The sequence below is a fragment of the Rhea pennata genome, chromosome 1 (assembly GCF_028389875.1).
Source record: "Rhea pennata isolate bPtePen1 chromosome 1, bPtePen1.pri, whole genome shotgun sequence".
NCBI lineage: Eukaryota > Metazoa > Chordata > Aves > Rheiformes > Rheidae > Rhea > Rhea pennata.
Genome location: NC_084663.1, coordinates 98,721,854 through 98,866,032, shown reverse-complemented (window position 1 = coordinate 98,866,032; position 144,179 = coordinate 98,721,854). Strand labels below are relative to the sequence as shown.

The 144,179-nt window shown below is 39.5% G+C and overlaps 1 protein-coding gene across 2 annotated transcripts; it reads right to left on the bottom strand.

Annotated features, from left to right (window-relative positions):
- Positions 1–75,655: 75,655 nt before the first annotated feature.
- Positions 75,656–140,865, bottom strand: NECTIN3 (nectin cell adhesion molecule 3). 2 transcript variants are annotated; one of them, XM_062596816.1, is made up of 9 exons: positions 140,546–140,865; positions 116,952–117,290; positions 107,903–108,199; positions 105,754–105,871; positions 103,405–103,556; positions 88,405–88,543; positions 87,782–87,866; positions 79,235–79,297; positions 75,656–78,690 (listed from the first exon to the last, which is right to left on the bottom strand). In XM_062596816.1, exons 1-9 carry the CDS (start codon positions 140,760–140,762, stop codon positions 78,514–78,516), a joined length of 1,587 nt encoding a protein of 528 aa, XP_062452800.1. In that variant the 5' UTR covers positions 140,763–140,865; the 3' UTR covers positions 75,656–78,513. The 2 variants fall into 2 exon arrangements, with proteins under 2 accessions (XP_062452800.1, XP_062452809.1); XM_062596825.1 differs by having other exon boundaries at positions 78,599–78,686.
- Positions 140,866–144,179: the final 3,314 nt, after the last annotated feature.

Genomic DNA, 144,179 nt, shown 5'->3' with positions numbered 1-144,179 from the left:
ACTGCCAAGGTAGCATGAAGGAAGTCACGTAGGTTGCTGCTTGTTCACATTTCTTGGGGGAGGCGGGGAGGTGGAGAGGAGACTTTCCTCTCCATAGCAACAAATCTCACTTCTCAAAAGCATCGACTCCAGCATTAAAAACACAAGCACACATCTTTAAAGCAGATGGCTTGCCATGCTGGATGCAGGATCTTTCTCTCTCACTGCTTGCTTCTGGGGATCACAAAAAAAAAAAAAAAAAAAAAAAAGACTTCTTTAAGATTCCCTCGTCATCAAGGGACAAACCTCAATAAGTACTCCACTTTCCTGATATTTGTCTCCGGAAAGGCTCCACCTGTGAGCACGAGGCAGGTGCTCACGCGAGTTACTGCAGCCTGGGCTCTCTTTGTGTCTTTTAACCACACCTCCTCTGCTTCCAGTAGGGCAGCTTGAACTGATTTACGATGTTCAAAAGTCATTCCTGACACATATAAAGTCATTGGTATCGGCACACAGTGTTCTTTCAAACAGACCTTACTATTTCTTTTCTTTTAAATATAGCAGGCTATCAGATTTATGGCCCCCTATGAGGTGGCCTCAGCTGCTACGCTTACAAGTATACCAGGATGATGTTACTTGCTTATTTACCTTTGATTTATTGCCTTTGAGCAAAAGATTTAGGAGGTTCATGAGAGATTGATTTATGCAGCAGGGCAGCGCTCTGCTATTTTCAGGTACCAGGTCTATCTGCGAGCTTGCTTCCTCTGATGTGCAGCTTCCCGTTCATTTTTTACATTTTATTTCACTTGGGGAAGCTGGCCATGGGGTCTCACCTTGGCGCTGGCCGTGGGCTGCCCCAGCACATGGACCAGCATGAGATACCCAAGCTCCAGGAGCCGGATGCCACAAGCAGAAATTTCTGAGGATGGAAAACCACAGGGACAGGGAAAGCCACTGGAGCAGTCAAAAAAAACCCCAGGTCTGACCTCCCCAGCACCAGCGAGGAGCTCCAGGTTTTGCTCCACGGTGACTGGAGCTATGACCGCGTTGAACGTGGCCTCTGAAGAATCACGGCTGAGGCTGGGCAAACCTGTTTTTTGGCTAGCTAGCAAAGTGCAGGAAACAAAACTTCTCATTCTGCAGCCCAGAAGTTCCCTTATTTGCCCATTTCACCCAAAAATAGGGGAAGGAAAAAAAAAGATTTTCCTTCACAAAGAAAACTACATTTAGAGTAGGAAAAAAAATGGAAGAAGCTAGAGCTTTCCAGGGGTGCATGATAATTTCCTTTTTCACATTTTGAAACATAACATTTCAGTAGAACCAATATTTTCCCTTCTTCAGATTAAACTAAGAGCTGAATTTCCCAATTGCTTTGGCCATCTATAAATTACCTGGACTCTTCAAATATTCATTTGAAATTCCTCGTGTATCTCTAGCTGACATCTAACAACATAGGGGGAAAAAAAAATCTGTTTCTCCTCTTATGCTTCCCAAGTACTGAAATTTCTTCCCCCCTTTCTGTCATTTATTTTTTTCTTTTGAATTTTTACATCTTGTACCTGTCAGCATCACTGATAGGTGTGTGCACAAGCAGCTATCTAATATACTGTGAGTTTTGGCTCAAGGAAAATAACATGATACAACATACTTAGTGAACTGTGATACTGAGTACAGAAATTATAGGGGAGGCAGGAATACACAGCCTGGAGGGAATATGTTTTAACATTTAGGGTTTAAGAACAGATACTTGAGCCTGGGGATTTTTTTTCTAGCACATGTTCTTTTTTACCCCTAGAGAAAATAAATCATTTTATATTGCAATTGGAATTTACTTCACGTAGATTTATTAGTGCTTACATTTCCCGCCCCTTCTCGACCACCAGATTTTGTGTCTTATGATACAAACAATCCTCCAAAGATTTGCTAAATCTTAGAAAAGTGGAAGAAATGGAGGTCTCTCTCTCTCTGCATACCCTGACATCAAAAGTTTGAAAAAATGCATTCATTGACACTGTATGAGAAGAACACAAAAACTCTTCTGGGAATTCAAGTACATTGCAGATGAATGTAATTTAGCATTCCACTCTCAAAATATGCGAGCATGAACTAAGAAATAGCCTCTATCCAATAACGTCCCAAAGTAAATAATCATTTTTCATTTAAAAATAAATGCTGTGGAGAGAGACCTGTATGTTTAACAGTAGGAGTTTTCACACGCTCATTTTTATGATTTTTATAATTTTCTAGAAAAGAAGAGTCATGCACAAATATTATTAAAAGCCAGCAGGTAGGCTCCTCTCTCTTTCTCTCAAGTCAGAATCAGTTCAGAAGACTTGCTTATGATTTACAACACCTTAGCCAAACTAACAATCTGGCCTTGTGTATCTCATTTATCTGCAAATGAAAATATAAGAGCTAAATATATTCTAGCTCTCAGCTGGAATCATGACCAAAAGTATGAGACTTTTTCTTTTTTTTTTTTTTTTTCCTTTTTTTCCAACAATGCTGACTCATCGAATATTCTATCGTACATAAAATGGTCAGAGCCTAGTTTATGTCAAAGATGCTGGAAATTATGAGAAACCAGGTTTATAGATGATTTATCGCTTTAGAGACAAACTGAAATAGTTGACTAGGATAGCCATTAAACGCGATTAACACTCAGCAGAACTGTCAATGCTTTTACAGAAAGTTTCTACACTGTATTTTGCAGCTACCTTGCATTCCAATGCTAACAACTAGGTCAACATTGTTTATTGCCTATTTAAACGGAATTCCCGTCACTGTATCGAATGGACAGGGCAATGATCGGTCACTTGAAACTGAATTTCAAATACATTTGCTAGACATATTTATCTTCTTTTGGATTATTAAAGAAAGCTTTAAATTAGTTAAGAGCAGAGCTGGGGAAAACGCTTTGACTGTGAACCTTCACAGCTTGTGTTCAGGACTCTTCACAGACTCACATCACTAAATGTGTGGGGAGATGCATGAACATCAGGTTTAGCACAACACTGGAACTGAATTATTCTCATTAACTATTCAGCAGTTTCTCTCCATTTAAATGCACCTGACATTTAGTCATTTAGTGAGCGAGCAGAAGTCCTGTGACCTGCACGTCCCACTGTGCTGTGAGACTAATGAGCAACAAGTTGACGCGGCAAACTGAAGTACCCATAGGAAGGGGGAAAAAAAAGAGAAAAGAAAAATCTACATACATGATAAACTACTGACTGAATACAATTAGGGAAAAAACAAAATTTTAACAACCTCTTTTGTGACTCTGCAAAGGGGCATTCTGATTGCCTCATCTTGCCCGCTGCCTGGCTGGCCGCTGAGGATGACCCAGTGAGTGTCATATCACAGCCTCTTTAACTGAAACACAGCGTCCCTGGACTTCCTCACGCAAAAAGGAGATGCATTCCCAATGAGAACTGTTTGCAATGAATAATTCAGCAAGCTCTAGTCAAGAAACCCACAACATACCCCGCAAGGAAGATAAAGCATTTTCACTGCCCATCATTATGTATGTTCATGCCACGGGGATTTTTCAATTATTGAACGGTGTAGAGCTGCTTATGTTTGTAGAAAACATCAATTTGAATTGTGTGGCTTCTAACATATTCATTTATGCTTGCTAAAGGCTGCTTAACCTTAGTTTGGCTTTTCACTCCTCTGTTGCATAAAGTTGCAGATCAAAAGTATTGAACAATCACTAACATTTTATGAGGCATCTTAGGTTTGGATGCTCAAACGGTAGAGTCCCAGTTTCCAATATTTTCTTATCAGAAAAAAGCTCTATTAATTTATTTTTATTGATCTACTTAATCACTGTAAGCAACTGCTAGCTAAGTGTTACAAATAACAATAATGAAAGATAAAGTAGCTGGTGGGAAGTTTAATAAGTTAGTATTTTGAAAAATGTTGCTGATTTTATTTAATTCCATTTGAAATTCAACCCATAATTTAAGAAGTTGCTACCTTTTCAATTTACAGAGAGTATAGGAGCAGTGCTTTGAGTGGGCAACAATATTCCACATGCCGATGCACTGAGCTTCAGCTTGGTGGTGCGAATGGCTTATTTTAGCTAGTGATAACAGAAATGAAGGCGTTCCTGATGTGTGAGCTTGAAGACGTCTGTCTACCATTTCCTGGGATACCAGCAAGAATGGAAACACACCTTGTAAATTACTGTTACACATGTGCTATGTGGCAAGAGCTACGGAATTTAATTTTTAAGTGAGATACGTGGAAAAAACTCAAGGTTTTCCTATAGATATCATTGTGGTGTGGCTGGGCTTCAGGGTTGTGCTTGCTTGCACATTCAACACACTTAACCTTACTGATTTCCTGGGTGGTCCAGGAGCTGCCCAGCCAGCCACTGCATAGAGGAGACGATGGGAAGACTCAGGGCAAAGTGTTGACCAACTCCCAGCCCCCATCACACCCAACACATAGCTATCTCTCGAAAGAGCTCTCTGGGGAGGACTTCAGGTAGCTCTAGAGATTCCCTCAGGCAGATCTTACTGGGTGTAGAGCAATTTATTGGCTTCAGTGTCCCGACTAACAACCTGGGTGGGGAGCCTCATTGTCCAGGATACTCCCAAGGTGGCTCCTGCTGCGTAATTGACCAAACTGTATGTAGATGGGACACTTGGAAATGGTAGAAACTTTTCCTGAAGATGCAGAAATGGTTGCGCAGGATCATCTCTTGAACATAGTTAGATGTTTTGTATGTAGTTTAAGATGATCAATAACAGTGGGTCATGCATGTGCTGAAGCAGTCATGCAGGGAGAATGCAGCAGAACTGCAGTCTGGGGAGTCTCACATGATCCAGCTGAAGATGCTGAAACTGAGACCCTTGCAACAGAGAGTCCCATTGCCATCCAGATAGCAACCAATTATCTTGTTCAAGATATTTGATTCCCCACATGAGCATCACTCTTATGCAAAGATCCTAATAAATCAGGTGGATTTTTTTTTAAGTAAACACTCTGCTCATGTCTGTGCAACAACCGAACATGATAGGACTACATGTCCTGTCTACATGTCCTAACTACACGTCTGTACAACTGTCATCTAGATAGAGTCTCCACTGGCCCTGATAAAGACTGTGCACATACTACAGCTTCCATACTACAGTATTTTATCAGTCAGACAAGCCTGACTATTTAGAAAGCATCATCATATTTTTATAACAAAATAAAACTGAGAAATGTTAAGTGACGGGTTTGCTGAACCAGAACTTCACAGAAGAATACTCTATTTCATATCATTCATTGACATCTATGTATGATAAATAATGCTCAACAGCAAGCTACCATCAACAAGATAATGATAAAATCACAAATAGAAACTTTCCTGGAATGTCACTTCTTCATATTATTTTAAATTTATAAATACCATTTCCATAGTTTAAAACCCATAGCTTTAAAATGAAACTAGCTGCTAAATTCTAGGTGCCAGACCTTCATAATTAACTTGTTGACTGCAGAATATCACCTTTCAAAGACAGCCCCCACTTTCCTAATTGTTTAATAACAAAATGACCATTGTATAGCTGAATATCGTTATCTTTTTTGACCCTAATCTGAACTTCAAGATTCCTTAAATGATTTTGCTTCAATGGAGACAAAGTTGAATATTAGCAGTGTTGCACCCCTCAGTAAGAACTGGTTAGTTCAAAAATTATTTGGTCTGAAAAATAATTCTCCCCAAACAAAATTATTTGTAGGCATGCCCATCCACATCTGAGGCATAAGCATTAGAAATGCATTCTTACCCTTAGATTCTTGTCTCACAGCCCTACAGCATTGAATATCTGTAGTACTTTAGAGGCATTCAATGCTTAAATGTTGGACGCCTCCCAAGATACTAATGTTGGTGCCTGATTCCTTTCTTCTAAACTGTAGCCAAAAATCTCTGCCCTTTATCTCTCATCTGAACTATGCTTTCCTTCTTGCAAGGATGTCTTATGAGAGAGCAGCTCCTCCAAAACAAATGCGCCCTTGTGGCAATCAACTTTACCAATTTTATTAGAGCAGAATATATAGATTGTAAGTCGAGGAAACACAATTGTCATCACAGACAAATCATCAGCCCAAGAAAGCTAACTCAAAAATCAAGTAAAGAGAGCCACAGTACTAAGACAATTTGGAATTACATGAGGCCACTCACGCTCATGCTCACGCACACGCACACACTCTCACTAATCATCGGCTGTATTTATATTCTATTTTGGGGTGATAGCTTAACTTCACAGTGATGGTTTCTCTGGTGCACATGAACTGATGCTCTCAGTGTGCTAGTGCCTCCTGGCAATTCTTGCCATCAATAGTAATCTACAGGAGGCTGAAAAACAATTATTTGATTATATGACATGATGATCACTCATTGGCCTTATTTCTCCTCAGAGAAATACATCTGAGGATACATCATATCTGAAACTGTAACATTAATGTGCAGGGAAGAATTACCACTGGAGTTACCCACCTTTGGTAGACTTAATTTATCTCACAGTATGATCCTCTCCAAACTCCATTTCCACCTATCTGTTTAGTCAGTAGTATTCTTCAAAGATACGAAAAGACCAGCACAAAAGGTTTCGAGAACAGACTCAGGATGAATATGAGGTCACCAGAAATCCTTGTGCCCCACTCCTGACCTTTCTGATAATGCACCACTTAAGGACTTTGAGGTATTTATGACATCTCAGTTACCTAAGCCCGTTCTCCCACTTCTAATTTGCATAAAGCAGACTGATTGATACACATCCATCCTCTCTGCAGACGTTATGGCAGTACAGCCAAGAAATGTTAAAGAGGACTAACCAACAACAAGCTCAGACATTAACAAGCTCAGCTGCAAACTATGATCACATCCTCTGTGCTTCAGCAGATAGTCTGTTTTCTGCCTGCCACACACAAAATAGGGCAGCTTGTATTCTGAAAAAATTCTGATTTTCTATACAGCTGAAAAACACAGTGATACACTTTAGATTTGTGAAAAGGAGTAATTCACGTCACAAACTCCTTTATTTTAATGTGCACATTTTAAAACTCCCATCTAAACACACAGAGACTGCCTAGGAAGCCAACAAGGCAAAGCCCAAGAAGCACCAGTACCAAGCAAGCTACATCCCCGCTAGGGGAGGCTTGACTATAGCTCCAGTAGTTCCAAATACAGCTCCAATGAATATACAGCTCCATTTCTGTTCTCTGCTCCTGCCAGCTCAGCAAACCTGGAAAACCTCCTTCATCCCTCCATGCTTCATCTCCTCCTGTACAGATACAGGTTCTTCTTTTCCCATTACTTTTCTTCTATATACTAAGCCTAGCAGAGCTAGTTATTCCAACCAAACAGCAATATCCCATAAAATCAGTGTGTTTAAGCTCTGCCAAGCAAGAATGCCATTTTCAAAGCTTCAAGGCTATATCCAGCCTGCAGCATCTGACATAGAGCTGCAAGATAATTTATGGTTGGAGGGGGCCCCAGGAGGTGGCCAGGCCAATCTCCGTTCCAGACCATGGCATGCTGCGAGGTTGGACATGGTGTCTCAGGGCTTGAACTAGAGCTTGGGAAGGGTTGCAGGGCTGTATCCCCACAGAAGGAAACTGCGGTGCCTGGCCAGGTCAGGCAGAGGAGCCAAGACCTTAGGCTGTCCTGAAAACTAGTGATGTGGCTTTAGCAGAATGGGGAATTAACAACAACAGCAGCAGCAGCATCTTTGAGTGGTACAAAAAAACTGTGAGATTAACAGGTGAGGAGAGAGAATACATGGACCTACTGCTCATGCATTAAAAAGAGTAAGCAAAGGAGGATGATTTGGGCTGCCCTGCCATTCACCTAGTCCCATTTTCATCTTCAAAACAGGCATTCATTTACAAGGAGGTGCAGATGGGAATAAAGAGGTGTGTTACTAATGGAAATCAGTGGGGGAGTTGGCTGCTAACTTGCAGAGATCTTTAGGAAGTGCTGTGACATGATTTTGGCTTGTTCTTCACCACAGTTATTCATTTGGGAATATATGCAACAGCTTTAACACTGTGTTTCCATTTTTGGTCACCTTCTGTGAACTTTGTTTCGTAAAAATACTTGAAATACTTCACTTTCCATAAAAATCCTAGCATACTGACCCTTCTCTGCCTGCTATCTGAACCCTAGCTGGTGGAGAGCCTTATGGAAAGTACGGTTCTCCTCAGACCGTGTCTTTCCTAGACCCATTAGAAAGCTCGTCCATTTTACTGGGTGCTTCTCATGTCCTCTTGATAACCTGGAATTTCACTTCCAAGCCAATGACTCTCAGCTCTCTCTTAGTGATGAAGAGCCCATGAGTTAATATAAGTTCCCCAGCTGCCTGTAAGGCAAATAAAGGATAAATCAGTCCAAGCTTTCATTACAAAATTTGTTCTGGAGAGGATGCTATCTGACATTAGCCTCAGTCCATGACTGCTGTCTATTTATTTTGATGCTTCAAAAGCACCATCTCAAACCTGAGCAGCAATTATGTATGTATGGGCAAGAGTGCATTCTGCATTAGCTTTTTAATTAGGCAGATCGTAACAAAGATGAAATTACTTTACAGTATTTTTTTCCCCCAGGTCTGTTAGCATCTTCCAAGAAATGGAACCAGACTGATTTCCTTTAGATGCAACTGCAGTAACACTCCTCTGGCCCGTCAGCTCCATAAAAACTGCTTTTCCTTCTTTTGTCAGCATCTTCACAATATGGCTGCCAAAGAGCATTGCCATGAAAGATGTTTCAACCAGTATCACAGCAACTTTCCTTGCAATTGATAGGAGAATGCTAAAGGGAGAAAGACGAATTTCAAGGTTACGGAGCTGATGCACAAAACCTTTTTAAGGACAGTGCTCTGATTCTATTTGCAGTTTTATATCTGGGTGTAATCTGCCCATATTATTGATGATCAAGAAGTCGCTCCTTCTGAGCCTTGACAGCTATGTGTCTTAGGGACTGCAACTTGCTAGATTTATGTTCCATATGTCAAAAGCTCCCCTGGGGCCTTGTGTCTCCATGAGTAAACTCTGTTTTCGATTCCTGAATTTTCTCTAACTTTCCATTTATCATGCTTTTCTCTTTTGGAAAGGTTGTGTTTAAAATGACCCATTAGGGTATGAAGGGACAATCTGTGCTCATAGCTAGCCAATATCATGCACGGAGACAAGCAGTCAGTTTGGAAAATTGCATGATGAGATACCTCAAAAATTAAATAGCACTGAAGGGTGAGAAAAGATTAAAAAATACACAGGGCAATTAAATGTAAGTTTTAGGTCTTGAACTTACTTTTACTTTCACATTGATTCAGAGAAGTGCAAGGGCAGATGTTTGCACCTTGATTAGATACAGCTGTGGAGACCCAGGGACTTTAAGTTAGGCAGTCTGCATCACAAGAGCAGTAAGGACAGGCTAGCACAGGCTTCTCAACAGGGCAGAAGACATGCTGACCTCCAACGAAGTGCTGCTTACTGCTGCCAGGTTTAGGTCCAGCATTGATGTGGCTGCACACTATGTAATGACTCTGCTGGAAAAATAGATTTAGTCCTAAAAAAGTAAGGAACTAGATGAAATGGTGGTGGTGGTAAGCTCTCCACTTACTTCTAAGGCCAGAAGCCAAGTGGTATGATACAGGATTTACATCAGAGAGAACTCAAATAGTGACAGTGCTGAACACTAGGACCAATAAAGTTTGGAGCCATGGGAAAAATAAAATTTGAGTTTTTAAGCCTCTGTTTTAACTGAACTTACTGAGTATTATAATGGTGAGCTTTTCCTTCTTCACTAAGCCATTAAATGCAGAAGGGAGAGCACTTCCCTTTGTGCTTGATTTGCATCACATACCCCTTTTAAGTCACAGGTCAGGAGTTCAAAAGCAGATTGCTTCTGATGACACCACAAACATTTTACAATGAAGCAACAAAATTCCTGATTAGCAGCAACTCTGGCTTTAAGCCATGGAGTATAAAATGGAGTAACATGTTTTACAAAGATGAGGACAGTTACGGCAGAAAAATAAGCAAGCAGACAAGGAGCTTCTCATTTGTACATGCAAAAGCTACCGACTCTCTCAGGTCTATGTGGGTTAGATTTCAGAGTTCATTTCATTCTAGTATTGTTTCATCCATGTCTACAAGCCTTGCTGCCTTCCCTTGCAGGGCAGGTTCACGTGGAAGCCTTCCTTCTTTCGAGCTGAGAAACAACAACGCGCAAAGGGGATTTTTCCTTCATCAGAGGTTGACTGCAAAAGCGTCCATCTTTGCTTTCTCTGCCATCAGCATTCATCACACACCTCTGAGCTGCTGTCCTATTTAAAATCCTGAAATTATAAATAGCCAGTAGACCTTAACAAGTTTGTCCTGTTTTCCAACAGTATTACTTTTTAGCGAGTTACCACGCTTAAGCAAGTTGTTTTGACACGCTTTTAAAAGAGTTCACATCAACCACAAGGACAGGTTTATAACAAGTGTGATATTAATTTTGCTCGGTCTCAGCATGTTTGAAGAAAAAAAAAACACAGAAAGTAGCTATGTGAATTATCAGCCTCACTGCTCTTCATAGGGGTTCCTGTAAAAAGAAGGGAAAGAAAATAGTTTTAGATTCCCATTACCCATATAATGCACCTCGACCTTGGGATGGAGAGGGGAAAGGAGAGCAGCCTGATCCAAAGACAGAGATCCTCAGCCATTTTTGAAAGTAGGATGTGAGCCTTGCAAAAACAAACAAACAAATAAACAAAAAGAAACACCCCCCCCCAAAAAAAAAAAAAAAAAAAAAAAGAAAGAAAGAAAGAAAGAAAGACAAAGTGCATTCAAATCTAGTTACTGGGATTTTGGTGGCAGCTCAGGAACCTGTGGCATCTCCAATAAAAGCACAGAACAAATGTACCCAGTGACTAGAAAATAACCATTAGTTATTCTTAATTAGTACATTTTGGGCAGGCTGGCCTTTATACCTCTGTCTCAAACTGTGCCAGAGACTTTATGCCCTGGCTCCTGCAGAGAAGCTCTATAAAGCTCATTATACCTGTAATGTCATGTCTCTTTCAGGACCAGGCAGAATCATCCAGCCCTGAACAGATCTTAACAGACCAATCCATAAATAAGTCTTTTTTTCTACTCAGCACAGGAACTGAGGGAAGAAACACAGTAAGAAGTTGGGGGAGGGAGGGAGAAAAAAGAAAGACATTCAAAAACTGTCAAGACCTAGAAGTAGGTTTGCCAGGTCAAGCCAGAATTCATAACTTGTGTGTAGATTTCCCAGATACACACAATGTCATTAACCCACTAGGGTCATTTTATCACCCTGGCTTTCTGGCTGAGACGGCTCAGCTATACCACTTACTGTCATTCATAGCTGTGATATATCCTTAGAACATTCCTGTCATTTTGTCTTTATACACACATCCCTGTGATACCATTTACAAAAATATTTTTAAGGAAAAATTTATATTTTCCTATTTATCATATACAGTTACTTAGGTCACCAGGCAGTAGTCGCTGCAGGTAGGTAAAAAGTAGTATTGTGGCTTAAGTGCCAGTATCAGAGCTAAGTTACTGCACTGCTGTGATCCTCAGAGGGCAAAGAGTATTTGAGAAGAGACATATAGCTGTCTGTGGGACTCTAGTAACGATTAGTTCAAGCTAAGTCAAAAGCCAGAACATGTACTGTATTGATGATACTCGGACACCTAAGCAGCTTGCTAGCTTTAGCAAACATAGACTATGTATGCACCTTGGTTAACAAAAAAGAAACAAAGCCATACTTCTTTTTGCACAAGAATTAAGCAATACTAGAAATAAGGGTTTGTTTGTTTCCTAAAAGAAGGTTATTACATCCCTTCTTCAATTATTTTTTTTTCTCTGCAGAACCATTTGCCGTTGAAGCTTACATACGCCATGGACCCTTACAACTTAACCCACATCCCAGCTGCTTAACTAGAATTAAAAAAAAAAAAAAGAGAGCACCACCTGATACATCTGGAAGCCTTTTTCACAGCATCTGTTGTGAGTCAAGGTCAGTTTGAGGGTAGCCAGAAAGAGACAGAAAGACAGAAGGCCTCATTGAGAATACGCTTGACCCATGCTAATCCTCCACCTTTCTGGAGGGTTCAGATCCAACAGGAAGCACCAGTTCCTGGCACTGCCAAACACTCCAGGCTCTGCTGTAACTCAGCAGCTTCTGGAAGAGCCACCCTTCCTGCCACCATCCTTGGAGCAAAATAATGATGCAGAAGTAGTTACCCAAGACACTGGGACAGATGTAACATCTTTTTCAAACAGCCATGTTATGCCCAACAGGCTACAGTGGCCTCAAAGTGTCTGCACAGCGTTCAAAGCCAGGAAAGCTTCATTTACTTCTTCTCTACCATGAGAATAAAAAGCTTTCCTCCCCACGTCAAGATGTCAAAACATCTTAGACATGAACAAGATAAGAGAAATTATTTAAGACTGTGCAAGGTGGCTATGGGAGCATGAATTTGATGAGAAAACTATGGCGTTATAAGCAAGTTTGTTGCCAGCAACAGCTGCATAATGTGAAAAGAAGATGATACTATAAGTCCACAAGTTAGCTGGTAGGCTGTCAAAATACAACTTTAGCTCATCGGTAGTGCACTACCAGCAGTCGGTGAGCAGAACTGCTTGTGCAGAGGCTAAGAGACAGAAGGACATACCAATAGCTTGTCTACTATTACTACCATCTGGGGAGAAAGTTACTGTCCGAACCTGTTTCTGACAAAAGATACTATTTCTGTCAAAGCACACACCATATATCATTTGAACAAGGTTTTGTTTTGTTTTGTTTCATGAAGATTCATTTTAGTGCTCTTGGACTTGATATCTTTCTACTTTTCTTCTAAAAGTAGAATTAATTGTACAGAAATAAAGCTTTGTGTTTGAAAGAATAAGCTGTAGTCTTGGGAAGCCTCTGATGAGTTCCCTCAGCTTCCGATTTTCTATAGCTCACATACAACTATATGGTACATACAGATATATGGCATGAATACTCAAAGTGAATCTTATCCACTACACACAACGAGTAACACTGCACACAGCCAGCACAGCATGGTGCGCTGGGCTGCTCTGTTGCTGGATATTCATAGCATGAAGAGGGAAAAGAGAGACACTGCATAAAGGTATCAGCTGGGCTATTTCCACAGTATGGTCTTAAGTGAAGCAATAGACCTCCCAGGATGTCATCATTTCTATCTCTAGAATAGAAACAAGATCAGACCACAAAAGCAAGAAGTTCAGTCCATTCATATTCCTGAAACTTTTGGCAGCTTTCAGATGAAAGGTCCTATATGAAAGTAAGCTTGTTTTTTTCTAAACAAACAAACAAACAAACAAATAAATAAATAAATAAATAAGGCACATTGCTAGCAAGAAGAGAGATTCACTGGAGCCACAGACTTCTGCTGCCTTCAGCCCATCCCTATCAGCACCCTCCTGGTCCTCACCCCTCATGTACCCCCATGGGAAAGGCAAGGCCTACATCCCAAATCCCATCATTACCTCCTCTCCATCATGCCGTGTCACACGTCCAGGCCCACCACCTGCCACTCGGTTATGCTTATATGTCAGAGCAAGCATCACAGCAGGGACTACCCACAGGTAGAAGGAGACAGTGCTGATATAGAAATCAAAGCAGAGAACAGATCTGAAGAAATAGTCCTGGAGAGGTTGGGGAACTTCCCTGCTCAGCAGAAAAGCTACTCATGTGGCAACGACCACAACTATTAGAAAAATCACTCCTGCCTAAATGCTGCCATCTAATCAATGAGTACAAATACTTCTCACTAGACAGGAGTGGGAATATCTCCATTCACACAAAAGCAGCATGGGTTGCAGGGGCCCACAAGAAAGGACAGGACATAAACTAAGAACAAAGTAACTCCTTGCACATGCAGGTTTTCTTTCTTTTCTTTTCTTGGTTCACTTGCATGTTTAACCCAAGATGCGAGTCAGCCCCTGCAGAATACAGACTGGTGGCTTGGTAGGATACAAATGCTTCAAGGTGAAGCAAATCAAGACTATAACTCTGGTCAAGAGTCACCACAGATGGTGGGATGTCCATGTGAAACATGATGTACGAATTTGGTTTATTTCCTAATCATGGATTAGTATTTCTTATCCTTGGACTATCAATCACTAGGAAGTAGTAGACTGCATATGCCTTGCTCTGCAAGTGATATTTAAGGATCCACTTTTCTGCTGTGTGAAAGCATATCTGTCTTTCTGGTTCTAGTGCCATGTCCTCCACCTCCCCAACTCCAAAAGCTTTCCTAGTTACACACTGTATAATTCAGAGTTTGTTCACTGCTTTGTGTCGTGGCTGATATTTAAAAGAGCAAATCATACTCTTCTTTTGTCAGCTTACAGTGTATTTCATCTCCCACTAGCTCATAAAGTGACAGCTTGATTATAATGTAATTACTTTTTTTTAGTGAACCTAGTGCATAGTTTTATTTCCAGATGGGTTTATGTTCCTTATATTTAAGCTCATTATGAACAAGAAGACTGCACTGGGAAAATATAAAGCAAGCCTTTTCTTCTCTCTCTCTCTTTTTTCTTTTTTTAAATCAAAGTGATCATTATGAAGGGCCTATATAGTTAGGGAAGAACTACCAATATCAAAGATAATCTCAAACATGAGAGCGCAAATGAGCTTGAGAGCCCTTTAAGACATTTATATGGAAATTGAGAAAATAAATGTTTAATTTTCATTGCTTGAAATTTGGTAAAAGCTAACATGTTGAATAGCTTCAATATCCAAGAATCAAATATCTGAGGAGCGAGGGCTGGAGCATGGCTGCAGATGACTACAGCAGGGCTAGTGCCAATTCACAAATTGGTGAAATGAAAGCCTTTTTTATTCAGTCAGACCCAAAGCCTCCTGCGGCTAGGTACTTGCCAAGAAGCTCACTTGCAAGTCAAGTATTATTTGTTGATGCTAAGAAGCACAAGCTGATACATTTTGCCAAAACATGTGACAAGAAAATCCATGTAACTCAACAGTGCTTTGCAGCAGAAACTGTGATTCCTCTCTGAAAACCATCTTAGTAAAATAGCACCCTGGGGTTTCCCATTTGTTGCATCCCAGTGACTTCCAAATCAAATACGATCAGCTCGGACGCAAGTGATAATGATTTTTTTTTTAACTGCTCTTTGTATAAAAGTAATAACAGGTTCATACAGCGGAGCTGTGTTGAGGCATGTGTCACAGTGTAGATTCTACAACTGGCCTTTAGTCAATAAACTCATTAATAACTCACAATCCAGTTTCTTTTCTATTATCCAGTTCGCTGTTTCCCAGTGTTAAAGGAAGGAAAAAAAAATCCAGAAGCAAATACCAAAAGAAAGATGCTAAATTACCCCCAAAGTGAAACCAGATCCATTCTGGGATCTATTTCTTTAGCAGTGCTTTTACTACAGCCAGTCACACACTTCCTCATGCAGCCCCTCTCCTGCCCAACTAGGAGATGCGCAGCAGCATTTTGTGCTGACGTAACTCGCTTGCATTTTCTAATTATTTAAATATCAATGAATAGAAACAAACATTTTACAGTGCAGCCCTTGCCTAAAACAATAGCAAGAGCTGCCAGGAGCATATCAGCCTCTCTTTGCCATTTTGCTGCCCAAAATACTGTGGAAGTGACCAGATGATGGTGTTGCTTGAAATCAGTGCCTTATCCTAGAGAGTGTGTGCAGCACCACTAGCCAGCCTGTGACCCGCGTCCAAGCTTCCTCCTGCTGAAAACGCTCACACTTTGTTCCTTATGGCACATCAACACTACTCCTCCTTGACCAGTGTTTGCTTCAAAACCCATATCCTGCAAGAGAATTTTGTTTTAGAAAATATGCATGTTTTCAACCATTTCGGGGCTTATTTTCCCCATATTCCTAAGTTTTAAGTCACTAATGGGTGATCTAATCTGCTGTAACAAGACTAGTACTTACTTTCTACATGGTATCTGTCCACCAACTCTCCTGGGACACTTTAGCATTTAAAATTTTAATATTCCAGACACGTATTCTACCTTATTCTATTGCCATGCCACAGACCTCCTTACACCAACCTAATTGTTCATTTGTCTGAGCCTGTCAGCTTTTCTATTTCCACACTCCCACCTCAGTACAAGGATTCTGTTACGTGGTGGGAAAATGCAAAGATTATCATATACCACAGCATCATTTATTTACTCTACCACACAGGAACTATTGCTTGATTAAGCTTCTTCAGTAACAAACCTGTAACATAGTTTTTATCATAAAATTGCTTAGTTCCATGTAAGAATTGCACCCTAGAAATTCAGATCAAAGATTTGAAACACTCTTGCTTTACTGCTACCTTTTCAAGTGGAAAAATCAATGCTATAGCAACAAAAACTAGATATCCAGACCAAAGAGAAGGGAAAATAATATGAGGGAAAAATCAGAAATGGAAGAGAAAAACAGCTTATATTACAGGCTTAGTAGTCCCCGGGGGTACTGTGAAGGTTTCTGAATAGATGAAGCATTTCCAGTACTTATGATGAATCAAATACTGTCAACTTCAAGTTCACCACAAAAATGTCCTGAAAACAGGACAACTGATTTTTTTTTTTTACTGAAATCGACTTACTGTCACACTTAAATGACTGGGATCTGGCTACTAAAAAAGCTTTTTAGTGGGATTTTTCAAGACTTTTAAAAATAATCCCAAACTGGGCAGGGGGTGATTTTGGGGGCTTTTTTTGTTCTTTTCCTCCACACTGTGCAACATATTCCCTTCCCCTTAAGTCAAATCAGATGAACATTTTTCATAGACGAGCCACAGATCATCAGAAAACTAGTATCACTATTGAAACTACCTTCTTCAAAGGCAAGTCGGCTGGAGGAGGTCAGACGGAGTTCAGAGACTCGCCATTCTTCGGCTGTTTCACATTTCCCTTTAAGCCCCGCAATAAGGCTGAAAATCGTCCCCGCTGAGGCCTCGGGAGCCTACTTCCCCTTCGAGCCTCTCTTCACCTGTGTTTGGGTGATTAATCAGTGCTGAGGCAGCCGGCTTCGTCCTGACGCTTCCAGCAGAGGCAACGCTGCTGTGCGGGGAGGCAAAGGCCTAAGGAGAGGCTGTGGCCGAAGACATCCCCAACCCACGACACGAAGAGGAGATGCAGAATAAAGCTCTCAAGGGGAGCAGGGAACACAAGGGTTAAACTGGGGCTCGCCTCCTCAGCCAGCATCAGCGCTGGGGAGCTGTCCTTGTCTTTAACTTATCCAGCTCCTCAACCACCTTCTGGAGAAGGCTGGGCATGGCTGAAGATGTTTCCCTAAAGTCCAGGGCTGCATCTTTGTTCAGTTTTGTTCTTCTCTGAAAAGGAGTCAAGCTAAGAATTAAAAATCATGGCAAAAAGGAAATTTGAATTTTGGCAGTACTTGCCAAAATCCCCCCTTTTTTTTCCAACAAGCAAAGGATGTAATTTAAAATTAAGACCACAGCACCAGTCCTTTGAGATACAATCCCAATCAGCCTTCAGCTTCTTCATACAGATGTAACAGAACAAACTTATTTCTAGATGGCATGTGACTGGTTAATTTTGCAAGTTTTTTTTCCTATCAAATGAGGAAGGGGCCCAAAGGTCAAAGTTTTATATGAATGAGAAGCTATCAAGCTAGTGACTGTATTACAAAACAAAATGCTGAAGTATCTGCTTAAAGTCCATCAAAAAAGAGCTAAAAAAAGTCATGTCAAGTGTCTGATTATATGACTCCATTAAGAAGTTTCTTTTAATCAATACATGGTATGCAGTCTACATAATTCAATCTGAGAAAATTTTTACTAGATTATATCTTGACAAGACTGCCTTATAGGTCACTTTAAACTCAATTTTTATCTGTCCAAATAATGAACCCGAGAAGGTTAAGAGATTAGCACTTCCGAGTATTTTTACTGCAATCAAACCTTTTCCAAGAGGAGGCTGTTGTAGTGCAATTATCAAAATCTTGCCTGGAATATCATAGAGACAAGACAAAAAGCCCACAAGAATTAATATCTTCTAGTGTCCTGTGGCAAGATAAAACAAAGCACAGGCAAGGTACTAGAAGAAATCCAGACTGTCGCTGCCATTAATGGAAAAGCTTGCCCCAAAATAGCTGAAGGAACACTAAAAAACTAACAACCACTTCCCTAACAGAACAACTGTGAAGTAAGGATGGTATAAATCTGTAAGATTTAAAATACAATTAAATACCTTATTTTCCACATGCAGTTCTTGACTCTTCCCTATTTTCAGTCATAAATTATTGCTGCCTTCATTCCTCAGAAGGATTTCATTCTTTTTTTATGCATGTGGAAACCATGACCCCACTTCTGCTCTGCATTTTTGTTTTCAGCTTCCAGGGAGACTAGGACATGCAAATCAGAGCATTTCTGCTCTCTCTGACTTGCGCTTCCCCATATAGAAAAAAAAGACTAGAAAGAAAATTAAGAGGTAGTATGACCTGTTTTTCTTCCCAGAAGGGAGGATCCAATTATATCTATGTCACTTTCGACAGACTTCTGTCTCACTTAGTCCTCAATAACTGCCAGCAGCAGAAATGGCAGCATTTCCCCAGGCAGTCTAGTCCAAGATCTCCCCATCTTTTAGCACAGGGAAGTTTTTTCTTCCCTCTAAGCCACAGAAATGCATTACATTTCGTCTTCTGTCTCACGGACAGGGAGAACTGATCACCTTTTCACTGTAGCAACGTTTTACTTACTGACAGGCCGCCATGTCCCTCAGTTTCGGTAATCCTCGCTCAACTATTCACTTCTTTCAACCCCTCCTAATGTTTTCCAGACTCCGATCATCTCCCAGATGTAAAAAAATCCCAACCCCAAATGCCTACAGGAGCCCAGGGAGAGGGATGACTGTACTTGTGCAGGCGCACTGAATGGAGAATCCCAAAACGGTGCATTCACGCTTGCACTGGAAGAAAAGAAATAAGGGTATAATCCCCCTGTTCAGTGGAAACCACTATAGCCTGCGCTTACTGCCGAACACCAGGCCAGGCTGCGACTGGGCCCTTTGCTCCTGCCAACTGGCAAAGCCTGGCTTTTTGTGCCGTGTTTTGCCATTAGGCTCATTACTGTGTCCAGAGAGTCTCTTTTCCTGCTGCCTGATACAGTTACATGTGATCTACTTACATTTTCTATATGAAGAATGGGTAACTGTGATTATCCTGAAAGAGGGTAATTAAAGGTAATATAAAGCCAATCAGAGAGAGATAAGTGAATATTAAAGCTTTTGACCTGGCCAGGTGCTGGAAGATACCGCCGAAAAGGTCTTCAAGTAAAAATCAAATTACCACTTTGACAGATTCTTAGATGTTTAAACCTTCTGGCAGTAAGAGCTGCTAATAAAGAAACAGCGCAAACCAGAAGACAACAACAGCAGTAGTTATGCAGTAATATGATTAAACAGCCTGCAGCCGTAATGCTGCTTCTAAGCTATTTTATGAGAGGAAGTCAAAACTTCTGCATTCCAAAAAAATCAGTTAGGGAGCAAGGGAGATGGAAAAATAAATCTATTTAAACTGAATTCTTACAATCAAGTGCTAAATCAGTCATGAGTAATTGCAGAAATCATTGCAGTTCACCATATTTTGATAACAATGAATACTCCGCCAGAGATAAAAGAAAAACTGTTCAGTTTCTCAGTACATGAGAAGGCTCTACCTTAGAGGAATTGTTGCTGCCTGACAAATTGTTACTGTCTGACTGGAAGAATATCCAGCATCACCAAAATTAAGAACCCCATATTGAAGCCTTTTCTAATTTTCATAGTAACAGAACTGATTTCAGTTCAGAAATATCAAAAAATCTTGTTAGTTTTTAACCACTTACAAGCATTTTGTTTCCTCTTCCTGCTTGTCTATATTTTTTCTCTCTCTCACCTCAAAAAAAAGAATTGTAGATATCAGTTTCCCACAGTGACACTAGCCGAAAAAAAGGTCATTCCTGGACTTCTGCCACTTCTCCCCTTGACTGTAGACGCTAGAAACTTCAAGGAAAAAATATCAGGAAACTGCGTAGGAAGCTTTGAGGTGACTCCAAGACCTCATAGAGTCTCGTGCATTACTATAGGATTTATGTGCTCGAATATAGTGTTTCATGCACCGAGTCCTGTTCGCTGGTGGACAGGATCACGTCCCCTCCTACTCCATCTCACGACCTCCTTTCTCCCTTGCTGGTGGACTTGGACAACCTCTTCTGCCTGATGCGGGTCCTCCAGAAAGGCAGCCACCTCTGGTTCTGAAAAGCCCCGGGGATGAGAAACCTGCTCTCCCCCAGCCACTTGGTCAACTCTAGAAAAGTATATTCACTCTTTGACAAGGGAGCAGGTTCAGACCACATGAGCTCCAATCCCCCTTTGGGCTGTCTCCAGGTGGTGGGCAGTCCAGGTGGGTCTCCCCACCGTTGGCTTTGCAGCGGGTTCCCGTCCAGCTTGGTTGCAGCCTGCCAACGAAGCACCTGGGTAAACGCACAGACGCTCGTGGCCATCTGCCATGCTGAAGACCAGCCCTGAAAAAGCAGGCGGTTTTCACTGGATTCTCACTCAGTTCTACATCTACTAGATGAAAGCTGGGGGAAAGAAAGGTTGGTTCTGGCAACAGCTTGGATTCAGATCGGATGAAGCATGTGGGGGCAAGAAAATAGAAAAAACAGGAACGTTCTGCGTCAGACTGAACAGCCCTGTGGTATTCAAGGCAAGGAAGGATACATTAGCCATCTCCTCCTTCTATTCCCTTCTTGATCCTTCCAATGAGATTATTTTAGGTCTCAAAACAAAGGCCTTCCTAAAGCTTTTGCATTTTTTCTGGTAGCTCTTTTCTTCACCCTCCTGTTCACAAAAATTCTTTTGAAATGCGGAAAATAATTGATGCTATCAGATATCTACCTTACATATACCAGAGAGAGAAAAAAGAGGAAAACTCCACCCCATAGATGCAATGTCTCAGTATAAAGGGTCACATGTGCTCTCTTTTTGAACATGCGGTGTTGGAAACTTCTTCTGATGTGCTTCATTCCTTGTGGGTCCTTCCAAATGTTTGTGTGCCAGGACTCAGTGCCTTTCCTTCTTCCTCATTCAGGAATGCTTCTGACCATGAGAGATTGGACTGGACTAAGCAAGTCAGGTGCAAGGACTAGTATGAAAGATAAATAGCAAGAATCTGAATCGGGTCGCAGGAAGAACTTATCTCTATGTTGAAACAAAATACAATTTATCATTCTCTGCTTTTCTATACAGTTATTCGTTTTCTAATTTAAAATAAATATTTTAAAAGATTTTTTTTATTATGTGATTTTGTATCTCTACTTTCTGTAAAGTAAGTTTTATATCCTTAACTATTAAAAAAATTCTATTTTCAGGAAAAGGTGCGAGATAAAGAAATTCCAGTCAGGGCTTAGCTGTGCCAAAGTTGCTCTGCTTCGCAGTGTTCCCCTGCAAAAAATAAGCATTGATCATTATCACAGTGCCATCTCTTCTAATTTCCTTGTTGTTCAAATTTCCAAGTGGGATGCAATTAATTAACTTGGGCTTATAGTCACTATGTTTTTAGACCTAGAAGTTATCGACAGCCACTTGACACTAATTATTTGTGCTATTGACATCTTTGAACTGTTGAAAGCTCTCTGGAGAAGAGAGTTTTGGGGAATATGCCAAAGATATATGAGGGGAAGAGTTGTGATAGCAGGAGGGAGACATGGTTGTTGCACATGTGTAGACTGGGAAAGCAAGCACTGCAAGATGCTGAGCTCAGGGCGCTTTTGTTATTGCTACTGCTTTCACCAGTAAGGAACAGAGAGCACTCCAGTTGTTTGAAATCCTTGACCCAAAATATTTAGGTGTAGTTTAGGCACCCCATCTCACTTCAGGGTGGGACTGTGGCACATAAGGCAGTTGGAGGGTGCACATACACACATGTGAAAGTGCAATTTGACCCACCTAAACTGGATGTGTATGAATAGATAGGGTGAAAATTGAGCAAGTCTTAGGGTTTCCAGTAATAGGAGAAGCATATACCCCAAATCAGTTAATAAGACAGTCAAGTAATAAATAGAATATTAACCTTCAGAAACAGCATCGGATGGACAAGGCATGTGACGGACAGATCCAAAGCTCTGAGAGGGCATAACACTAGGAGGAAATACGTAGTGATGACATTGGCTTAAAAACAACTAACAGCACAATTAAATAGTAACCAGGGGACTACCAAGAAACTTTTGAGAGAAAAATGAATCATTTTGGGAAAAAAAAAATTTTAAGGAGGAAAATTTGTGACTATGGAGAGAGACTTTGGAGTGGGAGAACTGTAACAGAGCAATAGTCAAAACCTAGTTAGAAATTTATAAATTCATATGTGCTTATTAGCGTTTCGTTGATGCCTGGTATTGCAATCTATCTGCTGTATTGATGATATTGATTCTGAACACGTATTTCAGTGATTGCTCATTAATTTTCATTAACAAATCAACAAATTACTTTGATCCCGAGTCAATTTAACTATGTGAATTGACAAGCTTTTTCACTTGTGAGTGTTAAAGCACCCACTGAGAGCTGATAGGCTGAAGGGAGGTAGGATGACTTTTTTTTTTTTTTTTTTTTTTTTGGTTGCCTGGATCAGGCAATAATCCAAAGAGAGGATTCAAATGAGTGAGGATTAAAGCATTTCCACTCGGAGAAAAGTGCTTCTCTTAATTACATGAGCAATAAGACACTCTCCCAAAATTTAGCTTCTTCCTCTCCACCCATGGTATTTTGTGCAGTAATTTTTAGGGAGGTGCAAATAGAAGGGAAAAAAATGCAATGGCGGGATGCTTCTGCTTCACAGCCACTGGTGCATCTCCAGAAGTCACAAGTCATCACTGAAAGTACTACTGCTTGTCAGTTCAAAAGAAGACACCTTTGTTTTGGGTACTGACAACTTCTGAGATTCTATGACAAAAAACAGCAAGCAAACGCAGCACAAAGAGATATTTAATGCTAAATTAGGCTACTAATGATAACCAGAACAAATTTAAGAGCTTCAAGTTTTAACAACTGCCCTGTGTCATTTATCATGTACACCCTGGGAAACATAGCAAGCATACTTTGCCTCCTTCCTACCAAACAGCTTTTAATGTTTTGGAGTTTTTTTTCCCCTCTATCATGGTTGGATCTCAGTTTCTTCTTCATTTTTTTTCCCTCTGAAAATGTCAGAATCTTGTTTTAAACACATGATAATGCTCCCAAAGATCCTGTATACCCCAAACCTGACCTCAATAGCTCCCTCTAAGACTGAAAGCCAAATTTTTCTCTAGTGGCATTGCTCTATTTTGTGATGTGTTTCGATTGCAAAAGCAGCCAAAAGTTGGGAAAAAGTTAGAAAAAGATGTTGTTCCCATAGTAACCCATTTCCCCTACCCACTCATTAGATTAACACATTTCAGATCAAAGGTAGACATGAAAACACCTAAGAACTGATATTCCAAGACATTCCAACGCACTATCTCAAAAGGCATTACTTAATATCAGAGCTTGCACATCTATAACTGCAATGCTCGTTACACTGTCCTGGCTGAAAGTTATCAAAAACAACATCGCAGATAGTTTGCTTTGTTGCTAGCACACAGACAATTGCTTAAGTACTGAACCAAATGGGAACTCTCCAATGTCAGATTAGAGTTGCAATAAAGTGGAGAAGTCCAGCATCTCTGTGATCAATGTTTTCAGTATACTTAACGCTGGGCTAACATTTGCAACTTTGCTGCAAAGGTCTTAATCTCACTCCTAGCAGAGGCAAATCTCTTATCAGCTTTATCTTCCTCAAATTCAATTTCATTACATTTTTAGTACCTCAGCGTGAGTTGACTTAATGGAAGCTCAAGCCCAAGGAATGAATCCAAGCACTGACTCATGTGTCCAGATTACATGAAAACCCTTCAAGCTGCATGCGTGCCATTATCGCACTGAACTTTTGATATGCACACGAAAGTGTGAAAGATACCCTGAAAACTGTGTGAACCCTTGGCCACTGAATGTTTCCAGTAACATCTTCTGGTAAAACACATAGGACAAGGAAGCAAGAGACAAGATACTTCTCTCAATTTCTCTCACACTTTCTCTGGGAGATAAGATTTGCTTCATTTTTGTCAGCCTCAACTCTCCAGATTAAAGTGAGCCATTTCTTCTGATTTCCTTTCTCATTATTCATCTCTCTAGGTTGATTTTAAGGTGCTCACAGAGAATCTTAATTATAATTATACTGTGTGTGTGTGTGCGTGCACGTGCGTGTGTGTGGGTATGCATGTATACATATACATCCCTTCGATATGCATGGTTTGTGAAACCTGCAGTTGGCCCTGATGAACAGGTCTTTAAATATTACTGTAATGCAAATGGTAGCAGTGAGTTTGCTAAAGGTCTTATTCTCAATAGTTTGCTAAGGCACAAGTAAAGCCTATTTACACCTTACAACATCATTCTGAGACTGACTCTTGTTGTCATTTTCATGTCAGTGTGCTCTGTCCCCTGCACATTTGTATCTGAGAAATAGGATTTTCCTGATGACACGCTGCAATTTCACTAGTCTGTTACAATTACCAGGAATTGAACTTTGTTCTTTTTATTTTCACTCTACAACTCCTTGTCAAAATTCTCATTTATCAGTCATGCAGCCTGGGTATGCCAGCTCATTTCGCCACGATCTTGCCCATCTTCTCCTCAGTGCACTTTCCCACAAAGTACTGCTCACTCTTGGGGAAAATTAATTCTCAGCTCACAGAGCTGCCCTAAAGTTCTGCCAGAAAGTCATGCAAAAGATGTGGTGTTTGTTCAGGACTTAGAAGAACTGACGTTGTTCATAGTTTCCAACTGAGAAGTCAGTGCAACCATTTGTCAAGTGAGGTGGGGAAAATATCCTTATTAGGTTCCCTGATGTCAGATATTGTAACATCTTCTCCCAACAGCTTAGCAGCATTGGCTCATTTCAATCTTTTTCTTCATTTTCCTCTGCCTCATAGGCTATCTGCCTATCTCACCCCTATTTGTTTTCCTCTTACAAATATCTTTGAACAGTATCACTGGATTATTGGAAAACAACTCACATCATTGTCTTTTCTGTGCAGGATGGTGCATGGCTGGTCTTTGCTTTTGTACTGAAGGCTGTTGGCTGTTCTCTGTCACCTGGGGAAAAGAGGTAATTTGGTCCTAGTTTCCAAGTAAACTGCAGATGAAAGAGACTTTGTCTGGTTTGTTGTGCCATAACCTTAGGCTAGAGCTTTAAAATATATATGATTTTGGTCATTTAAAAAGGTAACCTTTTCCTGCCACTTACATTCTCCACACTTTATGCCTCTTTAGAAACATGAGAGGAATACAGACACTTTAACACACTGGAAATGCCAGCCAGCAAGCAGTACATCTTGAGTGCTAAAATAAAAACAATAAAATGGTAAATGAACTTTAGAAAATTAATAGTTTTTCTCTTAGTTTCTGTTATTTTCTGCATTTAAAATATAGCAGTCAGAACAAAATTACTACTTTTTAGTAGTCTTTTGTAGTAATCTGACTTTCAAACCAGGGAAAGGAGCTCTGAATAGTAAAGCTGGCCACGAATTTCATAAATTACTGCTACTTAGTACCTGTAATACCCTGTAGTTTTTCACAAGAAGATACGTTCCAGTCACAGCACCACGCAATGGCTCATCCTTCTCAGGGACTCATCTTCTTGCTTGTTTTTATTGGCAGAGGAGAACTTTTAAAGCTGCCTTGTTTCTCCTGGGAAAAGCCGGAGCTCCAGAGGCAGGAATTCCTTAGCCTATGTTGCAACATAGGGAGCGAAGGGGCATTTCCAGCTCCGACCTAAGGGTTGGTTCACTCGGGAAATCCTCTGTCTCCTGCTCAGAAATGAGGTAGGAAGGAAGGGGGGGGGTGCACCTGTAATCATCAGGTACCATGGTAACACTGAATCGAATGGCTTTATTTTTTCTCTCTCGACTCTTGATACATTACTTTTCTCATTTTAAGTATCCGAAAGTAAGAGATGCAAGATCGTTTTCCCCAGAAGACAAATCTGCAAGCACAATTGGTTCTCTTACCTCTTTTCACAAAAGGAGTCAGACAGCAATTAGGAAGCAGTCGAATCTTAGAGAGTAATTTTGTAATTCTCTCTGGTTTAGCACTTTAGAAGCTACTGCTCAGTTAACCTCCCACAAATAGCAGACAAATGTCCTTTCCTGTCCGCCTCTTGACCAGCCTGGGCACCATTCACACCTGCGAATGCATGCTGGTGGGTAACCTTGCAGATAGAAACTAACCCAAGACACTGACTTTCAAGTTTATCAGAGTATTCTGGGACACCACGACTCACTACAAGGAGTGTTGAGGAGAGCCTTCCTCCGTGTTTCTAGGGTACCAGTTTCTCAACCCTTGCTCTTCCTCTGCCCCATCTTCCTCATGGCTCTGTGTTGCTGCAAACTCAGGGGAAACTCCAGTCACGTTCTCCTTCTAAATCCCTCTTGCTTCTTGCCAGCCCCACCACCTACAGCACCAGCACTTTTCGATCCTGTGAGTCAAGCTCATTTTGCAGCTGGCAGGAGCAATGCTCCAGGTGGGAACCGTGCTGCGCCGGGCGGTTTCTACTGCTCAGCAATGGCATGGGCAAAAGACTTACATCGCATCTAATTTTTATCAGTGGTTCACACTTATTAGAGCTTTACTTCAAAGTGCTCTCCGACCTATCTCAGGCTCCTCTTTTTCATCCTTTATTTAATTACATGTAGTTCCTAAGCAATAATCAGCATACGGGCTCTTTTTTTTTTGCCTGTATGATTTTTTCTTTTTTAGTAGACGTTACCCCAGCTGCTGCCGGTAGTTAAACCTCTCGCTGATTAAAATGTCATGCTCTGGTACGTGACGTTCAAGCTCACCTCCTGGGATTCATCTGCAAAGCCAATCAATAAATCGTGCAGAGCACAGATTACTAGAGGTGCCACCCAGCCACCTTTGTCCAAGCAGTTGCTCTCTCTTTTTTTCTCTCTGGCAACCTTCCCAGCAGCATGGCAGATGGCAGACCCTGCACAACCCGGCGCAGCAGTAGTTTATTGGCAAAGATGTGCAGTGTCACACACGTAGCAGACAGCTGTCCTAACGCATCCTGACAAGGAAGCTCTGATTGGGCTCGACATCTACACGATATGCAACTCTCCAACTTGCATGCAAGTCCTCGAGGAATCCATCAGAGACCTGTTCTCTGCTAGAGATGCAGGTTAACGTGCCAAGAGTTTGCCAGCACTGCTGCTGCCTTGTTAATATTAACAGCAGCAACTTGCTTTAAAGAGAACGGCACAAAGTGACCTTCGCTGCCTGGCAATGAGAGGTCCTAAATCCTGCGACAAGCACAACACAATAGCTTACCAGTCATAGGCTGGCTTTTAAAAAGAGCTGGGCGGTAATAGTTACCTCCCCCACAATATCTCAATTCAGACTGCCACTTCAGCTATTACGTCTTTCCTCCCTAGACCTTCTGCGGCAATTGCTCCGACGGCTTAATGCCTGAGGGCTGTGTCAACTGCACAGCAAGGGTGCAGGCAGCACACGCGAGGTCTGGAACAAGCCTGCACAATAGGGCACTCAGCAGCGCCACGCGAACGCACGTGCATCCACTACCCAGCTGCATGCATTAGCTTCCCTAATGCTGCCAAGCTCCACTCAGCCAAAGGGCTCAGCAAACTGCTGTCCTTCTAAGGGAACAGCCAAGCTTAATGCAAGCCGTCCTGCAGAAAGGTGTTGGGACTTCAGCGAGGCAAAGATGGTAACAGAGTAGGTAACGCTTTCAGGAGTTCACTCCCAGCTTATCCTGCCTACCCACACATAGGATTGCTCCCCAAGCATCTTTGCAAAGGGATGAAGCAACCTTAGGAGAATTTACTCCCAGGAAACTTTCAGACAATGAAATCGGAGGTTTTTATTAAGAAAGTGCCTAATCCTAGTTAACTGCTTATTAAAAGGAGCTTGAGCTGGGGCAGGACATTTCAGGCATTATAGGGCTTTAAACCCCAAAGTCTCCCGGACCTTTTCTTTTTGCATCCAAACCCTTTCTGACAACCAGCCCTGTAAATCTTGCCTCTGGTCAGCTAATTTTCATCTTTATCTCCTAGCACTCTCAATGTAAGAGAACGTATCCTCAGGTTTTGACATCTGATCATTTCTTCTCCAAACATCCCTGCTCTTCAACAAACTTTTCATATAGGACTGATCTTTTCAGAACAGCACTATCTCAGATCAGCTCTACCCACTGATATCAGCCTTCTATTCAAGCAATAGATTAAGATCTTTAATCTGTAAATCAACAGTACACAATGTGCAACTGTGCCAGACATTACAGCTTCTCCATATCTAATATAGTATATTGTAATACTTCTCCCCATGGGTTTCTCCAAACTGTTCTCTCACCTTGGAAACTATTTATGAGTTGGCTTATAAAATGTCTCATTTTAGAGACTCTGCTCTGGCCTCATCACTGTGGAAGGGTTTAGTCTCTGCCTACCACAGAAGAATGAAGTGTTCTTCTCCTGTGACCCACCTGACAGGACAGCTACCTATCATGAACTGCATATTTTTCATTTATCTTTCACTTAGCATCATGAAAAACTAAATCTGATACAGGCTACAGTTACTACTAGCAAAAAGACTCAACTAGTCAGTACTTTTATTCGAAGTTACTCCAGTTAATTCCAGCACACAGCACTCTATAAAAAGTCTCTGATTTACTTCTAAATACCTACACAGGAACTAATTTTGGTTGCATACCTGAGTGGACTTTTTATTTAATTTAGCTTTGATTTGGATGAATAAGAAGTGGGGAAGCAGACAGGCACATGTAAAAGGCACTTAGAAAACCACTAACTTCAGAGAAATAGCTATCAACTTCTTCTCATTACCATTCATATGGTTTTGAGACACAAGGTAAAACTCTTATGCTGAAGAGTAATATAGCAAGCTGAGATCTGCTGTACAACTTCATCTATTTTTATTCTTCTACTGCTTCTCAAGTGACAGTCACTTAATAAAGAAAATCTCTGAGAGCTCTGTGAACAAGTGCACTAAATATACAATTATGTATCATTGCTTTTCCAGTCCCATCACACCTGTGCCATTGTTCTCAAGCTTTCTCATTATAATGAGATCAAGCATTTTCAGGTATGCACAAACATGTTGTCTTTAGCTTCTGGCTAAATAAATCATACATGAGAAGGTAGCCTTTGAGTCATACTCTATGTTAACAGAAATTCAGCTTCAGAACAGGAAATTCCATTATCTAAAACTTATTCCAAGGTAAAGCTCAGACTGAAAAAAACAAATTATTTAGATGGTCACTTGGGCAAGACTGCAGTATGTTTCAAAATAAAAGGCAGGAGACCTTCAGTTCTTCACAATCTTGTTTTTTTCGGTCACCAGAAGACTACATCAGTGATCCCAAAAGGGCTTATTCAGCCTTAACCCTGCAGTTTGCCATAATTAGGCTTCTGTAAAGCATTCTTTAAAAATCAACCCAGGGAATCAGGGATATATATTTTGAAATAAGAAACTCTTTTTAGCCTTCTAAGTGTTTGAAAATTTTGCTTTCTGTTGAGTAAATTTGAATGTGTGTTTAAACTGGCTAGTGAAGACTTATTTCCTTAAGACTGGTTCCATGACTTCTCCATGGCTTGTATAGTAAACACTTGCAAACCGTAGCGATGAGGGTTTCAGAAGCACATCCACAATTCTATGTCAGATAGAATTTGGTGCCAGGTAGGCTAGCGTTTAAGAGTCCTCTACTGTGCTATGAACCATCCAGATTAACATCTGCGGAGAGCCAGATCATTCTCCTTTTTTGACCCTCTAACTCCCCACCAAACATCCAATAACAAAAAAAGAAAAAGCAATGAAAATCCCTATTTCTCTGGTACCTTTGGAAAATGAGGAGAGCTGTAGTAGGCTTCACACTCGGAGCTGCCCCTTGCCTGTGTGATGGGGAGGCCAAATGTCTCCATTTCACCGCTGGCTCTGCCACCAGCCCTCTGGGTGACCCGGGACACATCTCTCTCGCTCAGGTTGTCAAAAGGATGTAGAAGTTGGTGTCCCTTTCCAGAAAACTGACTTTTGTTCAGTTGTCAAAAAAATCCTTGCTTCAGCTTGTGTGAAACAGTTTGCATCACTTCCCTGGCTGAAAAGTGCTGCCAGGCTAAACTCAAAGGAGCACGAGGTACTCGCCATAATTATGGCTGCTGTATAACTTAAGACAGAAAATGCCCACTCTCTCACAAACCATCTTTCTAGGGCCAATACAACACGCTTGAGAAGCCCAGCTGCCAGTTACTATTGCTTAAACACAGTATTTAAGCCTTGTACTTCCGTGTGTGCCCGGACTTGCCTTCTGCTAGGGAATACTCAGGAAAGTTGCTATCTGAGGCTCACACGGAAAGGTTACGGAGTTGTCATTGCTCCAAATCAACTCTTGCCCCATCTGCTTCCCTGGCATCTGCTCCCCAAGCATTTCCTGACTCCCTCCAGTGAAGGAAATTGGTCTGCTGCACACTGCTGTTGCTGAAGGAATGGGGAAGGAGGAAGCAGACCTGGAGCCATGCCAAGCCCATGAGTATTGCACAGGCCCTCTTGAACAAATCTGTTCTGCACGGGGAACAGATCACTGGCAATGATGACATTTTTGCATGCCTCCAAGGTCCCTGTGGAAGTGCCAAGAGTGATTCTAACTTCTCTGGATCCTGGACAGGGTAGCACTGGTACATGACTAAGCTGGAAGGAATAGTCATTTGCTGTCATTTGAGAACAGAGTTATATGTGACTTACAAAAGAGCGCGAGACATTTTGATAAGGTCTAATACCCTAACTACCTTAACAGATGCTCTAAGTGTGCCTATAGGGAGAAAGAGCAGAAATTCAGAGATATATGTGATCAGTGGTAAAGAGGGAAAATGTAGGTAGACACAATCAATTTTTTAGAAAAGGAAATGAAGAAAATAGAGAAGAATTTGATTTTACAAAATTAAACAATTTGACTGCAGTCAGGAGCTAGAACATGCTTTTCAAATATAGGTGAACTTCTGCATGCAGAAATGGTTTTGTGATGAGAACAAAAAGAAAGCTCAGAATAGAACCAAGGTCCTGGACTTCACTTGCTGCTCCGCAGATTAAATAAAGCATGGTAAAGCCAGCAGATCGACTGAGATATCAGACAACTAGGCAGCATCAGCAGAAAGAGTTCAAACACCTGAAACAAACTTCTTTCTTACAAGTCTGCTGAAAATCTGGACCTGTAATTCCCCAAATTGTCATTAAATGATGTAGTCCTCCCCTGTAATCCTGAACCAGGAGTCCAGGCACAGCATTTAATTAGTGTCTCAATTATCATTTAAATGTTCGCTCATCAAATTGAATAAAGATCAAGCAGCTGAATTTTGAGACAAGTGGCTGTGTCATCGATGATTTCTCAAGGGGTGATTTATTTGAAGGTTAGCAATTCAAGCAGAGGGTTCTAAAAAAGCAATTAATCAGTATAAATACTTTTGGCCACAGACATTATCCCTGCAAGCAATTGCCCAATTCATTTGATCTTAATGAACTAAGATGTATTTCATGCATCATGGCGACAGACTGGTCCTAAGCTGCAGTTACCAAGTTCAGAGAGGTCATATCCCTCTAAACAATATTTTCTATCAACCAAATCACAATTGAACTGCAGAAAATTAGCAGGTGAAGGAAAGAAAGAGAAGGAGCAAGGGGTGGAGTTCCATCTTACAAGAAATTTTCCTCTGAATAAAAATTTGTTTTTCAGATGAAAGCCTTAGATTTGCCTGATCTCTTGTCAACCATAAGTTGACAGCCTGTCTTATGAATGAAACCTCTCTTGCCTTTGGTCACCAGAAGGGCATATGTAGAAGAGTAGAGTGGAAAATCTCAAAATTTATCACAACTTTTTATACAAAGTTACATTATCTTTAATTCTAGCCAACTCCAGAACACCAACAAAATCTGCTACTTATAGAAAATGTAAGAATTTTCCTACAGCATAGTGAAGTGATTCAATAGGTAAAAGCATATCAAGAGCAATACATACAGGTGGGCTTCTCTTGGATTCAGAGGGGACTGGTAAATTCTGGAGGCAGACCAGGCCAGCAGGGTAGTCCACAGCCAACCTGGAGTGAAGCACAACATACAGACATATTGATAAGATTACATACTCTCATTTCAAAATCTCTGACTAATAACAGGGATGTGACCTCCTGTAAGCTCTTCCTGCATTTATCTAATAGTTAATTTTGCATGACTAAGTAGGTTTCACAAGACCTTCAGCCATTGGGTTTTGCTTCATTCTGATGCCAGATCTCTCACCTTCCTCAAGGAACTGCACACGATGCCTTGTCAAGTCTCGTTGGAAAGCTTGTTGTGCAGCCCTAACTTATTTGGAGCACTGCTGGGCTGTCCAATAAGACTGAGACGCTGAACTGCAGACTGGATAACCTGCATGCATTTTGAAAGATGCAGTCATCTGCTTTGTGTTTTTCTTTTTAATCCTGTTAGCTTCTAGCAGCCACAGACTTGCCCTGAGCGTTCCAGTTCAGATAGGACTCCCCAGGATCTGCCCCTCTTGTGTTTTCTTCCAAGCTGTTGCTCTTTGAGGCAGAGTATCAGCTGCTAAGCACATCCTTGCTCTTAGTTCCTACTTGCATATATCAGCTTGATTTTGGCAAAATCAAGGACACATCACCAGAACCCAGATGTACAAGTAGACAATCCTCACTGGTGCTTCAGTAACCTCTTCTCTTTCATGCTTGTTACCAAGTGTACCATTTACAAGTTGTACACAGCCTCAGATTTCAAATAATTAGGCAAACGAATCAAGAAACTCTCTTGCTATGAATGCACAAACACCTTCCCATTAACAAGGATTTTGAGGTCTGCCAGTAAGCAGACAAGTGCTGAGTTTATCTGTTGATCTGGTAGCTTCCTATATGATCTAGGTAGGTTATTTTTTAAGTATGGTGCAAAAGAAAATTTGTTTATGGTCAAATGCTTTGGAGAAAACTCAAGTAAACCAATCCCACCAGTGCATACTGGTTTTCAGTGATGATTTTAATCTGCTTATTGTGGACAGTTCTAAATTAACTGTTTCATTAAATTGCTCAATTGCCAGTGTAGCCAATCTACAGTTTCCACTTGTCATTCACTTCATTTACTGTCACAAGATTTACTTGTTATAGGCAGATGTTAGTTTAGCTGTCTGCAAATGGACAATTAAATTTATTGCAAACTTTTTTCATAGTCTTTTTACTCAGACTTTTGCCAATTACTTAAGAGGTTTAAAAACAGCAATCAAATTCAAGACTAACACAGCTAAGGACTGCACTCTAAACTAATGAAATTGAACTAAAACAGCTTGGCATAAACTGTAATGACGATGTGCAATAGGGCTACACAAATAATTGATTTCTCAGATTGGTTGCTTAACTTAAAAAAAGATTTTTGCCCTAATTAGAATGATTATTGTTTTGTTTTTAAAGGAAGACAAAAAGTTAGGCTTCTTTGCTCTGAAAGAAAACACTGCTTCCTCATTGGTGATTTTAAGCCAAACCAACACACTGGGAGCGATAACTAGCATCGTCCATGGAAGAGAGGGAGGGGAAGAGGTTGCTGCCTGGTGCCCCAGGGTTTGGAGCTGCCCAAGGTTTGGAGCACTCACTGGAAACGCGGGAGCCCTTTTGCCGCGCTCGGGAGGACGCGGCTTCGCATCCCCCTTGGCAAGGGCAGAGCGGTTACGGCTGCTGCTCCATCCCAGTGGGGGATGGGAGGACCCAGTTTCACCAGCACAGCCCCCTCCTCCCCTGGGGAAGGCGCTGCTCTGGCACCCAGTGTTTTGCTGCGCTGTGCCGGCTCGCTCCTAGGACTGCTGGCTGGGAATGACGGACGCCTGAACCGGCAGCGTGCAGACGGGGCAGCAGCCGGCAGCACCTCTCTGACTCGGACATCTAGTCTAGACCTAGAGACAACTAGGGACCAGCTGCCACAGGCAAGTATGGGGAGCGGGGAAGCTTCTCCAAAGCGAGAAGCAGCACACTAGGACTTTCAACAGCTTCACACAGCATAAACCGGATCTCCAAGTCTTCTTTCACTGGTCCAGTGATTTAAGAGTCATAGATTTATGAGTCCAGTCCCAAAATACCCAGACAATTCAGGTCAAGGTTTCCATCGAATTGTTTTACTTTTCATGCAGCATCTTTCTTTCCTGTGGTTCTTAGGATTGTGGCTGAAAGGTTGCGAGCAGGTTTCACATTACAGGAACAGTTTAACTTTCCTACTTCTCAGTGTATAGAAATCATTCTCCCTCCAACACCCTCACGTTCAGTGCACTAACACACAACTCCTTCAAAACTGACAGCTTCCTATGTTTAGGCGAGGAGAACTGCAGAGGCAGCAGAAACACAGAGTGCCGTAGCAGGAGGGGGAAACAGGCAGCACAAGCTAACCACCCAAGGACAAATATTCGGGCATCCAGCTGAACCAGGTGGAGCTTGAAAACAAAATGACTGGGGGGAAGATGCAGTGTGAAGCATTCACACTTCTTTTTTCCCCTATTCCCCAAAAAGTTCTCTTGCCTAAAAGGAGATGCCATAAATAAACTTCAAGAAGCCAAAACAAATCTGCGGCCCATGGTGGGGCAGAAATGGAGCATCCTGGCAGGGTGCAGCCTGGCTTCTGCATCTCATCAAACGTGCTATACACAGAGTCACCGCTTCAGTTCACATCTGGGTAATTAAGCCTGCTACCCCCCTGGATAATATTGCAAGATTAGCTATGAAAACTGGCCAATGCCTCTTTAGCAAGACAGTAGGCTGATCTCTGCCGCACTTCTTCCGAGGGCTGGTAACAGAGCTTCAGTGGTAGCTGTGAGCTATCACCATCTCATCCACGCATCAACAGCAAGGCATTTTTCTTACCACAGTTCTGTGCTCAAGTCTTTAAAGTATTTCAGTGAGGAAAATGAAAGACAGCGCAGTACAACATATTTCAGTTAGGAAGATGAGAGATGGTGCAGCATCCGCAGCTGTAACCTTTTATACCTCACTTGCTGTGTAACCAAATCTTGTGTTTAGGAGCTGAATCCAGCTCCAAAGGGATTTAGTTCCTGCTAAGAACCTTAGATCTGGGTACCAAAATTTTGTGATACCAGATACCTAGATCCCAAAGGAGAAGGCAAGGCACAGGCATGCCAACTCCCCTGTTCATTCAAAATTGTTTTTGAACAGCAAACTCATTGCCACAGAAGCTCATCCTAAAGCAAGAAGAAAATTTTCTTCTTTTATTAGACACTTGCATTAAACCAGAGGATATTTACCCTAAATAAATGATTCCCCCTCTGTCAGTATCACTCTGTACTGTTGAAGTTACTTGGGTTCACCTATCTTTTATGTAGATACGTATTACCAAAGAATAGCTCTTCTATCAGTACCTTTCCATCAACAGAACTCAAAATTTTAGATGAAAATAAATCAGCTTCTACATTTCCATTTAGTAAGTCAAAAAGAAAGAGACAGACGGAAGGGATTATCTCAAGGTCTCTCAGCAAGTTGGCAGCACAGATGAAAGGAGACCTGGGTGACCCAGATCCTGACCCAGCACTAACTGCTGGGGCGCCCTGCCTCAGTCTTGGGGCTGGACGGAGACAGCTCTGCCTGCAGGGGGGCAGCCACCCCCGGGGTTGTGCACCTCCTTGCACTGCGGAGCCCTCTCTCAGCCAGCAACCCACCCACCCCAACCAACAGCAGCAGCCTGCAACTGAAAAAGCTGAATATACATCTGTGGAAGCAGCATCTTTTAAAGGGTACAGAGAACAGATGTCCATGTGTTACAATTCTAATATAAATATCAAGCCCATTACTTGGGCTGCCAGGCACTTGTATTGCGACTTCAGTTTTCCCACAAAGGGAATGCGTAAGCAAAGCACAGATTGGGAAATGTTAGTTAAGCCACCGACAAAAGTTATTGCTTTTTTTCCTGCTAAAAGAAACAGTATTTCTGAAACGCACAAACATAATTACAAGCAAACCGAGTAGATTTTTTACTAATTCAAATGGAGGTGTGGATGAAATTTGTAATTAACGTATTTTCAAAGAACACAAAGTCAGAAAAGCAATACTTCCTGTTTCTGCAAGGCTGACTATTTTTTTCAAGAATCAATATATACCTCCATATACACAAAATATAAGGCAGTTCTTAGAATAGGTGCTGAACTCATTTCCAGTTTTCTAGAAATATTTAGATCTTTGGAGAATCACTCTGATGCAATCTAAATGGAATAAAAATTTTACCCCAAACCAAGAGAGGACAACTGCTTTCTGAATGCTCTCAATGGCAAGGGCAGCATCTTCAAGCTACTTTTTTTCAAAAAACTCTCGTATCAGAGATTAAGCTCCCTGGAATGCTCACCTGTCAAAGTCATATAAGTATTGTTAAAAATCTTCTCAAAATCTGTATGATCACGTAGTTTAAAGGCATGCCCCAGAGTATCAATGAGAATAAAAATCTCATCTAATCTGTAGGAAAAAAGTTGGATTGGCATACACAAAGATCAAACCCTACACAGGAACACAGAGGGATAAACCCTAAGGGGCAGAAGGAAGGGAGAATGTGAAAATATGAAATAAGCTCCAAGACATTGACAAAGAAGTGGTTTTGGCAAGTTTAACTAAGATGGCTGTTTCCTACATGCTACCAGTTTATTTGCAATTCCCAGTTCTTCAGGTTCTGCTGTTCCTAGATGAAAAAAAGTTTTAGATTCAGTTACCCTAAGAAATTTGTTACATAAGAAATTTGTCAAGATGTGTCAACAAGAGGCAAAGGAAACAAATTGAAATAGAGGGAATTAAACATAAGAAAAAACTATTTTACTGTGAGGGTGATTGAGCACTGGAACAGACTGCCACGGGGATTTTGGAGCTCCCATCTTTGCAGATATTAAAAAGCCACCTGAGATTTTGAGTTCAGGTATAGTTTCTGGCTTTATCACATAAAGTTTGAAAATAGAGATACTAAAGTACTGAAGTAACTCTTCCTGTTGTACTTACGGTCCACGTAGGAAAAAGAGGAAGTGTTGCCTTCCTCTGGTGAGGATCCTGTGGCAGGATACATAACATCTGCAGTTAGAGACTTTCACAGGCAGCCTGCCTGGAATTAGTCCAGTGACTCTGGTCCAAAGTGAAAATCTACAACTTGCAAAGCTCATTTGAACCACAGTGACTGCCTCTGTTGAGGACCACTCGTAGTGGTCTTTTTCTGCCAAATGGTTTAGTAAGGTCCTAGATTGACAACCAAATATTAACTTCTTCTCAGAGAGTGAATCAAATAGATCTCTAATGCAACCCTTTCCCAAGCATAGGAGAATAAGCTGTCAAGCAGTAAAGGTGTCAGTTTACTTCACTAGCCACTAAGTTGTCTTTGGCTGCTCTGTGAGAGTGCTCACAAGCAGGTTTACTATCACAAAACGTGATCACATTAAAGACTTTTCACATCACTCTTTAAAAAACTTAGCTGAAAGGAATACAGCTTGCAGACGTGAAGCAGGAATTACCATCTTTTTCTGCCAGTTTGAGCCAGTTTTAGATCACTGACCAACTCATCATGCTTTCCTTTCACAAGGATTAAAAAAAAAAAAAGGAGTGAAAGGAACCATTATAAAGGTTAACATTGATCTTATAATCTATATTTATCTGAATGATCAGATAACTGATTGTATTTGTCTGAATGATCAGCCACTAGTAGCACATTTTATATGCAGATTTCCTTTAAAAACTACCTTCTATTTAAACCTACATACATCAACTATTAAGTTGGGCTGTCTCAAAGGATAAAAATTAATGCAAAGAAAAAGTGCATCTATTCTAAAGATTAACTTATTTGAATTTTAAAAGCCTACAAAGACACAGAAAGTGTTTCTTGTCAGACAGTCAGGAAAAAAATTTGTTCCTTTAAAAGGAATAAAATTCTGTATCTAGATACAGGAAGGTGTATAGAAAGAACCTTTCTTGGAAGGATGTGACTTTAAAATGCGTATTAATGCTCTTATTACAGATTTATTTCACAGGCTGTGAATCACTAGCAGAAAGGCACTCAGGAGTTTTTGAGGATAAGAGCTGAAGCAATGCCTATACATTGTGTCCCGTTGTGAATGGGAGCAGTAGAAACCAACACATTTGCTTTCTGCTTCATGGCTTGAGTGGCTTCTTAGAAGACCAAAGCTACGGCCTGTGTAATCATCAGCTTTCTCCCCTAGTATGAAGGTTCATTCTTTGACGAGTTATGGTCCTGATCAGATTTGTTTCAGTAAATACTTCTTTTCATCAAGGGATTCCTGATACGTAGTAGAGTAGGGCAGAAGGGAAGAGGGAGAAATTATGTAGAAGCAAGTAACACATGTCCAGGACCAAATTGCCAGTATTTGTTGGAAGGAAAAATCACACTAAACACAGAAAGGAGCCATGCATTACAATGTTTTGTCAAGGCATTGCATTCCTTTCAAAGCAAAGCCAATGACTTTCCATCTTTTGCATGCTCAACAACCAAACAAAGGCATTAGTGGCCATTAGTTTGGACTTAAAAGCCAGGAAATTGTCATCACCATTTTGTTCTGTACACATTCCAGTAAATTACTATTCAATCATTATAATTACTTGTAAGCTACAACAACATCTGTATTGATCCAGGAGGTCACAGATCCAAAGGACTGTGCTACAAGTGAAAAGAGATATACAGAGGTTCTAGCAGCCCCAGTACTGAGAAAGGAGGTAGAAATATCACTTGTTTCCACTCTTATGAGCAAGAAGCAAAGATTCTCAGGATTCTCCAGAAAAAGTTGCTACAGAACTGTTCCAATATTTTGGAAGTTTCACCCAGCAGCACTCATATTAATCAATCCCTCTCCTACACAGCTAAAATGAATGCCAGAGGCTGATTTTCTCATGGACAAATGAAATGATGCCAGCACAAGGAATAGATCACTTAAGTCTTCCCCTGCAGTCCACAATGAAGCAATTAGACACCAGTGCTTTCTAATGGTACATACAATCTCCATATATCGCTCCTGTACCCTTTAACAACTTGAGACATGCAGATTTGGTTTTCTTTCCTCATCATTGAGTGAATAAGAAAGGGTTTTATTGTTATGACTGAGATGCAAACACTCATTTTAAAGAATGGAACTAAATTCTAGCATTAGAAAGAAGAAAAAAATAGATGACTCCTGACAGGACCTTTCCGATAAAACTCTTTCTGATAAAGAACGCTTCCTAATTTCAATTCGAAGATAAAAATTACTTTGAGTGGTTCACCCACTAGAACAGGGATCTCTGAATCCAGATTAATCCCTGGATTTATGAGTGCAGAAGTAACTATTAGCCAAAGACAGGCTGCCAGAAGCTGCTGCGAGGGAGGTGAAGGCACCTCGGTGGTGGTAGACAGCCCACGCAGATGCAGCGCTGTCCGAGGTGCTGCCCATCGTTGCGCTCCCTCCTGCATCGGAAAAATCGATACAGTGCTGAAGCGTACAGGCCAGGAAAGGGTGAATTACAGATATAGAAGGAAGCTTGAATGGCTTGCAGACAGTCCAAAAATCAAGGAACTAATTCCTGCCCTTCTCTCCTCTCCCTAGGATAGCACCCTAGAAGAATAAGGTCATTCCTCTACATTGCAGTACTGGCCTCCACAAGACTATCCTGTATTTGCCACATGCATCACGCACACATCTGCACTTACTTTACTGGCTCTTATGGCAAATAAGACATCTAATGGACTCTTAGCCACTCTGCTGGCTGTTAATCTCTTTGTTCAATCTACTTTGCTAACCACCACACAGGAGAAGAATCAAGGGCAGGTGAGGAAAGCAATCTTGAACCTTGTAAAAAAAAAAAAAAACTATACCAATCCGTACCAGAGAAGGCTGAAGATCAGTTGAGAAACAAGTGTGAGTAAGCAACTACAGACAAGTCCACAGCTGAGTGACTCCCTGAGCCACTACACCGTCCCGTACTGCTCAATTAAATTCATTCCCAGTTGCAGTTACAGGCCACTGTGCTGCAGCAGTTGTTTGGTATAGCTGTAGTTGTCTGGCGCATGCTCTCACATACCACTGAGGTTTATTAAACTGGCTTACAAAATTTGTATGAAATTTGAAATTACTTCTTTACAGAAGGAAAGGAAGGAGAAGAGGTGTCAGGATGCTAAAAAAATAATAGGGCTGATGAGAAAGATGAAGGCAAATGAGTATGAAGATCAGTTGAGAAACAAGTATGTGGCTATTGACAGCCACGTCCTGGAGTCGGCTTCTTGCATACATTTTCTCTTGAGACAACAACAGGCAAAAGCAGAGGAAAAGATATCCCTAAAAGATTCTAGATAGCTGCAGATCACATTTTCCCCTGTAGTCATATTTCCTTTTACTTTTCCTAAAAAAAATGATGTGCCAGTCTTATCAGGGCCTCAGGGCCATTGACAGGCCTTAATTTCTCCAACCAGACCCTCCCCCCTCAAGGCCTGCCCTGAATAGTACCATGGAGATACCCATGCCCAGCCCTGGATCCTGTTGCCTTGATGGGGCTCTGTGGGCATCTACTCCTAGTGTTGGGGGTCACTGAGGAATGTTGCTGCCCTCAGCCTACCTCAGAAGGCCCTGCCCTGTGCTGGAGTCATCCCTGGCTCCTGGTTAGCCCCTCCTCAGTCAAGTGGCCCTGATCCTTCTGCCCCCCTCAGAGGTCCTTTGTGCTATTCTCTGTACCTTACATCAGCTCATTGCACCAGGTGCATATGATCACTGCAGAGAGAGACAGCTACAGTTAGACTCCTCACTCCAAGAAGCCCATTTCATTGTCTGGAGCATCACACCTTAACAGATACAGCTGATTCACCTACTAGCTGAAATGAACAGCCAATGGAAAATCGATTTTTTTCCACCATCACATCAGCCACCATCGATAATGGGTCTTAACAAACGGCTTTATTCTGCTTCCAAAACATTCCCAACCCATCTGTCATTTCACACTCATTTGCCTTCATCTTCCTCATCAGCCCTATTATTTTTTACAGCATCCTGACACCTTTTCTCCTTCCTTTCCTTCTGTAAAGAAGTATAGCTACATTTCATAAGCCAGTTTAATAAACCTCATCTGCAAACTCCAAAGTGTCTTTGCCATGACTGACCTCTTCTTTCTGGTATTATCTCCTTTATTGCCACCCACTATTATATTCTCTAAATTGCAGCTGTCTGAAGACAAGAGCTTATTATCATTTTTTCCCCAAATGTAATAGAGTAGGACTGCTACCTTGCCAGGTTATTATTGATGGCAACTATTACAATAACAGAAAATCAAGGATAATTTTTTACTACTAAATTAAACATCTGAAGCGAGAGTAAGTGCAAGCGATGACTACCTAAGAGCTGTCAAAGCCTTAGTTAGAGCTAAAGGAAAGGCCTCCAAAGTAGCAGAGTTCTAAAAAAGTGTGGGATTTACTTATTTATTTGTTTTAATGAAGAATTAGAGAAAGAAAAGTTCTAAGGCTTCTGTGTGCATTTGTTACTTGGAATTTGAAACTTTGGAAAACTTTCTGCAGCTTTATTGACCACATTGAAAAAAAAGTACAGTCAGATTTAATTTTCCATTTTGTTCAATTTATGGAAAACCCCAAAGCAATCAAGACGTGCAACTCTGCTACAATCAAGCTTACTTTATTTTTCCCAACCTTCTGCTCCTTTTCCCATGTTTAAAGCATCAACGAAAGTCTTTCAGCCAAGGCTTCAACATATGTGCCCATCGTGAGTGACAAATACTTCTTTCTTCAGCTACATACTGAGGAGTAGACAAAACTATTACTAAATTTTTATTGTTAAGATGGACTTAAAGCAACACTTTCATCACAAATATATAAAAGTTCTAAACTGCCTGGGAATGGGGGCCAAACAAGTAGCAGACAGGACTCACCATCTTAAAAGTAGTAGTTGATCGCCTGTGACAAGTGAGACCTTGACTCAAAGCCATGATGTGTTCTCCACAGAGGACTTTAACCACTGGCAAGGTCATTCCTGTTCAGCAGAGATGTTTCCTCCACCCTTTCTCAGGTGGAGAAGGTGTTGGACTTGCACACGTAAAGGAGTTGGAAACTCCCTCCTCCCAGGAATTAGAGACATTTATTCATCAGATGTTTGTGCCAATGCACAGGAAGCTCTGTTGAAGTGCGATACCATGAGCATGTGACTTCAATTGTAGTGTTTGTCCCAGGCAGAGGCTCTTTCTTTACCCTATGTTAAGTGCTGTTTCAGTGGCACCATAAGGGCTTGTGTATTAGGCAAATACTTTCTCTTCAATGTTGTCTTGATTTTTATCACCATCTTCCTGAGCAGGCATCTCAAGCAGTGAAGTTCATTTGAAAGTGAGGTTGGGCACCTAGTTTTTGAGTGTCACCCTTGTTACTGATCTTTCTACACAGATTTATAGTTTATTTTACAAGGTGCTTAACTCTTTGTATACTAATACAAATACAACTAATGCATGTATCACTTGGTAAGTTTGAAGCTAAATATTTTTCAGAAGCGTCTTTGGTCTACATGGAACATTTTTTGGGATAACTAGTCATGGCTGGAGCTGGGAAATTCCCATATCGGGAAGTAACTAGACAAGTGTGTTTGATTAAGAGCAATTCTCAAAGCAGAGCTTTTACAATTAAAGTGTTATCAAGGAACTCCAAACCCTTCAGAGTTGTCAGAAATACTTTAAAATCCAGTCTTCTTTGTCAGCCACTCAGCTCTTCTTAGAGAGTTTTCCTATCAGCCAGGCTTAAAAGGATCAGGCTCCAGACAAACTGACTGTTCATAATGATGGCATGAGTTATATAAGCATTTTTTGCTGTACCTTGAGCTTGGACAGGTTGGAAAGCAATATCCCCCACAGAGCCAGATCAGCACTAAGTGCAGAGCCCGTACAGGTGAGTTGCACCGCTCCTTTTTTCACACTCTGCAAGGAAAGTCTCCTTTCTCTCATCTCTCTTGACAGATATTTTTTCTCAGATCAAATCTGCTAAGCTACAATCCATCACTAAAGAGGTAGAAACCTTGTAAAAACCTGTCATCTACAGCCTTACTGGAAGATTTTTCCACTCATAAACAGTAAATTGATACCCAGCCTCAAAAACCTTTTCAAGTCACATTTGTAACAGAAATGCCACCATCTGCAAAAACGATGATTATACTTTGTCTCATACTTTTCAGCTGCCTATTCAGGCTGCAGGCTTGGTAGCATGAGGACTTCCTCCAGGCTTTTCTAACCAACTAAACTCCCGGTATTCGTTATGGCCTTCACATACTACAGCTACATAATACTGTTACTAACAAAACACAAAAAGGCGATTTACTGATGAATGACTGTAATTGTACACACAATCTATACTAACCATATTCTAACAGAAAAATACATTATATAACACACATGCACAGAAATATCATATCAAATTTTAAGAAGAGACTGGAGGCAGCAAGGCAGAGTTACCAATACATATTAAATATAGATAGCCCAGGCAGATTCTTGTTTAGCCTGTTTTTAGTTTTCATTAGTGTAGACTCCACAGCCTCGCATGCCATTCTCTAATGCTTCGCTATACAGATCATTAGCAAGCTTTACTCAAGTCCGTTTGGACTCTTCTCTGTTGCAACATGCTCCTAGTCTACCCACTAAAGATGTGAAAGGGGGAAAGAATTCCTTTATATAGCAATATCCTTTCGCTTATTTGAAGGTTATTACTACATTTTCTCTCAGCCTCTTCTCCTCTGAGGTGCTCTTGGATGAAATTTTGCAGACCTTGTCATCTCATTTTCCTCCTCAAGTCTCCCTACTACTGATCTTTATCTTTCTGAAAGAGAAAACTTGTTCAAATATGGAGGACATAGTACTCTTGTTGAAGAATAAGTAGTAATAACCACTGAGACAGGCTGCCCTCATGCATCTTTATGGGTGATACTTCCTGTTACAATACCCAGCATAGCACTCCCCTTTGATGCAATTAGCGGAATATAACACATTTAACCAATCTGAAATAGGATCCCATGCTATAAAGAGAGATAAAAAAAAAAAAAAAAAAAGCTCTTATTCTCACACTTCAAAAGGAAACTCAGTCTTTCAGCACACTGATTCATTAGTGCTGCCTCAGTATTTCTTTCTGTTGAAGAGAGTCAATTTCCAATAGTGAAGACTTCCCAAATTTTGTTCCCATTTGGTGGCTGCACTATTTGGATGAAGACATATGTTCAATTTTTAAATGCTTCATACAGCAGCGATTTTGAAAGGAAGTCCATGTTATCAAGGATCTCTCTGATTTAAAGCGTTCCCACAGGCCTCCAAGAATCATGACTGCTGCTTATTTGGCATTTTCTCTTCAGAAGAGGAGGTGGGGAAGAGGAGCAGTCGCATGGCCTCTAAGCAAAGTGGATTCTATTAAAAGAGCATAAAGGAAGCAGCAGGAAGAGCAGCAATTGAACTGTGGATCACTGCAGTGCTCATGTGTCAAAGAGCAGAGGGGATGACTCACAAACATCAGATGAAGAAGAGAGCAAATACCTTCCATGATCCAGCTTCTCAGCAGAAGACTAGATTTAGAAATATCAAAGCTATTACTGTAATGAATGATGAAGGCATTTCTGTTAATCTATCCCCATTTTTTGCGCACAACTTCCTCTGGCTCTATGCAGGATTTGTTGCTGAATTCAAACGAACGATGCTGTTTCACCAGTGATTATACAACGTGCCACTTCCCCTCAGCCCCCTCATTGATGTGCCCAGTAATCGTCATGTGCTGGAATTTAGCCAAGAGTCATCCATGTAGCAGGATGCACTACGGTTACTGTGATAGACTCACTTTCTCCAGGAAGCTATCTGTAGGAGAAAAATGCATCTATACCACACCAGCCTCCAGGGAGTACTGAGTTCATTTATTCCCGTTAAATTCCCCTATTTTTCAAAAGTGTTTCTTCATCACATTAAACACATTCTCCTTGCTAAAATTCACTATGTTAATTATCAAGGCCCAAAGCTTTAAGATTTAAACCATTAAATCATTACAAGAATTATTATGAGAATTCTGTCCTGACATTCCACTTTAGGTAGAGGTGGATTTTTTGTTTCTCATATTTTCTGTTTCAGTGGTTCACCTCATCTCAATACAGAAGACTCATTCAAATGTCTGCCTATAAATTCTTACAAAACTATGAATAATTCATGAAATGCAAGAGACCAAATTACCTCCCACTTGCATGTGTGGTTTCCAAAGGACTGATAATCATTTGCGAGCTCCATTTTCTCTCAACTGCATTCTTGCAGAACCAAAAACATGCATTCAATCAGCACAGCTGTCAACTTCAGGAAGTGAAGCAGAGGCATTACCAGGAGGTAAGAGTTGCTTTCTAGATTAAAAAAGTTTCAGTGGGTTTTTGCTATGACCACCACCATCTACCCCCTTTGCCTGAGCAACTCACACTTTGTGTTTAACCTGGAATTGCTCCCACCATGAGGTCAGTATTTGGGAGCACGGGCCATCTCTCTCGTTCCCCATGGTAGAGTGTCCCCTCACCTCACGAGCCATAACCGCAGCACAGGGGTCTCATGCACGAGCCTTGCTGGACGTCACAGAGCCAGGGCTGGAATGATGCTCATGGCGAATGGGTTTTAAGCTTGCTACCTCTGTGCTGGCACACTGTAAAAGAGCCACAAGAGCTTTCCACATAATTTCTGACCTCATTTCTCTTCTTTTATTCCAGCTGGGCTGCGGTTTGCTTGAAGCTGCAGGTACTACTGCACTACTGATGGGTTCCTACCACTGTTAACATTGACAGTATTTTCTTGGGGAAGGAAAAAAAAAAGAAAACACAGATTTGAGCAAATCAAATAACTTCATAAGTATTTCCCCCAAAATTTTCTTTGAAATAACTTTGTGATGAAAAATCTTAATTTAGTCTAGCATTTTTTAAATACTAAATTTTTTAGCAAGCCAGAATTAAGTATTATTTAATCGCAATCAGCAAGAGAATGTCCAGGTATTTTTACAAGTTATACTCCCACATTTAATTTGTCACTTACATGAACAACCTGAAGATTAATGAAAATGTACTTGCTTCTCAGTTGTCCATTTTTTTATTTTGAGATTTTTGTTTATGACCTATGGATAAAACATTCCCCAAATGCAAGCTCAGATACTATAGATATAAGCAATAATTAGTTTCCAATATTTGCAAGATAGATGAACAACCTTTTACCCCTACAGCCTTAGAAACAATCATCCTGTTTCAGATAAATGAATTAATGAAAGCCAGTAAAGGTACAAAGTGTATAACTAGTTCCTCCAAAAAGCTTAAACCATTATGTAACATCCAAGCAAAACAACACAACAGGTTTTGATTGTTGCTCAGAAATCATCACAATATGTAGCCAAAAATTGTTTCATAAAAAACCCTCAGTAATTTCATTTGCCAGTACGAGGTAAAGACATACGTGAATGATTTAAATTGTTATTGCTGCTACTGGAAGTTATTTACAACAGTGCTTTCAAGAGAGCTGCGTGGTCTGGAGCACTTCTCAGAAAGATCAGCAGCAGCATGGATCAGGCTGGACTGAGCCCCCCACTCGCTTATTACCAGGTTGTACCTGATCGGTCAGCTGGCTTTGATTGCATTAATAGCTGGCATCAGCTGACACCAGCTTTTTGGTGACTTCCTGATTCCATCATATCACTTAAATTACCCAGCTGGAAAAAGTTACCAAAAATATACTGGGAACATTAACAAATCAGACCTTTCTTGCTTCTCCTCCCTGGAAACGCTATGAAGCAAATCAGCTGTGAATTAAGCAAGAACAGAAATTGGCATGCAAGCCAATGCAAGCTATCTCAGCTGGACATTTTTTCCCCTCTTCATATCCTTGCTTTACCTAATCCAGGAAAATTCTTTCAGACAGCTATTATTTCTTTTGGCTTCTTTCTTACATCACCAGGAACACCTCCCGCTGGGTTTCTCTGGAGGTTACTAAAATAACATAAGTAATACAGTGGAAGTACTCTATCACTAGTCATTGGGATGAAGATTACTCTGGCTTTACCTATTCCTCTCGGTGATTTCTTCTGGTGCGTCAGTATAGCCCTTGGTTTGCTCTCTGTGAACGCGCTCGTCGTTCTCCAATCTCTGTAGTACCTACGCAACACGTTATTGTGCTCGAGATCCTATAACAGGCCCAAAGGGAAACACCTCATTTGTGAAGCGAAAACTTTAAGTCTAATCAAAGTCTTAGCAGCCTAACTAAAACACAATAAGCAGTTATTACAGTTCAGCTATGACGATGCTAACATCCTGAGTCCAAACTGCCTGATTAATATAATAGTATTAACAGTACTACAGTTAGGGATTGCCATCCGACCGCCACCTCAGGTGTTTTGCTCACCTTTCCCTGCCAGCTCCCTCATCAACAGCGCAAGAGCACGTAGGTGGGGATGGAGCTGCAGGGATATGGGATTGCAGCAAGCCCTCTGTGTCCCAAAGGCCTTTACTGGGAGGAGCGTAACACATTTCTTCTCCTCCTTTGCTGAGAGGAGTGTGATGTTGATAGTTACTTCCTGCTCTCTCTAAAGCTCACGTCTGACCATTTTTGTTTATTTTCCAACATACTTTTTTACCTTACTCTTTCTTCACTGATCTGCAGTTCCACATTACATCTGAATTTGCTCTATAAGGAGTTTCTTATATATGTTAGATACTTGTTCTTCCCTTTGTTATCTCTAAAACTGCTTTTTGTCCATCTCCACAGTTCTTTAGCTGACCATGGCTGTGTTGCTGACAGCTCTGGGGCCTCCAACTTCACCCTCTGCCCCTCCTATTATAGAATCAGTAAGGTTGGAAGGGACCTCTGGAGATCATCTAGTCCAACCTCCCTGCTCAGCAGGGTCACCTAGAGCATGTTAGACAAAACATATTATCATCCCATGCCTCTCCTCCCCACACCACATACTGCATCTCTAATCTGGAGTTTTCTGCTGTATCATCCCTGTATTCCTGTACACTACAACATTATGTTATTGCTGTAAATATTTCACTCTAATAGCTACTTGTTACAGTTATCTATATAAAAAATTATGGTAATTCCAGATGATGAAACAAAGCTCAGCAAAAGTAAAATAAATTAGGTAATAGCTACCTGGTCATTAGAAAAAATGCTGTGGCAGCTAAACAAACTAAAGCAAAGCTTCAGGATGCCCCAGACAAGTTCAGACAAAGCTTGTCAGACCTCAGTTTCTGAGGCCTTGCAAAATCAGTAAAAAGTGAAGTGTCTAACAATATCAATACTGTGTTTTACTGGACTACAGAGCTATAATGACCAGTGGACCCCATTCTTTACCAAACATCAAATTTCCATGCCCTCGGCTATTGTGCACAGTTGCAGCCACCCAAAAGTAGTGTGTAATTCTTAGCATTGCTTCCAATCCCATAAGACCAATTAAATCCCTTCATAGACAAAGCAAATGTTTGAGAGCTAATTAAAAGACCATTAAGAAAAAACCCGCAGATCTAGCATGGAAGTGAGTGTACCAGGTTCTTTAGTTAGCATCGTTTTCTTCAGAGAATCACTGGATTTGTTTTTGTTTCTACAAATGCAGATCAGACTGAAAGTGCTGGGGCTCATGAGTTCAGCAGCTGCGACTGTGGAAATTGTGTAGCTCCTCTGAAGTGGGTACTCTAGAAACACCAAGTACAAGTCAGTCAAATACATGATATTCCTGGATGAACAGCTACTGTGGTTGTTAGTCAGCCCATTACCTCGTATTCTGTGCATGGCTGGGTTCCAGATGTTGGAAATTCATTGATGTATTTATCATTTATACTCAACATTATTAACAGGATTTCATCCACACAAGTTTTACAGCTGCCATAATTTAGGGAGTGAACCAGGATCACCTTGTTGAGGCCTCATTTTACACAATCCTACAGACAAATTCTAGTCAAAATCCTCACCACTGCTTCTGTCAAAATATGCCATGAATAGCTGAACTGCAGTTTTAGTGGAGGACAAAACAGACCTGGGTTTCCTGAGCCTCTCTTTGAGTCTCCCTTCAGTGCCCATTTCCAAATAGGAGATGAGAGGGAAGCTCCTGGTCCACCTTCGTCTCCTGAAATCTATGGTGTTTCTTGGACAATTCCTGAAGTCTGGAAAGCACTTGCAGCTTTTTCTCTTCTTTGTCTAGAATAACGTCCTTTCACAGATCCACTATATTTAGTTTCTAAGTTGATTAGGCTGTGAAAAACTCAGTCAAGTCCTAGCAGCGTAAACCAAATGCAATAGGTTTCATCCAAGTATAGTGTAGTTTAGTGAAGCAAATGTTACTACCTTGACAGAGAAAACTGCATGTTCAGGCAAAACAGTCACTTTGCACAGGCTGAAGAAGCCACACAGTGGAATACTGAAAGCAATCCACAAACAGCAGAAAGCAAATAATTGCCTATAACTGTTTAGATCCTCAAAGAAAGAAGAAAGCAGCTGAAAAACGTGCCTTTCCACCCCCAACAGTGCTGCATCCTCAATACGTAAAGCACCACAAAACATAAGATTATAGATGACTGAGAATCATAAGGAGACCCTGTAGAAGAGCGGCTAATGACCAGCTATAGCCACATAACAAAAACAGGTGCTCTGTTTTGATCTGAGCATCCACACAGAAATAAACCTCAGCACAAGTTCTACCGAAATATGTAGTCTTCACTCAAGTGTCCGTGCCGGAGACAACCCAAGTCTGTATTTTCACAGTCTGCGATCTTAGACTACATATGCTTAGTAGTGCAGGAAAGTGATTCTCCATTTCTGTGAGCACTTTCAGTGATCATGGGTGTCTAGAAGATGTGTAGTTGCTGTATCTAGCCAATAGCACCATGGGTGGATTAGCAAGTTTGCTGTGCTGTGACTGATATCTGTTGGCTGTTCCTGAGACAATCTGCACAATTTACTTTCCTCAAAAGAATGGCAGGGAGTAGTTAGAAAACTCCTCAGTGCAACTAAGTAACTGCCTGGGGCTCCCTTACACTTCATGCACTTTTTTTCTCCCTAACCTCCTGTTTAAATTACTCAGTATTTCTGGCAAGTCTGAGAATACCTGGCTGTCTGCATACCTAGTTTGTATAAAATAATGTAACCTCTGGATCCAGAAGCTGTGACAGCCTTGAGATTTTTAACTACATTGCCTTGAATCTGCACGTGGGAACACCTGAGGGCCCACGTTTCAACCAATAAGTTGCCTGGCTGGTGTGGCCTTATGCTTGTAATATACTTAGTTCCTGTGCTTCAGCCTCGGATGCAGCAACAGATTAGCAGCATCCATTGCAGACAACGGACAAAAAGCAAGATTATTCATTTGAACATATGCTTCCATCCTTTTCCATCCGCAAATGACTCTGAAGGCTTGCCAAGTTAAATATTCACTTTTGATTTTTATACACACCTTTTCTGATTCACAGGGTAGAAGAGGGGAGAAAGTAATGAGGGAAATACATATGTTGTAGTGCTAAAGGAAGAAGAGGGCTCAGTGTAAATAGCCCAGCTGGAAAAAACAAACAATAGAAACCCTATGAGACATCCTGATCTTACGAAATTTCCAGTCAGGCTGTGTGGGCCCTCCCACACACAGATAATACTCACCCCTCCAGGACTGCTCCTAGCCAAGCTGCAACCCACCATGTGCCACGTGGTCCAAATTCCTCACCGCATGACCCAACCACACACAGCAAAGCAGCCATCCCCACTTATGCTGTTTATTAGAGAGGAAGATCCGGGCTGTCTTTGCATACTGGTTGTGCTGAGCCAGAGACAAGCAAGGTGGAGCATTTTAGAGCAGCTTCCTGCTAATGAGCTAACATTTCCAAAGTGAGCTAAGGCAGATGTAGCTATAAAAGCACTGTAATTCCAATTCATTGGCCCCTAGTGGAAATGAAGCAATGAATAAGACAGCTGCTTAATAGCGATCCAAGAAACAAAATGATGATTAACATTTGTCTTATTGCCTTAACATCTTTTTTTTCCTTATACAAAATGTGTGCTTTAAGTAATCTTCAGAGAAAATGCTTTAGTACTGATTTTTATTCCCTGTATCTACAAACCCAAACATCTTCAGAAATGTTTCTGACCTACTGAGGCACGTGGCTAGCCAACGAGCATGTTCTCTCTCTGTTCGGTGGAGCTCCAGTCTGGAAATTATGACAGCTGTCACCCAGAAGTCCTCTGAACCCTTTAACTTCACATGGCACCCAAAGTAACTTCTCTATGCTCTAAAAATATTTGCTGATGGTTATCATCATTCCTCTTCTCGCTTATAAAACCCAGCGGTTTAAATGACATGCTGTGAAATAACTACAGTAAGTCTTCACCCACTTGATATACAATCAATGGGCTGAGCAAGGAAGCCTCTCGTTGCTCAGCTTCTAGAACAGCACTTAATCTGCTACTTAGAGTCACACAGAACATTTTTCAATACAGCTATAACTATCTATATTGAAACTGCAAGTTCCTCAGAGAATATGCTCTGCCTTTCAGGAGCAGTATCCTCCGAGCACCAACCAGCTAACTGTGCCCCATGATGTCCTCCAGGGCATCCACGTTCCCATAACCACACCATGCTCCCAATGAGCAGCCAATGCACAGGGATGAACTTTTGGGAGACAGGCTCACTTCAGTCTTCTGATTCATCTGGGATCCTGCCCAAATTCTTCAGATGCGGCAGGGGAGGAAGAAAGGCTTGGAAATGCCATGCTCAAGCAGTAGAAATGGAGGCTCAAATTCAGGCAGATCCCATCCTCTAAAGGGAGTTCAAAGAGATGCATCTGTTTCTTCTAGTGCTGAAAGAATCGTTGTCCTATCAAACATTTACCTTGCAAAACTTTCTTAAAACTGAATATGGCTGCTTCGAGCCCTCACTGAGCCAGGCTGCACAAACTTAGGGCCCATGGTACATAACCTGAGCTAATACACTCACAACTAGGTTTTTCCACAGCCACATAAATCTCTTGCAGCTATGCAAGTGTTTGAAGCTACAGTTACAACAATAATTATATATACCAAGACAGTTTTAGTTGTAGACTTTTAACTAAGAACCTTGTCATATTTTGCATCGTCATTTTTTAAAATATTTTCTCTCCTCCCCTTCACATGCACTTTTTAGAATCCTGAACTTATGTGGGGGCTAAACCTCTGAATTACTTCACTGTTCTTTACAAAGCTGTTGGAGATGGGCACCCCTTTCAAGAACTTAAAACAGATGCATTTACAGGGCTGCACACTAAGCTGTAATTCACTACAGCAGTGACACACACAGGGTGTATTTGCTTCGTTTTCCTCTCTATTACAGCACTCACACAACTATCAAAGCAGCTTGCACAAGGAATAAAAGAGAGAACCCAAGAGCTGAGGAACAGAGCTGTAAACCACCATGCAACTCAGGTGAATGCACTAGTGAATACTTCACCATCTGAGCAGTAGTTGTGTTTCTAATACATGCAAGAAAAACCCATACAGTGAAACCTGAAACACATACTCACACATTGAGGGCTGCTAAGTAAACATGCAGATTGAGAGCAGATGTCTCTAAGAAATAGGAATCCCTGAGAACGAGGTTTCTCTTTTTCTGTTTATACAGCATCTAGTACATTGTTTCTACTGTGGTGATGCCAAGGGTTGACAGACAGTCACAACACCTAAGGGAACCATGTAATTAACTTTAAGAGCTATTTAGTCACCCTCTCCATGATTTTCAAGAAAAGGTTTCCATATAAAATCTTTGGCCTTTCTGTACGACACATTAGTTTAAGAACTGGCACTAAAGGCACCATCAGGGATGCACACAAACCCTCCCACTGAAGATATCAGTGGGAAAAGCCAAGTAAATAGTGGTTTTTTTTTTTTTTTTTTTTTTTTTTTTTTGCACATATTCACCTAATGTCTGGTCAGGTTGGCAAATACTGGTTCTGATAAAGCTGTGCTAGTCTGTGTTTTAGCCTTTTCCCTCACTTTTTGTGCAGGGACACTCTTTCACCCACAAGGATCCTGTTAACACCAGTTACAGCCCTTCCCGTCTCCAGCACCATACTTACCAGCTGGCCCAGGAGCACATTCTCTCTTTACCCACTTGCATTTGGATTTCATTTCTTTTAGGCTTCTCGCTTTGATTTTTGTGACCCGCACTTCATTTTTTCTACTGTAACTAGAGGCTGTCAGGTGTTGTAGAACAGGTCCATCAGCAGCCTCTGTCCTTTGACTTGGACATACAACAACAGCCAGCTGAGACATCTCCGTGTACCTTTACCTCATCACGTGGCTGCTCTCGAGCTGCTGCCGGGACCCAGCACTCCTTTTGAGCACCTGCACCACACCAAAGCCAAAAGTTTCTGATGAACACTCCTTTTCCCCCTAGACGTACATCAGATGCCTCAAGCTGTGCTCTGAGGTTGAAAAGTCTCAGGAATGGGCTTTCATGTCCCCTTCTACCAGCAAGGGAAGGGGGGAGGAAAAGGGGAAGGGGAAAAAGGAAGACAAAGCTTTTCTTAAACAGCTCAAATTCCAAATCTAAAAACCAATCTGACCTTTTCCCAGCAAAAATAAAACTTCTCATACAATAAGCAGACAAACCCTGGCACTAGCGTGCATTACAGAGATACATACCTGCTTGAATAAGTTTACTGAATTATTTGCCAGATCAATCATTTTAAGGGCCAGAAACAGGATTTTACTGATACAACATTTTCAAATGATTGTTATACTCCCTCTTGTATTCACCAGCCGTGCTACTGTGTCTTGGTAATACACTTCAGTTCCTCCAGTTTCTTCTGCATGCTATATCAGGATCTGTTCAGACCTCCTAATCTGATTATTGACATGGCTCATCAATTGCCATCAGCATAATATTATAACTAATCAGCATCTTACATTTGTGAACAATTGCTTTGGAATCAAATCAGCTCGCTAGCATCCTTGTTGTGAGAGTCAGCAATAGCCATTAGAAACAAGCTTTGGAATTTCTAATTTGGGATTATTGATCTGAAAATATGACAGATTAAATACTGATGCAAAATTTCCTGGAGGTTATGTCAAGATGCACTAAGTTATTAATAAAATCATTTTTTAAAAGCCAGACACCATGATTCATCTCTTTTAACATGTGCTTGGACTTCCAATTACTTGCCATCTTTTTCTTATTATTTACACTAAATGAAAAATCTACCTTTCTCCCCCAAAAATAATTCTAAGATTAGAATCAGAAAAACTCATCCTGGCCTGAGCAACAGTTCTCTGACTAGCTTCTTTGGGCACCCACATCTGATTTCATGACCCCCTGGGCAGCTGTGCAAATTAGGTCCAAAATTTGCATTTTGGGCAAGTTCTGCTATACTCCAATTTGCCCTTGCTATAACCCAGGAACCACGATCAGCCAGAGCAGGCTCCGGACTTTGCTGCCGCCAGCACACATGTCCAGCACAGCTCGTACGGAGCACAGCACGCCATGCGATGCTGCAGGAAGCGGTGGTGCTTTGGGAGAAGCGGCCACCTCCGACTTTGGGCACGTCTGGAGCTCGGGCTACCTGGGAGCTCTGAGGCACCACTGACCCACTGCCGAGCAGCACCTTTCTTCCGCAAGAGGCAATCTGCCAGCTTGCCGTGCTGTTTACTGGCACGTTTCAGCATAATTTGAGAGGCAAAATATTACGTGGCTCACCAGAAAGGTTGCTAACTCCAGGTAGAAGCTATTTTAAGATTCTTCTGTGCCAGTACAATTTTTCCCCAATTTCCAGTTGTACTAGGGAATCGTTCTTAGCTCAAATGAAAAGGAAAAAAAAAAAAAAAAAAAAAAAAACACCTGTCTTCCTAGAATAAAAGTATTCAGAAGAGAATTAAACTAATATCTGTACAGAAATTTACAGATGTAAAAAATGTACAGATTTTATTTGCAAGCCCAGCATAGGATCAGTACCCTCAGTGAGCCAGTGAAGTTCAATTGATGGCATCAGCTTTCCCAGACAAGCAGGAAACCTTAACAAACAAACAAAAGAATTCTACCACCCCCCCCAACATGCAGCAAGTCTGAAATATCTCATCTTGACAGCTCACATTCAGTGTCGATTATCAACTCCCTCATTTCAGCTACTTGTCACATAGCAGAGCGTGCAGGTAGCCAGCCTACGTAATGTTAGCTTCATCTACAGAGCAGCCCGAGCACTCCAGGTGCTCTCCGATATAACGGCACCCCGTGCCGCCGACAGCCTCCCCACTGACACAGGGTGGTGGTCTGGCTTAGACTGGTGTCTTGAGATCACACAAGCTCTGCATGCCTGCAGACATGCTCAAGTGATAGCACATGAGCAACACAAACATGGAGTTTGCTGCTTTTTGTTTGTTTTCCACCTATCCTCCCTCCAACCTACATCATTTCAGTTCTCACATTTGCTCACGTTTTCAGCGGTGCTACAGAACTCAGCAGCAGTGCGATGAAAAATGGATACAACTCACTCTTGAACCTCCCCTGTTGCAAAACCCAGGGCTCTGAGGTACCCCACGCTGTTCACTGCAGCATCTGTGAGGGAGTCTTCCTGCTGCCTTCGCACCCCAATGGCACTCCTCCCTTGAGAGGCTGCTTTGAGAGGATTGCTGTCCTCGGAGACTTACCTATGCGGCGTGGAAATTAGTCCTTCCCACATGCTGACACAGGAAACAGAAATGAAATGGATGCGGTTGACTTTTGAGGATAATGCATCACATCAGCATTAACAAATGCCAGAGTTCAGTACAGTCACTTGGGCTATTAAAATGTTGTTTAAGTGATCATAGAAAAATAAAGCCAAAAAGGCAGTAGCTAAGTGGACCTGTATCAAGTCATAGATCAGCATAAAACTAGAACACAAGCTTAGAATTTAGACCAAAAATATTTGGGACAACCTCATAGCAATAAAGCATCCAATAACTGAATTCACATCAAGAGCATCAATTTTATCCTGAAGGGCTTTCCTACTACTCAGCTACAATCAATATCAGCCAAATCCCAGGCTTTCATTGCCAGTACGACACCAGGGTGAGTTTTCGTGTGCCAGGCTCGATTCTTCACAGATATTCCTTTTTGGGCGTTTCCACATAACCTTCATGACCAATTTACAAGGACTCTGATGCACATGAATCTACTAGTGCCACAGCCTTTTGCGGGACCCAGCATTTGTTTAACTATCACAAAGCCCGACTGCTATTTGCAGTCTGGATCCAACTTCATGTCCTCCATGCCATATTTTCTGCTCAGTTTGTTCATTGAGCTTAACGAAGAGGCCAGCAGGGTGGGGAGAGGTTGACATTGGACACAAACGTGACACAGTCTCGTCCAAAACAAGCTCTTCCACAGAAAAGAGCGCACTGCTTGGACGTGGACAGCAAGGCAGTAGCTCTTGACTAAACAAAGGCAGCTCCCTTGATGAGTACTTGCTCACACAGGATTTCAGATGGACAAATAAATGCAAAAGGTGAATAAATAATTCAGCAGCAGAGACGGCAAGTAAACCCGTCAGCTGAGATTTATTTCATTGCCAAGGAAAAGTCTCACTAGAGATTACAGGAAAACTTCCTGGAGGACAGCTATGCTACCAGCCAATGATTTGTGCTGCAAGGGCCATGCTGGTTAACTTGTATTTCAGGGCTGCTGACAAAAAGCAGCTGTTTGCATGCACAGCTGCATGTTCACTTTTCTGGTGTGTTGGCACAAGCACCATCCATAGGGTCCACTGCATCTGGCACGATAGCAGTCACATACCACCGTCCCTCAAGCGCGTCAGAGATCATTTTGCTGCGCTTTGTGGAGAGAGAGCAACTGTAACAGATTCAACGTACAGATCAACGTTCATAAATTTGTTTCATTGGGAGGGGAAGGAAGTTTAAATCAAACCCGCGCAGGTAGCAGGCTCCTGCTCAGACCCAGTGCAGGGAGTGCAATACGTCGTCTGGTGACACCATTGCTCTCTAAAGAGCTTCTCTGTGATTTCCAACGAGCTTCAAATAGCTTCTTCTTCGTAATAAAATAAATCTCAGCAGCTGATGTGCTCTTAGCTTTTCTGCTGTTGAACCTCCACGAGGAAATAGTCAGGACTGCTGAAGCAGTTCAGTGTTGCTTACACATTTTTTTCTCGTCATTTCGTTGCCTTATCTTCACCTACCTGTGTAGAGTACAACTTTTTCTCCTCACTGTACTTAGCCCAATGCTCACCCTAACATTTCCTGGCCAAATTCTCCTTTCAGGACAGCAGCATAAACTGTTGATACCAAAAGAGTTGGTTCACTCTGAAAATCTGGCCCACTGTTAGCCCTCTTACTATTTAAAGAACTACCAGAATAACAAATATTCTCAAATTCAGGCAGAACTAGAGATTTTACACAGGTCATTGGAACTGACATCTAGTTGCCTTGTTTTTTGCACCTTGTTCCTCTCTTATTTTTTCAAGAAAACCTCTTATGAGATGGATGTTGACTTCATTCCTGCTACTTTAACTGGATAGGCATAACCTTTGTAGACATTTATTGCTCAGATTCATGCATTATTTGTTTCAGTAATTACTGGTCTCCCTGGAAAAGACTGAGGGTCAACCATTCCAATGAGGGTTAATTAATTTGTGACTCAACTTTGCCATGAACAAAACTGTGCCTTTACCTTATTGAGATGGTTTTACTAAGTGTTATCTGTTAATTTTAAGGCATAAATTTCAATGTTGGAGATTTCAGACTGAATACACCTAATCCAGGCGAGCAGGGGGCTGCTGCCAAAGGGGTGGTCTGTCTCCCCCACTATTTCCATTTCTACCTCAATTTTCCTGCTGTTCCCATTGACCAGATGGAGCAGCCAGGCATCTGTAGTGCAAATCAGTTCAGCTCTTTGATTCAACCAAAAAATAAACCCCTCAAAAATACACATTATCAGATTGGATTTGACTCATCTGTCAGTTTTAACAGCAAGACAACACGAACAGTTGGATTTGGTGCATGGTGGACACAAGCAGCAGGGCAAGGAGGCAGCTTGTATGCCCCCTTTCAAAAGCAGCCTCTGTCATAGTGGGGTTAAAGTTACTGTTTCATATTGCATGAAGCCACCAAATGACAAGGAGATGGAAGAGGTTTACAACTTGTTGTGGGAAGAGATTAAGGTTTGGCTAGTGAAGCACAAGAAATGACACCTCGCCTGGAAAAGCAACAAAAAGTGATGGTGATATATGAAGTAGTAGGAGTAGTAAGACTATAACTCTGTGAAGTAGTTTGCTTGATTTTTGCTGGAACAGGGAAAGGGGGTGGAGGAGGAGGCAAAGTGGGAGGATGGAAAAGTCTATAAAAAGCTGGTTAGCTATAGGGAAAGAGAAATCTGTTAGTATTTTTGCCTTATGCAAACTGCTTAGACCAAAATTAAAACGGGAGAATATACTTAAGTACTGAGTATTTGCAGACAGCTGATCATGCTTGCACTTCAAAGACACATAAGGAATTCTGTATTAGAAAAAACAGCACCTTTAAAAGTAGGGGGGAAAAGAAAAAAAAAATAGTAACTTCCTTTTTCATTCCACAGTAAACCAACAAAAGTGTCTTGTCATAATCTATTCTGTTTCCAAACTCCACATATTCGTTAATGGGCGACCCTCAGAACTCAGAAGCCCTTGCTTCGTTAGGGAGGGAAAGATCTCAGCACTTTAGATGCAAGCCTATTCACGTACCATCTAAAGCTTTCTTCTCTCTATCGAGCAAAGATTCTTTGCTTTTCAGGAAGAAGCAGTTAGGAAAAGTTCATCATACTCAAATTATGATGCTACTTAAGATGTTATTAAAAAGGTGGCCAAAATCTCAAATAAGGCATCTACTACTGAAAAATAAAAAATAAAATTAAAAAAAAAAAACTTCACCTTAACATCTTAATTACCCCACTTGGTTCTGTGTAAATACAAAGCATCCCAGGAGTTTGGTCTGGTTTTCTTGCCTGTTGGTGTAAATTAGTTCTTGCAGAGAACAGCCTTTGAAGAGCATATACGATGTAAGGCCAGACCTTAAGCATCCTGGATCACTTTCTGTTCACGCGAACGATGGCAGCCTTCATGCCACCTGGATTGCTTTGAGAGCTGGTGTGACACGTGAGAGGAAAGAGAGGGTGCTCGGTGACATCTGGGCCTCTCTGGTACACCGTGAGATGGCAGCAAACACATTTTGACCCAAGAAATCACAATTGTACAAACCCCTTTCAGAACTTTGTTTGAGAAGACAACAGCAGTGACCATGACCTCCCCTTGTTACTTCATTATCATGACTTTTTAGGGTAAAGCTGTGTTTTGCATTTTCACTGTTCTTCTCTGTAAGGAATTATCCTAGGGCAGCTGACTCTTCGCTTTGAATCAAGTAGAGCTCTCTCTTCTGGCAGCAGAGAGGCTACATCAGCCTATGGGCATATATTTTCCAACATTTCCACCTTAGCTGAAATCCTCTGATGTTAATTTATTTGAAGGTCAATAGAACCACTCTGCCCAACTAATGCACTGATTCGCACTGCTGCAACTCTAGTATCCTTTTTTTGGTTTCCTTACAGCTGCTCATTTTCACTTCCATGCTGATTTGACTTCTGTCTTGATTCTTTTAGCGCAAGCAGTTATCTCCTCCCGGGTTCCTCCTGCAGGCTTCTCATTCTGTTCATGCACTCACCTGCCGTCAACTGTTGTGCCTGTCACTGAAACACCCACAAAATATTTCAGTGACTGGATGAGGTTTTTTTCCACTCATTTCTGAGCATCATCCTTCTCAGTGTTGTACTAGCAACAGGCCACTCCTAACATCTGAGCTCTTTGCTATGCAAGATAAGGAACAGCAGTCCTGTGCGAATGAACTCCCCTTGGCAGGTTCCCTTAGGCACTACTGCAACAACTAGGCAAGAAAACAGATACCTAATAGCAAGAGGCTTCTGCTATTCCTTTTTTCACAGTCAAAGCAAGTTATTAGCTTTACCATAAATAGCTTGACCCATAAATAGGAAGGCCTGCTGCTCTGAAATGCCAGCCCTCCTTACATGTCCCCTTAGCTCTACTTTGCTACAGATCCACTAGCTTTTCCAAGTGCTAGTATGATTAGCAGTCTTGAGAGCACAGCATTTGCCTCATAAGCTCATTTTTTTTTTTAACCAGTATCTTCAGTGAACCAGACTGTGACCCAAGAATGCTTCTGGGCCTAACAGTACTTTCTTCCCTATCTCCCCCCAATTCTTCATCCTTATACCTACACAAGAAAATAACAGAATTGAGATTTGTCTGTTCACTGATAGCTAGCTGAGCATCCACACCCTCTGTTACACATCCATCTCCACCTAAACTCCCATTTGTTATAGTTGATCAGCCAGCACTACATTATATTCAGGGAAATATTGGTTCCCTGAAACTAGATATTTGATTTTAACGGCAATTGTTGTGTATCCTGGGGGTCTCATCACTGTTAAAGTGAGATTTCCACACTTAATCAGCTCATTGTCTGCCCTTGATGGTTACACAGTGCTTCTCCATGGCAACATTGATTTGCAGAGTTCAGTTTCATAAAGAGAAAGAAAACACAAACCTTAAGATTTACAAATAGCTGGCAATGCTATCTGAGAGCTCAGGCTGAAGATGCTGAAAGTAGTTTTTGCCCAACTCTTGTGGTGATTCACCTATCAGCAGGTTTAGCATTGACCCGTGATTAGCTGGCCCTCTGCTGTGTAGCCTGTCACTGCTTAGTCATATGTTGACTCATTTTCCTAGTATGCTTGAAACAACAGACAACAATGAACAGCAGAGGCTACATAAGAATTCATGGTCCATCCTCATCTAAACAGATCTGGACTACTGCAGAGGTGCCATTTCATTTTCATCACATTGCAGCCAGATTTGGCTGTTTTTAATTTTTCCCCAGTACTTGGCTCAATCATGCCTCTGACACCCACTGTTCTGTAGCAATAAGAAACAGCACCTAACCTTCAGACTCTCTTCTGTTTTGAAAGATCACAAGACGTTCTGTATATTTTGTGAAGTGCACTCAGGACACCTAATAACTCACTCAGCAGTGAAGAGCTGACACCTTTAAGCTGGAGTGACACGTGCTTAGCAGCAGACAGCAGAGCAACCACACAGCCTGAAAGAAAACTGACAGGGCAAAACCACATGGTTATATCTAGGCTGAAAAGGGTTTTCCCTGTTAGAAGAGTTTGAAGTTGCAATGTATTGTGGACTTATTTCTATTTTGTAAGGAGACACGTCCCCAGATCAGCTAAGAGATAAAATAAGAATGCCTACTGGGGAAGCAGAGGAACACCCCAAATTACCATCTTCAAAAACCTGTTTTGCCTTCATTATAGCAGGAATGTTTCAACATGAGAGTTAAGCATATCATGCAAGTGTTTTGACTATCCAGTCTGTTCTAACCTGGCTCTTAGCTTCTCCTAGGGAAGCTTTTCCATACTGAGAGATTCGGTGGACCAGTGACAGAAATAACAGTGCCTCTCCTCTGCCAAGCATCTCTTTATTAGTAAATAAAATATCTCCACCAGGAGAAACCCTCCCATTTCAGCAGAGATTCAGGGTCCCTCTTTGACCCTGAATCTTCCAGCCTAGATCCTGCAAGTCTTTCAGGGAAGAGATAGCACAGGTGCCCACGTGGCAGACAAGAGGAGGATCTGGTGGCCTCCGACTCCTGTGCTCTTGCCACATCAGTGGGAACGCAAACCACAGTGATGTACTGGCAGTACCAGTCTCCAGCTCTCCTGTCCCAGACAGCATGAGGCACAAAGCCTGCAGGTCTGTGTGGTGCAGGATAAGCCTCACTCTTCACCGTCTAACCTGTATGTAATTCTAGCGGTGGTGGTGGAGAACCTATTTGTTCTACCTGTGCACCATTAATAGTGGAATTGTCTAAATGAGTTATAGTGTAAAAAAAAAAAAAAAAAAAAAAAGTGTGTGGGGGGTCAGTTTTTGCTGTTTTCTATTAAGAAAAAAAAATCTCATGCAAGAACATCATGCCTCCTAAACCTACCAACTTCAGGCTGCTGTTGTTGGCAAACACAGAAAAAAATAAAAAAATCTATTTCAGATGCAAAAATCTAAAATCTTCAGGCTTTAAACCTGCACAAATCACTAACTACTCACCAGACAGCAAGTTCCTCATGCAGACCTCAAAGTAATGCTGAGTGGGAGCAAACAAGCAATTATGATCCAGAAATGCCCAATTTATGTTAGGTGCTCTGCTCAACCAGCAACACTTGCAATGCCCAAAGAGTTCACAGTACTAATTGGTAGGATTTTGAACACAACAAATCTTCTCTGCAGGACTTCCTGGCCACTCTGATGGAATTAATTTCACCCTAATGCTTCAGTGTTCATATTATGTATCCTCTTTCTACAAAAATAGCATTTCAAGTAATTAAAGCCAGGTTAATTACTGTGCCAGCCACCGGGAACATGTACAATACCACCATGTGGCAGAAGAGCCACACAGTTTCCCATGGGCCTGAAAGGAAAACACTCATCTACATTTGAATAAATAACACTGCTAGCTGAAATGTGGATGGTGGATATAAAATTTGACAGGATATTTCATATGAGATTTGAAAGCATAAGTAACAGGTATTCAGGATAAACTGTAATAGAGGAAGGCTCAAAAACTATTTCTTCTTAGGTAGTTATTTTCAATAGTTTGGCATTACTGGCAGCAAAAAGCTCAACTTGTTTAATCCAACAGGAGAGGCCAAGAGGGAATACAGCTGCTCTCTATAGATGCTCTTAGAGAAGCCAACAGTGGCACCAGAAAGTAGAAGAACTTCAAGCTGAGGACAAAGTTATATGAGCAAATGCTACAGATTTGCAACAAATGCCTGTAAACTGGAAATTGAGAAATCTAGCCAGCAGAGCTATCAGGTGTTTGGATAGTCTTTCAGTCAAAGTAATGGGCACAAAACAGCAACTTTGCAGATGAAGCTCAGTCAGTCTGAACAGGAATAAAAGATCTGCTAGATATGAGAGCAAGGAAGTGTGCTTTGAAAGCTGGGGAGATTTTTCTAGTCTTACATTTACAGTTCTTTAGTCTGTATGTCCCAGCAGACTTCACTGGGACATTTTTCACATATCCACATCCCCCAGTCACAAATGTTTCGGAGTTCAGATATTTGCTGCACAGGGAAATGTTTCACCTTATAGACTTTTGAGCTACTCATTGTCCAAAAGTGAAAAATGAAAGTATTTGTACTCTTTGGGACATGTGGCCACTGCTTGCTTACATACTTTTTCTACCTGGGAGTACACAAAAATTTCAAAGTCATATTAGTAGGGCTTGTGAGAAGTACCTAGTATAACATCTGTTGAGCAGCCTAAAGCAAAGAGGAGCCCAAGTTCTCTCTTCTTTCACTTAAAGCATGGGTAATTCAGTAGACATGCTTTAATTTACTGCTGCCAATTTAGATAGCAATTTTCCCTGGGTTCATAAATAACACACAAGTGTATTTCTGGCAGAAGTCTGTTTGAACATTAGGATGCTTAACTAGCATGATAAAACTAATCCTCAGTCAGAGATGAGGATCCAACCACATCATTTCCAAGCGCATTTGTACTTTCAGTTTTAGATAGCTTTAGCAGAGTCTGGAAACAGTCATCTTCCCCTGCTAACATTACAAAGCTGATGATCACATCTACCTCAGATTGTACCTAGTAGCTAACTAAGTAATAAATAGCATTTTTTTTCCCTTTCCTTGCAGGCCAAGATAATAGAGCACTTCTCACACCAAAATCTTGTGTTTTCAGAAACTGTAGACTGGATTAACAACTAAGGAAAAAATGAAAAGTAGGGTTTCGAACTGCAGTTAAACTGAAGTAGACAGTAACTCACCTCTCCGTTAATTCTTTCTAAAGCCAATCAGGCACTATTTTCAACCAAGCCCCACCATGTTATTTCTGGTGTTTGCTGATGTTTTATTGCAGGGAGCAGCAGCTGTTTTTCTAACTAAACTTGGCATACAGGAAAGTTGGAGCAGTCCTTATTCTGACAAATAGCAGGCATGTCCTCTTTTCAGTCATAACCTCTGGCCCTTGAGAAGGTTATTTCCCCCCTCCCCCCCCCCCCCAAAAAAAAAAAAAAAATCCTCTGAATCCAAATCCTCCATTGACTCCATAGGAAAGAGGAGGATTTGTTTGATCAGGCTGCGCTGCCTTGCAAGTCCTCCTGCGCTGACCTGAACATATTGACAATCAGGCAGGTTTAGGGTACCAGGCTGAAAAATGATTCATTTTACAAAGAATTTCACACACCAACACAGTTAGGGAGGACCTTCTGGAAACTTGAGGCACCAGGTCCATAAGAAGTCTTGGTTACAAATCAATCACCCAATGAAAAGGTCTAACAGAGGCAGGTGACTACTTAGATTCATAAATCAGTGTCATTACTAGAAGTTATTCTGCTAAGAAACTGCACATTAAAGAGGCACACTACGTGATGACTCATTGAAGTGATCCTGTCCTTATACAGAATTTATGAAGAAACAGGAGCAGAGTGTTACTACATCATTTCTCCTTTTCCTACCTACAAATATATGATTTTTTTTCTCCCAACAAAATGTTTTAGCTAGAGCAGGTCTCTGGAGATGATTAAATAGTATTAAAGACACTATTAAATGAATGAGCTCATCTTAAACTGCACCTACAATGATTGTTTTGCAGACCACCTTTGATTCATTGCCATGGCAGCAAAGAGTGAGCAGTACACTCGCAGTATGACAGGAAAACCACAAGCTTTGGCCAAGAAAACCACAGTGTGGCCAAAACACACAAACTAAATTTTCACCTTGAGGGAATCAACATTTTCATGAAGATTAAAGCCTAGTTACCACTACCTATCATAGCTACACATCTTAAAGCATACACCAGGATTCATTTCCTCAGCTACAGAAACATTATTGATCCATATCTGGAAAAATCACAGAAATCAAGACAAAGAAGAGAGCAAGTGCTGGCCTTCTCCAAAAAGGACCTGGGGGTCCTAATCAATAACAAGCTCAACATGAGTCAGCAGGATACCCTTGCAGCAACGAAGGCTAACTGCCTACTGGGCTATTTTAGTCAAAGGGAAGGCAGAAGGTCAAGGAAAATGATTACTTCCCTCTATCTGGTATTTTTAAAGCCTCATCTGGATTAGTGTCCATTTTTTGCCATGCCAGTAAAGAGAGGTTGATAAACTGGAGCCCACTAACATGGTCAGGGCTGGAGCACATGGTGTGTGGAGAAAGGCTGAGGAAGCTGGGGTTGTTCAGATGGAGAAGTCTAAGGGTGTGAGGAGATACTCACCAACTCGAGCTACCTAATGGGGCGTTAGAGAGAGTATTAAACTCTTCTCAGAGATGTCCTTTCCCTGTACAAAAGGCATTGGAAAGTTACAGCAAGCAAAACTCTAATCAGAGTTAAGAAAAAATTATTTCCTTATGATAAGAGGCAAATATTGTAATAGATTGCACAGAAAGGCTGTGAAAACTCCATCCTTGAAGATGATCAAAATTCCACTGGAAAAGACTCAAAACAACCTGATCCAACTTTTATTCTAGTCTTGCTTTGAGTGGGGATTTGGACCCCTCCCAAAAAAAGTTTTATGATTATCCACCTTAGATATACTTCAGATTCTATAAACGCCTTTATGATAACAGGCAATTACAGTAAAAGTGAAACTTAAAACCTTGAAAATGGTTTTTCCTCATCTGCTCATGTTCTTTTAAGCTACAAGGCTGGTTTTAAAATTTCAAGTTGCCACTGCACCTAGGTAAGGCAATGCTAGAAACTATATCTACAGACTTTTTCACTTTTTTCATGCTTGGAAAATATGGATAGAAAATAATTATTTGACAGAGATAGAAGAAAAGAGGGTCATGAAATCTAATCAGTAACTGTAGAGCAGTTGAGATCATCTGAAGAAAATGGTGCTAGTATCTTTTCCCTCTCTTTTGAAGGACCGTATCTCTCTACTTAATAAGAACACGTCTGTCTGCTTTAAACAACTTCTACAAGTAGTGATTTGGTTGTTTCCAGCAAGCCCATTATGAGATTTTAGTGTAAATTCAGGCAAATCTCTTCAGAAAGATTGTGAAAGGAAGGCCTCCCTGCATTACTCGCTACACGGTCCTGCTCTGACATTTCTACACCAGGCATCTAAACAGAAACAAAATGAACAAATTGATTCATAAATTAACATGTCCAAAATGGTTATGTAAGTCCAGGGGAGGATGAAGTGGCTGGTCCAAGTACCATGGGGCATCAGTAATACACGCCATTAATAGATCTCACAAGTGGATCCACTTCCTGCAGCAATTAAGCATGACAAACTAAACATAAAATAAATAAAAGACAGACTTTCAAAGTGAAGCAAGTACACAGATGCAGCTAGAGCAGAAGTAGCACATATCGTTCAGAAAACCTTTAATTCATCTCCATCAGTGCACTCTGGGCTCCAGAGGCGTACTCCCGCACCACATGCGCCTCCATCGGAGCAGAGTGTTCTGCCTGTTTCTGCTGTGCTCACCAAGACCATCTTCATTCTTTTGCAAGTCAGTCCATAAGCATTCAGAATATTTTTAGGCACTTGTGACTGCAAGCAACTGCACAGGAAATAATCCTTTCATTACCTTCACACTGGGTATTGTTAGCTTCAAAAGGATAGTAGTAGATTCAGGACTGACAGGTAGCCCATCTCGGTATTTAGCAGGGACTTGTGGGATGCACAATATGCACTCAGCATGGTGCACGCACTGGTTACACACCAACCAAAAAAAGCTGGTGTCCTATCAACTTCAGAGACATTCACTGGGCAGACTCAAGGCCACTCTACCTGTGACAGACTACAGCTGAACACATTTCCATGTACAAAGAGTCAGTCATGGTGTTTTTTTCAGCTGCTGAGGGTGCTACATTCAGATGCAACAGATCCATTTTGTTTCCTTACTTCTTCCTTGCGACCTAAGGTGCACCTTACACAAAAGCACGTGAACAGGGAAAAACATTATCAACAGCAGTATAATTAAACAACAAATCCATTCTCCAGCTAACTATTATTTTTATTAACCGCCAAGACACATCAAACCACATTAGAAAAGTGTCTGACTTATGTTTTGCTGTGATGTTTCCTAGTATTTCTGAGATACATCTATAAAAGACAAAAATACAAGTGAAGGAGGATACCGACAAAGTAGGCAAACTTGAAACAGTATAGGACTAAATTGAAACTTATTTCACTTCCAAGACAATTCAATTTCTTTTCTTGTAATCTGATAAGCAAAGTTTGAGCAAGGCCCAGAGTTTGAGATGCATCAGGGCTTCACTTATCAATAAACCCAGACATCTTCAGGTTTCAAAGGCGAAAAAGAAGCCTAGGTTCATTTGAAAAAGTTTAACACCAGGACAAACTATTTCAAGGGAACTTTAGCATTTCTTCTGCGCTTTTCAAAGGTTTGCAATTTGAGAAACAAAGGGATGTTTCCATTTCTTTGGTACAAGCAGCTTCACACTGCATGCAGTGTTCATCCAATAAGGAAAAAAGCTGAGAAAAGCTATTGTCAAATCCCCGACCGAAGAGACAGACAACTCATTCGGAAGCGGGGGGAGTTGTCAAGGCATCAAACTGGTCACATCATTTTCTGTTACTCAGTATACCATGTAATCGACCACACACCCTACTACAGACTACTCAGTAGACAGGCCAGGCAATCACAGACCCGTGAAAGCAGCAGCACTAACCACATAACCTGACAGTTAGCTGGCAGTAATTGTCAACTTCGTTCTGCAAGTAACTATCCAGTCCTATTGGAAAAATATTGTAATTTTGACCTGATATTTATTGTTTTAACTGAAGTAAAGCTTATTATAGGTGATTAGCCTGTGTTCATTTACGTGTTTTATAGCCAAAAGTATTTCAGTAGCAGCAAAGCAAGTCAGAGAGAAACACTCAAAATCTACATCTCATACATATTGTCTAAAGAACAGGCTTAAATTCAGGGACTAGGTAGGGAATATAATCCTAGGTAGGGAAAATCCAAACAGTAGGGCAAACAGTTCACCACTATTAACATACCAACTATTCAGTTAGGCAACAGATTACACTTAAATTGAATTCCATTTTTTACTTCTTGACCAGCTGACTTCAAACAGCAACTTCAAGTGCCATGTTGTTCTGCTAGCACAGCGATGTACAGTGCTAATGAGAAAGAATCTCAGTTAACTGTGCTGTAAGAGTCTGCATGAACATCCTAAACTTTTCATCTGTCTGCATTTACGAAGCTGAAGTATGTGCTGGTATTAGAGTCCAAAATGTGCTTAAAAAAAAAAAAAAAAAAAAAAACAGAAAAGCTCTATTACTTTGCTACTATATCAATGGGAACATTTTACATTTAAGGCAGTTATTTGACAGCTTTTGAAGGTTTCAAGAACACTCACAGTGAAGAGAACCGGATTACACTGTAATTACTTACTGGTACCAATCAGGGTGAGATACAAACTCTAACAAAACTGAAGCAATCCTGAGTCAGAGTGAGAGCTATCAAGATGCACAGTAGTCCTCAATCACTATTCTCTTTAGTCTCGCTTGTTTAGTGCTCCAGTAAAGTGTAGTGGCACTTCACTGACAGCCTTTAGAACGGTCTTTCAGCACTTGTGTAGAAGTACATATCAACTTCCTATTTTTTTTCCTTTTCAGTTTGCACAAATATTATGGTATCTTCAGAAAATATCAGGTATGCCAAAAACTTCAAATCAAAAAAAGTGAGCAGTTACCATGCACCTGATGAAGAATCAATAAATGAATTACATGCCCATTTATCACACACTGTCTCTCTTAGGTGCATTCAATACACTCGTTAAATGCACAGATTTATATAAAATGCAAAGCTTGGTAAACAGACTTCATGCTCAAAGTCAAAGGGCTCCTGTTCAGGGCTTACTTAATGTCAGTCAAGGAAAGACAACATCATCTAACCTTCCAAAACAAAATTCAATCTCCAAGGAAAGAAAACAATGTTTAGTTAAATTCAGAGAAGCAGTAAGCCTACCTTTGTGAACAGAAAATAGTAAAAAGTTTCAGGGAGAAACATTAAAAGCATTCAGATTTCCCAGAGGATTCCAGAAGGTGATCAACTATCTAAATCAGCAAGTATTTTCTGTTGGAGTGCGTTAAACAACTGAACTTGTAAGGATTATAGAAATCGAGTTTGTGACCTTTCACGACCTACCAACCTTCACTAAGAAATGGAGAAACTTGTCATGCATAAATTCTGTGTAGGAAGTTTAAGATAAGTGCTTTTAAATGATGGAGAGAAATGACTCTGCATCTTAAAAACAGATGTATTACCATGAAGTACAAGTGGCTGCTATAAAATGTTTATTTATATTAGCAGTAATTTGGTCAGTTGTAGTTGTGGGTGACTTATATGCATCAAATGGGTGTGTGTGTGCGTGCATGCGTTTGTGCAGACGTTTGTGCTTGTTGGGGGTGGGGGGAGGCCCCTCCTCCTCTTTGCAAAGTTTGGCAAATTTCTGCAGAGGGACATACCTGTAAGTGCCCAGCTTCCCAGACCACTGTCCAAAATATCCAGAGCAAGCGTGAGCTCCGTCATCTCCATGCACTGGAGAAGTAAAGCACTTAAAGGGAACGTTTCAGATTCAATATTATTTGCAAATCAGCTAGGTGGGCTTTCTTTTGGTTTATTTGTTTTCTACTATTAGAAGTCACTTCTGGGACCAGAAACAAGAAGACTTAGATTTACTCAAGTTATGACGCTGACTATTAACATTACACTGTGAACTTAAATAAAATCTACTTTTTAAAAAAAGATTCACATCCTAACGCCTTTACAATTCCATGTGGTTTCACCTCCTAATGCAAGCCATCAAGACTCGTATTTCAGAAGATACTTGCCTGTTGGTGCTAAAGTAGGTCCTAAGCAGCCCTAAGCACTTTCAGGTACAGTGACCATCTATAGGATCCATTCACCTCCATCTGCACATCTTCGCCTCACACGCTTTGCTTTTAGACATAAAGGTTGATGAGCTTTTACAGCAGACTTGCAGAGTCTTCAGCTTTCTTCAAATTATAAAATAAATTATTGCAAGAGAAAGATTATCTGCAATCTGAAGCTGTTATCACAAAACAAACGAATTTCACTACTTGCTATGTAGCTGCAATTTAAAATAAAGTTTTCTACTTTAAACTGCCACTGTGTTTTGATATTGTAAAAGTTGCTTCTCCCCCCAACAAGTATTCTATTAAGAGAACTGATTTCCTTAGTTTTAAATGATTATTTCCCAATACAGTAACTCAATTACTGATTGCATAATCAGCACTTAGTTACAAGTATCTACTAGGTGCTTTATTTCATATGGATATTCCATAGGGTCAATTGCACTTGCTGTGCAAATTAAGCACTGATGCCAATGACACTAGAATCTTGATCATCTTTGGCTTCCTAGGGGAATCTTTGATGTGCTAGGCAACTGCTATGCAGCTACTATTCAACCTTAAACAGATGATGAAACTCTGCTGTTATTTCACAGTAACACATTTGAACATGACAGCTCTAAGTCTTGCTTTATCTTAAAACAGCAACTTTTGGATGTTCCACTCTGCAACATTCAGCTACGTGGCATCAACATCAACATCCAAATTAATCAAATTCCTCTTGCTATTAAGGTGCATCAGGAAGACAGTAGTATATTCTTGACAATTTTCACACACTTGTTTTAAGCTGGTTTCAGGAAACTGAAATGTTAAGTTACTCACTTCTTTGGCAGAGAAAATATTTTGGTTGATTGGTAACAATTACTATTTTATTTTGCTAGCTGCTCATTCCCACCACCAGGAAACTAAGATACTAGCTGTCCTCTCTCCTGAAAGCAGCATGCAAGTGCTTTAAATGCTGCTTTTTGTGCAAAAAGAGGACTATTGCCTCCAAGCTATTATATTCCACTCCACATTGGCCTTCTTTCCTGCTTATTAAATGTCATCCATCACCTGAAATTTAGGCCACTTACCTATTTGCAGTGTTGCATCTTCATTTTTCAGCTATAAAGAGCTGATGTTGACAAACTTCCCATTTCCACCCTTAAAATTCCTTAGTTACACACAGCGAATGCATATGAGAGAATGAGCACATGTAAGCAAGCACAAGAAAGTGAGCAAAAGCGCAAGCGCATATCCTTCATGCAGCTACAGAATTTGAAAGAGAAGAAAGTCTCATATACTTTGTTTACCAACCATTTTCACCCAGAATTAAAATTCACTAACATTGCCCAAGAAGTCAGAGGCCAGAGACTCAGAGACATATGTGGTATAACACGGAACTTACCTGGTGTTTTAGAAACACATTGAAGGGTTTCTCTTAAGACCACCCTAACTAGGTGTATCAGCAGGAAATATTTAGACAATTCCAGGGATGGCAATTCCAGGGAAGACACTGCATCCTCTCCCTGCTGGAAGATTAAGCTTGAGGTGACTGGGCAAAGAATGCTAGAGACTTCAGAAGAACAAAGCTACTGGCAAGGAATCAGAAACATAGGCAGGCTGCAGAATTAGCAGAAACAAAATGGCTTTTTTTTTTTTTTTTTTTAGAGCATTTGAGACCTTTTCAATCTGAATTACTTAAAAGTCACTTAATAGCCCTTTCAAAACTAAGCAAAACAGACTGTGAACGTCTAAAGCTACTGACTGTTTTTTGTGATGTGTTCTCTTTTAAAGAACAGAGGCTAAGCAGATCCATATTGCAGGGGGCAGGGAGAAGATATTGGTTGTAGTTTATGCAAAGGCTAGTTCATTCAATTTACAAAGTCACAAAAGATACCAGAGGCTTCCTGACTACTCAGATCAATAACCCTGCAATAAGAGATCCTGGAAAATCATCTTTTTGTCCTCATATACCCTTGGTAATGGCCACACAGCTCCGGAAAAATAGAGTCTGCCAACTTTGCTGTAAGTAGAGGATACATCTGTGCCACATTGCTTAAAGCATGGAGCCAAGCCTTGAGGAGTTCCTGAAGACCAGTTGTTAGGGCTTAGGTTAGTAGTGCTCACAGCATCAGGAACCTTGATAGTTTATGTAGATGTAATGGAACTCTTGGGTCCCAATTTATTATTAGCCAGTTTTAAAAGGGTTAGAGAGACAACAAAACATATCCTAACAAGTGAGGCTTCTCACCTTACTCAGTATTTGTTATTCTATAGGAAAAAACAGGCAATTCTGTACAGTGCCTCTAGCAATGTTTTTAGCAACTGCAAACTGATCCAGTAAATGATATGCTAAGTCAAGTCACAAGCATTAGTAACAGCATATTGCGCTCAAAAAAAATAGTAGAAATCTTCCTCAGGCAACACCTTAAGCCTTCTGCCTATTTTCTTAGCTTATCTGGACCAAGCAATCTACAATGGATACTGCCTGGTTAATCAGGATTTTAAAGCTACCTGGACCAATGCAAAGGCATTCTAGGTACCCACAATAATTGGTCTCTTTCATATCACTTCACAGCAAAGCTGCACAGAACTTTTTTTAGTCATGGTATTAAAGTTGGGCAACTTCAGTGTGCCTTTATGCCTAATAGAAGCAGTCACATCAGCAGCTGAAGTTTGGTCTTAAAAGAGCTGATCTAGTTCAACTAGAAAACCAAAACCCAGCTGCTGCAGAGTTTCACCTACCCTCTGTGACAAGAAATTCGGCTCTCATCGCAGCAGATAACACTAAAAATAATCACACCAAGTTCATTATAGCAGTCCAGACCAGCAGTGTACCTCTATGACCTCTTTCGTTCTGGTAAGCCCAGTACAGGATGGTAAGAGAGCAGCTGGGAACCCCTAAGGATTAGATCACAACCCAAGGAACAGAGTAGGGGGACAGGGGCTGCAGCTGGAGGGACACCTCATCTTTTAATAGGTCATTCTCTTCTAACAGCCAACCACCTGACCAGTAGCACTGATGCACCTTTTGTCAATATACTGCTGCACTGCACGTGATCTAGCACTGGAGTTCGGCACAAAGTAGCATGAAAAACTTCACTTTCTGAAGTTCATGACCTGAATGATGTAAACAAACGAATATTGATCCAAAATATTTTGCTATCAATTAAGGAGCTGTTTAAGCACAACGTATCTCAAGTCATACATATCAGAAACTTCTTAAAAGGCCAGGGAAGAAAAAAATGTCAGAAAGATGGAAAACGCAAACACACTACCCTAGTAAGACTATCAGAAGCCAGTTTTCAGAGATCCATGGTAAAACAACAAACAAGTAAAACTGAGCTTTGGGAATAGGATGAAGGAGGAAACAGTCAAATCCTTTGCAACACTTCTAACACTTTACTGACAATCCTATAGTGATGCAGGTTTTTTTTTTCATATATGCAAAAAAAATTAAATTACTTGCTGGCATTTAGACCAAAGTCATAGAGCACTGGCTTGGAAGCAGAGGCAGAAGTGGCAGAAGAAGATCTGGCCAAAGACATCTAATTTATCAAGTTACATTAGGAGTAGTAAGAGTTTCTGATATCACAGACACCACACAAATTCAGTATTATCTTTCAATACCATCACTAAAGTAAGTTTTCACTAGAACCAGAGCAAATTCAGATGTAGTGAAACAGCAAGTATTTTCTTTAAACTTCTTCCTGTGGGAAGTGAGCATGAAAAAGTGATCTCCTGCATACCTGCTGTTAGATTATAATTCTAATTTATCCTAGTTGAACAGTGTTTTCAAGGTGGGATACAAAAAAAAAATGTCTATACTCTTTCAAGTTAAACAGACATTTTTATATACTTAGCACACTACATACTTTCTGTGTGTAGCCTTGCACAGTAAATTCAAATTCATCTATGGGTGGGCAAGCTCGAGTCTATACTTTGTCTCCTGACTCAAACAGTGAGCTAAACTCCAATTATACAGTCTTGGTTACTAGCCATACGTAAGAGATAAAAGGATCACAGCTTGACTTCTAGGCTCCTAAGCAGAGTTTGTTTTCTACTAGCAACTGAAGTTTCTATATTTAGATACAGAACAAAATTCATGTCAAGGAAGATCAAAAACAGAACTAAAAAAAGGTGTGCCAAGGGTTTTCAGTGTGGATTTAAGTGCCTCACGCATCTCTACCTGGGTTTTTCATTATTTGAATAATTACTACTAAGATTGAGAGTTTTTTGTATATTTTCCTTCAGTATTATTCAACTAAAAGTATAAAGTCAATGACCAAAAACAGTGCCATACTTTTCTATAATTGTATAGATATCAAATCTTTACTTTCAGTCAGAAAGGAACTGCAAGGTTTACTAGAATTTTGAACCAACATTTTGACCCATATGCATTTTAGAAGTCCAGTTTTCAGCAAAGAATCTGACCATATGCCTTTACTTTTCAAAGTAGTTGGTGATATTGGAAGCACAGGGCAGGGCAGCATAACCTAAAAGCTGCCTACATTTCAAAACCTGAAGCTCTTATAGAGAAAGAACACTCCACAAGTAGGTCAAAGACTTTCTTTGTGAAATCACTAAACTAACCCCTGACAGTTTTTTCACTTAATCTTAATTACACAGCACAGGGGAGGGGAAAAAAAAAACAAACAAAAAACTCAGGAAAATAAAGGTTAGTATGTTTCAGTGTCATCAAATTTTCTAAGTCATTTTCTCCAACCAGGGGGAGGAACCTCCGAGGATTCACCAGTATGCACCATACACCAGTATGGACTATCCTGTTGAGATCCAACCACTCTTCAACTTCTGCTTTTCACCAGCTGTCACCTTCATTACAGCATACTGCACTCAAATTCATATGACTCAAAGAAGGAAAAAGCAACAAGGCTGTCAGAAAGCAACTTAAGAATTCTAGAGATTAAAACCTTCTCTCCATTCTTCATGAATTATCACACCCTCTTACTAAGCTCTCTGCAAGCTGGGTCTATTCACACAAAAAAAATTTGAATTTTTGATGCAACAGCAACAGATCTCTAGTGATCTCTTCTGCATTGTTTCTGTAGCTCAACTTCAGATATATTAAAAAGGAAACGCAAGCAAAAGCATTTATATCTTTACTTACTAGACTAGCTTGTAGATTTTTTAAAGGTACTTGAGCAGAGGACAACTTATATTTATCAAAACTAGAAGCATGAATTAAACTTCTTCCTCTGCATTCCTACCTCCCTCAGCAGTGATTTTGACTGGTCAGTTTAAACCCTAGAAGGGCTGGATCTTCAGGAAATACATCACAAGCTACCTGTTAAATAAATGTTGGAAGTGCATCTCAATTTAGCATTCACCACCACAGATATTCATTCAGAAGTGGCACTATTAGAAAAATATAACATGTGCTTTGCACACAAAATCACAGATGAAGAGAATATCACCAAGAAAGTGAATGTATTTCTCGTATCTTAAAGAATCTTAGAGTCTAAACAACATATGAAAAACTTCTATTTTGAGTGCTTTTATTCAAAACAAAATCCAAATACAAACATTTAAAAATGTACAAAAATACAAAGCCATTTTCTACACCTTAAAAAGTCAGATTAAATTCACTTCTATAAGCAATTCTTTCTGTAAGAAATTCTAATTAGCATTTTTCTGTTCTCTTCAGAGAATTCTACATTGAGTCCCCTCCCCCCCAATATCCACCCACACTTAGTATTTCAAAAAAATGTAATACTCTAAATGTCCCTGAATATATTACCAAAAAACCCTTTAAGTTTATTACAGGTAATAACCACAGAAATATATTTTCCTAATTACTTTAGGGTGAACTATAGGCTGATAGGTAGCTTGCAATTCAAGTTTTGTAGTTTGTTCATGTAACTTGAGTGACACAGTTGGACTTTTTTTAAAAGAAAAAAGTCTTACTTGTACTTTTACAAATTCAAAAGGCAATTCAATACTTAGCTATAGAGGAAGCTAACAGAACCAGACAATTTTATGATAATACAATTGTAATTTTGTTGACAACAGTCTCCCTTTCTCCCTCCTCCCTTCCCAATTTCACCTTTTTAAACCAAAATGTATCTGTCAATAAGAATAAAATTCATTAGAAGAACAAAGACTAAACTCAAAGATAAAGAACTATTTTTGGATCATCTGTCAACATAGAGTTGAAATGATCACACTGAACTAATGAATTTAGTGTAATGCACATTTAATATTTTTTTAAAATGAAACTTTGCTCAGTGATATTGGTTAAATTATTTGAAGCAATATAGTTCATCTGTGTTCTGTGATTCTATTTCCTTTAATTTTTGGCCAAGGCATTGTATTTTCTTTTCACGTTCTCACCGTATTTTTTTTTTTGGAGCTGCACTAACATATAAGTGAGGCAACAGTTGTGGAAAGAAGTAGCAACTTAAACTGACATTATTGGAAAACGTAGCTTTGGGGCACACAAATCCTTCCTCAGATCTCAAATACAGCAGCAGGCAGAGAACAGTTGCTCAGCATTTAAATGTATGTGCTCATCCGTCCATCAGAGAAGAGCAAGTTGACAGTGGTTCAAAGCTCCCCAGAAATAGTCTTTCACTTCAACCTTTTTCTTTGCCACCTGCTCAGTAGTCAACTCCCACCACCATATAACATTAAGCTGCTTAGCAAGAGAACAGTCAATGTCTTTTGTACAGTGTGCAAAACATGGGCACCAAAATCATGAACTTCTAACTGCTGCCTGTAACAAACTAGAAACACTTAACTACCCCTACTGTAGTTCTCTATTGTGGGATCTACATTTAAACACCAGAAATAACCTCATCAACCTCACAATGATGAAGATGAATGCAGGTTTAAAATAGCACTGTCTGCAGCACACTTAACTGTAATACATTTCAATTCTATTGCTTCTACAGTTACGATTCTTCTCCTCTGCCTGAAAAAAAAAATCAAAGCATGTCTGTAGAGAAAACATCCTAATATTGCACAAGTGATGTTTTAGAAACTAAGAGTTAGTTTAGTATAAAATAGCCAGTCTTCTCCATATTTCATCTTAACATCATCTGATTGAAATTCACTATTCCAATACTTATGCTTAAGTTTCTCCAGCAAATTTTAGCCATTGTCTTATTTCCTGCTGTCTTAAATTTCTGATTGTCACATGACCTCATTTCTGTATCAATACATACCCTTTTTACTTGCAAAATATTTGTTTCCACTCTCAGAAAACACTTAGTTCTTTTAAAAAGATCCTGAACATGTTTTTCAACCACTACCTGCACCCTCAGAATTTCACTTGGAATGCTATTAGCACTGGCAACATCACAACATTCACCAATTTCTTCACAGTACTATCGCCACTTGATTTAAGATTAAAGGACAGTGCTGAAACTGCTAGTGCTGAAAGCCTACAGAAGCCTTCCTTCTCTTGCTAAGACGTAAGAACTTACGCCAGGTATGAGTTTTACCAGCAAGCTGAAAAGAAACCAAAGAATATGAAATGCATTTATTACCAAGTAACAGCAAACTCTAACACTTAAATTGGAGTAATCCTTAGGAAAAAGGCTAGTAGCAATTTGTAGGTAAGGTGCAGTTACACAGGAGACACTTTTACAAAGAGTTTCATCAGCTTAGTAACCTGCTTCCTGCAGCCAAGTTTTATACAGACTTACTCCGAAACTACAACCAGGAAATACATCAATTGGCAGTCAGGTTCAAAATAAAAGGAAACAAAAAAGGTTCTTACGTAAGGAAACTGCTTTAGGTTTTTACAAGGCTGGAAGACACAAAACATACGTTATGAAACAAAGCAGCAGTAGAGACGTAGAGGTAGTCTAGTTGTTCATTTGACTGGGAGAGGTAGAAGTAGTGGAGAAAACAATGGCTGTGGCCAGTCAAAACCGTAACTATCCCAAGGTGTTTTTTTTTTTTTTTTTTTTTTTTTTTTTTAAGAAAAGATGCAGCAAAAAACGATTCCCAGGCTGTGACTGCTCATTTAACCAGGGATTCAGTTTGCTTGCTCCTATTACTCATTTTCACATCAATATATAAATTTCATTCAAAATATCCATTCAGGAGGGAGGAGGAGGGACAGAATAGTCCCAGAAATAACCACAAAAACAGTTTAACTACATTCTGTCATGTGTCAACTCATCTGTAAATCATTCATTAAGATAACAAAGGTTAATAAAACCAGATGGGGCTCCTTTTCTGGCATATTGATATTGTACTATAACAACTAAAACAAATACATACCAAATGCTAGAAGCCAGTTAAGTCACAAATTCTGTTTTATCTACACAATTCTCCATGCAATTTCTTCCCGCAAGAGAAAAAAGACCAATTCTTTTAGAGATGAAAGCCACTAAAACATATCTTGCATACAGTCAACAAGTGTTAAAAACTTCGTATCTTAGAGTTAGTATCTGTGTATATAATCATACATAATGTTCCCTGGGATTGATGTAGACTCTTCCAGATCCTGAGCTGTGATGGTGTCTGCTACTCCAATTTTTGTAGTATGTTTGCTCATAAACAGGGTACATTTGCTGAAGACTCTCTTGCTCCTCGGGCTCTTCAGCCTCGCAGTTAAGTTGCTTCCCATTCACAGCTTTCTACACACACACAAAAATTAGTCAGGTTCAAAGTCCCTCAGTTCCTGTTGTTGTTACAGCTTTAGGCAAAATAAAAAGGTGCACAATCTCTGAAACAGTCCTTCAAATCAAGAAACACGACCTTAAAAATTCTAATAACTGAGAAACAAATTTAAACAAAACTGTTAGTAAGTACTCAGATTTAGCCTCAATATTCTTATTTTAAAAGGAAGTTAGATTTTAAGGCTCACAATCTAAAAAGAAAAGCAAACTATAAAAATGTCTGTCAGTATTCCTGTGCTCTGTTATTTTATTCAGCAATAACTTTATCAAGTTCTAGTGCTTCCACACTGAAGCTAGTCAGCAAAATTACATCGGAAATACTAAGATATTAAAATGATATTGACTTGTTCGATTTCAAGGATGGTAAACCCATACATCCAACAGTCATTGACTAGGATGGACAAACTCTGTTCTGCACAGAAAATATCCTTGTAAACTTATTTTAAGAAACAAGATAAAAATCAAAGCTTTGGCCAGGAATTTAATCCAACTTATTATTTACCATGTACTGCAAATTTCCAGAATCTCTCTCTCTGTACTGGCTTTGCGAAGCAAAATTTTCTTTCTGAAAGAAAAGTTACAGTGGAAGCAAGTCAGAATTCAACACTACAAAACAGTTTCAGTTTAAACAACCAGTCAGCATAAAATACATTGTGCCTTGTGAAGTGTCTTAACTGACCACCTCTTGGAATCCCTTTTACAAGCTGATCTGATTAGTGGACGGAAAAAAATAGATCAAATTAACCAGTGTTATTTTCAGAAACATATTTAATTTTTAACAATACATTTATTTCAGACAAGTCAGCACAGGTTAAAAAACAAAATCAAACACGTATTATCAAGCTTTCACAATCAAATAGATAATGCTCAGTCTGATATTAGATAATTATTTAACTGAAAGATTTTAACTGGATATGACTGAGAGTGAAATGGATTTCATGTTTTTTTCCTCAATTTGATGAAAACTAAACAAAGTGCTCCCAAATTATTGAAAGCTTATAATGAAACTATTCAAAACATTCAACTAAAATTCTCAGCTAAAAGAAATTACCTTGTAACGGTACAATGAAAAGGTGTTTTCCAGTACAGTTGAATAGATTTTTTTCCCCTTATTAGTAATAGCAGCAAAGACATATTTACAACTTATTTACTTAAGTTTATTTTGTTGGTTGGTCTTCATACTGACAGTCCATACTCCCTAGACATTTTACTTTGAACTTCTCTTGACCCTAAAACTTATCTTTCTGGTTCCTCAAAGTATACCCCTCTTAACATCAACCTCAGAGCTCTAGCAAGGCTTGGTAAGACGTACATCAGGAGCTAACTGACATTCAGTTCACAGCACAGGACAAGAGCTAATCACAAGAAAAAACATCCAACACATGCATAGCATGAACACATTCAGTGCCAGCTGTAGTTTACTCCTACTGCCATGCACTGCTTGCTAATAAAGAAATAGCTTTATGTAGCAGTAACTTGTCCTGCAACTCAAATAGGATTCCTTTGCTTGATTAAGACCATCAGTCCTTGGAACACTGGTTATATGTCAGAACCGCGGGCGGGGAGGGGAAGGGGAAGAAAACACACACATCCATACAGAGCGTCCTGTTATTTCATTCCCTATTTACAAAAGTATCATTAGAAATTTATATTCTCTTCTATTTACATAAGTATTTTCAGAAAGTCCATTTCCAGCGGATACTCTGCATATTAATCATTTGTTTCTTATACAAATCAGGAGTAAGATCAAACCTAATAGCACCAATAGTGTACCTCAAGAGTTTCCCTTAAGAATTTACAGGTACATAGCAGCTGTACACAGTGAAAGTCAGAAATGGCTTCTGCCTACTAGCTTTAAGTGAATAAAACTATATGTCAAACATTAGCTAGGTTTTCTATGTATTCCATCTTTATTAGCAGGTGTGTCACTTCCTAAGTAACCACAGAGTTCCACTTTCCATCCTTGTAAGTTCAAATAAGCAAGTCCAACACTGCAAAATATGAATGGCTATTGTTGAAAAGGATCTTTAAATATTTGTAGCATACTGCACCTTTAACTGAATTACAGCCAGACTTTCATTTCTGATTAATGATCAAAATTATTATTTAACATCCTGTATTAGGCCAGATCTGTTTTCAACTCTACCTTGAAAGAAAAGATACTCATGGGCAACTGAAAGCTTAGTCACCAAGTAAATAAATGCATCATAACCAACTAGACTGAAATAGTACAGCTCTAGTTATATAGTACAACTATAGTACTATAGTTGTCTACAGTACAACTGCTCAGGAACAAAAATAACCTTGGTATCAAGTAACTACTTAAAGCCTGGTTTCAAAGAATAAAAATAAAATCTTCCCTGAATAGTAAATGCAATATCTGAAAAACCATGCTGGTTAAATCTTAAAACAAAGATGAGGTTTGCCCTTTAATTTTGCAATTCTGAAAATTATGCATTAAAAAAAAAAAAAAAAAAAAAAAGCTAATCTCAGTTCACCTCTACTCTAAACAGAAAAGCTAAGCCAAAAGTTACTTTTACATTCAAAGACTTGTTTTAAGCAATACAGCGGAGTCTCAAACATTGTTCCCGTCACACAAGATGATTCCAGCCTTCCTCATGGAAAGTCTAATGCAACACATTACGAACAGAGAAGAAGTGTAGCAGACAATTCCAGCACAGATCCATAAAGCAGAGTAATGGTCTGCAACCATTCAAGATGATATCAAAACTGACTGGACATTTAAACTTTAAAAGTGGAGCTATGTGAAAGACTTGAGGAAACTGAGGTATACAAATCAAAACACATTAGAGCCCTTTAAGACAAATACAGCATTATAAATATTGACTAGGCTTCAAAGCACTGAATGTATAACAACAATTTATTGCTATTAGCCACAATTTGGTTTCTATGATAAACATTGAATCAACATGAAATATAGTGGTCTGAACTCTTATCACTTGCTCTAGAGAACTGCTGAAACACAGCCATGCCTTAAAGTTAACAGCCAAAGTGAAAAGAAGCATTATTCATCCCATTAAAGTTCTGTAATCCAAATTTCAACCTATTCCCAATGCTATCAATCTTTATGGATCTAATGCTTTACTATACTCCAAACTCATAAGTTAAGTGCTGCTTTTCTCCTCACTCTATCTGCTTCCCTTCCATTTCTTGAAGGAGAAGATTAAAAGGGACATTTGGTCTACCAATAAAAGCTAGAAAATTGAAAATTGTCAGACCCAATGAATAGTTTAAGTCACGGGAGAGCTAAACAAATCTGCATGTATTAAACTAATATTACAGTAGCCAATTACCTAATTTATTTACAACAATATCAGGAGACAGTAAAATTCTCACATACATTTCAGAAACACCACTGATTTTTGTTTACTTCAAGTTTAATAAGAAATTTGTCACTTCAGCTGAAAGACAGGCAATATATGGAAAACTCATATAGCAGGTTTTCCATGTAATATCAAAAATTCCTATTTATACTGGGCAGAAACAAACCCTAACAGAGCCATCCCAGAATAAATCAGTAAGAGTTGAACTTTGTGACCAATTTTACCAGCAAACTGCCAGTGGTTTGCAGAACAACTTAAAACATGCTCATGATGCATTTATGTTCCGTCATAGATCTACAAGCACGTGTTTTGGATAATAATTCTTTTTGCCACTTTGTCTGCCATTATTATGATGAAGTCAGTTTATTACTGAATGGACAACTTCAAACACAGAAGTTAGTCACCAACTCCAACTGCCCAGGTTAAAGAATAGCCAATTTCAATCATGAGCAAGCAACACCATTTAAGAATCACGGTTTAAGATTCAGCTTTCTCTAAGGTATCATCACTCCTTAGTAAGCACTTCCCTCTGTCACACCTCACTGCTAATAAAGCAGTACAGCAAATCAGGCAAAAGTAATAGCTTTGCCACAAGTGGAACAAACCTTTTTCAACCACTCTACAGTGGTAGCCAAGATACTAGGTAGCTAAGTTGCCAGTCTTGCAGGAGGAAGAAAACCACACCCAACCTGTATTTATCAGTCTGTTTCACTGACAGGTTGATAACATTCACAGTGGTCATATAGCCCATATTCTTACCTTCAGACTTGTTTTTCAAAAGAATCTATTTCAAGTCTCAATAATCTTTCAGGCTTTCTCCTCCTTCCCCCTTTCTTTTTCTACATTTGTTATTTAGTTCAGTTTTTAAAATAACGGAGTTTAGTTCTTAACCTGACCTGAACATTCACCGTGAAACATAAGTTTTAAAATGTTACATTTTCTATGATCCTCCTTTCCCAATTCTTCCAAGCTGTTTCACTGTTTTTACAGACCTCTTTTTCCTACTCTTACTCATCAAGTTTGCTACCTTAATTCCATTACAGTATTACCTTCTTCTAAAGTTGAACTGCTTTTGCTTCTCAACTACTACAATGCAATCTTTAGATTAATGTCAAGAATACGTGGTTTACCACTTACCAAAAAGAGATATGCTGCTGACATGAATTCATCACACAAGCAGATGACAGGCAGGTAAGGAACAAGAACACTAACATTATCATTAAAGGCTAATGTTATCTGGGCGGGGAGGAAAGAGGGGCAGGAAATCTGCCTGCTCTATCATTTCTACCAACAGTGGATTTAAACATGGCATAGACAAGCACTGGAAACAAGAATAGGAAGTTCTGGTGGGTCCACTTAGTATACTGAAATCAGGGAAATCTTCCCATACAGCATTAAAACACAACACTTTTTAGAGAAAGGAGTTGCACCTTTTACTGCCATGGAACATGTGACAGAACTCAAAGAGAAAACTAGTCTACTCAACAGTTTCAGATGCTGCAGTAAATAGCATATCTATTTTTGTGCTTTGATGCTCCCAATAGTTTGTATAGTTATATCTTATAGAATTTTACAAAAGGAATTATGTACAGCATTGTTTTATTCTAAAAATGGTCCTTCCCAAACAGTCCTTTAAAATTCCAAGTCAGTATCTCACCTTCATCTTACATTCTTAGCCTTTCCAATACAGAAATTCAAATACAACAATATTGCACCTACTCAGTCTATCACTTCTCATCTACCAGCATCCATCCTAGGCAGTATTTCATTGTCTTCATACAGTCAGAGTCCATTAACAAAAATCACTTCTGTGCCTCATTTGGTCCCCATTAGGTCAATGATTTCTTCCACTTAGGTCCTTCATTAATATAGATGAGTTTATCTACATGCATTTTGTGCTTCCTTCTATTCCATTTTGTTTGCCTAAACAGCTCCTCAGTCTAAAGCAAACTATAATAATAATGATTTCTCTTTCATTTCAGAAGAGACAGTCTCACCCGTATTAAGGCTATTAGGAAAACAACTAGTAGAGTCCAAGAGAGTCATAATCTATAATGAATCCCTATTATGCCAGATTTTAAAATACTGGTGGCCATCTTCTCAAATCTGATCTAGAAATATCACTATTCATAAAACCATAAAACTAAAAAAAAATACCCTTTGACTATGCTATTTCACTGTCGTCTTTTCTGTTTTGTGCAGAAAAACAAACATTAAAGAACTGCAGTATTTGAAAGACTAGCTTTGCTAAGTACATTAGGTATTCTTGCAAGATGCAAGACTGAGGTCAGTGTTCCCAAGGTTTCCTCCCCTCCCCCTTTCCTTTGAAAACACTTGCCAAGCTAGACACAACTCTGCTCCTTCACAATGTCAAAGGGTATTTTTTTTTCTCAGTCACATTTCTCAGCAAGCATAGAAGTCACTTTGAATAAAGTGATTCTTCTAACTCTAATAATTCAAAAGATTGCCTGAATTAGTGCCTTCTCCTCTACTCTTTTAATTAATACTATGCAACAAGATAATTCCTTTTCAAACTACTGAAGGTCTTCCATTGCTCAATTTCCTGTTGATTTACCTCAAAATTCAATTGCCAAGTTGACATTCCTCAGTTGCCAAGGACATAACCTTCATGCTGCTCAATAAAGACATTGCTCTTCTGCATTATATGCAAAAAGTAGAACTCTATTAACAACAACATTAGGAGAAAGAAAGATAAAAGCAATAGTTCTGTAGTTAAAGAAAAGAATAGACAAAAGATGAACTTACACTGTTCAGAACAAATAAAACGGAAAAGGGCAGAACTATTTACTTTGCTCTGTTTAATATTTCTTTGTTTTGAACTTCTGCCCCACTATTTTAGAGTCATAAGTGAACCAGTTCTGTAAAATTCTGCAGTGAGTCACAGAAACACTAACTGGTTTCCATAAACATCAAGACATTATGGTGATAAATGCTCAGTTACAGGGTACTACACATACATGAAGCTTATTATTTAACATTAGCACATAAACGCAGAGTAGATTATGAAAAGCATTTGCTATCCAGTATTACTAAATGCTTATAACATTCCTCATTTATTTTAATAATCAACCACTACCTATTCAGACATCAGTAAAATCTCTGTTAAACATTAACTGTTGAAACAAACAATAGACTTTCAGTTTTGTTAACTCTAAAATAATTCACAAGATCTAAAAAAGCTACTATGTATAACTTGGAAAATAGCTGTAGAGGTAATAATTTAAAAGTGTGCACATTACATATATCAGTTTAATGAAATTAGCTTAAATTGAACCAATTCATTTTCAATTATCAGATATTTTGAACATGCCGAAGACATTTCAATTCATTCCCCTTTAACTTTGCTTTATATCTTTGAGTAGCTTACCATTTGCTCTTAGATTGAATTTGATTACCTATTGCTGTTGACAATGCAGCAACACCTTACCTGCAGCACCTTTCAGTGCAACCAAAAGGTTGTATCTGAACAATCCAAAAGAGAGGCTTGCCAGCATACCACTCATTTCCATCTAGACAACATAATTCAAACAGTATTTGGAACATAAAATCCAAGGCTAGTAGAGTTTTATTCAAACAGGACAAGACATCGTAACAGGCTGCTTACTCTTGGGCTTACTGACTTCCTTTCCCTCCTAGCTATTCATGTGTTAGCTTATTATATGAAAATAACATAACCAGTAACTTCTTGGTTAAATCTAGTATTTTGACACTTACATTAAATTAAGCAGAAGCTCTTGCCTAAAGCAGAATGGACAGCACATTTTGATTATGAGTAATATCATTAGCAAATCCACCTTTCTCCAGTTCCATTTATTTTCAGACTTCCAAAGCTCCACAGAAGGGATATAGAATATGTATGCTAACAGTATTACAGCAGCACCAATGATTTTTAAATATAGTTAACATCTAGCCTGAAAAGGAACTGGATCATCTTTTGCTTCCTTTTCCCAAAACAGCTCATAACTGTATTTATCAAGTTTGAGGGACCCAACCATTCAATTCAATCTGTTTAGGGTCTTCCCTCTGTTTATAACTTTTTTTTAACATAAAACATTTTATTATATGTCTAATATATAGAATATAGTCAGTTTCAGCTTTTTTAGCTCCTTTATTATAAGCATTCAGCAACGCAGAACTCACAATAAGCAAATCCTAGATAGAATTTGGACATAGCGGACAGAAGTCACAGGAGGAGGCCAACATACTAAGCTATACTTATGATTAGCCCTGTTAAGGGAAAAGAACTGCATTTCCTTCCATCGTCATTTTTCTACCTAGCAGCACTACATATGAGTAATAGATCTTTTACAATAATCTATACCTTGTGATTCTATAAGCAATATAATTTTTCACTGTAATACTTCAGCTCAGGATCTCATCTGTGATGGCAGGGATCAGTCAAAGTGAAATCTGTAACACAGCGATGCAGAGGCCACTTCCCCACTATATACATACATACATATATATGAATTAATGAAGATGGAACAAAAACCACTAAGAACAATTACAATCGAATTCCTACTAATATTGATGATATATGCTTAAAATTTTCTTCAGTGACAGCAGAAAACTAAAATCAGACTGACTGATTCAACGTATACAAAAAAAAAAAAAAAAAAAAAATCCCGCTTTGGGGGCTACAGTTAGGACCTATGTAGTCTTCATAAGCAGACCGGTTTATTATATGAAATGTAATAATCAAAACTTAAGTCAAGTAGTCTCCTGTAAATAGGTACTTTTGTGTCACCTAGTACAAAAGTATCATTTTGAATTAATTCAATCAGGTAACACATCTGGAGTTTCACAAGCAGCCCAATCCAGTGTAAGCCCATGTTCCAGGTAAGAAAAACAGTCCTACAGTCCCTTGCTCTCCACTTATTTCAACTTTCTCTTTTGCTAGAATTAGCTCTCTGATCTAGTTAGACCAGACTGCAATCACACAAACACCAAATGATGGCCAAAAACCTCAGTACATAGAGGAAAGCACAGGCCAATCCCTTGTTTAGACAGCTTTACTTTAGATCATGTTAAGCTACTTGTGCAAATGCATTACAAGTTCAAGCACTTGTCACAGAACTGGCACATAGTTGACAAAGATCAATCCAAGGAAAGAAAAAAAAAAATAGTCGCATAATTGCCAGCATTTAAGAGTGATTTAGTGATCTTCACTGAGAATCAAAACAGTTCCCGAGTTATCCACATAAGAGCCAAAATTCCAATATATTCCCATCACTCAGACCTCAATAACATAAAAAAAGGCAGTTATTACTACAAGTCGCAGGTGCTCACAGGCAAGGAAGATCACGCTGCTAAAGTCATTCATGAAGTTTAACAAGTTTATTTGCTCCAAATATTGGAGGTCTTCCAAAAAAATCATTAAATTCTAAGGTCATTAGAAAACAGACATCTATAGCTTCTTTGGTTCAAGATTAGCACAGTCTGTTACACCCTATTAGGTATCCAAAAAGGATTTATCTGCCAGTTCCCCACCTTTAAGGATCATGTTAACACCAAAAACATAAGATTTGGGAACCCTAAAGATAAGGAAACCTTTTGGTTGTGAATTGAACAACTGCGTACATTATCAAGAAAAAAGACTAAATTTATATATAGATATATGTAAGTATTTTAAAACAAGTTAACATTTCTCCTCAGTTTAAGATTGTAAGTAACTACCCACTCACCTGAAGCACAGCTTCTTTCTGTGGTACAGAGAATGCTCTTTCTTCACAGGAGGAGGATGGCTTGTGAGTGGGTGGAAGATCAATCCTGTATTAAAAAAGAACAAAGTATAACATACCATGTTTTTGAAGTCCAACTGAAGGGTCAGTTAGTTTTTTTTTTTTTTTTTTCAGCAGTCAGATCATACAAAGCTCACATTCAGGAACACACATTTTTCAGTCAGCAATAGCATGCACAAGAAATATTTTAAGATTAAAAACACTTGCAAAATATGGTTGATTGACTCTTGTTAGACCTGTAGTTATGATAAACCAATAGCCTATACAATTTGTAGCAACAGTCAATATGGACTTCTCCCCTGCTCTCCAATTCAAATTGTAAGCGATTCCTTGCCAAACCTTCTTTTGAAGGGATTAAAAAAAATATACTGCCTCTTAAGTCATGCTTAGCTTCCTCATTTCTTTTCAGGAAGTGATTTTAAATTTATATGCCTTCAAAATGCTGTCCTAAAACTGATAGCTGAATTGTTTCTACAGGAACTCAATCATTAAAATACTTATGTAGAATAAATACATTTTCTGTGTATTTCTTCCAATTAAAAAAAAAAAAACTAGCATATACTTACACTTTGTCAAGATATGATGGCCTTTTCTTCCTTGGGGTCAGCAGCACTGTCACAAAGATGGTAATGATAAAAAGAGCAAGGACTGCTCCAATCACAGCCCCTGCTACAGCAACAGAAGATGTCTGCTTAAATGGCACATCTGTAATGTGATAGCACAGATTACACTTTTTTCTTTAAGTAGTCTACATATTTTCAATACTCATAAGCATTTCAGTGTTGCTTTGAGAAACGTTTCTTCCTTTTATCATCAAGTAGTAGCCCTCTTTCCGCACTACCACTTTTGTGGTCTTGGTTTCAGTAGCTCAATTCAAAAATTCACTGAATTAAAAAAGAGCTTAGGAATAATTGGTATCATTTCAAGAATCTCACTGACTACTTCTTAAGAAGTACTAGCTGCATGCTTTCGTTTTCAAATTCAAAGATGCAGTTACAGAACACATGCTTTGCACTTACATGAGCAAGCTAGGTGTTAACTCAGAAAGACAGACAATTATGCTCTATTTACATTCTTTAAAGCCACTGCAGTCTGCTAGAAAGTGAAAACCAAAACTTACAATCAGAGAAAGATATACTGCTACAAGCAATGAACATGCAAATCCACTAATGCTTGGTTTACACTTACCAAAGCAGCCCCTAAGACCATCTGTCATCTCTAGAACTTGAAAGTTATCATTAGAAATAGTCATTTTTATGAACAAACTTTAACACTAAGCCCTTTCTCCAGTCATTTGCTTTCACTTTAGGAAGAAGAGATTACTATTATTATTTGATCTCAGCATTGTCAATCTCTACATTTAACAACTCCCATACTGAATTAAAACTTTGTCAATTGTAAAAAATAATCTACTATGCTAGAAATTCAGTAAGTGTTTAAAATCTTTCAGAAGACTTGATCTATCGAAGACCATTAAACTAGAAGTTTGATATGTTAGCAAGTTCTAATTCAGTATGAGTGTTACATATACTTTTAGAGAGCTAGCCACACTTATATTGACAGGCTTATCAAAAAGTCACACAACTGGAACAATTCATACTAGTTTCAACAAAACTGTTACCTGCAGAATATAGGCAAACATGCAGAAATAAGGAACCGCTCTGATCTATATCATTTACTGGATCAGAAAGGTAACAGCAAAGGAGCTTAAAGGCAACACAGCTCTGTAACAGGCAATGTACTTTTAATGGAGTATACTTCTATCATTTTCCTTCAGGAACAATAATACACTGTATTTCTCCAAACACCACACAATTCTCCTCCATTCAGTCTCTTACCAGAGGGTGTTTTAGGAGCCTTTTCAGCTATACACTCTCCTACTATATCAAAAACTAGAACAAGTATCAACCACTTGCATTTCAAATGCTGTCCAGCTTCTGAGCCAGAAAGCTGGACCACGTCACCTTTCTTTCATCTCACATTTTGGAAAAGCTCATTTCCAACCAATAAAGGGATTCCTGCCTCACAGCATATGAGAGACCTGACAGATTACTTTCATGATTGAAGTGAACTCGCATGAGTTGTTCAAATAGTAAAAATAGCTAGATAAACACAAAACAATGGAACTAAGTGTGCTTTTCTCTTTTTTAAAAAAAAACAAACAAACAAAAAAAAACAAAAAAACTTCTTCCATTACCTTCAAGGTGTAAAGCCATAGGTTAACAAAACTGGCAGGAAGCCAACGCAAGCTTGATGTAGCCCATCCTCTTAAGTGATTAGTGTTCTATTTTAGGTTATATTTGATGGAAACTGCTTTCCTGATATAAGCTTTATTTGATGTCACGACAATACCTTTTTCTCATGAAGACTGGGCACATGAACTGGCTTAAAATTAGTTTACACCAGATGCTATTTTGTTCAAGCAAATCAGTTGCAAGAAGCAGAGACAGTGTTAGGTTCAAAATTCACTGGCCTTGTGATAGCAGCTTCACTAGAAGCGTTTCTTGCCTACAGGTTTCATAGTGTACTATGGTTTGGGGAAAAAAAAAAAAAAGAAAAAACCCCGAACACTTTACAGTGTCTTTTCCAGAAAGTTTTGCAATAATGTTGAAACATCCTCAAGTAATATAAGTTCTGCGAAAATCTGACCATTGAATCTGGTTTTGGGTGATAGGACAACTCAAATCTCTCTCAACAGCAGCGGTCCTCTTGCAGCAAGAGTAGTAACATACAGGAACTGATAACTGCAATTATCACAATGCTCACTTAATTTGCTTTTGAATTTCTTGGCAAAAAAGTAGGTACAAAAGTTAAACCAGTCTAACCAGGGGGCTGATCAAAAACCCAGATCATCTTGCCAAGCTGAACAAGCCAGAAAGCACTTATGATATGGTGCCAACTAAACAGCAGTTTATGAACAACTGGTCATAAATAGGTGGGAATTGTTTATTCCAACAAATATGGTTAAAGTAAAGCTATAGCATTTGAAAACAAAATGGATTGTTTTTTCAAGAATCTGAATCCTAGATATTTTAAGCTGTGCATAATATACCATTGTTTAGACAACACCTATTCCCAACTTATCGTTCTCACCCGTTCACACTTTAAATTGTTTCTGAAGCCAGTTACACTTTAAATTGTTTCTGAAGCCAGTTGTTTTGTAAGCTTAGGGTCTTTGAGGAAATACTAAAAAAAGCCCATCCTAGAGGTTTAATTTCTTTAGCCCCTTTCACCCAACTTTTGGTTTTGTTATACCTGTTCCTCTTCAATTTTATGAATATCTTTCAAACATTTTTGAACACTACCTACGCTGGAGAATATAAGAAAAGTTTATTCACACAACAGCCATTTGTACTTACAATCAATTCTTTTTACAGCAGATATAATGTACAAAACAATGCAACACTTGTAAGCCCTATCCCTATATCAACTTCAACTCATTTGAACACTTCAACTTCTCAATCAATAGTAGTTAAATATTTTTTAAACCAGAAAAAAAAAACCCTCAAAAATCCACAGAGACACTAGCAAGATCTCATGTGGAGAACAGGTTTATGGTTATGTTTATTTCCAAGTAAGACCATCTTTTAAAGATGATATATCAAGTATTTTTTTGTTGTTGTTTAAGAGGTATGATCCCTTCACTTCAGAAATAATTTGGATCAGAACCTTCTACTAGAAGCAACTCCTTTCTTTGAATTTGTGCTCAAACTACTGATACACAGAGTTTTTTCTGATTTGCTACTGTACTGGAGACTTTTGTTAGTCACGTAACAGCACTCAGTTAATCCATATGTGAACTTTAGTTGTTTAGGGAAGTTTTCTCATTTGAATTTCAAATAAAGCTGTTGTCTTTTTTTTTTTTTTTTTTTTTTAAGAGACATGCAGTCATATGCAATCACAGTGTATTGTCTACAACACTCAATACAAATATTTTTGTCAAGCTCTAAAAGCTGTAAGCTACCAAATATCATTAGGATAGAAAAGAATTTCCAGCATGAATACTCATGAAGCAGCCATAATTATGGAGCCCACTTTACTTTAAATGTAATGGGTAGTTTTCCCTTTTTAGTTTTCAAACACTAACAGCCTTAAGTTTCATTTTCCCAGATGAACATTTAAAAATGGCACTTCAGAGAAGTCATCTTTCTAATTCTGAATTTATCATTTTTCTGTAATTCATTTGAAGTTATTTCATTTCTATTTCTCTCTACATAACCAGCAGAATTAGTTTGCTGAACCTGCTCAAGACAAAGTAGAACTACTTCAGATCACAAAACAGATGTCCTATATAAAGATGCCATTTTAAAGAATACTCACTTGTTAAATCAGTAACTATTTGCAGGGAAAACAAGTCCACTGCAGTACAGAGATTGTAGGGAATATCTAAACTTCTGTTCCATATATTCTGTAATAGCATACGTTTTACTACATGAAGTAGCAATGCTGTGTCCAGTTCCCTATTAATAACCTGAAGTTCTAGTCACCCTCTTTGAAGCAAGCATTGTATCTTTTAAAACTTGTTACCCAGAAGTACTGTAAAACTGCCATTTTAACTACATACCATGAAATCTCTAGCAAACATTGTTACACCTTCACATACTCAATGTGTTTTTGGCATCACGGAAAATATGCACGCTTGCTTGCTACTCCAACCTAGCAGTTAATTGGAGTTTTCTTCCTAGCTGTGTTCAATTCTCCACTTTTCACATTCAAACGTTGGATTCCCACAAAGTCTCATAAATGGGTCTTCAAAACTATTATGTGTACTTGCAAAGAAGTCTCATATTCAGTAATAAGTTTTGACAACCTGTCAAATACAGGCCTAACAAAATAACTCACTTGTGTGTATATATACACACACCAGCTTTTAGAAATCTAAGACTATAAAAATAATTTTCCATATTTCTCAGAAGACAAGCCTTTGACCTGTTTACGCAGTTATTTCTCAAAGTCTTGTTCATAGATAAGTTATTTTCAGTGCAATGACTTAAGTACATACTTACAAGAAGGCTCATTAAAACACTTAAGAGGTATTTGTTTTTGTGCAGAAAACCTAGAAATAAAGCTTTGACTCTGCTAAAACTCATTTTAATTGGTAAAGTAGTCACTATATCGAAGCACTAGATTTGTCACAGATGATCTCTAGATTTGAGTAATTCACTTACTGTTCTGCATTTATTTACTGTTCTGCATTACTAGATCTACAAGTTAAATGTCCCGAAAGATTATACTTGATCGTTGTCTTAGGTAAACTTCTTTTTCAATCAGAAAGCCAAGAAAGCCACTTTTTATTCTTAATCAAGTCTGAATGCTAACTTTAATATAGCCTTTGTTACCTCTGACATAGACCAATATAAGCACTCTGCATTAAAATTCCAATCTTGAACAGTAGTACAGCATTGGGAGAAAAATAATAATTAAAAAAAAGCAGCTCAAATACATTTTCCCAGATTCAACATTTCCATTTGTCAAGTCACAATATAAAAAGCATAGGGAAAAAAAATTCAAAAAGTTTATTCCTCCTCACGTGTAAGTATAAACAATCTGAAAGTGACCAGCCAATGAAGTGAATTGTAGGTACAAGTTTAGTTTTCAGTGGTTACTACACATACCACTCCCTCCGGGATATTACTGAGCCATCTATGTGAGAAACAAAGTCTTCTTCATTGTCATCATAACATTCACCACCCATATATTTCATCCCCAATGTTCCACCTTCATAATAATCCATTGGTCTTTCATAACGTTCCTGGTACCTGTTAATATTGTCTATATTGTTCCACTCTGTTTTTTCAGGGTCTTCTAAATAATCTTTAGATATTAGGCTGTTCATTGGATGTTTTAGTTCTTTTTTTATACTGTCAGGGTAAGAGTCCACATCATCTGACTGAAGAACATCTATTTGAGACTCTTTTTGCATATCTGATGGTGGAATGTAGTTCTTAGCAAAGTAGTCACCACGGAACGTCCGTCTTCTCCTATAGCAGATAATTCCAACCAGAACACTGACAAGTATGAGGAAGAGGGCCCCCCCCACCGCACTACCGATGACGGTACCCCAAGTGTCTTCCTGCATTGCTGGCAAGGTTGATGTTGGGATATTTATTATTCTAGGTTCTGTTGCTAAACCTGTGATGCCATCAGTCGAAGGATGCCAGGGAACCGTGGGCAGTCGAGTGGTAGTAGTAGGAGGATCTAATGGAAAGAGCAAAGAGGTAGACAAGACACAGAAAAGGCATAGAATGTCAATGCAAGCTAAATCAGTTAAGGGTTTATAAGAAAGCCAAGTTGATGGACATGTTCTACAAGAATAGTTTTTCATTCTCAAGTTTATGGTATTAAAAAAAAATTAGTCTCTTGCATTTTCTACAGGCTTTGAATCAGCTTCAGTGCATTTTGTTTTGCAGTACATTGCAGCAGGATAGGGAGCCTCCTTTGTCATACAGGGTGGGAGTAACATTTAAATCATCATCTTGCCCTCCTCTCAGTAAGGAGGTGCAGCTTTCCTGCTCAGAAGTTCACTGCTCATGTTTACCTCGCCCACAGGAGAACACAGTCTATTATAAAAAAACGCGAAAAGTCCTATACCTTTCCAGGCAGCAGTTAGAAATACTGGATCAAACTGATTATGCCACAAAGCTATTTAACATCAAATCCCCTCTTCAGAAATTGTTCAGGACAATGAGCATAAGAATGAAAAACTATGAACTGTGTGCTAAGTCAACAGCACAAACTACTGATTTCAAGCTATTCTCTCCAAAAATATTTGTTACATTAATCCAACTTACACAGCTTCAAGTTGGGAATAGCGAAGGAAGCATAGTTAAAAATGTCATGTATAAATTTAATCTTAAAATAATATTATTCATATTTTAGCAAGGACTTTTCAGGATTTTAAGTAACAAAGAAAAAACCTGGAACATTTGAAGTAAAAATGCCATCCTGCATTCCTCCTAAGAGTAATTTGATTCCTCGTGTGCAAAAAAAATTCCATATTCACTCCCCAGCATAATACAACCAATTTCACATCAGGTTGTACAAGTAAACAAGAAACTGCCAGCTACTGGGTTTCTCCAGTGGTCAGCTTTTTCCTTGTGTTCTTTAAATCAACTAGAGATTTATGCAGCTGCATTTAAGGCAAGGTTGCAAGCAATGGGCTGATGACAATAAGAAAGCTTCTTGAAATTATTTCGGACTGCAATGTTATATGCAACACCAATTTCATTAGTGTTGCACTGAACAATAAAAAAAATTCTTATTTTGCCTTGTCTGATGCAAGGTAGTTTTAAAATCAGTAAAGTAAAAACTTGAAACATGTTACTGTAGCTTGAATGTTTTAGAGAGAATATTACATGGACAGCCAGCTACTTCACTACATGTTATTATTGAGTTAAATGAACACAAGCAAGTTTCATGGAACCATCACCGTCACCTTACAGAGGCATGTAAATTTACCAACACAAGTAGCAAAACAGAACTGGAGACTGGTCAAACTTTCAGTTATTTGACAAATTTTAAGTCTGAAAGTTTGTAAACTTTTTAATCTTACTATTGAGAGATAGTCACTCAATTCTCTCATACCAGACAGAACTGCCATGTTTGCCAAGGCCAATACAAATCATACTTCAAACTGCATCTCACTGCTGAATGCAACACTTTCAACCTGACATAAGTAAAGTTTCATATAAATTTTTCAATGCACAATTATATGACCTTACCATGTAAAAAGAAGTGGTGATTTGTTAGGTATCTATACATAAATGATATTAATTTGACAGAAGACAGGAAACTGAACAAGATGCATAATCAAAATGAACAAAAGGAATTCAGATTATGATTTTAGTAAAAACAGATTTAAAGTGAATTTCATACTTTAAGATGTAGAGATTTAGGAATCCAAATTTACAAGGGCTCCCACATCCTACAAATCCATAGCTAAAGAAATTAAATTCTGCTCTCTCTTCCTTGAAAATACATTTGCTTCAGGACACAAGGTTTGTTAGCTTTGTACACAAATTTTGGACAAGACCAGGAATACTTTTTTTTTTTTTTTTTTTTTTAAGTAATTGGGCTTTGCAATCTGTCTTCCTCTAATACTGAGGTGTTATGCAGAATCCTCTATATTTTAAAAGTTCACAAGTATATAGCACTTGTTTCCTGGAAAGTTTAGTCATCACCTACGTAAAAATAAAGAGAGGGGCAACTATATGGTATCAGCTAGTGTTTTAAAAAATGGTTTTAGTTTAAAACATTTTTTTCATCCACCAGTTGCCAGGTTGTCTTATTGAATTATCTTCAAGCACTAATTAACACATTAATCTTAAATTCACCACAAATATAATATAACTCAGGGGTCATTTATATGTATTCTTAGTCTATTTAGTGATGAATGTCTATTGTTTACTTGAGTCAATATTTATTGTTGCCAAATGACAATATTAAAATCAGCTTTCCATGTTTACACAGCATTAAAAAAAAAAAAATCAGTTACAACTATGAACCTGTGAAGTTATCTAGAATTTTTTAAAAGGAAAACTAGACTTTTCCCCCACTTCCTGCACCAAGTAAGTTTCCCATAAAGAAAACAACAGTGGAAATAAGACCAGGAATGTCAGTAGAATTTCAAAAACTATGTTGCTGATGCAGCAAGTCTATGCAGCAGCAGAAGTTTACAATATACTCGAGGATCCATACACACCACAGAGCTGAGAACTGCCAAAATTTTGACAAATTTCATTGTATAATAATTAAGTGTGCCTTGGTTTTTATTTTGCTCTTACCATGTTCTGAGTCCCAATCAAATCCTTATGACATATACCCCCAATTCTAAAGATAAGGACAAGTGAAGACCGATAAAAAGGTTCTTGTAGTATTACACAGCTATTCCCTTTAGGTACAATAAATCCACCAGCTCCCTCCATTCATCAAAAGTAGCCCAACTTTCCTGGTTTGTTCCAAAGCCAGTCCTTATTAGTCTTCTATCAATAAACGCAAGATTTGCTTCAAGTAAAGCTCTAACACCTTCTCGAAAAAGCACTGCAGTCTTTGTACAGTATCCTTAGCTTCCCCTCTACTATGTTTTCCAGACATTTCCTATGAAAAGTGGTACCAACTTTCAATAGTAGCTTTTCCCTACTTGAGTCTGATATTTTTATGCTTCCCTTAAATGACTTCATCCAGTTTTCACAGCTCTTACAATGCAAACAACTTAATCCTAAGAATTCCTCTGTGTAAGGTAAGCTTAGAGACATTTGTTAAATATTCCAACTATATGCACTGACTGATCTCATATCCTCGAACACTGTATCTCTCCCTCCGGATTCCCTTGCAGTACATCCTTGCTCAAGCGTCCAGGGCCCATCTTCTCTCCTGGGATTCAAAGTCAACAGAAGCTCAAGATCAGATGGATGGTCCTTAGTTCCAGACCGACATCTTCAAACGACTTCTGTTAGGTTATAACTTGAAATCAACAAGCATACCTTTTCATATAATTGACCATATGAGTCTAGAGAAGGAAATAAATTTCAACTACAAACCATTCTAGATTTAGCCCAGTCTGAAGTCTTTCAGGAGTAAAGTGACCAACTCTGTAGTCAGGAAAATCCCAAATATTGGCATATATTTCCTCCAAATAAAGTTGTTTCTTCAGCATTAAGAAAAAGTCTTGGAGGAAAAGGTACTTTGTTCTAGTCACCAGGTGTTAATACTGATAGCCAAAGACTGTCTGGTTCCAAGAAAAAAAAAAAGGATAAAATCTAGTTCCTCCCCTATGAAAAACAAAACACAAACCCCGTTTGTCATTCCAGATCACAATCTTGCTGTCAAATGTAACTGAAGAGTTTTAATTGGTTACATTTGGCATTTTCCTTCTTATAGATTTTTTTTTTAAATTAAATTTAAAAGTCTTAAAATTCTCAGGTCAGAGGTTCATCCTCAAATACCGTTTCCAGATTAAAATGATCATCTTTAGAGATCACATTCTTCAAAAAAAGAACATTTAAGACTTAACATCAGGACCTAAAAATGAGGTCATATCTGCTGTGATCAGAAAACCAATACCAAATTCCATTAAACTACATGTTCTTATTTAGGATGCTGAAGACTCTTCAGAAAACTTCATTTCAAGGGCAACTGGAGCAAGCCAAAGTATAGTAAACATGATCTCCTTGGCAATGGAGTTAGAACTCAGCTATAGGCCATCACCACTTCCTATCCAGTTCCGTATCATTAATCAATGTTCTTCAACTATGCCAATAGCTAATGGTGATTTAGTATCTTTCTGGAGGAAGGGCAAGGAGGGGAAAGATGAACTATGAACCTCTTTCTACATCCCAGACACAGATGATCTCCACAATCGCATAGAATTAATCCTAAACCAAGTTTCTAGCCTCAGATAGCCCCAAGTATTCACAAATGTGCTACCACTCGCTAATTTACATATTGCAAGACAAAAATATCCTCACACATTGCAGGTGTCTGCTCTGACCATTGTTAGTGTTTTGTAGGGAGCTAGTCACATGCCTTAGATGAAAGCATGGTGGTCTGAAAACAGTGATGCTCAAGTTCAAAAAAAAGGGGGGGAGGAAAAAAAGGGAAAAAGCAAATGGAAAAAAAGGCAGCATCTGTACTTTTCCCTCAACTACAGAGGCCTACAGAAATAAGGGAAGACCACAGTACAGCTTTGCTATTGGCTGACCATTCTTCCCCCCACCTTTTCAATCAGCTAATTACCAAAGGTAGCTTTTCAAACTTCTACCACTGCAGCCTGAAAACCAATACAGAGATGTGGTGAACTTGAGATTAATTATAACCAGACAGAGAACACAGCAGATTCATCTTCAGAGTCTTGAAGAGACACTGAATCCATTCTAGACTTTCAAATACAAAAGGACATTTAATTTGAGGTAGGATGCAGCATAACATTTCTTCAGGCTGAGATTGAGGGAGAACTGGAAAAATTACATGTTCCGATTCAGACTCGGAATTCCTCATCAGTAAACAGACTACATTTCTGTCAGGAACTTACTCTGGAATACAGGTCAGAATCAGTGAAGAGTATCAACAATCATATATTTAAAGCAATAGGAGTGAGACCCAAGAAGAACAGTTGCAATAATCATCTTTTTGTGGTTGTTGTCTCTGGGTTCAATAGGACTGGTTTCCCCCTACGCTCCAACTCTTCCTCTGTAGGTGGATTGAGATTACTGATCAGTCTTCCATATGTAGCAGTAGTGCTTATAGGAATTTGATTAGAAGATTAACAGCTTTCGAAAAAGTCCAATTACAGTGTGCAACTTTGGACATAAGTTTGTACTAGGAATTTTCATAGCAAAAGTAGTTTTTTGTTTGTTTTTTTGCTGAACACTAGCAGGTAACAGCCAGAAAGCTACAGCTATGGTAACGCCTGATATTATTAGCCTGATAGCTAAAAATGACACTTGAACTCCCACATCACTTCCTTAACAGTCTGCAAGACAAAAAGCCATCATAATTATAACCCAAAAGTCAGTTGACTGTGTATAAGTAACAAGATCTGAGGAGTTTTTTTTTTTGCAATTCTAATTTCAGAGAGGAAACGAAGTGGGTACACATGCATACACATAGGTATACTCATCTCTACTTCTTAACCTGCTGTTATTGCTAAGTTGCTCTCAGCAACTCTTAGGTGGTGTCAGGTACGAAAACCGAAGCGGTTGACACCACTTTTCCATGTAGCTGGTCATGACAAAGATAGCCATTTCTTACGACAGAAGTTTTTCTGCAGTTAAAACTTTCACAGCAGGAGAAGTGGTCTTCCTATGAAAAAAAGGCTTTCTGAATGTCTAAAGTATGTCTGACAGTTTAGAAAGTCATAATTGTTTCTCCAGTCATTCACATCTTCAAGTTAGGAAGTGGGTAAAGACATCTAAGGGAGGCTCCCTAACCCTCCCAAGAAGCATCTTTTATGTGAAGGCTCCACACTAGCTTTAAGGATAAACTGAAGAGAATCATAAGAAAACCGCTAGTTTCCCCTCCCACACCGCTTGCCCCCAATCTGGCAGAATGATAGATAGAACACTAGGGATCAGCCTGAAGCAACGGTCTATTTCTTTCAAAGACATTTTGACAGTTTGTTGCAATTCTGATCTGGCACAATTTCCAGGTACCAAGTATAGCTTTTTGGCATTTCTGTGGGAAATGAGAAAGTTTGCTGTTATGTACATAATCAAGCTTGTAAGGAATATTCAGAAATAACATTGTAAGTTCAAAGGCTGTATGTTGGAAGTGTAGAAGTTAACAGTCAGAAAAGAAGGTCAAGACATCCTATCTAGCAGAAGAAAAAAGAGCTTATCAATAGCCATCCAAATATACTGTGATAAGATACAAGTTTGTCTATATTCACAACGCTCTCAGCGAGCTCTAAATATAAACAAAAGTAAAAACAATACTTCCGCTAAGTTAATCCTTACAATATTCATCCTGTGAAAAGGTGGCCCAAATCAAAGGATTCTGCATTTAGGAATCTGATCTTTCTAGTATTGCTGGCTATAAAAGGCTAGCTTTACTTTTAGCAAATAAATAGTCTCTTCCAAAAACAGTCAGTTACAAAGATGACAAAGAAGAATCCTATCTGAACAGAAGTCTCAGGTCATCTCTCCTTGCAAACAGAAAAGGAAAATCCACAGTAAGCAGTATGGTGTAGGAGCAAACAGCCAGGAAAGTAGAATTCAATTCCTTATATAAATGACTATATAAACCTGTACTAAAGTGTCTGAGGTATCAAGCCAGTAGCTTGTTTTGGAAACCATATGGCTGTGGGACTAAACCAGCCACTTTCAGAATACTTGATCACATCCAGTTTCCACGATTGAGAAGCATGGTCTGCTTTTGCATAAAGAAGAAATCTCTTAACTTCATAATTTTGTTTTTTGTTCAGCAATGTGAAGGTATTTGTGCCTCAAAACCATTATAAAAAAGCCTCTACATTCAAACACCTTTTATTATTTCCCTGTCCTTTTAAGGACATATATTATTTCTGGCCTGATGAACCTATCATTTAATCCATGTCAACTACTTTTGATAATTCCCTACACCACTTTAAGAGTATTAAGATGAAATGTCAGGAGTGCAACAGAAGTTTTTTTTGGTTTTTTTGTTTTTAAAAAAAGAAAGAAAATGCACATTAAGATCAAAAGCTTTTTTTTTTTTGCGCTCAATACAATCTAGTCATACAACACGTTTCAACTCAATAGCTACTTTTGTAGAACAGTCAAGTAGCTTTATAACTACCAGTACCACAACTGTTCAGAAAGACTAACTTCATAAGTCTTCTTTGAGAGCTTCACAATTAGTATTTGCAAAATGATGTGATCATATAGCTTGTCTGCTAGTTTCAAAGTTGAATTTCATGTTTTTGCCAGGTCTTAAACAGCGAAAAATGGCTGCTAAGGTTAGGGAAAAGAAGTGCTAATTAAATGATTACACCACAATCTACAGCAGTTCCATGCTCACCATTACTTAATAAATACTACCGGCTCCAGTTAGTTTCAGTGTTACGGTGGTAAACAAGCTAACAAAACTCAGTATTTCAGTCTTGTTTTTGTACTCCTGACAGAAGTTATGTTCCTTCCTTAGGATAATCTAAACAATTATTAAAAAGAAAGAAAGAAATTTTCTCCTGTTTCGTACTTATTTACCAGTCCTACATCATGAAGGGCTTTTCAGTTATTTTAAGACCCAGTCAGCAAACTGAAAGGTTATTCACAGAGTTGTAGGAAAAAGTATTTAATATTCATTTTTGAAAATAGTACAGGTATTAACCCCACTCTATCCCTTCCCAAATAATGGACACAAATCTCTCTCTTTTTTTTTTTTTTTTTAGGAAATGTCATATAAGAACTCATGAGTTCATTTTAGTCCGTTAGGAAAGGCTGTAACTATAATTTAAATAAGACAAATTTTCATGCATGACAGTTATGGGAAAAAGCATGAGTTCTACTTGCAGATCATATTCATAGAAGTGACAACTTGTAAAGTGATAAGACTTCAGAAAGTGCCCCTCTCCTTACAGGTAGAGTAAAAGGGCTGAGGACAGACCTGTACTCAGAGAAAGTAACAATACAATTTAAATGAATTTAAATGTTACATTCCAGAAGGATATTTCATCATATTTAATGATGCATTTTTAATCTTTTTATTACTTGGTATTTCTCAAAAGCAATTGTCTTTGCAACTGTTTTAAGCCTGTTAAACAATCATGAGTTCTTATACATAGAGGAATCACTGGACCAAATATTTAGAGTAACTTCTCACAGACGTGCCTTTCACTATCAGTTGCAGTACTTAGTCTTAACAGCTAAAGTTTTATTTATTTTATAAGTTCCATTTACAAATACTTCCACTATCTCAAAGTATTTACAAGTTTCCAGTTAATGAGTCAATTAGCTAGACAGTTAATTAGAACCTATTAATTTTCAGAATGGCTCACAGTGCAGTTGTTAGTCTGATGGTCTCACACTCTCTCTCTTGTTCCAAAACTATTGCTACCTAACAAATACAAATTGATACATGTGGCTTGAAGCCTTCTGTACCTTTAGTTTAGTCCTAAGTTCTCATCCTCTTCTCAATCTTTAAGTATTTGTATTTAGTTTGTATATTTGTAGTAAGAAATTGCCTATGTTTCTACTTGTACGTCTTGTAAGTAGTCAACGTGCTCCCTGATGCTTATTTTACATTGTGGAATAACTTAAGGAACTTAACGAAGTTAAACTTCATTCTGTTGTGTGTTTTCATCTCTATATTGTTTTCCTTAAAAATAGTAACATATTAGTCCTCTTCAGTCAAACTAGGGATTATCAATGTAGTTAATCCATCATAAAAGTCTGGAGATCTTTTCACACTTGTACAGCATCATCCACATATACCCTACTTCACAGTGCTCCCAGGGATCTTTTAAAGGTCTTTGTGTTACAAAGAAGCTGACATAGTAAAACATTAAGCACATTATGCTGAAGACACACAGGATATTTTCCAGCAGCAGTAGTGCTGAACACACACACAAAAATTGGCTATGTACACTGAGTAGATCAGCAAATGGAATAGTTAGCTTTATGATGGATACTTCCACCCTGAGAAAAGCAAGCCATGAGTAACTACATTGCCATGCTGGCATTCTGAAGCTAACCCGAACAACCTTAAAGCAGAGCATTTTTGACTTTTCTAGATCTAGCTGCTTCCCTCCCAGTGAAATCTTGTTTTTCAACTTATTGCAAATTACATTTGGTACGTCTTGCCAAAATACAAGTTAACACTGGGAAAAAACCAAAGTTCGCCTACCAAAAGTAAGTAATATGAGTAGTACTGGAGAAAACCTTCAGGCTTAGGAACTTCCACTACACATTACTGTTACTTAAGAGTCCATTTAACTCCAAGTTTTACTGTAGCTCTCAACTTCATACTTTTCATTCCTTTTAATAAAATGGGCTTAGGTATGCAGTATGTCAAGTAGCTCTTCAGTTTGTTTATTCAATTACTGACAAAAAATCTGAGTTAACATATTGTCTTTGTCAAGTAGTAAGACTTACCTAATATGTAGATAGTCTTCTGATCACTTCTCTGACCAAGGGAATTCGTCACTTTACAGACATAAGTCCCAGTGTAGTTGTAAGTCAATGGGCTGCTGAACTGCAGAGTATTGTTGACAGATAACAACCCTTCAGGCCATTGTCCATCCAATCTAAAATAAAAGGGATATATTTTAAGTGTGAATTAAGACTGAAGTCTAAATGTATCTAATAGAAAACAGTACTGATAGTAATCTGAGATTGAATTTTTCCTTAGCTTATTACTGATGTTCTCAATGGACCTTGATTGAATATTTTCACTATCTACCTGAACATTTAGCCCTTTAACTTAAGGGATTTCACACAGAACTTCAGTTCAAGTTTTCTGGCACTAGTGAGGTAGCTAAAAAATAAATGCTCCTAAAAATGTTAAGAAATCATCGTCTTAACTTGGAGGAACTATCCAACTCAAGCTGCACAAAGTATTACTCAATGTAGGATGCTTTTATATCACTTACAATTGGCTATATACAACTATAGCCAGTTGAGCTATCATGATAAAGAACGTTTTTTGCCAGTACAAGCTTCATTTACAGGGCAATTGGACTAGCATTTCTCAGCAAGCGTTCAAGTAGTTTCTTCCCTCTCAATCCACTTCTTTCCACCCTGCATCACTTTCCCTTCTAAATTACAGAAGCATAATCAAGTTTGCTGCTTAAAACCAAGTGACTTGTCCAAGCATATTATTCTCCTGAAGCATTCTGCATGTGATTATAGACAATTGTGCAAGCACAAAGGAGACAGAGAAAGGGACAAAAGCATCAGGACTACTAGCTGTCAAGTGCTAAAATACATGTTCAGTAGGTATGTGTCCGCATGTGTTATCACATACATAAATACAGACTCCAGTTTCATGTGCTTATGACTTCAGCTTCAAACTTTCGCTAAAATCACTCTTCAGTCTTAAATCTGACTGTTTGATAATCAACTTTATTTTAGCTTAGATTCTTAAGACATCTTACTCCCCACCAGACTCCCCACCAGACTCCCCACCAGACTCCCCACCAGACTCCCCACCAGACTCCCCACCAGACTCCCCACCAGACTCCCCACCAGACTCCCCACCAGACTCCCCACCAGACTCCCCACCAGACTCCCCACCAGACTCCCCACCAGACTCCCCACCAGACACTTAGGAGATTTCCTAACTATATTGCTCTGCTGCATCCTATTTTGCTGTTACAAGAACACCTAAGAGGTATTGAACTCAAGTATTTGATAACCTGATCTCAGTATCTTGAAAGCAGAGAGGATTTTGTAAGTAGTATAGGGTCTGAATAGTTGCTTTTAGGATTGAGACAGTTACACTAGCATTTTGTTTTCCCGTTAAACTGCCATGAAGAAATTCCAAACTTACCATAACTTAAGCACATTACAACTAGTGTTCCTATATACTAAGTTATATTGCCATTGGAAAGGAGGGAAATAGAATACAGTTTTAAATCAATACAACATTCCTGTAATATTACTGATAGAAGCACTGCAGATCTATGTATAACTTTCATAAAGATATCATAAATTTATTTCCTTGGTTTCAATTAGCACTAAATGAATTTAAAGTAGCTGCTTATTTCACTTTTTCTCCCTTTACAAAACAGACTTTAGATCTATATTCGCTGGTATTGTTTGTGTCTCTTGCCCGAAACACATCAATGACTGCAAAAGCAAAGCAGGATAAATCTCAAAGTAGAGCCATCCTGTTCACATAATGACATGCAGCTGTTATGTAAGAAATACTTCCTTTCCTCCTACTTCCTCCTCACCTTCACATATGCTCAAACTACAGTTTGTATCAAAGGAAAACCTTGCATTTATCTGTCTTGGCAACTACTTGAGCACCCTTGAAAAAGCCTAACAGATTCCTTAATTCAGGGAGTAGTATGTGCCTTCTCAACTTCAGATTCCAGATCTTAGAAAGCCAATACCAAATAGTCTTCTCAAATATTTGCAATTAACTTTCAAGTAATAATAAAACAGATCTAAAGAACTAACAGTTGGATCCCTGCTAGATTAAGTGGGCTTTCTCCATTCTACAGCAACATAAAAATTTGACTACTTTTTAAGCAACTACAAAGGATTCCATCCTAGAAGAAATGACAAATTGTTCAGGCTTGTAAACTTACAAGTTGTCCACCCACCATACTCAATACATACACTTGTATCCTTCCTTTTATAAGAAGGCTGGGTTACACTATTACCACCCAATATAAGTCAGATACTCCTTGTTTTCAAACCAGGTATTCTGTAAACAAAGAGATATCATTTACACTACCATAATGAAGTGGCAAGCCCCTTTTTATAAATATTTACCTGGTCCACATAAATTCCATAGGCAATGGATTTGCATCAGCATTACATCTGAGCTGAACGTTTTCTCTTCCAATGAACCAGTTTCCATCATAGCCAGTTACTGAAACTTCTGGGGCATCTACCGAAAAAAGATTTAACCTATCAATGATAACATTTTCTCTAAACAGACTGTGTTTAACAGTCAGCTTGATGATGCAAGAGGCATTTTGTGTTTCATTTTTAGTAATGACAAAAAAATACAGTTCCAAGCTACAATATAACATACAGCAGTAGATTAGATCAGGAGCAGTACGTTATTTTAACCAATGTCAATATCCCACTGTGCATTTTCAACAACAAGCATATAGCATTTCAGGAAAATGAAAGGCCTTCAGATGAAGGAAACTGGTTTAATGCCCTATCAATGTAGAAAAAGGTAAGTTAGAGCTATTTCTCACTAACACAATATAGCAGAGGATCAGAAACAGTGTTCTGAAGCCAGGTAATTAGGAAATCAAAAAGGTCATAAATACTTGTTGAAACTGTTAAGGACAGTCATCCATTGGTATTACCAAGTGGGACTGCTACCATGGATCTAAGAAGCCTACCTCAGATAGGCCAGAGAAATTTTGCTGAAGTGTTTGGAAATCACAGAACACACAAAAGCCAGTATGACTCACTATAAGGTCCTACAGAAGAGGAGTAAAGAGGAGTAAAGAGAGTTGCAGCAAAAGCTGTAAGCCTAACGGAAGAGCGACCAGCAACTTGAGAACAAGGACTTGGACATAAAATCTGTGCTTCTCAGTTGCCACTCTCTTGCTTACTAAACAAATACATTGCAAATTCTGAAACAAGTTTAACTTGCTCCCTCTTCTCACTTTGAAGACAAAACTTCATTCTTTTATTCACTCTTCAAGGCAATAGTGGGAATAACCATTTCTATTCCTGAATCAGCTGCACTTCAATCTAGAATTTTACTGTAATGTCTTGTAAAACATGACAGTATAAACCAATTCTTTTCTATCCAAGTGATTTCTTAGTTATGCTAAGAAAACACATTTGTGTACCCAATACAACAGCCACACACTCATCCTTTAGAACTTTAAATTATTCATCTTCCATAGATAAAAACTCTCAAACAAGGAAGTTGTCTCAAATCCTAAACAGCGGTCACCTTCAAAAAGAGGAAGGTGAAATACAACACCAAAGGCTGTCTCAGTTCAAAGTGGCCATCTCTCATGAACTAAACAAAACTTCAAACAGAAAAAAGTCACAGGAGATTTTGGTCAAACAGAAATAATCAGATTTATGCTTTCTACCCATTACATCTTTTTTTAAACCAAACTGATAGTCTAAGATTCAGGACACTTTAAAGCAGCACAGAGCTAAGGAGAGTATCAAAGGAAGCACTTGAAAATGGCTCACTTTGGTCACATACACATTGTTTAACAAAAAATGGATCACATATGCATAAAGCTTATTTATCTCGGTTGGTTTCAATAAGTAGAATTATAAGCCATCTGACTTGTATTCATGTGTTTTAAAGCCACAAACTTGTTAGACAAGCCTAGAGTAACTGTACAGTTTAATTACGCAAGCAGCTGGGTGGGCAATATCACAAATTAACATTGTATATACACTATATTCTCATTTTCTTAAGCAAATTAGAAGAAAAAGCCTTAGTGAATAATTTGAAAAAATAACTTATATCCCTCATAAGACATTTTCAAGTTATCATCTCCAACATGAGCCTTCACTAGAATTCCTCTTTAATACTGCTCAAAATTGTCTCAAATGAACATCAGCTGACATTTTAAGGCACTGTAAACAAACAGTTTACAGATCAACTGAGTGTTATTTTGTCTGTAAACTTTCAAAATTAAATATGAGTAAGAAGTTTGCCCATAGCAAGAGGCAATTTCTAAGACAAAAGGTAATGACTTAATAGTATTATAGCTTCGTGATTAGATCATGATTGTATTCATTGTGTTCAGACTGCAGTCCCTTGGTACTACTCCTGATTGATCTATTACATGCTTTTCTATACAGTTTATTTTCCTTTCATTTCCCTGAAGCAGTATGTGGTCATCTTATACCCACAAAGGGTATACTCAATAAGAAGTGTGGTTAAGATATGCATTGAGTAATAGCGACCTTACAGAATACTTACACTGTATGTCCAACACATGAGAGTATCTTATCTCCTTTTCCAAAGCCGGGTGCCTCACAATACAAGTTATACGTCTTCCTCTTGCAAATCGTGTCGGAACAATAGTATACCGACTGACAACTGTCACTGTTTCATTTGGAAATGACGTAGAGCTGGATTCCATTTCACCAAGACCTCCTTCCCAGTCAATCTCTGCAGCAGGTTTTCCAGTGGCTGCTGTACAAATGGCTGCTACTGTCTGATTTGCACCATCTATCAGAGGATTTGGTCCTTTTGTTAAGCTCACAACAGGTTCAACTATTGGAGGAGGGGGGAAAAGAAAAGTAGATTTAAACAGCAAAGATTCCACGTTCTCAGAACTATTGCTACATAAAACAGTTAAACAAGTTTAATCTCCGCAAAAGCCCACACTAATCATATATCCCAGAAATAAGATAAAGTTCATATTGAGGATAGCAGCTTTATAATGCTTTGGCCTGCTAACACTGTTCACTTTTGCCCACTCCAAGCTTAATATTGCTCATTCACCACATTTAATGCATCAGAGAATTTGCAGGTGGTTAGGTTCAATACACCAGCTACTGTGCTTCAGTTGTAGTGTCTAACAATACAGACAGCTGAAGACACAAGGTTGGAACTATACTGTTTTTTTAAAAAAGGGCTTGGATACTGCTGTACTTTAAGTGTTATACTTAAAGCATTCATCTACACCATCAGTTTGTGATATTTCAAAGTTAGCAGCGGATGTTAAAAGTTAAGATTCAGTTGGTTAGTGTGGCAATACAAACTGATACCAAGTTGAAAGCATCCCAACCAGGAATTACTCAGTAAACTGTCAAGAAGTATATGTACATATGCAAGTACATGCACACACTTGCTCAACATTTTTGCTTGTATTGCACTTCACATTCCAATGCAGCTTCAGGGTATATCTGCAGCACTTCAGTATAGCTTCCCAAGTCAGTATGTGTTTCATGGCTCAACTAAAGTTAGCCTTAAAACATACACATGTTTAGGGACAAAATTAAGTACAAATGCATTAAGATCACTAGCCGTTCCATAGTTAATGATACTGTGTTCATGTAGCATATTCAAGAAAGAACTGAAATATTGAAAATTGAAAATATTTTACCAACTTTATTTTACAAAAGGTCTTTTAGTGTTTAAGTGGTCACATCCTTCCTTTAGGTAATCACCACCACCAGTCAATAAATACACCTCAAAGACTGATAGTAATGAACTGGATTTAAGATATTCGATTAGCAAAATTATACCTTTCCTTCAGAGAACATTACCGCTTCATTGTCTCCACTATAGCAAGTTAGTAAAATTAATTGAAAGCTGTTTAATGTCTTTGAATGTGAATCTTGTTATTTCTGTTTTTAACCAAGTTTTCTAACCCTCATTCTTTCGCTACTCATACTCTTTGTTTACTAGTTGGAAAAGCAGTACAGTACTATACAACTGATGTTGCAGCCAGAAGGCAAACAGTATCACTGAAGTCACTACAGCTTTTCTTTTGCAGTAAATAGGCCCTTTCCTCCTTCCAGCTTCAAGTTACCATATAGCTCATAGAAACTGTACCTATCTTCTCAGCAATTTTCACCAAGTAGCTTCCAGAATTGACTGAGGACAAGGGGTGAGAATGGGCACAAGGGGTGCCAGGATCAAGACAAAAGTGACAAAGAAGCAAGGATAAAGAAGATTTAAATCAAGTACTTCAGAAAGTCACACATTAAATAAAACGAACAAAAAAAAACCCCCCAGCATATCTTAGTACAAGTCTTCCTTATACTAACCATACTAGCAGATGCATCTGTAGTAGGTAGTTTATCACAGAAGGCTCTTTAACAGTTTATGCACCAAGAATACTATAATTTGCCGTCAACATCCAATAGACATGGATACACAGTGGTTAAATGTTAAACAAAATAAACCCACCTCTTCTGGAAGGTACTTCAAATATCAGGCATCAGACCAGAAAAAAGTACTCACAGTACTGTATTTTGTGGAAAACTTTGAATTCCTAGATGTCCTAATGCAGGGGGAGGGGAGGGGAGGGATCCTAATACTGTATTAAGTTTTGACTGCAAAAAAAGAATCAAGGTATTTAAGAAAATTATCTAAGGTCAAGCTTGGAGAAAAGCCAAAAATTAAGCAAGGACATTTTTAAAGTCAGAGAGGCATGCTCCTTCTCCACAGCATTAGAAATGACAGCTGTGAATAAATTAAAAAATTTAAGATCTCTATCATCATCTACAGAGGTCAAAAATTTGAACTCAGTACCATGTCAAAGACAGGGGGGAAGGGAAGAGGGGAAAATCAACTGGAAGGACCCAGCTTCCTTATAAGCCTGTTCCTTACCCAAATGTTTAAAGGCTTAGAAAACATGATGCTACCTGAAAGAAATTTGAATTCCTGATGCTGAATTCTACTGTTGAGAGTAGTAGTCAGAAAAGCTTTTTAAACAAATTCTTTCTATTTATCAAGTCAGTTGCAGCCCTGTAATAGTGCCTCTACTAGGGGATCAGTTATAGCTTAAGTCAGAAAGGCAATTTGCTAGTTCTGACATAAACTAAGTTTTTGCTTTCTAGGATGGCCCATTTTCATCATCAATACTAGAACTGCGGTTTCCCCAGGAGCGTACTGGACTACTACAAAAATCCTTGTCTTCTGATCTAATTAGGCTATGAAAGTCCTCTAAAATGAAGCCATCACTACACAATATACTGTTTTAGACCTCCTTTAATGGACCAACTCTCACTAATCACAGATCCAAGGCAACTGTTGTCACTTGCATATGTTTCAGTATCCTCTAACGGTTGCTTTTTGAAATAGAGGTATAGCTTATAGCTTTTCTTTCCAAAAACTTGAAGATAGCCTACATGTCTTAAAAATGAAATATAGTTCACAACCACTAGCAAGGTACTTCTGAAGTGTTGTTACTTGGAGAACTGAGTAATAAATATTTTCACAGTTTGAGTGAATCCAGTGCCAGAATCAATCTGATTGTTTTCTCCAATACATTAAGACTACTCAGTATTTGATTTAATTTTAAAAACATCAAAAGGAAAGGCAATTACTAAACATACAGTCCTATAAATAAGGTTTTTGCTGTAGGCCCAACATATACCAGCACAGGTGTGCTTAAAGTACACACCTCATTATCAAATGAAAGTTTGTTTCAGGTGAAAGTGGAAGGGGTTGGGGGCATTATTTTCTACTTTGTCTGTCTGGATAGAAAATGACTGCCCATCCTCTGCAATTTTTAACTGACCATAATGTAAGTAAACAAACTAATATCGGGGGTATTTATTTTGTGAAATTCTAATATTCATTCTAAGTCTGAAATATCCACTGCAGAACTTTTAAAGTTTGATTCCCTGCTCTCCATTATCAATCACTAAAACTTACTACAAAAAACAGGTTTTGACCTGATGTCTATATTATATTGTATCTGATGTCTATAATATATTAAACAACTATACAATATAATATGTATTGTATATATACACTACTGTTTGCAAATAAGTTTCAAAATCCATCAGGTAGGACTTGATATTTATAGCATTGTTAACTGACCCATAAACCAATTACTCTGATTTAACCAAAACATTACCCTTTTATTCCCCCTAAATCACTACTAGTAACCTTTCCAATAGGCTCTATGTCTTTAGTACTGTTGAAGCAGAGGTAAACACTCAGAGTTACATTCAGTGTCTTCCAGGCATAAAGATATCAACTGGTGATGTCACTTCAAAAACAAGTTTATATAAGAAATTGATGCACGTAATAGTTATTTATTCCTGAAGAAAGTAATCCCTTTTCCACAGGTTCTTCATCACAGTAAGATCAATTACTCAGGAGCTAGCACTAGCTTTCAAGTCAGAACTTTTGGACTCAATCTTTCCAGTTGCAAATACAGTAGGTCCATATATTCTATTCCTTTGAACTTTCCTCAAAATTAAAATGAGTACCATACCTCCAGAACTGCTCTTCAGTCCCTTCTTGAAGGCATACATAAGTCAACATGTGTTCTCAGGTAGCTGAAATCTCCAAACTCAAAGCAGACTATTCAATATACAGCTTCATTTACTGAGCTTGTTATGAAAACTGCCTTCAAACATCATTAAATTATACTATTTTGAGAACAGGATGTAGGCTCATTTAAAAAGTGAGCTCAGTTTCTCTGAAGATTAGCATCATCAGGAGAAAAAAAAATGTATTTTACTTTCTCAAGTGCCATCTCAAATTGGTGAGATTGGACAGCTTCAGCTGATTAAGTAATTCTTAGTCTTAGGTTTCTCAGAAAGACAAAGTTAAACTTCTCAAAGACTAACTTATAAAATGTACTTATTCCAGATGCAAAGTGTTTCTATGCTTCAAGTTACACTTCACAAATGGCCAGGCCTCCACTATTGCATCTTCCTGTAAATCATGACTCTTGGACTACTAACCACCTAACGGAATGACCAAATAGCCACATGTTACTGACGAAGGCGCAGAGCAACTTCGGTTGGAACACCTGGTTTCCACCTATTGTCAACTGAAGCAACAACTAAAATCCTGCTACTCATTCTACAGCCTTCCTAGTTACCTTAATCCACGACTAAAACACTAGTTAATGTATCCTCAGGTTGAAGGGTAAAATGGCACCTCCTTATCTCACTTCTCACATCAGGAAACAGTTACTTTTTCAACTTGAAACAGAGATTACCCTAAGATTTAAAAAAAAAAAAAAAAAAAGAAAAAGAAAAAAAGAAAAAGAAAAGCCTAAGTTCCATATACGCAGACTCCTGTAGCAGTCCTCCTTAGTCACTGGAATCGTTAAGGGTGCATGGGATTGAGATAATCACACCGAAGTGTATCCAATAGACTATAATTATTCTTGGGAGAGGCATGGAGAACAGCATGAAAGATGAGTGGTAGTACAACTTTCCAAGATTTAGAGAAGCTATTTCAGCCATTCAGTAGAAACATTATGCTCTACTCAGTTCAACTACAAAAGATGGAGGGACAAAGATGGGGAAAAAGAACACAACGAATTCTACAAAGATGCAAAAGCAGAAGGGACTTGCTTCTACAATGCAAGAGTTAAAGTGACAACTTTTTTTTTTTTTTTTTAATAGTTAATGGAGCAGAGATGAATGGGTATGGGCTATCAAAAGCTCAGTGAACACAGAACATCTTGCTTGTGCACCTTAGGAGAAAAATAGTCAGGCAAGCCTGAAGCAACTTCATAGCATTGATTATCTTCAAGTTACATAAAGAAGTGGTGGCTGAAGTATTGGAGCTGAAATTGTACCTAGCTGCTTTGGGAAAGTCTCAACCAACTCAGACAATCATGGTACCCCATTTACTGATTCATGACCACTATTTCACTACCTAATATAAGCCTATTTACTCCCACTTTACCTAATGTTTACAAAGACTGTCAGAGACCATTTGTTGTCCAAGTCCTTACATTTCTTTACAGAAGGACAACATAATAAACTAACCAGGAAATGAAGTGTTTCAAATCCAATTGTATTAAGTTCCTAGGTCTCAAAAAGCTTCTTCTATTTCTGGCTTCAAGTATTTCCTAAGCCTTTTCCAACTGCTGCTGCTATTTTTTATTTTTTTTTTCTCCTTGGTATTTTCGGTATTTTCTTCTATCACTGTGCATAGGAAGTCTGGATGGAATTGGCACGATTATAGCACAAACAGTGTTATTTCCACTTACCATTAAATTCACTAGTTCCCCCACCACAACATGACACTGGGACCTGTCAGTCCTTTCTTCATCATAGCTGACATAACCTTGAACAAATTTTTTCCAAAACAGAATTTCTACTTCCGTTTCTCTTCCCCCCTCAAAACTGTGACCTCATATTTCTGTGCAATAAAAGCTATCCAGTCCTATCCACTACATTAATCTTTACTTCCCCCCCCCCATACCAGTCAGTTCACTAATTTAACTCATAATGGTACATGCAATCTACCTGATACTTTTTTTGCACGGGGTACTGCACAGTACCTTAGAAGTATGTGTACATCTCACCAACACTTTTCAAACAACTACCTCATCAAAATTTCATAACAGGATCTATTTTCCATACTGTTTGACATGCATCTTCCCTTAATTTCTTAGTGTACGGATTCCTGTATTAGCATCTCTGGGATCTATTCAGGCTGACAGACCTACATTTACCTTTGTCAACCTTATTTGCACAGCTGTTTTCTTTACAGGCTAACTCCTGCTTGATATTGGTAAGAGCATACACAAAAACAAGATCTGCTTTATCAGTATGTTATGCTAACACATCCAGCTTAAGAGTAGCAGTCAAACTGAACCATGTACAAAAAAACTCAGAACATTTGACAAGGAAGTTATACAGAGTATATAGTCTCTGCAAGCTACCTAACCATACCCCATCTCTTTTGCCTTCAAATATCATTTTGTCTGATTTAGGTCATTGTCTTCAGAAAGACAAAGAAGCCAGAAACTTGGCATACAAGTTTTCACTTCCCCTCACTTCTCCCCACCTCCTCCAGATTAATAAAAGAAGCTTGAAGAATCAAAGTTTTAAACAGACTCAACATACCAGTTTGTTCCTTAAAGCACTTCCAGTTTTTATATGATTTAACCTCTTCTACAGTGAATTTCCTTAAGATCCTATGAAGCAGCAAGTCAAGTAAACTGCGAGTAAGGACAGTCACAAGATGCAGTAGGTCTATTAAGCTTAAATAGCATAGGACAGACGTTCTAAATATGGCCTTAAGCTATAATGTGCTGCATCAGATGAAGTATTTTATCCTGTAGTTGCATTCTCCTCCACATTTGTCTTCAGTGGCTCTGCCTTACCAAGTGAAAGCATCTACAAGATGAAGTAGGCCTACTACAGATGGAAAGCAAACTACTTCCTCACAGAACAGTAATGGACAGAGATTGGGGAGAAATAGACTGCTGCTTGCACTGGAAACAATTAGTTTCAGCCCCAGGACATTAATTTCTCTCTCCTCACTCACAAGAGAGATTTTTAGAACAGTAGGAGAATGCAGTCAGAATAAAGCTGATTTGAAGTTACATCAGGTTTTAAATTTTTAAAGGAAATACTCCATGCCTTAAGATTGAGCTGAACTTGTGGTTTGCTAAGCTCAGGCCTGTAAAGGTCACTAATTGCTCAGTCGCATACCCATTCTGAAAAGCTAACTTCCCCATTCCTTTTTGGGCTTAAGTATAGATGTCAATATAAAAGAACTTTCAAAAGATAGTACTCTATTGAGGCCACAGAAAGCAAGCAAGTCTGACACAGGCTTACCCAGTTCTACATGCAAGTCAAGCAACTGCTAACTAAAAAAGAAAGGCAAACAATAGAAAACAAGCCAGAGGAACAGAATAACAAAGATGAATAACTTGTGAAAGAACTTTAAGCTACGTCTCTCTCCCTGCTCCTCATCCCACCTCCAGAAGTGCAGCTAATCTTTTGTGGCAGATTTATTCCTCTCAAATATGTAAGTTTGTTAACAATTGTTTTGGGGGTGTTAGGGTATGCGTTTGCAAGTATTAGTTAGGTTTTGCAATTCTGAGGTTGATACCAATTCACCGACAACCACTATAAACTACAAAGAAGCCACGATAAAGACCAATGTATGCATGATAAATACTTCTCTACCTAGTCCAACTGCAGTTTTTGAACACATGAAGTTACCAAGCAACTTGTAGCCTGTCTGCATTTTTGAATGTGACAGAATAAACACTGTCCACACATTTGAGTTGTGTGGCCTCCTTAGGTTCTTCATAAATCTAAAGTCTGAAGCATGACAGACGCAACTGCTAGTAAGATCTAAAAATGTTTCCTATTAATAGGGACTTACTGGAAGACATGATGGAAAGCAGTAAGAGCAAGCCTCCCATTTTATGTTAATATCGATAAGTCACAACAGTTGAAACATGAATTCAAGAGATAGTTATCATAGCCAGACATAACACCACTTGCAGTGTAGGTCGAAGAACTATGGAGAAGGAAGGGTCATAAGGCTGCATCCTATGTATCACATGGAACTTCTTTGACCAAGTTACTTGTTTGAAATTAGATTGAGTCACTTGCTTTGGTGTGTTTATTTTGCCCCACCTTGTGGTGAAATCCAGTTTACATAGTATGCTGTAACCATCTGATTAAACTTATATAGTACTCTACTATCCAGGAAAGGGGAGAGAGCAAAGACCAAGAACCTAAAAAAATACACTTATTTACAAAAATAGAGCGACCAAGGGCCACTTTAGCCAAGTAAGATGCCACTTGACCACTCATAGCAGATAGAGAAGTAACTTGCTTAATTGAGCTATAATAAAGACAAGTCAACAGATTTTGAAATTTCAAAATAATCATTTTACTTCATACTGTGCTACCAACTAAGTCTACCTGTGACTCAGTAGAAGTCCTTTATGACAGCATTTCACCATACCAAGGCAAGATGCTACTAGTTTAGAATTCTACATATCCTGACATGAGAAAATTGATTTTATATAAACTTTGTATTTTGACTATTCACAACCAGCAGAGGGCTTAAATTTCCCCCTCCTTCTTCCCACAATTCCACTAGTAGGCTGAATAACTATTTTACATTCACACTGTGCAGACAGCAATTTATATAACCAGCCCCAAGTAGTTAAAATAAGTCATATTAACAGTATAATTATCAGGAAACTTAGACAAAGTGGTGACTAACAACATCTTTAGCAGCTTCTCAGCACACACATAGGTCTCTAGTATAAGCACTACCAGGTCCAAATTCTAAAGCATCGTCCAAAACATTTAGACTAGCGCAATGCCTAAAATTGTCTTTAAGTCAGGATGATCAAGTAGTAAGTTCTAAAGAAGACAGACCTTAAAGCAGTCTCTTCACTAAAGTAAGCTCAAGAAGGCTTTTAAGAAAGACTAGCGAATACATCTTTGCATTGCCATTAGGTAAAGGAGTAAATTTTAATGTATTAGTAAAATTGCAGAAATTATCCAAGACTTTTGTGCTAGTCATCTAATCTCTTTTTATGAAGAGGTTGACTTACCTAGTACTGTTACAATTGTTGATGACTGTGAATTTCCAAGGGGGAATGTAACTGCCTTGCAAATATATTCTCCTGCATCAGAAAAGCTTACGTTTTTTAAGACGATTGTTGCATCAGTAAGTGAGTAATTTTTAAATGATACTCTTCCTTGGTATTCTCCTTGAATAGAAATTCCATATTCAGGATGATGGACAGCAATAGTCTGTGAACTTTTACCATGCATCTTCTCCCAAGAAACTTGTGTAATTGTTTCATTTACATCAATTATGCATTTCAGTGCAACTTTCTTCCCCCAAACTGCCGTCACATGTGGATCAACAATTGGTCCAGCTAAGGCACCTAAAAACAAAGCAATCATTAGTTGGTAAACAAGAATATTATGCCTCTTAAGTCTTCACATTAAGCTTTCTTCAACAATTAGCTTACATTTCTCAAAGAATTCCTACTTCCCTCTAAAGAGCTACATTCTTCATGTGATTCACAGCAGTGTGGAAATATATCTTGACCTTACAAAGGTACGGTTTAAGCAGCAACATGAAATTACATCCAGAAGTCTGAACTTCTGGATCCACTGACCTAAGGGTAGACCAACCATTCTTGAAAAAACACAAGCATTATGATGCAACATTCTACCAAAATGATCTGGTAACTGAGCAACTGCTGCATCTATTTTTTGGAAGAGTTCACTAGATGCCAGTGTTGGGTATATTCATATTTACTGGAGGGGGGAAAAAGTAATCAGACATGAGACAGTTGCAATCAGATGGCTGATGCAGGAAATCTAGTAAAAATGTATGTTACATTACTGCTTCTTCTGTTTAGACTCCTAATAAAAAATATTTAATGAGACATGCATAAAAAACTTCTACCACATAAAAGTGATTAAAACTAAAAAGCAGTCACCACACTACTCCATCTTAGCAGTGACAGTCAATCTAATAATTCAATTTTATCTTTAGTATTCTTATATCCAGGAAAGAAGTGCACCAAACATATCAAATCTTAATGTTACACTATAGTACAATGTTTTCACGTTAGTTCTTCCATATGCATTAACACAGTAAAATACAAAAATAGGTATGGTCATTGCTTGCTTAATATTTAATGTATTTCTGTTGTACACCTAAGATACCTTCCTTATTAGCAACTACATTCTGAGCTCAGTATTTTAGATCAGCTCCTTCAAGAAAGGAAATCCAGAGGAAACAGTTTTGATCTCACACAAAGCACATTAAACTACAAGTATGCCTCTCTTGTTTTGGCCAAAACAGATGCTCTAGCACCTTCTTCCAACATCCGTTTTCTTGGATTAGTGTAAATTTATATAATGAAGAGCAATCATGGTCTTAGAACATAAGTGCAGTAAAAATAAACACAGTATGTTCTAGAGAAACTATTTCATCTTCTCTGCTTTTCTCTTTAGCTGTTAAACCAGGATTCATTCTGTTATCTAGTAAGTTAAACAAAGGAACTAGACTTGAGACTAAGTTTTAGTCAATTGTCACATTCATGAAGTCATTCAATTTGAGACATTAGCCATCTTTTTAATTAAGTTTCAACAAAAGCAAGATTACACATTCAAAAAAGTAGAACTCGTACACACTTTCATAAAAGTGTTCATTGTTGAAAGCTTTTCATTTTCCATCCACTGATTCTTCAGTGTTCAAACACTAAGTCAATGAAGTCACCTAAGCAAGTGATTTAGAGATTCAGCTATAGATTTCTTCAGTACTAAACTCCTGACTAATGCCAGCAGTGTGAAGACAGTGAGTTGTACAACTAAATCACACTAAGCCAGAACCTAATCTCTATATTATTGATAGACCAGCCATTAAAAGCGCTTAGTGAGGGGCAAAACCACCATGAAACTCAAAAAATAGAATGAATTTGAATTTCTGATAAATAAAATCTGATTACATCAGTAATCCACAAGCAAAAAAAAAAAAAAAAAGAAAGAAAGAGAAGAAAGAAAAAGAAAAGGAAAAAAAGCATTTTTTGTAGACTTTTCATGCCTCTTCAATTGACTTATATTGTTGAGACAAACCCCAGACAGAGGACAACTATCTGAACACTTAGTTGAAACTGATGAAATTCTTCCCAAATTTTGCATACATCTCCCACTGCTACATTTAAGTATATGCAGGTGTATTCCTTAAAGGTAATTTAACTATCACCTCCTATCTTATAACTTAAAACGTTTACAAGTTACATTTCTGCGGTATTCAGTAAAGAAACTCTTTCTTGTTCAGAAATAGGCAACTTACAATATTGTAGGACCAACTCGTACCGAGTCTTCAAAAAAAAATGATCAGCTCTACTTTTAGCTGCAAAAAAGTTTATAAGGACAGAGAAGCACTGCAAGTAAATTTAACTAAAAGCTTCTTACACTTCTGTAAAAGTATCAAATCGAACAGAAGTGTCATTCTGGTTAGTAGCATATACTTAAAATGTTTTGTTTCCTTTTAAAATTAGTTTTTTTTTTTTTTTTTTTTTTTTAATCTGGGCTACATCTAATAATTAGAAGATTTAGCTACACCAAGATGACCAGAGGACATTTAGAAGTCCAATATTCAATCAACTCAATTATTCCTTTTTTGGAGATGCAAAAATAATTCCCCCCCACCCAAGGAATACTTTTAGCAGCTCATTTGTGCCATGAGAACATTGTATTACTTCTTACATGAATTGCATTAATGTTTCCAGCAGTCTTTTTGTTGCTGCTAGTTTCAAGATCACAGACTTGACAGAACAAACCTTAAGCATACCTTCAGCTATATAACATTAACCAGTTTCATCTTATACTTCATTCAGCTTTTCCAGTAACAGAAATAGAGCCAACAGATTATTAGACCAAATTAAACACATGTTGGAAGAGAAGACAAACTTGAAAGACTCCAAGAACAACATCAAATCCACTTATCTATACCAGTTACTTAATTTGAAATTAAATATCTAAGAGTGAACATGGACAGGGAGAGGAGAGCAAAGAAAGCACAATATTATTGCTACTACAGGATTACTAGAATCATCCACAGTAGTTTGCGGGCGTACAAAGTAGCTATATGAGAGTGGCTGAATTTAAGACAGACTTTGAAGAGGCTCCCTAGACTATAAGGCAAGGCAGTAAGGCAAGGCTTGTTAAGAGCCAGGTTAAAATAATAATAATAATGGGTAGCTATAGTTACATTTTTTTTTTTTTTTTAAAAAAAAGATGTGTTGTAAAGAAGTGGTGATTAAAAGAAACAATGAGTCAACTGCAGGCTTAGACCAAGAAATTGAATCAAATTTGACGGTTTCTATGCTATCTCATAAAGAGGAGAAAATGAGCAGCTTTACATACCCTAACACATCTCTTAACTAATCTTACAGAGACTTTGTCAATAAAAGCCACTAAGCCCTACAAACTAAACAATTCTGGCCTGATATTCCATTCATTTAGTAGATAGATTTTTCTTACCACTCAAAAGCCTTCCAGCTGCCTTGTCTTTTAACCTCAAACTCAGAACTGGCCTTCTTATCTATGCAGAGAAGTCAGTGTCTGTCAGACAGACACTATATTAAGGCTTCCTTTGACAACTACATCACTAATCATTGGAAATACGCACTACTATTTCTAAAGTTTCCTATCAGAAAACTTGCTTTGAGTAGAACCTAGTCATAAAACTTACTGGTTACACTGCATACTAAACAGTGTACGTTTTTCCAAAAATGAAATTAGATACTAGTTAACTTGCATTATACATCAACTGCTATGTACCTTATTTACAAGGCTACCAGTTCTTCAGGTAATTACAACCTTTTACCCCAAGTATGAGGTTTAAGCCCATGAATCCATCTCCTGAAACACCCCACAGCATATAATTTATGCTGAACTTCAGAAGGTCAAAATACCTGTTTCAGGGGAGACAGGCTTTTCTTCATAGAATAGTTCAGCATGGACAGGACCTCTGAAAATCATCTGATCCAACAGTGGTCAAAGCAGGGCCAATTTTCACCAGGTTGCTCAGGACACTAAGCATCTTTTCTAGTCAAACTTTAAATGTCTATGGATAGGATTCCACTACATTTTTCATATACAAGGACTATCTTTTTCAGGTTCTTTGCAATACAATATTCAAATGCAATACAATATTCAAGTGCAGTGTAACAGCAAAGCTTTTTGCATACATCTGTGCAAATTCTCAGACAATAGAATATTTTACTGTGGCTGCAAAGGCTTACTCATTTAGGTTGAAAACACACATTTTACAATCAAGTAACAGTCTTTTAAGTTCACCTTGAAAATACTTCATGTTTTGATTGTTCAGAATACTGAATATCAGAGAGCCCAACAGGCTCCTTTCCCTTCCAACTAAGGTTCATGCAAACAAGTGATCTGAAAACTAATGATTATGTTAGGTGTTTCACAGAATTTGAGGAACATATCTAGTAATTAAAACTATATGAACAAAGTAGATACTGTCTAAAGTCTACAAGAAAGATGCACTAAAATGACTGCTGTTTTGAACCAATTTTTTATTGGGTAAGTGTTGCAAGAAGATAAACACCAAGAACATTTGAATAGCTTTGTTAGGTTTCAAATGATGAATTTGAGACTAGAAAGCAAGACAGTCACAAGCTATGATTATGTATTAGACAGAGGAACATCATTTCTCTAGTAGAAAGCCACAAAAATTGCGTAAAGGCAAAAGATTTCATATGACCTACAAATTGAAGACACTAGCAACAAGAATTGGTTGAGTTTGAGATCACAGGGGAAGTTCAGCCTCTTAACTTCAGAGCCGTTAGTCAAAAATTAACTCTTGCAGTATACTGAACCAGAGGATTTATTCAAAACATCAAGCTAAGACAGACTGCTTTTCCATTAACTGATATTACAAAACCTGCAAATTCCACAAAGCATCTACTGAACCTCCACCTTTTCACCCTAAGGCTAGTGTTGACAACACATCATGCCATCTACCCAGAGGCAGGTGTCAGACAACTTCCTCGAGCCCCATAGCTGATGGAAAGGACAGTCCGTTATTTCCCTTTAAGTGCTGCATAAACATTTAGATATTATAGAACACTGGTACACTAAGAAAAGATCAGCAACTGTATTACCTGCCAGACAACCAAATGACACAGTACCAGACAAAACTTTCATTTCAATACAAGCAGGTTAATATAAGGTATGCCAAGTTCTGTGGGGCCATAATGAACATTGGTTATCAACAGGACTGACGTTCTCATCACAGAAAAGAAAGGAAATAGCTGAAGAAAAAGGTATTTTACTCCAGTGAAAAGGGAAGTCAAGGAATATGTGATAAATTGAGTGTTACACTAACACAGCTCGAGCCCAACTCATATAGCTATGCTTAAGATAAATTCCACACCTCTGTAGTTAGTGTCAGGTATGGCTGTAAAGCAATCTGTTTCACACAGGACATGCTCTTTTCTTCACACTAGCTTGAGCTTCTGTTCTAGTTTCATTACCTTCACATTCACTAGAAACAGTGTCCCTGCAGAGTCCACTTCCCAGCATGCTCTCTAGACCTTTACTATCAAAAAAATAATTACAATCTAAGACACTAAAGGAAAGCTAAAAGTCATGATTCAAACTGAGCTGTCAAAGATACCTAGCCAAATTTATAAAGTTCAAGCTTTAAATCCAACTACTCACCAAGAACATTGACAAAGCACCAGTAATTTTAAGTCTTCCTCTGGAATTCCTACCTAAACCATGTTAGCTGCATTGTCTGTTTTACATGGTGTTGCATTATAATCCTCTACGCATGTTAATACATAATAAATCAAGACACTCATGTTTACACTGATACTAAGCAGTCAGATGTTTACAAGACATGTTGAACTAATAAGCAAGGCATGCTACAAGACAGCTGGAAGTTCTTCTGCAATGAAGATTCCAGCCTGTTTAATGAAACCTCCCACTCCCTTTAAAGAGAGCTTCAAAATCATTTGAAAAACAGAACAATCAATAGTCTTGACAAATTGACCTGGAGAAAAAGTCTGAAGTCGTCTTATGTGGCATCCAGTTTAAACATACAACCAAAATTATCTAGGAGATACAGTGAAAGGTCAAAAGGAATGCTGTACTTCTATTTGTATCTGTATGACAGCCAGACAGCCAACCAAGCACATTAGAGACAGAAAAAACCCACCACCCACAAGTAAAATTAAATGCAAAGTCAGTCAGTGGAAACTCTGAAAAGCAGAGAGGAAAAGTTTCACATTCTGATGGGTACAAATTTGTACAGTAGTGAGCAGGAACAAGTTAAGTTAGAGTTACAGGATGCTAAGGAACTAGTCAGAGAACAGCAGAAAGGGTTTTGAAAATTACAGCAAGTCTGTACATGACATTTTGAAGAACTGAAAAATGCCACTCTAGAATGTGCGAATATAGAAGTACTTTCTACTCTAGCAAACTGGCAAGGCTCCATCTGGAGCTTTTTAGCTTGAACATCATCTTATGATATCAATCATCTAGATGGTCTGAAAGCAAAAAGTTTGCTCGAAGGCCTAGAAAATATGACCTGCATGGGAAGACTGGAAGAACTGACCTTTGTTCTTAAGAGCAGGGGACTCAATAAGGGTTCTGCAATAATGAACTGATGCAAAGACATCAGGATTACTCTGCTGAGTACGTCTGAAGGACAGGACAAGACATAAACTGAAGTACTGACAACAAAACATGAAATTAAGAGTTTCTGGCACTACAGAAGGTCAAACAAGCAAGCTTGGCCAAATCAAGAAGCATCCACTGCCTCCAGAACAGGTTGGGTGGTCAGCTCTCAAACTAACTTAAGCTGATCCTCCACTGGAGCAGAGACATGATCTGTGCTCCAGAACCATATTAGTAATCTCATAGGAATTAGGCTAATAAAGTTATTAAGTAATAACCTGGTTCTCTTTCAAATTCTTGTCAACTGATGTATCACACATGCTGACAGATTCAGTTTTGCACTCTTTTCTTAGGAGCTTAGTCCAATCTATTCTGCATCTATAACGCTTGCTCTCACACACGTCAGTTTCCTGGACTTCACCATGTCTGTCTGATATGTTTCAGATGACATTATCCTTAAAAGTTTTCTTTTCCCAGTCCTCTTACTAGTGACCAGCTGCTACACATTTTTTCCCCTCCCATCTGTGCTTCAAACTTATAACTTGCTTTGCATATCAAGGAACACAGTTACAGATGAAGAAAATACCAGAAACAAAAAGAAATGAACTCAAAAGACATCTAGCCACTCAATTTTGAATGCACAGCTAGCAGTACTTCAAAAAATATACTTATTAACTACAAAAGCTAAAGTTCTGTGTTCAAAAGCACTAGTTTTCAGGCAGCACCCTCAAGCCTACTGCATTTGACATTTAACTTGAATGTTACATTCAATCTATTCAATTAGGTAGTTTTGTCAGACATTTTCCAACATCTGCTGTTTAAATTTCTCTTCCCAAGTTAGTTTTTTCAGTAAAGGTCTTCCTTTTCAGAGGAACAAACCAGCTCACGGTAAGTAATCTTCTCTACATATTTCTTGTATTCTGGTCCACAAATAGGTATCCAGCTTTTGTCATATTTTTAAAGCTTTAAATTCTTCAAGGCTCTATAGCTTGAGACCGCATGAAATCTGATGGCACCAGTTTGTCCACAACCGAGCAACTCTGATGTACTGACTCTTTAGAGACCAGCTTTCTCTCGCTCAACCACAAATGAGACTTGGAGAATTAACAGCCTTCAACTCTGATGGAGTAACTTATTCTAAACACGTTCATTAAAAAGTCAAGTTATAACCTTATGTTTAGAAACAAGTTTAGTATCGCTTACTTAAAATTTACTTTGAAAGCTCAATTTCTTCCTTTATTTGCAGAGTCATAAATACAAGATTATGGTAGTAATTTCATTCAGGAAATCTGGGGTGACACCATATCACTTAGCTTTAGTCAACCAGTACTTAGGTTCCAAAAGGGGAAAAGCTTAAGTACATAAAGTTTCATTTCCATTTAAGTCAGCTTCATCACCTACTGCCAGGTGCCTTATATAAGGGATTTAATGATTAACATGGAGAGAGAAATATGTATTATCAAAAAAGTCACTGAAGAGTAATTCATCTTTAAGAGGTTTCAGTTCTAATATGGCTCTTCAGAGCTAAGTCCACAAGTTCCATCACTGGCACCATTAAGTGAGATGATATTAAATTCGAAAGAGATGATATGGCAGAAGAACTGCTTCAAAACAATACACTAGTGTCATATGCAGCTGCCTTCATGCAAGACCTCTAGCAAAGGTCTTCTGCTTTCCTCTTAAGGGTGCAAAACAGCAAAGACAGCACAGCTTACTGCTAGACTCCAAGCTTCAGAACTGCTATAAAATAATCCACGTTTTGGTCATATTCTGTATTCTCCAACATTCAGAACTGAATGAGAGATGCTCAGTCACGTTGCACCAGTGAAGTACAGTCCAATCGAGGTAAGGCTTGCAGAAGGATGTTTATTTCAGTAAGAGCAGCACTTAAGTCAAAAGCACATCTGACATGAAATGGTCTGCCTAGACAATTGAGTGTACAGGTAAAAAAGACTGCATCCAAAGCTTGCAATACGACCACAAAATTCAGTGTCAAAGTGTGGCCTGCACTGCAAGTTTGTTGACCCCTGTAACCTCCCACCATCTGGAAACCCAATAGCATAACTTATCATAGCAGGAAAACTGCACTTACGCTCTCATCAAGAAAAAAAGAAAAATACCTGGAGTAAGCATACGCAGACACCTAGGGAACAACAAGGTGAGGAGGAGGGAGAGAAATCAGGCTAGTATTTCCTCCTAATACTTTCAGCTCAGGAACTGCCAAGCCTGATGTGAGCTTTCAGTTTAACTCCCAGTCAATTAAGTACTCACCCATCTCCTGTTAATATCATGAGCTTTCTGCATCCACACCATCCTCTGACAAGGAGTGCCAGAGGTCTGGCTGCCAGTTTCAAAAACTGTCTTAGCTGTTTATAACCTGCCTCCTGCTAGCACACTGTTGACACCACTCATGATTTTTCAGATCTCAGCATATCCCTCCCTCTCCTCTCCCACAGGACCACCTCTTTTCTGAGCTGAGAAGTCTTAGTCTACTCTATTTCTTAGAAAAAAATCCTCCTTCCATACCTTTTATCCTTGTTCCCCTCCTCTGAACCTACTCCAGTCCTAAGGGGCTTTGGGCCTTCTTTTTGGTAAGTTCAGGGAGCCAAAGCTGCATAGAATATTTGAAGAGTGGGCAAACAAACTATTTACATAGTTGCACAGTATGTTTTGTTTTCTCAAGAACTCCCAACACTTGATTTGGATCTCACTTTTTTATTTTTTTTTTTTTTTAAAGATAAGTAACATACAAAGCATCAGTTCATAGAACTGATCAAAGATCCAAGGTCTTGTTTCTGAGTTACAAAAAGTGATCTCAGAGGCTGCAATATATATGAATTTAAGATTATTTCTCTCCTCCACAAAGGAGACTTTAGGTGCATCACTTAACATTTATCTGTACTAAAAACAGTCAGCTTGTTTCATCACTCAATTACTCAGTCTCATAAGACCCTCCACAATTCTATGCCATTCACTCTCATTTCAACTTAGTATGAGCAGCAGAGAGTTACACTGAATTAGGACATGTCATACTCTAGAAAATGGAATGGACAAGATCCTACTATCCTCCAGTACCATCTAGAACTATAGCTTTCACTATATGAAGACCCTCTAGAGATAGATCCTAACAACATCAAAAATGACTGCTAGTTGAAGGTTTGGTCATATGTATATATATGTATGTGTATATAAATATATATATATGTGCGTGTGTGTATATATACACACACACACACACGTTTTCACACTTCTTATCACAATACCTGCTGACATTATATGCTGTGAGTTCCCCCTTCCTCCCCCCCTCCCCCTTTTTTAGGGGGGGGGAAGGAAAGAAGAAAATCAGGCAAGGGGTGGGGGAATGGGATAGTACACTAAATATCACAGTCTGGAGTAATGTTGTCTGGCACTCCTGCTTCACTCCCAAATCCATGAGTTATCAATGACTAAGTCTCTTCTCTTTAGCCAAACTTGCAAAAACTTAGTGCACCTCCTGGAGCAGAAATTTAAGTCCCACACTCAAGTTCTCACAAGTTACATGTCTGTTGTTTCAGCACTATCACATAATGAAGTTACCATTACAGGAACTAACAGAAATACAAGATGGTAACTGCTACCAGATACCAAAAATGCAACACAAAGCAAATAATGACATAAGCATCTTATACTCTATCACCGCCTTTCATTATCATCTAGAAAGCTACTGTTCTGCGACACAGTGATAGGTAAGTACACTGTTGAACTACTTTCAAGGATACCTATAACATGTGGCTTGCTAAGTTATTCCAGAAGACTGCTGCTTAGCCTGCCCCAGAGCAGAAATTGTTAGCAGCAAGAGAGTTCACCTGTTGGACTTGGTCTGTTGGACCCACACATTCAAAACACTCAGGTCCAAGAATTTGCTATTTATCTATGTTGGCCATCAGAGAAAACACATTCATAGAAAGCTTGTGATGTCTCCAAAGTGTTCAACTGGTCATCTCTGGAGGCAGCCAATATAGCTACCGATTATCTCAAACAAGAAAATTCCTAGGTATAAGTTTCTTCACAATGCACTGCATTATGCAAGGGAGTTTTCCTTATATTGAGTTGGAATTTTCTATGTTCCAGCTTGTCCTTGTCCCACATCTCTGGAAACAGTCTGGCTCTGTCTTCTCCACACTTGTCCAGGAGGCAGCTGCAAGCAGCAATGGGGCTTCCCTCAGCCTTTCTTCCCAACTGAAGAAGCCCAACTCTCACAGCCTCTCTTTCCACACCCTGGGCTCTAGCACTCAGTCAGCTGAGGTGGCCTGCCACTGGGCTTGCTCCAGCACAGCAGGTCTCCTTTGGGGAGAGAGTGCTCCGGGGAAGTCTCACCAGTACCAAACAGAGGAGAAAGAACACTTTCCTTGACCAGCTGGCTGCACCCTTGCTAACATAACCCTGCAAGGTCATACTGCTGACCCATGCTCAGTTTGTTATTCAACAGGTCTTCGCCTATCAAGTCACCTTTCAGCCAGTTGGACCTCAGCCTGTGCTGTTGCATGGGGCTATTCCCATTCAAATATAAGACCTGGCACTTTCCATTGCTGAACTCCATGAAGTTTCTGACAGCTAACTTTTCCAACCTGTTGAGGTCTGAGTAGCAGCCTTGCCCTTTAGCATATCTACTGTTACCCTAGTTTGGTGTCATCCCTGAACTTGCTGAGACCACACTCTATCCTATCTTTCTAATCATTAGTGAAAATCTGAAATAGTATCAGCTTCAGTATGAGCCACTGAGGGATAACATCAGTAATGAGTCACCAGCTGAACTCTGTATAGCTACTACCACCCTTCCAGTTTGACAATTCAGTCAAATTTCCATCCACCTTATTGCCTCCTTACCAACTCATATCTCAATTTCATTACAAGGATACTCTGACAGTCACTGTCAAAGGCCTAGAAAAAAATAAAAATAAAGCAAGCATCATTACCTGTTCTCTCCTTGTTTGCTCAGATGCATGTCGTTGTAGGAAGCAATCAGATCAGTAATGATCTGCCTGTAGTAAATCTGCACTGGCCACTCCCAACCACCTTCCTGACCTTCATGCACCTGGAAATGGCTTGCAAAATTTGCTCCATTATCTTCCCAGGAGCTGAGGCAAGACTGACCAGAGTCTACCTCCCTGGATCCTTGGAGAAGGAAGACATTTACCTTTTTCCAGTCATGAGGAACCTTGCCCAATTACTACAGTCTTTCAGAGATGAGAACAGTGACATCAGCTAGCATTCTCAGATGCATCTTATTTGGGCCTGTCAGCTTGTATATGTCCATTAGCTTCTGTACCTTCCTCTATGGTAGGTAATGCTACATTCCCACAGAGTTGGCTATTAGGCTCTGGGAACAGATCTTACCAGAGAAAACCATGAAAATAAGTAAAGCACCACTTACCTCAGCTTTTTCCATGTCCTTCTTCACTAGGTCCCTGCCCCATCAAGTAGTGGAGGCACATTTCCCTTAGATCTTCTTTTGCTGCCTATGATGTTGTCCTTCTGTGCTTTCTGTTGTCCTTCATATCCCTTACTAGTTTCAGCTGCAGCTGAGCCCCAGCTTGTCTAGCTTTGTCACTATACTCCTCCTGGGCAGCCCATCCCTGCTCCAGCTTTCTGTGAACTTCTTTTGTGCATTTAAGCTCAGTGAAGAAGTTCCCTGTTCATCCGTGCTGACCTTCTGCCATATCTGCTGAACTTACGCACACTGCAATGGACCCTTCCTGTAAAGGGGTCCCCCTCCACTGCATATGATTCTGAAAAGCTTACTCTTTCTCCCCCCAGCCCCAAGACCCGCACCTAACTAGCTGATAGCTAAGCACATAATGCTGTATAATAGCTGCTGTATTTACTGTCAAACCATATTTTCAGTATTTGTCACACTGCCAGCATTGCTCTGAGCTGTGTGCTGTAAATAGTGATCTTACTGACTACTTACTGAACTAACAGAAGAAATGCAGGCACATCTTTCTTAAAGACATTCTCAAAATCTTAGAAGATAACAGTGGGAGCCAATAAAACTCCTTGATAGGAAAATCATGTGTCAGGCTTCATTCAGATATTTTAAGCTTAACTGAAAAAGACTCCTACATGATTTCTACATTTTATTCCAGGGCTAGCAAGTATAACTATAGCATTAGCTCTTTTCTACCGATGCACAAAACAGACTCATTTAAGTTGGAACAAACCTCTGGATGTTACTCAATTCAATCCCCAATTCAAAGCATGGCCAACTGTGAAGTTAGATCAGGTTGCTCAGGATCATAACAATCAAATTCTGATCATCTCTAAGGACAGAGATTCCACAAACTGTTTCAATGTTTTATTTTTCTTTCTTTGTGTGTGTGTGTGTGTGTGTGTGTGTGTGTGTGTGTGTGTGAGGGGGGGGGAACGTATTGCTAATATTTTATTACCATTTCCCTTATCGCAGCTTGCTTTTGTTGCCTCTTATCCTTTCCTTATAGATGCCTGAAGAAAGTCTGGCTCCATCACCTCCCATTAAGCAGTTGTTGGCAGCAATTAAATTCCTCTCAGACTTTTCATTTCTCAGGAATGAGCCAACAGTTCTCAGCCTCCCTTCATTACATCATGCACTCCAGTCTCCTTATTTTAGTGGTCCACTGCAGAGGCATCAGCATCTGCTTTCACCTGCAGAACTGTGTCCAATTTTGTGCTCTCAAGTGTATGTCTCACAAGCTCTGAACAAAATTGCTTCTGTTAATTAATTTGCTGGCCACACTTTTGCTACTATCACCCAGTATCCTTTTATATCACAAAGGCATTCTACTAATCCACATCCACGAGGACATCCAGGCTTCTTCCTCAAAGGTATCCTTTTCACAAGTTGGCTCCACACCTTCTCTGCTGCATAAGGTCATTCCATGCCAGAAGAACTTGGCATTTGCTTTTGTTGAACTTAATGAAGTTCCTAACAGCCATTTCTCCAGCCTGTAGGTATCCTCCTCAATTAGCCCTGGTCTCCAGGTATCAACTACCCCTCCCAATCTCCTATCATCCACAAACTTACTGGAAGTACCCTACTGAACTGGACTATAGGTTGAAATGAACACAAACTGTCCTAGTACTGATCCCTGTGGAATGTCACTAGTAATAGGCCTCCAGCTGGACTTTGTACTTATTGAAAGCCTTAAAGTCATGGTAAATAACACTCATTGTTCCTCCTCTGTCCAGAGTTATGCTTTAGGTATTCATAACAATCAATGCAGGACCTCTTTTGAGAGCAGCCTCTCAAATTGTGAGGACATTGTAACTCCTTTTCTTCTCTTAGTTTTCACCTTATTTGCAGCTACATTAATCTATTACACCTAAGAAACAAGGGGCCTAACTTGGGAAACAATGCTGTAGAGTAGCACCCTCAAAATCTGTCACTGAGTGAACTCTCACTGGCAGTCCTATGGAGTTCCACAGTCCTCAACTCCTCCTGTGCAGCACAGCACTCTCAGCAGAAACTTCAGAATATCTTTTAAGAGCCTTACATAAAACTTCTTCTACATTGAAGTATATTCTGATTTGTTAGTATGCTATTAAATGATTAAATGTTTGCATGAGGACTTTGACTCATCAACAGTGACACCTACTTGTAGTCCAACATCTTACATTCACGACTGTGAAAGAGTAAGAGTAGCCTTAGACATAAGCCACATGCAGAAGCTTGAACTACCTCTGATACCACAAGCTCCTGAAACACAGCTACAGAGAGGAACATCTAAGCGCTACACAGAGGAACATCTAAGCTTAATAAACTCTCTCCCCGCCCCCCGCCAGGTAGAATATCCTGAGTAAATTGCTATATTGCACTTGCTGGTACATGGCACTTACCAAAGGTAAATTATTTAATGCCATCTCAGCTACCAAACACATACTAGAACTTTTAACAAGGATACATTTAAGTCTGTTAACAAATGTTTAACAGTACGTTCACAACCAAATTGTCATGTCCGATTTCTTTAGATGCATAGGGCCAATTATGCTTTTTAAAAGTCTCAGTACTTCAATCAAGTCGTAAGAACACTGCTGCTATTTAAAGGAAATTTATCTTTTGAAGTTACAAGCGCATACAAGAGTTAAAGCACAGCAGTAGCATCACTGGAGAAGGGAAAACTAGCGAAAAATACTATCACTGTTTACAAATATGCTCAGAGATTGAATTAAGCCTAACTCCTCTTCAACTTTGCTTCAACCATCTCTAAATGTAAGTTTTAGCAGAGTCAACTAAGTATATTTCTATTGTGACAAGGGACAAGAGGGGAAAAAGCAAGGAAAAGATAATCAAAGCAACAATCCTCATAAAATGAGCTTGAAAAATGTTTATCCCACGTTAAGTTAGTACAAGCCAGAAGTTGTGATGGCTCAGTATTTGTTATTATGCAAAAATTCACTGCATTTGATGACATTTAAGTTATCTTTGATTAAACTGACTATTGTTTTTATCAGGTGATGTACACAGACAAGAAACTAGCAAAGCTAATTACCCAGCTTGAACAAAAGCTCAACTTTTTGAAGGCCTACTTCCAGCATCCCTTCACCTAGTAGTGTGCTCCTAAGTGTGCTTTTCCCAGCAAAAACTAGTATTCAGCTTAATCAGATGCTGCACAGGTGTTACTGCAACTGAAAAGGAAATAGAATACCCTCACGAAACTGGATTAAGAGAAACTTAAGCCAAGTATTAACTTAAAATCTTCTAAAGCTAACACTTCTAAGGGCTAGTGAAAATGACAAATCAGAAATCAATTCTTAGTATTAAATTCATCAAGATAACCATTTCCTCTACCCATCTCTATGCACATCTACTACTGAGATATGTTTGACTAGTCTTTGTTTACCTTTCAGTAATTATCTTTTGGGGCAAGAGATCGCTATTGTAATATTTAGAAATTCCACATGTGCTACTGCGTTACAGGAACAACACTAATACCCTTTAAGTATTTTAAGGAAAGTATGTCTCTTCAAGCCAACCCCAGGAAGATATTGACAACAAATTTAAGAACTATCATCTTATACTAGCACTGACGAACAGAAAAGGAGAAACTGATGATTCCCTTTAGACAGAGTAAGATAATGAAGTACTTACAAGAACAAAAACAGCAGCAATCATCTACTGCTGCAAGTAATCCTAGTACTCCAGTCAACTCAAGACAATCCAACACTTGACTAGCTTTCATGTTGAATGATTGAAAATATGCCATTTTAGGACATTAGAAAATTTAAATTGCTTCTACTCCTGTGGACTACCTAAAGAACAGCTGAAACAAGCAAAAATATTGAACAGAGATTATCAGAAGACAATCTAGAAGCTTTTCACTATTTGAATTAATAGTGACCTTCTTGGAATTTTAACTCAAGAAATTTACTCTTGAAAACATACATCCATAAAACTTTACTTGATCAGTTTCCCACTCTTGGGGAACATGGTGAACAAAAGATCGAGAATGGAGACTGACATTTAAAGACTTTACAGGTTTTTATTCTTTCTTCTAACTTCATACTAGCAGTAATTCACAGACAGAAAGACCTACTTGTGATTTAACGTTGGAAAAAAAATGCCTCAAAAGGTAATTAGTTGAGTAGAACAAGAAAATAACTCGAGACACTGATCTATCAGATCACGTACAAGAAAGTTTATTATAACTGGAAACAGTTATGTATGTTATCCTTGAAGTTCTTCACCATGAGTTTGTTTAACATTTAATTTAGTAGCCAGCACCAGAAATTCACTAACAACTCACAAGCCTGTCTTGTTCTTCAGTGATCCTGAAGAAACCGTGATCTGACTACAATTATTACAAGATGATTGTATATGTGTATACACACATATATACCTTCAGGCACACACGTAACTCTCAATACAACTTAGTGCTCCATACTTGAGCAGAAATTTAGAGTGTTTCCAAGAAATATCAGCTTGTCTAATTTTCCTCAACTCAGACACTGCTGTACAACTAGAATCATGATTTAATAAGTGAGAAGGAATTAGAAGCTATAGCCGTAAACAAATTATAGTTTATATTATTCTTTGAAGTCTCCTATTATATCTACTGATAATACCAAACATCTTCAGGTATATATGAAAATATTCTAAATGATTATGCAGTATTTTGGCACTTCATACCTCCAGTGCAGGTACAAACATGATAAACATGAACCATTATCTAGTTCACATAACAGAGACACCTGTCCATGTTCCAAGCCTGTCAAAAGGCAGGCCAGCAATACCAGATAGCACATAATAGGAATGGAGATACCTTCTACAGCTTCCCTTAGAAGCAGGTTTAGACCCTACAACTGTGAAGGGGATAACAGTATAACCATGTAACACAAAACTCAGATGTCACGTAGCTTTAAATAATCATCTGCTCCTGGCCCCAGGTCATCTAATATACAAGCAGTACACTCTGGAGATTACGGCAGCTCACAAGCATAATGGGTAAAAACCTGAACTTTTGACTACTTTTCTTTACATTACAGAGAAGCAACACATTCCAGCATATACATACTACATCAGGTTTGGCCACTTCAGCAGTTATTTCCTTATTTTAAACAGAAACAATCTCAGATGCTTTTTCATCTCATCTCTTCATTGACTGGAATCAGTTTCCTCTGACATTGTCTATTATTGCCCATTTTGTTGCTTAACTGCTTCTCATGTACTTTTTTTGCACAACTCACAACACATTCAGGCTATTGCCATCTTCTTCCCTTCCCAGGCATTCTTGGAATTTCTTCCCATAAAGTGATACTCTTTTCTAAGCAATCCTTTTGCTTCCTAACTTGAAACAGAAAAATTTTAATCATCTTTTACATTTAATGAAGTTTGACCAAATTCATGCCTAATCCAAAGAATCACTCTCTTTCACATCCCATCAATAAAAGTGCACAACAGTATGTCAAATCCTTATGGTCTCTGAGGCATTGAACACAACTGTCCAAGTAAGTATCTTTTAAGAGTCTGATTTTTATATATGCAAATAGTACCAAAAGGCCACACCATACACACAACTCCTCCCCATAAATAAAAAACCCTCAGCAACACACAGCATGAAGAACAGTAATTAAGTAATTGCACTTTAACTATACTTTGATTATAGACAAGAAAATCTGGCCATTTAGTTAGCACCCAATTATCAGGTCCCTAAGAAAACTCTTCACAGGAACTTCTGCATTAGCATCTGTACAATAGTAAACAGTGGTCACAGAAAGAAAAAATTAGTTCAGATAATCCTGATTCAACACAATATTGCCATTCAAATCTAGAAACAAGAAGTCCAAGCAAAAACAAACAGTGCTAGGGCAAAGTGATCTGTTAGCACACAGTTCACCTTCAAGGGACAATATGACTACAGAGTAACTGTACAAAGCAATAGATACCAGCTCTCTCACTTAACTGCATTCCTGCCTAATAAGTCTCTTGCTGTATGTTCCAGTACAGAGTGTGGTTTGGACACAGGAAAACCCAAAGTTACCAATCTGAAGACAGTAATTCAAGATTACTTCCAGGGGCAATTGCCTAGTGCAAGATCGAATGAAAAATAATTTTCTCTAGCTTCACCATGCTTTAACAGATACCTGCACAGACACTGAAAAAAAGACAGTACGTACTTACAGCACAGCAGGCAGTTGGCACTTACCAAGATTAATTTATACTCATTTATACACCAAGCTCCGTATTTCTATTACCCTATCTCTATTCACTAGTGGTTTTGTTTTCAAAAATTTAGATTTGGACTTTCAGATTCTCAAGCTTCAACTCAACCTTTCTTCACATTGCACAAATGCTAGCATTTAGGCTGTAGCCCACCCACTGTTCATTGAAACAACACATCACCAATTCCTTTCCCCCGTTCATGACAGATCCATTTACACTTGTGACACTGCATACTGTAGAAGCATATACCACCAGCGTCTAACAGGCAATCAGTTGGTATGCAGGCTCAGTAAAGGCAACATATTTTTGCTTTTCTTGCTACAAAAGGAGTTCTGTATTTTTCCTATCTCTTCTAGGGAAAAATATTACATAAATGTAGTAGGAGAAAAAACATCCTAGATTTGATTACATTTCTAAACAAGATATTTGGCTCTATAATCTTACAATAAATAAACCACGGCAGAGTCCTCTTTGGTCCAGTATCAAACAATCTTCATACTTCATTTAGAAGTGTTCATTTATTATTTAAGGAGGCAGTGAAGAGAAATGCACTGTTTAAACCAAGAAATTGTTCTTAACTTTTATGTAGTGGCTGAACAACCATCCCAATGTTTTTATAGTCCTCAGTGTTTAGATGTTAACAAGTCAGTAAGGTTACTTTTCACTTTCATATGTTATGGCAGTGCTTGCACACCAGAAGCCAAAACATGAGTTGGCATCCTCACTTCTCCCATTTACCCTAAAATTCATTATACCACTGGTTGGAATGAAACCTGCCACCGGCTTTCATCTTTTCTTTGCAAGTTCTACACCACTTCTTCCAGTTAGAGCATCTCCAACATACTATTTCAATGTAATGCTAAAGATCCCTGAAAAATACAGTCTAAAACAAAGTCGAAAATTATACATTCATGCAGAAAATTACAACATTAGCATCCACATTTTCTTATTCTGCATTTATTTTACATGAGCACCACAGCCTAACAGTCATCTCTTTAACATGATACACCTAGCACAATGAAACAGTTTTAAGACTTGTTCCAAAACTGCACCATGTATTATTCTGAGTTGTTCTGATACACAAGCTTGACAAAATTAAGGTTTCATTTACTCTAATCATCAAGCAATCTAGATTTTGCTCTTCTTTTTGACATCACTTATTTCTTCTAGTGCAGTTGCTCTATCTATTTCCTCACACAGGGGTTTCATACACCGCCCTACTTCCCGCTTAATTCACCAATATCCCCTTTTCTCCAACTTTAACTTTAGAGTATCTTCTATAGGATTTCCATTCTTTCTCTATACATTGTTGTATTGGCTCACCCAAAGCCCTTCAAAAAGTACATTTCTTGCTATAGCATATTCTAAAAGCATTCAAGTAACAATTTCCTAGCTGTTATTGTGGTTTCATACACAATGAGAAAAAAACACGTTCTATAGTTCTACACACATTTTTAAACATACCATTACACTTGCCTGTTTCAAGGTAGTAATCTTCTTTGTTTAGCTTCAATATATTTTTATCATGGCTTGAATTCTTAATCACAGAAACTAGTCTGGTCAAAAGTCACTTTAGGATTTTCTTTACCTTACTTACAACTCCATTTTCATATGCAGTAGACTTCCATTTACACAGCTTTCACACTTTCATGATCCAACCTCCTTAGTTGTCCTTCCACCCCCAGTACCCTCTGGAGTTCAGTACTCCAGGCTGCTTTAAGAGAAGTCTTTTCAATGGAAATTTTTAAAAAAATGTGGCCCACAAGTAATTGCTTTTCTAGCCTCATTAAAGAGCAAGCATAGCCAACAATTTCTCTGAAGAATGACAGATCAAAATATCACGTCTAGCTGCTGCTCAAAATGACTGTGTAAAAATTGATCTGATTTTACACTGAAGCTTTCCTGCTTATATTTTTGGTGGTGCTACTTCCAATTCTTGCTTTTGGTAAGGTTATAAGAATTAACCTACTGGCAGGAACAATGGTGACCAAAAGCAGTCAGCAATTTTGGGTTCTGTCAACATCTAAAACATCATGTCTAACATCATTTCTGTGAAATTGCACTAGCATTTTTAAAAATCTACAGTGATCATCTGCCTCTTCCCTCTCTTTTTAAGCTCAGTGGCAGTTAAGGAGATAAAGAAAGAACCGCAGGAAAATTCAGGGAAAAATGTAATCTAAACATTGAGGTGTTTACCAAGAACCGTTTTCCTCTAACTCACAGTCCAAGAGTCACCAGTATTTCCCTTAAGCTTCCCCTTTCATCTACAGACTACACTTCAAAGCTTCACACTTTGAAAAATCCCATTATTTCAACACAACATGCCAATTTTTGGCAGATACTCTGAAGCCTTATCAGTTAAGTTCATATATGCCAAAAAGCATGCAGGGAGAGTGACATCTGAATTAAACTCATCAAGACTAGAAGAGTAACCTATTGCATGACACAACATAAGGATGCTCTTAACTTCTTTGTTACTATTACCTTTATACTCACATGTAAAAATAGCTTGGCAAAGTTATATCAGATCTGCAACTACATCTTCAGCTCAAAAGAGCAGAAATCATCCTCAATGAAGGAAGAAAAGTGCTAGTGAAATGCATTTGCCAACACTACAAACATCAAGTCTTCAAACCTCAAAAGCACTGGAATGTGACAGCTTAATATTGAGAAAGTCAACTGGCCACAAATAAAGCTGAATATCACCTAATAAGTGTGTGTTAGCAGCTAATAGCTCCAAAGTTTATTCATGAAGAAATTCAGTATTGATCTTTAACACATCTTAAAATATGCAGCCAAATAGCTCTAGGGAACACGCAAGACGACAATAGGCTTTGTTTCATTTATTTCAAGTGGAAATGAACTCTAGATTTCCATCACCTGGTATTCTTGCCAGGACTCCAGAAAACTCAGTACAGCCAAAGTCTGAATTACTTAATCTCAGGGCAGACATCTCTGCATGAACATACTCTGCTGCTTGAAAAAAAAAATCACATTTTATCTAGTTTTCACCTGGAGAGGTTCCCCCCTTCCCCTATTTAGTGCTTTAGTGCTTTGTGTTCTGCAAGGAATTTCTTTTAAATGTAAAAATCTATCATATAGCATCATACCAAAACCAGTTTATTTTTAATCAATAATTATCTCCTACTCCACACCCCTGCCAATATCACCAGCTATCAAACTAAGAAATTCATCGTACAGGGACTCAGTCCTGTAGCCAGGACTTACTCGCTGTATGCCACAACAACAAATTCTGCACAAGCAATTCAAGTTGTAGACTGCTTCCCTAACATACAGTTCATCTTCTCTAAAAAAGCACACCAACAAATCTCTGACCAATGTGACGGTCAACTAGTCCTGCAGGACTCTTGTGCTGTAAGTAGTACTGTAGTTATTCAGGTCAGCTAGGAGCAGTCTGTCCTCTCACTAGAATTTATCTAAGTACATTAGCTACAAGTTGAAATAGTTTTAGATTCACCACCAGAATAAGGAATCATATTAAATCTTTTTTAAGGATAGATGCAACATATGCTATTTTACAGAGTTCTGCCTCAGCAAATGCATGTTTTTAACCTAAATTAGTAACAATCGTCTCTCCCGAGAACTACATCATTGCCAGAGGGGGGAGACTATTACATGCAAGAGCACAGTTTTACAGCAGTAGTGTCTCAACTCCCTCCCTGCAAAAGCATTTCTTAGATACAATACCATTGCTTTATGGCGGCATGGCTTGTAAGCTCATCTAAGTATTTACAACCACGTGAATATCTAGAGACTTTTTCCCCTTTAATTTGTGCCTCCCTCTCTTTCTAGAGGGAGAGGACGCAGTGTATCCTGTAATACAAAATCCTCATCAACTACTCCTTACTGCGTCGGGAACACAAACAGCGGGATAATGGTTTTCAATCTGCCCTTTAAACAGCCACTCCACTTTCTTTTTGTCTTCCACTCCATGGAAATGATACTACACACTCCACTTCACATGCAGTAAAATCCTCCTTTAAGTTTACAACTTCTACCTGGTTTACTTGTTTTCTACTGAGGGGAAGGGGAGCGGAATAAATAAGTTAAAAAATGAAATAAAAAAAAAAAAAAAACGAGGAGTTGGGTGTGATTGCAGGGGGAAGGTTTCTCTACGTCTGATCACACCAAACCACGTGGGGGCCCTGCACTGTAGTGCCCCCTTTAACAGCTGCTCGAGTGTGAGCTGGAGTAAACAAATCAGTTCTGCACAAGACAACAAGAACTCTAAATCCATCACCCTACACTAACTAGCACCAATTTCGTCCTCATTAACGGAGTGTGTGTGTGTGTGTGGGGGGGGGGGGGGGGACTATGCAAGCCAACAGCATCAGAAGGAAAGAGTATATATTCCTCCTCCTCCGATAAAACCCTACGCACACGAAGACCCACCCTTCTGTCTTTCCTACAGGCTACGGGAAACAAACGGAAAAAGAAGACAAGAAACGAAAGACAACAGCCGTGAGTTTCTGCAACCAGCAGAAACGCGCGCCGTTCAAGGAGGGAGCTCGCCGCAGACCGTCCGTCATTGGGAGGGTGGGGGGGAGAAGAAACCCCGGCCCCGCCAGGGGACAGGACAACCCCCCCTCGCCGCCCGGCCCCGGCTTTCCCCGCGGTGAGCTGCGGCCCTCCGACAGGCAGCAAACACACGCGCAACTCGCGCAGGGCAGATCCAGCCCCCGCCGCCCGCCGCCAGGGCCGGCAGGCTCCACCCGAGCGCGCGATCCCGCACTCCCGCCCCGCGGCGCCCCCCGCGCTCGCGCGCGCCTAACGGCCGCGTAACGGTCCCCGCCGCGACAAGTGGAATCCAACGGCCGCCGCTCCCGGCAACGGCGCCGCAAGACGTCGCAGCGGCCCGCCCCGCGGCGGCTCGTCCCCTGCCCGGCCTCCCGGGGCGCCTCCAGGCGGGCGCCCGTCCGTCCCAGCGGCGGCGAGACACCTCGGAGAAGGACGAGAGAGCGGTCGGGGCTCCGCTGGGCGCCGGCTTCGTCCCCTCCTCCAGCCGCTCTCAGGGGGCTTCGCCCCCTCAGAGACCGCTCCCGGGAAAAACTTGCGCGATCCCGGGAACGTCCCGCCCTCCTTCCCCCTCCCGGCCACCACGAAACCGCCACCCCGCCCCGCCAGGCGCGCACGCGAAGTTTCCCCCAACTCCACGGCGTCCCCCGGCCCGGCCGCGCCCGCATCCCCGGCACTGCCGGGATTTCTCAGATTTCTCTTCCTCGCCGCCCTCCTCCACCGCCCGCCCCCTCCCCGCGGAAAGGGAAAAGTTTCACTTACTGCAGCAGAGGCGGGACAAAAGCAGCCCCAACAGCCCCAGCCCCGGCCCGGGGGGCACAGCCGAGCGGAGCCGCCGTCGCTGCTGCCTCCGCCGCTGCCACCACCATCGAGGGGAGGCATCAGCGGCAGCCGCCAGGAAAAGTTCCCGGCGGGCAGGAGGAGCCGGCAAGGGAGGAAAAACAGCGACAGCCTCCGCGGCCTCTTCGGCCCTTGCCATGCTCCGGGCTCGGCTCCCAGGCGCCGCCGCCGCCGCCGCCACGGCTCCAGCCCGCTCTCGCCCGCTCCCTACGCAGCGCCCACCGCCTCCCGAGCCGGGTGCGTGTGTCGCTGAGCAGGGAGGTGCTGCGCGCGACTCCCCGCCCTCTCGGAGCGGGCCACACCACCCCGCCGCGGGGCGGGGGGGGGGGGGTGGTGGTGGTGGTGGTGGAAGGCGTGCGTCCGCCTCGACCCCCGCCTTTGTTCCCCTCGCGGTGAATCGTCTCGTCCCGCCGCGCCCCTGCCCCGCTCTGTGAAATCACAGCCGCGCTCGCGCCCCGCGGGGGGTTCCTCTTGGCAACGCGGCCGAACCCGAGCAGCTTGGTGGGAGGGGGCGCCGCGCCGTCCTCCCCCCGGGGGGGGGGCTGTTGGTACGTCCCGCCCCGCCCCGCCCGGCCCCGCCCCTCTCCCCCTGCCCCGCCCCGCCCCGCCCCGCGCCGCGCCGGGCCGGGCCGGGGGCGCCGCGCTCCGCCGCGGCCGGGCCTGGCTGGTGGCGCCGCCGCCGCCTCGCTGCCGCTCCCGCAGCGCCGCCTCTTCCCGGCAGCGCCGCGTGGCCCTCGCCCTTCCTGCCGGTCCCTCACGTCTACCAACGAGCAACTTTCGCTGCGGTCTCGCCGGGCGCTGGCCGCGCGGCGCCCTTGGCCGCCCGGCGGCGGCTTTCTCTCCCGGCGCCGCTGCCCCCAGGAGCGGCACGGAGCGCGGCGCCCCTCGGAGCCGCGCCGAGCGCGTCCCGCCCGCCGCCGGCCTCGCTGGTCTCCAGCTGCGGGACGAAGCGGAGCGCGGGCGCGTCCCGCGAGACGGCCCGCGTGTCCCTCGGCGCGGGCGCGGGCGCGGGGGCGGCCCGCCAGACCCCGTCCGGCAGCGTGTGAGCAAACCTACAGGGGGAAAAAAAAAAGAGGGGAAAAATGCCTGCGGGAGAAAATACTCAGCGTTTCCCCCGCTCTGCTGAAACTTTTGATCCGCTGCTCGTGCTCAGAGCCTTTGCCATGTTGCCGCCGTGGAAACCGATGCGTCCCCGAATGCCAGTAAACCTAGGTAAACGTACTACTGACCCAGTCGTTAGAGCCCACCTGCTGTTTATTAAAGAGCCTTTTCCCCGTGGGGGAAAAAAAAAATTGATGCGCCTACCTGGAGTAACAGCTTTGCTGGTGTAACAATCCGGGTAGGTGCTTTGGTTGCCGGTGACTATCCCACTTCGCCGGGTAGACAAGTACTACCCAGGTAAGTACCTCTTTCTACTTAACAGTAGAAGCAAATTGCATTTCATAATTACATTTACACCGAGTTTAAGGCACTCTGAATTGGGCCAGGAAATATAACGAGGCCATAGTGTAATCAAGAACGCAACCCTTAAAATTACACTTGTGACAAATATAATCAAATTGTCATCTGCTATAAATTGCTCATTTTTTTCTCGCCCCAAAATAATAAAAGGCATTAAATCTATCAAAATAAAGTGTTTTGAAGGTCTAGCACCAAAATTCACGCATCTATTCATGATGGCTGCAGACCCAAATGCAGTTTGTCATACGTAAACAAAACCGTGCCCAGTCTGTAGGTAACATCTTCCAGTGCCAGATTCAGTGCTGTTATAATCTGGCATCCTGGGGACCATGTGATACAAAAGGAAATTTCACTTCATGCTACCAAGGCTAAATTTGGATCTCCCCTGTTTAGAGCACTCCTGAAGGTACAGGGCTCCAAACAATTAATCTTGCAGAACATTGAATGAAAGTATATTGGTTACACTGGCTCTTTTTTTTTTTTTTTTTTTTTTTTTTATCCTTTGTTACTGGCATATTTTTCCATAAAAAGATGTTCTCCCAAAGTTGGCAGCAGTCCTGTTCAAAAGCATCTTTAAACTCTAGCAATACAAGAGGGTACTTTATTTCGAGGCCATATGTTTTTCTGTCTCTGGTCATTGTCCACCCACCTGCCCTTCCCCCCATGAAAGAAGCCTTTACCCTTAATTTGTGTTGAGGTGTTTGGCAAGCGTTTACTTCTCAGTCCTTATCCCTTCTGGTCATTTGAAAACCAAGCTCCGAAGCAGTGTGAAATTAACTTATGTGCATAACATTTGAAGTGACGGCACAAATTCCCATTGGAATGAAGGGCTATTCACTTCAGTGGGAATTTGTAAATAGATTTGTAACAGAACAATGTGCTTTTTGGAAAACTCTCGCTTCCATTTGGATGGGTGCGATGGCACTTCCTTTGCAATATTTGTGCACTACCACCCATTATGTCCTTAAAAAAAAGAAAAAACACAACAAAACAACACAAGACTTGCTTCTTTTTCCACACACTTTCAGCTGGATGAGTGATATTTAGCCTGTTATTATATAGCTTCTGTGGTTTGTTAACGGGTGTTTGCATTTCCACAGCAAACGAGATCATTCCTCTATCTTTCCTACACTTGAAGTCAGACTAGTGGTGTCTCTGTACGCGCCTTGGCAAAACTGCAAACGCAGTGAGTATTTTCTGTGCTGTATGGAGAAAGGTGCCTGTCCAAATCCTTGTCTAAAAAGCCGTGGAAAAGCATCGGTGTTGGCTGTGTGGCAGGCATGATTGACAACAACTCCAGCAGGGCCAAGGATTCAAGGAACGTGGGCTGCGTGTTTATGTGCGTACATTTCCTGACCCAGCAGTGGCTTCAGTGCTCTGCTCGTCCATGAACTGGTCTGGGAAGGGCCAGACCACTCCCCACTATGACAAAGTTCAGCGTATTGCTGGTTAATTATGTTTTTAATAGCATTGGATATGCTTAGGAGTCTTGGGTTCCGGGATGCTCTATAATCATGACTGCTATTAAGAAATGATTAAAATTAAGACTATATTGTGCAAGTTGAATTATTCTTATGTTTCCAAGCTCTTTGCCTGCAGTATGATGTAAAATGATCCGGGCTGTCATCTCATGGAAAAATCCATCATAATATTTTGATTTATATCATAAGCAAGCTTAGCCAAGAATAACATACAGCTGCTTGGTATATGACATTTTTGAATTCCACTTGCCCAATACTTTGCTTATTAAAGATGACGTATTTAAATCTTGTTTGAATCAAATACTATCCCTTAAAGGAGAAATCTGGGTAACTGACTCCCTCTTTATTGCATGTTACAATTGGAAAACTTTCGTTCTCTTGTACACAGAGTAGCCCTGCTCTCATACGTTTATGCAAGAAATCTGTGTGTCTCAGCAGAGTCCCAGAGTCCCAGAGCTCGTCGTTTGTGTACAAAACAGTCGGTAATGCAGTTACTGACAATAGTCACCCCCAACATTATGTTTCATACCCATGGTCAGATGTATCGTCTAGGCTCCAATTAAACTGAGATTCTCATTGTCTCGGCCAAGAGGTTTTAAGACTCCCAGCCAAAT

What these genes read in the sequence shown, in the direction of transcription:
- NECTIN3 (XM_062596816.1), bottom strand. Translation starts at nt 140,762, where the DNA reads ATGGCAAGGGCCGAAGAGGCCGCGGAGGCTGTCGCTGTTTTTCCTCCC. An exon ending in ATGGAATTTATGTGGACCAG is followed by an intron (nt 103,557 to 105,753) that starts GTAAATATTTAT and finishes CTTTTATTTTAG; the next exon opens with ATTGGATGGACAATGGCCTG. An exon ending in CCATCATATCTTGACAAAGT is followed by an intron (nt 87,867 to 88,404) that starts GTAAGTATATGC and finishes TTTTTAATACAG; the next exon opens with GATTGATCTTCCACCCACTC.